Below are 104,767 nucleotides of genomic sequence, written 5' to 3'. Positions count from 1 at the left end.
ATTCAAGATGGTATATAGTAGCAAGAAAATTAGCTTGTGATACGATCATCACTCGTCTACACGTAACAAATGAAAATATTAAAAATGAAGAATACACTATACAGTAAATAAATTCATTAACAAAACTAATGATCAATAAAAGGAAAAAGATAATAAAGATTATTATTATATAATAATAATATATTTTATTTAATATTCAAATCAAATGTATTCAAATATATTATATAATATTTGAAAATATAAGTTTATGAAACAATTGGAGTTCATTTGGAACTCTACAACTGTAGATTTTTAGTTTTAATTAAACTAATGAATTTTTTTTCTACCTAAAAGCCTAATATTTTCAAATTCAAATATTTTAATTCAAAACTTTTATTACAATATTACAATATTAGAAAAATTATTACTTCAAGATATTACACAAGGTCTATTAAAGTAAGCTTTTTTGTTACATTCTAAAGATAAAATGCATGTGAGTACCATTAAACCAGAAGCAGAAAGAAGTTAGATGATTATAGGTTCAGGGAATACAGCCAAATGGGATTTTATTTCTTACTTAGGATTAAATATATTTTTTGAGATGTTTTTTTTTTCCAGTTTCTGACCACTGGTGTATGCTTATTGATGACATCTTCGTGATATTGCCACCTTGTATCAGACAATTAGTGTGTACTATTTGTAAGTGAATTCACATAAACTTGCATTGTAATTTTTATCTATTATAGCTGCAGTAATAAGTAGCAGGACACTACTCAAAAATCATTATTTTAAATTGAAATTTCTTATTGAAAAAATATTCAGTGGCTATTCTCATAGATATTTTAATTGAATTAGTGGGAAAAAAAATACAAGTCTTTTGAAATGAAAAAATTAGGAAGCTTTCCTGTTTTTCATCATTCGTTTTTTCAGTGAACTGATTCGATAAATAAATTTTAGTTTACGACACAAATTCTCCATTAATTACGGTGGAAAAAGCCTCTATTTCAACTTTCTAGTAGGAATAGAACAACGGAATTGACACTATTTGGTTCGTAATTATTTATGTGTTGAAATTATGGACGTCCTGCAACTTTTGTGGTGAGGGAAATGTCAAAGGAATGAGAAATTGTAGTCCTATTAAGGCCTGTTAACATATATATATATATATATATATATTAATAAATAATCACTAATATTAGCGATATTTTTTATTTATTATCATTTATAGCAATACATAACAATATTATGATATATTTGTCATGTATTAAAAGTGAATTATGCATTCAATATAAATGTATTATAAGTGTTTTAAAATATATTATACTTGTTTGGTAAGAAATTGACCCAATGAATTATAAGTATATTAAAGTGTGCTAAATATACTATCCATGAATAAAACTTGTAATATATGAGTTTTATAAATTATTTTCGCTAATATGTATTAAAAATTGTATTAAAACTATATTATAAATGTATTATAAGTGTCAAGTGAAAAAAATATTATTGCTATAACCGATAAATATTTCCTTAATAAAGTATATTTACGTAAGTTTCCATATATATATGGCCATAAAATATTTGGCCCACCAATGGGCTACAAATCTCCCCTCAAAATTGTCTCTATTCTACTTTTTCTTATAATATAGCTTTTATGTTATAAATAAAATGACAAATCAATTTAAAAAGAGGAGGAGAGAGCAAAATGAGCAATTTTATTATTTTCTTCTCTTTTGTACATTTATCCATGCTTAGAAGAATGACTATTTATAGGCCTAAAAAAGAAACATATTATGGAGGCGAAGGCGGCGGTTTTGACGGCAAAAATGACAGCTTTTGAACGCCTTTACGCTGAACTAGAACAGAAAGACGGGGATAGGAAATTGTTCAGGCTAACCAGGGCGCGAGAGAGAAGGGCACGCGATGTAGATCAAGTGAAGTGCATTAAGGACGAGCATGGAAAAGTATTGATAGACATGACCCTCATTAAACAGAGATGGCAGTCCTACTTCCATAAACTCTTGAATGAAGAAGGGGACAAAGAGATTGTGCTAGGAGATTTGGAACATTCAAGGAGGCGTCATGATTTTGGGGGTTGTGGGAGTATTACGGTTGAGGAGGTGAAGGGTGTTGTTCATAGGATGCGCTGGGGAAGAGCGATCGGACCCGACGAGGTTCCTGTGGAATTTTGGAAGAGCGCGAGCTCGGTAGGTCTGGAGTGGCTGACTAGGCTATTTAATGTCATCTTTAAGACGGCAACGATGCCCGAAGAATGTAGGTCGAGCGTAATGATCCTTCTATATAAAAATAAGGGGGATATCCAGAGTTGTAACAATTATAGAGGTATCAAGCTTCTAAGCCATACTATGAAAGTGTGGGAAAGAGTGGTGGAGATGAGGGTAAGGAGAATCGTGTCTATTTTAGAGAACCAATTCGGATTTATGCCGGGACGCTCAACTACAGAAGTCATCCATCTTATGAGGAGACTGGTGGAGCAGTACAGGGAGAGGAGAAGGGACTTGCATATGGTATTCATCGACCTAGAAAAGGCCTATGATAAAGTGCCACGAGAGATACTATGGAGATGTTTGGAGGCTAAAGATGTATCTGGGGCATACATTAGGGTGATCAAGGACATGTATGAGGGTGCCAAAACCAGGGTTAGGACAGTCGGAGGCGACTCAGAGCACTTCCAAGTTATGATGGGATTGCATCAAGGATCAGCTCTTAGTCCGTTTTTATTTTCCTTGGTGATGGATGGATTGACGCAAAAAATTCAAGATGAGGTGCCATGGTGTATGCTTTTCGCGAACGACATAGTCTTGATCGATGAGACTTGCAGCGAAGTTAACGCCAAGCTGGAGGATTGGAGACAGACCTTAGAGTTTAAAGGGTTTAAGCTGATTAGGACCAAGACTGAGTACTTAGAGTGCAAGTTCAGTGAGACACCTCAGGAGGTTGGCACTGAAGTTAGGCTTGGTGACCAGGCCATCCTAAAGAAAAGTAATTTCAAGTACCTTGGGTCTATTATGCAAGACAGCGGGGAGATTGACGATGATGTCACACATCGTGTTGGGGGAGGGTGGATGAAATTGAGGCTCGCTTCCGGTGTGCTATGTGACAAGAAGGTGCCACCACAACTTAAGGGCAAGTTCTACAAAGTGGTGGTTAGACCGGCTACGTTATATGGGGCGGAGTGTTGGCCAGTTAAGGTATCTCATGTTAAAAAGATGAAAGTTGCTGAGATGAGAATGTTGAGATGGATGTGTGGGCATACCAGGAGCGACAAGATTAGAAATGAGGCTATTCAGGACAAGGTAGGAGTGGCCTCGATGGAAGACAAGATGCGGAAAATGCGACTGAGATGGTTTGGGCACGTAAAGAGGAGAGACTCAGATGCCCCAGTGCGGAGGTGCGGGAGGTTGGCCATGGATGATTTCAGAAGAGGTAGGGGTAGGCCAAAGAAATATTCGGGAGAGGTGATTAGGCGGGACATGGCGCAGTTACAACTTACCGAGGACATGACCTTAGATAGGAGGGTGTGGAGGACCCACATTAAGGTAGAAGGCTAGTCCATAGTCTCGTTACTCTTCCTTTTTAGTAGGCATTTTAGCATACTATAATTCGTTGTGGTCTGATTTCTATTATAATTTATTACTTTCTGTACTTTGATTATTCTACTTTATCTGAGTTACTCTTGTTATTTACTTAGCTTTGAACTTCCTATCTGTATCTGACTTCTCTTATGATTTTTCTGAGCCGAGGGTCTTTCGAAAACAGTCGTTCTACTTTAGTAGGAGTCAGGTCTGCGTACACTTTATCCTCCCCAGACCCTACGTGTAGGACTTCACTGGGTTGTTGTTGTTGTTGTTATTATGGTGGAAACACATAATAGTGGAGACAAAATTGTGGTGGAGGATAAGATATAGTGAAAACAAATTGTGGTGGAAGATAACATGAACATATATTATTTTACAACACTCCTCCTTAGATGTCCATGTAAAATAAAGGTTCTAAAAACAAGTATATATCTTTATTCCTAATACGCACTATTTGCTGCCTCGTTAAAAACCTTACAAGGAAAAATTCATTGGGATAAAAAATCTTGGTTAAAGAAAAAAGAGTGTAGCGCATATTTACTCCACTTGATGAGAATATCACTTAATACCTCAAAAACCATGCATTTCAATTTTATATCTCATTTTTCTCAAAGGTTGAAGTCGGCAATGCCTTGATAAATATATCTGCAAAATTGTCACTTGAACGAACTTGTTTTACATCTATTTCACCCTTCTTTTGAAGATTATGAGTAAAAAAGATTTTTGTTGAAATATGTTTTGTTTCTCTCCTTTGATATATCCTCCCTTCAGTTGAGCTATACATGCAGCATTGTCTTCATACAATATTGTTGAAACGCCTCTTTTCAAAGAAAGGCCACATGTTTCTTGAATGTGTTGAATTATTGATCTTAACTAAACACATTCTCGACTTGCTTCATGAATGACTATTATCTCTGCATGATTTGAAGAAGTGACAACCATAGTTTGCTTTGTTGACCGCCATAATATAATTGTACCACCATATGTAAATAAATAGTCTGCATGTTATGTCGGAAAAAGATGGTTTAAAATTAATTTCAACTTTATAAAGAAAAAATCAATTTTAAAAAAGAAGAGTCGCTACTTAATTTTTTAAAGAAATTAAGAAAACTTAATTTAAAAAACCCTAATAGATTTAAGCCTTAAAATTCAGAGAAAAAGGTACGAGATTCTTATTTCCACTTTGAAAATGTGTTAAGCATTCAAAGTGGCTGCTAACGCGCAGTTATCCGACAATTTGAAAAATTATTTGACTAACTTTTAAAAATATTAATTTAAAAGGAAACGAAGACTTTAAAATTATTTTTTAGAAAAAATGATGAAACTTAAACATTGAAAATAATATACATATATATATATATATATATATATATATATATATATATATATATATATATATATATAAACGTAAAAGCTTATAAAATGACTAAGTAAATGTAGAAAATCATGTAAAGACTAAATTAACATGAATTGGTTTATTTTTAGGGGAATCAAATTAAGTTAAAACAAATTAAAATTAATATCTAAGCAAACATAAATAACATAAGTATATAAATTATTAAAATCCGAACCAATATAAATAAATAATAAATAACACATAAAAATATGGCCCGACACTTAGTTTTTGTACGCCTGGACTAAGTTGTTGGGTCATATGCGTTTTGGGCCTTAAGCCCAATTCCACTGTATATCGCAGCTATATATACATTGTATATCGGATTGTATATACACTGTATACAATATTATTTTTGTATATCAAGCTATATACACACAGTATATCACCTGTTTGTTACATGTATCTGTTGTATATCAATGTATATCAAACTATATATACACTGTATATCAGTATATACAATATTATTTTCTTACATATTGGACTATATATATACTATATATCAGTGTATACAACACTGTTTTCCACCTCTATTCCGTGTATATAACCCAATATCAATATTCAAACCATGTAGATTAGCTTTCTTTCCATGTATCAATTTTCCAGCAATTTGAGCAAGATGATGGGAGACTCAAATTTCTACAATATGCAAGGATGGAGTCCAAAGATAGACTCGAATTGATATCACATGCACAAAAATAAAATTGCATAAGCATCTACTCATTTTAAGCTAAACCAGGGAATATATTATGATATGTTAAGGTATCAAATTGATGGACATCCTAGATATAACTAACAACATATATTATATGTAGACAAAGAAAAGGAAAGAAAAATTATATTCAAGTAACTATATAATACGGATTTGATATATACGCTATACTGACTCAAATTTTAAAGAAAGAATTAAATCAATTAGGCCATGAGAGTTCTAATTAAATAATAATTTTAAGCATATTTTTATTAGCTAAATCATGTTAAAAGAAGAAATTGAAAACCTGAAAATCTATATTGTCAAAGAAAACTACTTCAAAAAATAATGAACAAAATTAAGATCTTTCATGAAATAATCCTAACACATGATAACTAATTAATCATAACACATGTTAATTATAAGAAATTTCTATTATTAATCTAATTATTCTAATTAAAACATGAAATAATTAAATAAAATAAAGCTGAGATTTTTTTTTACCTTTTTCGGGCAGCGAGACTCAAGACAACAAGCGGAAAACAACTTCACCACCTTCCAAGAGCTTGATGGAACTCCAATCCACAAAAAGAAAAATTAAAATTTTAGACTCGAACCTCCGTGGGTTCGATGTTATAAGAACACTGTTCTTAGCCTAAATTTTGACTCCAAAATCCTAGCCAAGTTAAGAAAATTTCTAACTTTGGGATGGCTAAAAAACTTCTCACTTCTTTTTCTTCTTAAAAAGAATATGAGCCTTTATATAGGCTCCAAAAATCTCAAATCCCTCAAGGATTTTCGATGTGGGAGATTGAGGATTTTTTTTTAAGAAAAAACTAAAATTTTTAAAAATGCAAACAATAATTAAACTAACCTAACTAACATTATATTTAGTTAAAAATAAAAAAAAATTGAGATAATTTTCGAATAACTACATAAATAGTAATCAAAGATATAGTTATATAGAAATATACTAAAATTTATAAAAAAAGATAAAAATAGTTAAGATAACATGAAAATATCTTTGTTTTTATAAAAACCAATTATTTGAAATTGTTCGAAATTCAAAGAAACTCAATAGCTAATTTACGTTGTGGAAGGTCAAAATTGAGTGTCAACACTGCCTGCGATCAACCTTTATGGGGATCAGACAAATATCTTGTATCTGCGTAACCAATCAATTGTGGTGTGAATTTATTCGAGTAAAACAATTCCATCAATGGTCCATCGGAGGCATTTGAATATATGCTTAATTCCATTCCAGTGCCTTCGTATTGGAGAAGAACTAAATCTTGCTAACAAGCTTACAGAGAAAACTATATCTGGTCTAGAATTGTTGGCAAGATATATTAATGCACATTTTGCACTAAGATATGAAATTTTAGCACCAATAAGCACTTTATCATTTTCATGAGGCCAAAATAGATCTTTATTAATATCAAGAGATCTTACAACCATTGGGGTAATCAATGAATGTGCTTCATCTATGTAAGATCTCTTTAAAATATTTTAAGTATATGTTGACTGATGAACAAAATTTTGTCTTTCGGAGTCTTTCATTTCCAAGGCCTTTTTCAGACATTTTACTGTCTTTGAAAGTTATTCAGGAGTTTCAATAATATTCAAATCATCAACATATACTGCTATTATGAAAAATTAAGATCCATGCCTTTTAATAAAGACACAAAAACAAATTGGTTCATTTCTAAATCCTTCTTGTAGCAAATATTTGCTAAGACGATTGTACCACATTCGTCTTGATTGTTTCAACCCGTATAAAGATTTCTGAAGCTTTATTAAACAAGTTTCTCGAGAATCCTTGTATGCTTCAGACACTTTGAATCCTTCGAGAATTTTCATAAAAATGTCGTTGTCCAATTACCCATATAAATAGGCAGTGACCACGTCCATTAGGTGTATTTCAAGTTTTTCATTAACTGCCAAATTCATTAGATGCCTGAAGGTAAATGCATCCACAAAGGGGAATATGTTTCCATATAGTCAATGCTAGGACTTTGCAAAAATTTTTGGACTACAAGTCGTGTTTTATATTTTATGACTTTACCTTTTTGCATTTCATTTACACACAAAAATTAATTTGTACCCCACTAGCTTGACACATTCAGGTGTTCGGATTATTGATCCGAAAATATCACATTTTTCAAGTGAAGTTAACTCTATTTAAATTGCATCCTTTCATTTTAGCCAATCATTTATCTATCTATATTCATCAACAGATTTTGATTCAAGATCCTCATCTTGTTGCATTATTTCAATGGCAACATTATAAGCAAAAATATTATCGACCACAATATCATTTTGATTCCACCTTTTTCGAGTCGAGACATAACTTATTGAGATTTCTTTATTCTCATTATTTTCATGTACTTAAACCTCTCTGGTGGTATCTATTTTTTATGTCTCTGGGCTCTTCATGAGCAATTGCCTTCAAATTATGATCATTTTGATCATTTATTCCTTTCCTTTATCAAGGATTTTTATCTTTGGAACCAATTAGTCTTTCATGTTTTAAGCGTGGCCTAGACTCATTTGCCTGAACAAGTTGTCCTATCGGAATATCAACTCGAACTTGAGCATTAGCAACTGGGATATGCGATTTAGTAACCCGTGGAAGGTTAATAAATGCATCTGATAGTTGATTTGCAATATTCTACAAGTAAATCAACTTTTAAACTTCTTGCTCACATTGATTTGTTCAAGGATCTAAATGAGATAGTGACAATGAATTTGAATCTATCTCATTTGCCAATTTCTTATGTTCTCCCCCTAATATTGAGTATACTGATTCATCAAAATAATAATCAACGAATTTTGCCGTAAATAAATCTCGATCATAAGTTCCAAATATTTTATAATAGAAGGAGATTTATACCCAATATATATTCTCAATCTTTTTTGGAGACTCATCTTCATGCAGTACGATGGAGCAACTGGAACATATACCGCACACCCAAAATTTTTAAGATGGGAAATATTTGGCTCCTTCCCAAAAGCCAATTGTAATGGCGAGAATTGATGAAAATTGGTTGGCTTTATGCACACAAGTGCTGCTGCACGCAAAATAACATAGCCCTATACTGAAAGAGGAAGTTTTGTCCTCATTAGTAATGGTCTAGCTATCAATTGGAGGCATTGAATCAATGATTCTGGTAGACCATTTTGAGTATGAACATGAGCGATCGGATGTTCAACTTTTATTTCAACCGACATACAATAATCATTAAAGGACTGAGATGTAAATTCACCAGTATTATCAAGACAAATTATCTTTATTGCGTAATCTGAAAGTTGTGCTCTTAACCTTATAATTTGATCTAACAATCTCGCAAAAATGATGTTGCGAATTGATAATAAGCATACATGTGACCATCTTATAGATGCATCTATCAAAATCATAAAATATTTAAATGGTCCACATGAAGGGTGAATTGGGCCAAATATATCAGCCTGTATACGTCTAGAAATGCAAATGATTCAATCCCAACCTTAGTTGTTGATAGTTTAATAATCAGTTTTCCTTGGGAACAAGCAACACAAGAGAAATCTAGAGATTGAAGAATTTTATGATTCTTTAAAGTGTGTCCATGTGAATTCTCAATAATTCTGTGTATCATATTATAATCGAGATGTCTCAGTCGGTCATGCCAAATGATAAATTCATTATGGTCAATAAATATTTTATTTACCATCACATGTGATTCAACCACATCAATAGTGATTCAACCACATCAATACTAGTGTGGTATAATTCAGAAGAAAGTACAGATAATTTTTCATGCACAAATCTTTTTTTCGCTTTATTGTAGTAATATAAAGGTACATAACCTTGATACCCATTTTGGCAAATAACCTTGAAACTTAATAAGTTTCTTTGAATCTTACTATAATACAACGTATTATTAATAACCAATATTGTTCCCTCATATAGTGATAAGGTTGCTCTTTCAGAGCCCTCAATTATTTTTTTACTACCGGATATTATATTAACATTGACCTCTTTCATACTCAAATGAGAGAAATATTTTTTTTCTTTTAATGTAGCGTGTATTGTAGCACTATCCAAAAGACACATATCTCCATTACTCATCTTGGATCCAATTGAAGACTGAGAATTTATTTATCTTCATAAAATAAAAGTACATTATAAGAGATAAGATAAGTAACAATATTGTTAGAAAACTTAAGTCCTTTCTTTTTTCTTTTTAAATAGATAAAAGTAAAAACATGATAATCAAAAGTATATAAAAACGACAACATATTTTTAATCATACAATAAAATTAAACATCAATTATGATCTCTAAAGAAGTCTTCTGTTACACCTCAAAATTTTTACGTTAAGATTTGGACCATTCTCCGTATGCGTATAGGCTTGAACTCAAAGAAGTCAAATTGTATATATGATCTAGTATAAATTCATAAGTATTTAAAGTATACTATATGTGATTTAGGGTCATAAGGGATCCCTAAAACCAAGCCAAGTCCAAAGAATTTCTATCGGCTAAGTTTCCGAATGAGTTCGTATAAAGGTCAACTTCGAACAACCATATATCCTAGAATATAACGAATTAGGTGACCCATTACATATCAAATTAAAGTTCTTTGAGTCTTCTTTTCAATACCACAAAGATTGCATTTTTTGGAGTTTGGAGTAGAAAGTTATGATTGTTTTACTGAAGCATGTACGGATAGGATAATTCGGCGAGCTCACCTGCCAATTTGGCGACTCGCCGAATGGTTTAGCGATAAGCCGATTTAGCTCACCGAATGGATCTGAAACTCTCCATAAACTGTTATTTTAGGCGAGCTCAAACATCCTTTTGTGACTCACCGAATGGTTCGGCGAGGAGACCTCCAGCTTGCTGAAATTGCTTACAGAATTTATTAAAGGGTGATTTTTCTCAATCTTTCACCTAATAATATTCTTATATGAGTGATACTCTCAAAATCCCAAATTATCCTTCTCCCAAAGATTAAGAACTTCAAGAAAGGGATTTCTTCAATATTGGGAGATCTAAAGACTCCAAGTTCAAGATCTCCTTAACAAATCCATAGATTGGTTTCTCAACTTCAAGCTACAAGGTTCCAAATCCAACACTTTTATCCAATAACTCCTAAGATTCAGGTATGTACGACTGCTCATAACATGGATTGAATTCACCCATGTGCCCTACATCTTTTTTTAGTTAAATGTTCATATGAATTGAGTTTTCTTGATAGATCTATGTCCTAATGAGTTTTTACATCTACTAAATTGATTTTTTTATATTGATGTTGATGAGTTGAGAAATTGATAAATGCTTCATGTCTTCATCCCCATGAACCCGAGTTGATTCCTATATTATAATATTCTTATACTATGGTTAGGTCTAAGAGTTGATTGGTATGAGTTGTTATACATATTTTTGTTATAAGCTTAAATATTTTAAGTCTCCCTAATTATTGATTTGAGGTCTTGATGAGTCATGGTTTAGCCCAAAAAATTAGCTAAATTAATGGAGAAATGATTGGATAGGATTAACTGTTGTCATAAATTCATACCTAAATTACCCTTGAAAAAATGTGATTGGGTTTGCTTGGATAGTATGATCGGTCAAGAAGTTTGGTTGTGATAGAATTGATGAATTGATAAGGGTCCAAATGAGACTTGTTGATATGACTAGATTGAACTGATTGGATAAAGTTTTAGGAGTATTGAGTCTTGGGAGAAGTATTGAGCACCAAATTGGGTAAGAGTAAGTAATAACTTGAACCCAATAACTACGTCGCCAAACGTAAGAGAGGATTGAACTATTAAAGTCGGATGTTTCCCAAATTACTGTCCTGACATGATAGGACTTGATTGCTTACGGATAAATGATTATTGATTCGTTCCTACCCTGGCAAGGTATGAACGGATGTGGCAACAACGTCGGCTTATTGTACTATCACTGGCTCATAAGTTATAGTTGTCAGATAAGAGAAACTCTTATATAGGTCTTAATAGTACTCTGTGTCGGATTGGAATAGATTGGATTGGGTTATATATGATTGGTCTTGTTTAAGTCATATTCTTATTTAGACATAGAACATCTTGGTTTAGTTGTTCCTTCTTCTGAGTTGAGATTTTGAGTTGATTTGATCCTACCTTGATGCATGTTTCATTCTGCCATTTTACATACTCATACATTCCACGTACTGACATCCATTTGAGCATGCATCGTTTCATGATGTAGAGACAGGTACTAGAGATCATCAACATGCGCACCGTCGAGGATATATTCGCTTTCAGCTAGTTAGTGAGTCCTCACTGTTTTTGAAGGATACCGCAGTTATCTTTTCAACTTTGAGTTAACTTTCCTTTATTTGATTTATGGTAGCCATGAACCTGTCAGTGACACCTCTTAGATTGCTGATAGAGGCTTCATGAACTAGAGTGTTGATGATGTTGATTTGTTTCATTTTGACTAGTTTCATTCTTACTAGTTGTTGATTGGATAGATGGTTGGCCTTTGGCCTTATTTATGAATAGTATTCTTATGAGTTGAGTCTTCCACTGATAGAATGAGATTGAATGAATGTGATTGGACCAAGTGGTTTGCTTGGGGACCAGCAATGGTTTTCGAGTGCCGGTCACGTCTAGGGTATCCTCCCGGAGCGTGACATCTTCGACCTCCAAATGAGTAATATCATCGAGGTCATTAAAATCATCATAATATCATCGAGGTCATTAAAATCGTCATTCTTCAAAGCTAAATTTGCTTCAATATTATCATTGTATACTTACGAAGGTCCTGCGTCAACATTATTTTCAAATGTCAAATGTGACTTTATCTGAAAATTAGAAGAAGAGGCACCACTTTTATTTGCCTTTCTTTTGATTGATTTTTATTAAAGCCTGACAAAATGTTCAGGCGTCCTACATTCATTTTTCCAGTAGTCTTTCATACCACAACAATGACAGTTACTTCTTGAAGGACCACTTTGAGAACTTATATTGTTCTCCCTTTTATGTTGACCACCATCACGATGATTATTATATCGTTTTCTGCCATTGCCACATCTACACACATTATTGTGGCCTTAATTTTTATTGTCTTCTTTCAGACTGGCCATGTGCTTCTACCATATTTGCTTCCGTTAACGGAGCAGTTTCAGTGGGACGGACTTCATGATTTCTCATTAAAATAGCATTATGTTGCTCAGCCATCAGAAGGCATGAGATTAATTCAGAGTATTTCTGAAAATCTTTTTCACGGTATTGCTGCTGTAATATCATATTAGAGGCATGAAAAATAGTTAGTATCTTTTACGACATATCCTCATCATTTATAGTATCGATATATAATTTCAATTGAGAAGTTGTTCTAAATACAACATAATTATACTCAATTACAGTTTTAAAATTTTGAAACCTTAAGTGCATCCACTCATAATGAGCCCTTGGCAATACCGTTGCCCTAAGGTGGTCATACCTTCCTTTTAAACCTTTCCACAATTCAAGTGGATCTTTCACTATCAAGTATTCAACCTTCAGGCTTTCATCCAGATGATGACGAAGAAAAATCATAGCTTTCACTTTATCTTGACTTAATGCTTTATTTCCTTCGATTGTAGCATCACCAAGATCCTTAGTGGTAAGGTGAATTTCAGCATCAAGTACCCATGACAAATAATTTTTGCCAGAAATATCAAGTGCCATGAACTCCAATTTTAACAAGTTTGACATGATGGAAACTATCATAAAAATATTTAAATTAGATTAAGCTAATAAAATTTTAACCATTAAAAATTAAGAACAACTTATACAATATTTTAATAAGAAAATTTATTTTCATTAATTAATAAAGTCTACTACTTCCTTATATTATTTAGAAAACTTAAAAACTGAAAATATTCATATGTATACTTGTGTTTAGGATCTAAAAATAAAACAATTATATCAACTAAACATACCTTATAAGAGACTTCGTGCTGATAACGTATTATAAATAAAATGACAAACCAACTTAAGAAGAGGAGGAGAGAGCAAAATAAGTAATTTTATTATTTTCTTCTCTTTTGTATATTCATTCATTCTTACAAGAATGACTATTTATAGGACTAAAAAAAGAAACAAATTATGGTGAAAATACATAATAGTGGAGACAAATTGTGATGGAGGATAAGATATAGTGGAAACAAATTATAGTGAAAGATAACATAGATAGATATATTATTTTACAACATTTTATATACAAAGATACAAATTGAAAAAGAGACAAATGCTGTTCATCGATGGGTAATATACTCAATTATTTTTACATGATTGGGCACATACAGCCTAGTTTTTGTGGTGGAATGCCCCTTCAAACCTTGGCCTCAAAAACATTATCCCATATATATACACACACACATATATGTATATATTATAAATAATTTTCTTTTCTAAATAGGCATGAAATGTAATTTTTTTTAAAAGCAAGCATTTTTGCAATAATATTCTTAGCTGCCTGGATACTCCTCATAAATAAGCAAGCTAAAGTAGTAGAAGTTTTTAATGTGATACATATGGGCCATATGAAGGTAGCTGTCTTGGTGGGACTTTACGTTTTGTCGACTGTACCCTAAATTCAACCTCCAACATATAAGAAAGAATACAGCAAGATAGGGTACTATATATAATTTGTGTCCTTGCAATATAAATTGTCCATGCACGTTATGTGTCTACACTCTTTACATAAGAAGGCAAGAAATCTCATTTCCAGAGATAAGAGGGGTAGTTGGTATCATTAAGTTAGTGTTTGGCCTAAAATTCTCAAATATTTTTAATAACTTATTTTTTAATAAAGTTTCATCATGCGTTTGGCCCACAAATTTTTTCAAGAATATTTGAATGTTTCAAAAATAATATTTTGTACCCGTGGCCCACAAATTTTTTCAAGAATATTTGAATGTTTTAAAAAATAATATTTTGTACCCGTAAATTCTAAAAATTATTTAAAATATCTATAAGTTTGTATTATCATTTTATAATGAACATATTCCGTAAAAATAATAATCTTATAACGTAATTAATAATAATCAACAACAACAAAATAATAATATGTGCAAGAACAATACATAAATCCCATTAAAAACAAATTGTTCTTTTTTTCTCAATCTTGCCACTCAAACTGTTATTTTTCGGAGGAGGTAGATAGAAATGTTAGTTAATGGTTTTGGATTTGTCACGTTAATGGAGTAAGTGGGTAAATAAATATTAGTAGGAATTAATAAATGATGAATGTTTTTATAAAATATAAAAGTTTGGAGTAATTTTTAAATTTTTTAAAACTTCCCAAATATTAAATTTTGGCCCAATTTCCAATTTTTTCTAAAACCTGGGAACTTGGGATGTTTGCCAAATATATTTGTCAAGTAATGGCAAAATATCTGGCCAAACATGAGTTCTCAAGTTTTTTCCAAAAATTATTTGGGGCCAAATGGCACCTAATGAAGAGCCACCGGCCATGTATCAAACTTGGAAAATGACTATAGTTAATAATCAAAGGGAACAAAGAATTATTAATTTTTTTTGAATAATTTTAATAAAAGGGAAACGAAGAAACTAGATAAAACAGATTCACATTATTCATCGAACAAGCTCTTTAAATTAGCTTTTAGAATTAAGTAAGATCTAACATTTATTTTCTTATCAATTTAAATAATAATAAAAAATTAACACCTCTTTGAATTTTATATTACCAATCTCTCAAATCTACATAGAGATTCTTATGACATGGTACGCTCAGAAATAAGTATTTAACAAATTTCTTTTTCCCCATTAATTATACATTAAGTGAAGAATGAGACTTTAAGAATTTAACTTAACCTTATTATTGGTGTAAGAAACTTTAATGTAGTAAGTACATATTTAATTGTACCTCTTGGTAGGCGTATATATTCTTCCTATTAATTAGAGTTTCAAGACATTTCATAAATAGAGTATGTACTAATTCCTTAGCTTTAATATATATGATTTGATTAGATATGGAATTAAAGTTGGAAAGTAAATTTTTGAAATTCTTAATTTTTACTGTCTGGCTATGTGATTTTTGAAACACCCTCCCTCTCTTATCATATTAGTTATTACATTATTTTTATAGGTTCTTTAAGAAATTATAACCTATAAATAAAAAATTGTCAAAATTTTGAAGCCGAGACAAGGAGTGGGTCTTAACTTTTATTTGTTCACTACTTAAAAAATATTTTTTTATTTTTAATAATCAGCTTAAACTTTTAATAATATCAAAAAAAAATAATCCATAAATAAAGTAGGACGTGATTTACCGCCAACACATATATGATGCAGTGCATGAAATTGTTTTTTCTCAATAAGTTACAAAAGAAATTGATTTGAATTGTGTATTTGAAAAAATTCTTTATCCGTCAAATAAGGCACATATATTGTCTTGCAACAGCACAATTCATCACTTTCTTAAAGTTGCATTAAAATTCTATAACTCCCTCTCTCTCATCTCACATTCATTACCCAAATCAAAGCTACTGTCTCTCTCAATTCTGTCTTCATTTATTACGCTATTTTCTGTCCGTTTGGAATCTTTTTCCTCTCTCTTTAAGTCTTATCCTTCCTTCTCTCAGTTGCACTCTCAGTCTCAAGTCCTATATCTCTTCAACACCACTAAAATATCCATTTCTCTCTGCATTCCCCTGTTCTTCCTCAAAATTCATCATTTTCATGCAATACAAAAAGTTTTTTTTTTTTTAAGTTAGAAATTTTTGAACAAGCTGGTACTCATGCAAATTGACTGCATTGAGATGTAATGGGTCGAGAAAAAATTTTGTGGCTGATTTTGCATTTCTGGGTTGTTTTCCTCGTTTTGAGTTTCGGAGTTCAATGCGATGACTCTGAGGTTACTTTGAAATTATTGAATACTCCTCGCGCATTCACAAATCGGAATTTTGCTAAATTTGCTTTTCAAGTTTTGGCCGGTGGCAATGGTGGCATTTGTGCGGATTGTTCCACTTATTGCCAGGTCAGTTTAGAAAACATTTAAACAGTCGTCTACGTGTCATTGAGTTGGTTTTTCCATCTATGGAGATTGTCATTGAATTTGTAGAGTTTAGAGTTGATTTCTCGTATGATCACTCAACTTAAAAAGTAACTCAATTATTGATATTTCATTCAAAAAGTTGTTTTTTTCTTTCTTTATAACTCAAAAGTTACTCGGTTATCGATATTTCACTCGAAAAGTTACTCAACTATTTCATGTGATTTTTCCATTTATTTTTTCAAAAGTGATTTCGTGAATAAATTAGCAAATAGTTGAGTCGTTTTTGAGCTATAAAATAAAGAAAAGTGACTTTGTGAGTAATATACCATTAGTTGAATGATTTTTGGGTTATAAAACAAAAAAAAAGTGACTTTCTAAAGTGAATTATTGGTAATTGAGTAACCATCTGAGAAACTAACTTCAGTTTAATAGTCTTATATCTCGAGCTTTAGTATAAGGCATGTGAATGACTGTAATGAGTTAAGGTTTTAAAGTGCTTGAAGAAAAAAAAATGTATTAATATCTTACTTCTAGCTAGACAAAAAGGAGGTCCTAGCAGTTGCAAGTTTATTAGGTTAGTGACCAGAAAATCTGAATGCTAGGAGAAGCAATCTCGATATTTCGACTAGATTCATGTTGCTAATTTGAATGCAGTGAAGAATATCATGTTTGATCTGTTCCACTAAAGGAATCAGCTTTTTGTTTCCTAGTTTAGAGATACTTAAACATATAGGATTCGGAACTCTTTGCCCACTTCACTAACATCACAAGCACAGGAAAACTTATATTCAACATCATCTGTAATCTATGTCGCATACCTTGATGTGTAGTAAATTAAGTGTTCAATTTGAGCATGGACTTTGTCAGCTTAGCTTAAGGAGAAAAAATTAATGAAAGAAAAGAAGGGGTTCAGTGAACCAGTGTTAGTATCTAAGATGAGGATCAGTCAGCTCAGAGAAATCATCTTCATGCTCTCTTTTCTTAGCAGACTTACATCTATACATTACTTTCATTCATTTAATTAAATATGTAACATTGAATGCTAAGCCTCTGCAATGCCAGACTTGTTTCCCTGAAAACATAAAATTTGCATGTCGATAATAGCCAAGGATAATGGAAATCTTATTGTCAAATTACATGCACCTTACAACGATAGTTGTGAGGGCTAAAGGTGTCTCTCAGTCCCTTGACATGATGCATGCCTCATCTTTTACAATTTTTCTATGAACTAGGTCAAGCCAACTATTTGGAAAAAATATCTATGTAGCACATGAATGCGTAAGCATCTCCCTAGTATCCAAAATCTATCTTTTTGTGATTTTGAAGAAATATTTGTGGTATCACATCCATAGCATATTTGGAAAGTACGCAGCCAGGAAAACAAAGATTTTGAGAGAAATATACTCTTTGTCCTTAGGATCCAACTTCCTCTTGAGAATTGTTCTATATTTATTGAGATTCACTTTTTATTTTCTCCACTTGGCAATTTTTCAGCTCATTTAGATTACACACTAATTAATTCTACATTTACTGTTATTGTAGTTGGATGATTATGTGTCTGCAGTTTGTGAAGGTGGAGAAGTTTCTTACACACAGTTGCTTGATGGAAATCATACTTTTGAAGTTTGCACCAATGGATCTCTTGGAGTTGGATGTGCTCACTACAACTGGACTGTTGGTAGCACTCAACCTTTCTTCCTTTTCATGGTCTTGGTTGCACACTAGTCGTTCATGATACTTAAATGATGCCATTTATGGACACACAAAACAACCATTCTCTTCTATGGTGTACTTCTGAGTTCTCTCTTCAAGGCTTAAGTTGTTTTTATTGCTTCTGAGCCTTCTTTCTCCAAAATTGTTAGCTATTACTTATGTTATGGATATATCATAATCAGGGGACCTCTGGATCTTACTTATTAATCAGATAGGTTTGGAATCATCCCCCTTAATATATAGTAATAACAATATGATAAACTTCTATTTCAGTGTAACGTATTTTAACCATTTCCAACTTCGAATAAAAAGGTTACATGTTACATTTTAAACTTTTTTAGTCACCCTACTATATTGTTGACCTTTAGGTTGCAGTTGTCTTCCAAATTACAGACAGGCTGCAAATAAACTTGGTCTTTTTTAAACTTGATATGCGTTCATGTTGGGGACTCTAGTCTAGTTGTAACTGTTGGTAAAGTTTAAATTCATTTATGTTTTCTCTTCCTGATTTCATGATGTCCCTTCTCTTCTGCAGACACCATCCCCCCTACAGCCTACATTACCACACCAACATCTTTTACAAATGTTTCCAATGTTTCAGTGGAGATAACTTTCACTGAGCCATGTTGGAGCCAAGGTGGTTTCGGATGCTCTTCCACGAATTCCTGCAATGTAAGTAGATGACAAACTAATATATGCTTTCAACCAGATGGTTTTCCACCATCCCAAACCTAGTTGTCCTTTTAAATTGGGAAGTGTTTTGCATGAGAGATTGGGTTCTTGCTTTGACCCTTCTGCATAAACCTTCTGCATAAAGTGAAGTTCAGGAAGAATTAATGTTCATGTTTCTATGTATGATGTCTATAAATCTTTCCTTCAAAGATTTTGACCTTTCAAATCAAAGTGAAGTCTGAGATAGATATATTGTTGGCTGAAGTTCACCAATGCTTTCTCAAATTGTCCTTGTATTGAGAGAGTGGTGTATGAGCTCTAGAGTTCTTGGGAATTCCTTTTCATTATCTCTTCAGCTCAAAACCTAGTTATCAATTGTGTTCTCTTTGCAGCTTCTCGTTTATGGAGCTGGACAAGTCGTGCCAAACACACTCAATGTTATTGAGCCAGACCTTAAATTTTCTGTTGTCGTGAGTCTGTCTACACGTGATCAGTATGGAAGAGTGATCTTGATAATGGATAAAAACTTCTGTTCAGACCCTGCTGGAAACAAATTTAGAAGGACAGAAAATTCAAGTTTATTTATACATTTTGGTGAGCAGTTGCCTTACCATGGTCATGTTCATATCAGTTCTTTAACAGATTCTCTGTTTTAACTAGATGTTCTATTTCAGAGTTATATTTAGGCCTTCCCATTTCCATGATTCAAAGACATGTCAATCTTTCTGTGCCAATGAATAAAATTCTCGTGATGTGATACCTTCATAGGAATTTACTGGAGAAACCAGTCCAATCATATAAAGGTATTTGCTTAACGAACAAGACTTAAATAAACTAAGTTCAATCTCTTTGATACTGGATTCAACAGATAGAAGGACAGTGTTTGTTGATATAAGGACTCATATACCTGAAAGGCTACTTCAAATTGACAGTGAAAAGAGAACTGTGCTAGCAACAAATAGTGCTGAGAACATGGAGGTGTATTTGTACTTTACAGAACCAATTTCCAACTCATCTACAGAAATTTTGAACTCCCTCAGCATAAGTCAGGGATTTCTTACTCCCATTAGTGGAAATAGCTTTGGAGAACGCAGATTTGGTTTTCAGGTTAGTTCTTTCCAATTTTTATTGTACGTTATATTCTATTGCAGTACTTACAAATATCATTCAATCTTTTGGGCACATTTCCAGGTTAGAGGTATATATCAGACAGCCATAGTGACATTGAGCGTAAGATCAGACTTAATATTGAGCTGGCAGGGAACCTCCATTGCTCCTGTAGTTCCAGTTACTTTTCTATACGGTATGTTCGATTGCCTGTTAGAAACTTATTAAAGAAGACACCTCTAAATTAAGAAAGGAGTGTCTCTACTGCTCATCTGCTGTATTGACATGTAGATGATATGTAATCGTCCTGATGCTGTATGATATGCTAGTTATTTTGTTTCTCCAAAATATAATAGTTTGTTGGTCCTTCAGATATGCAACGGCCTGCTGTCATGTTAAGCACAACATCTAGGATGAGGACCAGTGAAGAGCAAATTCCTGTACTGATAAAGTTTGTCAAGCCAGTGTTTGGCTTTAATTCTTCTCATGTATCCATCTCTGGAGGACAGTTGCAGAGGTTAGCATCTCCATTTACACTGATCTTCCTCAGTGAAAATATTTTCCTGTTCCTTCACAAGTTACTAAGAATAAAATCATTACTATCAGATACTAGTCATGGCTCATTGATTTATTGTTTCCTATGTATTTCCAGCTTTCAAGAAATGAGTAGAAGCATGTACACTGTCAATGTACAAGCCAGAGATGATTTTGTTTCTGTGAGCATCCCCGAAAATGTAACTGGTGATGTTGCTGGAAACAGGAACTTACAATCTAATATACTCCGGCTCAAGCACTGTAATATTATATATTTCTGCTCAAGCTGACTTTCTTTTGCTTTAGAGATGCTTTAATTTCTCAAGTATACAATCAATCTCCTTTTAATCTTTTACAGATACTGTACCAGCAATATCTGAAGTGCTTTCCATCTTGGCAACTGCTGCTTTCGTGGTTACATGTTTTGCAGCAGGGCTCCTCACTGTTTCAACTGCGAGCCTCCAATCTGTTGGTGCATACTCAAGACCAAGCTCTTTAATGACATCTGATCCTGCTAGAAATATTTTTGTAAATATCCCTTCTTTAACAACTTTATGTTAGACTTGATGATTGTCAAGCAATATAATTTGCATTCCATGTGGGTACTGCTTTGGTCGTTAGATACACGAGGCAGGATATGAATATTAGAGCTCTTAAGGATCTTAGTGAAGCTCATGAAGTTGTTTGGCAGAGGAAAGGAGTTATTGCCTCCTTATATGATTTTGGGTAATCCTACCTCGTGAGCTAGCTTTTGGGGTTTAGTAAGGCCCAAGGTCCATTTCTTAACATAGTATCAAAGCCAGACTCATTGTTGTTATTGTGTGTCCCAATGTTGGGTTTCCATGTTATGTTTTTCATGCTCTAGATGTCCAATTCTGGCATGTGGGAGGGGTATTAAGTGTCCCACATTGGCAGAGGAAATGAGTTATTGCTTCCTTATGTGACCTTGGGCAATCCTCACTTAATGCACTCGCTTTTGGCACTGAGTTAAGTCCAAGTTGCATTTTTATCCATTTCTGAGATGTATTCTTGCAAGCAACCATGAGATGATTATCTGCTTTCTCAAAAAAAAAAAATCCAGTGTGGCAGATGACTCATGTAACTGTTGCTCTCAGTTATAGTACTGCCACCTTCAATGATTGAAGCAAGAAATAGTTAAAACTGCCAACAGCCTACCATCACTGAGCTACCAAGGGAAAACGGTAACATAGATGCCATAATGATTGAGTTCTGTTGATGATTTATCTGGGTAGCATATAGACTATGCTTCTAACTAGCAATGTCAAAAGGCTATAGCATGGATGAATACATTTTCTTGAAATGTTCAAGTGTCTTATATCCATTGTGTTAATTAAAATCTACAAAAATCTTTGATCCATGACACTGTATTATGAATACACATGCTTTCTTTTTGTGTCTTAAAACAGAGAATAGCTTGTCACATCCAGTTCTTTGCATTGGCGAGATGGTTGCCAGTTACCTTGCCTGTTGAATACTATGAATTTGCTAGAGGCCTTCAATGGAGTGTTCCCTACTTCAGTCTCCCATGGGAAACTGGAAGCATGCCTCCATTCATGATGGGACCGGGTTCCCCAACAAGCCCTCATTCATACGGCTCTAAAATTCATGATTTTGGAATGAAACCAGACATATACAATGTGAACAAAGCTGCAGCATTATATGGGTTGCCACTTAGTCCTATGGAGTATAGATCAATCTTCGGGGTAAGAGTTCATTAATTTCACAATAACAAAAGTACTTGTTCCATGATCACGTTATTAAAATATTCTTCTCAATGGCAGAGCCAGGATCTTCTTCCGGAAGCTCAGTATATTGCGGATCCAAAATATTCTAATGGGTGAGTTTTGAAAGATGTCTCATTCACAATATTTTGAAGTGATCAAAGTATATTTACCTTTTCAATTCATTGGATAACAACATGATAAATCTGTGTTCCCGAGGTGTACTTTCAACTGCTTTCCTCTTTTTCAAACTTATTTAACATGCAATAAAGGCCAGGATTACCACTAGTAGACCACACTACCTTCAAACAGAACTTGGGCTGTCATCAACCCTCTTAAAGAGAAATAAACGTTGACAACATGCCAATTTGTCATGCTAGACCACTCCATGACTGCCTTGGCACACAATTGGGCTTAGGTTTAGTTAATGAAAAGGATGATCAGGCATGTACCTGAAATATTTCTCTCAAGCTTTTAAGCAAAAAATGGAAATTGTGTCTGAATGAATAATTCATCTGCTGTTTTCAGGTGGAGGGATTTCAACAGAAGCATGTTCTGGTTAGCCATTATTGGGGGCAGCTTGATATTGTTGCATGCTTTGGTCCTTTTTGTTTTGAAATTGAGAAAGGACAGAGAAAAAAAGTGGAGCTATGGAGCCTTGGTATTTCCAAGATTTGAGATCTTTCTTACAATTCTGGCTATCCCTTGCATTTGTAAAGCCTCAGTAAATATAGTTAAAGGTATTTCAAATTCTTATGCACTATGCCCCTTTTGCATTGCAATGAGTGCATTCCCCCAGTGGTTTTCACATCTAAAAATGACAGGATATATCTGTAATGACTGATCTCGAATACAGAATATTTATCTAGAACAATTAAACCTCGCTTTCCTTAATCTTATATTGATCAGGTCAAAAGGTTGCCTGTTTTCCATCTTTTAGAACTGTCAGTATGAAAGATTGTTATTTGCAGATATTTTGTCACAAGTCAAAATTTCAGTACCTTCATACTTATTGTAGTTGTGTTCACAAATTCTGTTCTTTTCTTCTAGGAGGATCATCTGCAGGAATTGCAGTTGGCATTTTGCTGTTGGGTTTAATATCATTTCTGTTGCTAGCACTGTTTTTGTTCCTCTCTATTGGAATTACATTAGGGAAGCTACTTCAGTATAAGGAAGTACACCAAGTAGGGCAGAAATTCCATTGGTATGAAGAATTAGTCCGAGTTACCCTAGGTCCTGGTAAAAGAGGTCAGTGGACATGGAAAAGTTCGCGTGATTCTAGATATCTAGTCATGTTTGGGCCTCTGTTTGAGGATCTAAGGGGTCCACCAAAGTATATGCTCTCTCAGATTGCAGGAGGAAATCCTAACAAGCATCCTGACAAAGTCATTGCAACAGACGATGAGACAGAAGATGCGGAAGCGCCTTTCATCCAGAAGGTGTTTGGGATTCTAAGAATATACTTCACATTTCTCGAATTTGTGAAGCGTGTTTGTCTTGGAATTGTGGCTGGTACTTATTTGAAGAACTGGTCTTCAAAATCTCCCATAGTTGTCCTGCTTACCATCACTTCTTTCCAGCTATTCTTTATGGTTCTGAAGAAGCCTTTCATTAAGAAAAAGGTTCAGCTTGTTGAGATCATCTCAGTTGCCTGCGAAACAGGTATTTTTGCTTCTTGCATTGTTCTCATAGGAAGAGATTCGGCCAGAAATGAAACACCAATCGGAATCACCATGCTTGCACTTTTCTTCATAGCATTTTTTGCTCAGCTGGTCAATGAATGGTATGCATTATACAGACAGACAAAGAGACTCGGTGCTGAAGACAAGTCTTTCTGCTCTGGCCTAAAAGCAGCATCAATTGGATTCCTCTTGTTTTTCATTCCTCAAAGATTGATCAGAAAGCTTGAAAGCGGGTCTGCACTGTTAGATCGTGTACTGAAGGAAACCGGGGATGTTACTTCGTCTGGTGACAGGAATCGGAGTTCTGGTAGTAGAAGCTCAGGTACTGATAGACCATGGCATAGACAATTCAGAGAACTAGCAAAGTCCAGCTTTAGTAAAGATAGTAATGTAACTACAAGTGACCCGTCAACAAGTCGTGTTAGATGGAGTGGATTCTGGAACCCTAAGAGAAGTGGGAGCTCATCTAAAGATTCGTCAGCAGACTTCAAGTCAAAACCAAGAGGATTGTACAAAGATTTAGAAGCTATTTTTGCTTCCAAGTCATAGACCTCTCTTATTCATACAACAATGGAAATACAGGATAATAATATTCTGGCTTTACTGGTTCCTTCACTACAGAGATGATCTGAAACGAGTTCTGTGGATTCAGCTGAACCCTTTGCTTTAAGTTAGATCTATGTAACTTCGTATTTGTATGCATATAATAAGATTATACTTATTCTTAATTCATTAGATTCTGCATCTGCTTAAGAGCCCGTTTGGATAGGCTTAAAAAAGTAACTTTTATATATAAAGTGCTTTTAGAACTTTGAAGTGCTGAAAGTTATTTTTTATAAATAAGCAGTTGAGTGTTTGGATAAAAGTGTTTATGATGTGAATTTTAGGGTTAAAAGAATAAAAAAAGGTAGTTTGAGAATTTAGTTAAAATATAAAGGATATAAAAGTAATTTTCATGGTCAAAGAAAATGACTTTAAGCACTTTGGAAAAAAAAATAGAAATCCTAACTTTTCATTTCTGACTGACTTTAAGCAGCATTAGGCAAACACGTCCAAAAGCTAAAAAGAGGTTTTAAGTTGGTTTTGACCAACTTAAAGCCAATCCAAACGGACTCTAAGTTGTACCTGAGCTTATGTATTTATATCTTGGATTGGATTTGCCACTGCTCGACTGGTATCTGAGCTTATGTGCTTAGCAGGTTCATGTTATATTTCCATAGTAATGTATTGCTCTTGAGTTAAAAATGTAAATGGAAAGTTAACTTTTGCAAAAGGTTTAAAATATTATATAATCAACTACTAAAATTAACATCGCATGATAGGTCTAAAATTTTCTAATTATGTATTGAATTAACTCATACATGAATGTAATTAATATTAATTAATTTGACTTTTGAAGCATCTGCGTACGGTCAATAAAATAGATTGATTGAGCAGGTTCAAATACCAATAAAAACAAAACATTATATGCCCAAACAAAACAAAACAAATATTGGGACGAGGAATCCTTAGCCAATTGGATTGTGCAATGCATAAAATAAACGCAACTGGTGAGAATATGAGTAGCAGATGCTCATCTCCGTTTTCTTGATCAAAAAGTCAATAGCAGTTTCAAAAGTTCACCCAAGAAGAGTAGGAGAGAAGAAGCCACCCGTGGAACACTAAGCCAAACCCAACTTCAAACACCTGTTAAGCTTATTCGGCTCTCTTTGAGTGTGTATAAAGGAGGCAATGGGATCAATTTTCAGTTCACCTCAGATTAGCAAAGAACAAATGGAGATCGCTCTTCCCAAAGCCCAGCAGATCGTTTCCTCTAATCCTGTCGTCGTCTTTAGGTCTAAATTCCCCTCTCTCTCCCAATTATCTTGTTTCTAAATATATAAATAGTACCTATTTTGTTTATGGGTTTTCCATTTTTAATTCTCTTCTGTTTCATACAAGTAAAAATAGGAAATTTTTACTTTGATTTCTTGTTTATTGGGGAATATGAATATCGGTATCGTGTAATTTGGTCAATTCTTATCTATTGCAAAGATTGGGGATCAGGGGATGCTAAGAGCTTTCAATTTTGTCTAGCTTTGGGTATGTAATTCAAGAGGAGATGGAGTCTTTCAATCCTAAACTAAAAAGGCGTGCTTCTCTGATAGTATGTGTTTGTCTGTAACCCAAATAAGAATTGGGGGGGAGGGGGAATGAGGAACAATGCTATGTAGATCAAGGGGTTCAGTTGAATCCCCTTCATGGAAAAATTACACCGCCAAATATGGTAAAAACGATTGTTTTTTTGGCTGTTTGAATCTCCTTACATGAGGGAGGATTCTAGTGTAGTGGCAAAGGCATTCAAAAATTAATGATTTTTGGTTCTTTGAATCTCCCTCACATGACTACTGTAGTGGCAAAGGCTTTCAAAAATTATGATTTTTGGTTGTTTGAATTTCCCTCACGTGAGAGAGGATTCTAGTGTATGGCAAAGGGATTCAGAAATTGTGATTTTTGGTTATTTGAATCTCCCTCACATGAGAGAGGGAGGATTCTAGTGAAGTGACATTCTATTGTAGTAGCAAAGGGGTTCAAAAGTTGTTTTAGGTTAGAGTTCCGTAAATTCCTGGTGCCACCATTAGGAATAGAAACATGATGGACCGGGGTAATAGATATATAGTTTTGTTTAAGAATATCGTTGTAACATTTTCTTCTCTCTGTAATCTATGATGATAGTTTTTCCAAGTATTGTAATATCAGGATAAGTGTTCATTGTATAAGGTTACAAGCCATTTCTTTAACCTTCATAAAACATGTAATTGTTCTGAATGGGCTCCCCCGGTATCATCTGTGACAGGACGTTTATGTTTATTAATGTCATATGCTTGCTTTTCTTCATGCAGTAAAACATACTGTGGATATTGCACTAGGGTGAAGCAACTTCTTTCCCAACTTGGTGCTACTTTCAAAGTTATTGAACTTGACAAGGAAAGTGAGTGATTCCACATATCAATTGCTTCCAAGTGCTTTAAATAACCGTTGTTCTACCTTGTTGCTGCAAAAATTGTGTTTTCTTACCCTAGATGTAGTTTTATTCTCACGAAGCGAAAAAAGATCCTCCTTTGCGTTGGTCATCTATTTTTTTGTATAAGAAGATTAACGTTCAGCTTAAGAAAAAAACTTGAATTTCTTTTAGGTGATTAGTTTCAATAGTCAAAGGAAGACTGTTAAATTTTATAGAATGCGCTTGCTGATTTCATTATAGTGGATATTTTTGGGATTATGAAGCAAGGTTCGAATTCCAACAAAGACAAAATAGTACTCCCTCCATTTCAACTAATGCATCTTACCTTCCTATTTTTGATCTATTTCAAAAAGATGCCTCTTTTCTCTTTATTTACTAAATTTTCGATTTCAACATTCTTATTTTTCCCCATAATTACAGTCTCTTATAGAGATGACGGAGAACAATAGAATGTCTAACACCACCAGATTCTGACTAGGTTGATCGAGAGATCTATGCTGCTATAACATGTTTAACCTCTCGAGTATGCTAATAGATATGTCTCGAACTTGGTGGCTTTGTTTAGCTTTGCCAAAACGTATGTTTACTCAAAGAGTTCCTGAACCCCCTACAGTTATTCAAAAAGGCTGTGCTTAGTTCGTTCCTCCCACTCTTGTTTCTTGGAGAACATGTATTATAGTTATGAGAGTTCTGTTTGTGATCTGAAGGTGATGGAGACGAGGTGCAACAAGCACTACTTGAATGGACTGGGCAGAGGACTGTGCCTAACGTGTTCATTGGGGGAGAACATGTTGGTGGCTGTGACAGTAAGAATCATCAACTTTACCTCCTTCTATCACTCAAGTTTTCCTTAAATTTGCCGGCAGCAGCTGTGACATTTGTTTCTTCTCTTGTAGGCGTATTAGAGAAGCATCAACAGGGAAAGCTACTTCCCATGCTCAAGGATGCCGCTGCTGTTCCCAACAACCCTGCCAAAGTCTAAAACACATCTATACACTGTAGTAGTTAAGCTGAGAATAAAAATGAAGTTGAGAATGCTGCAACTTACTTAACGGCATCCTCTTCTCTAGTTGGGGTTGTTTAATAAGGCATTGGATTTCAAGTTCCTTTTTCTGCTTTTCCCTTACCTCAGTCTTCTAAACATTTCCTTCTAGTACTTTTTTCCCTTCTTAACTTACTGCTGCGACATTACCATCTGTTCCTATGGAAAGTATATATTGTAGATTCGCGTTACGCTTCCGACAAGAGTTAAATTTTCCACTTCTGTTTTTTTCTTCCTTTACTAATTCACAATGGAGATGATGATCTGAACTTGCATATGAGCAAATTTAAACATAAAAGAACTTAAAATTTGTGAAAAGAAATGAGTAAAAAATACTATAGTTAATCTCACAATAATGATGTCAGAAAATAGGGGTTGGTGTATGTTGAATATTATAATTGGCTGAAAAGTAAATAAAAACAATCTTCTATACCTTTTTAGAATCAAATTCTATTCCAACAAAGCATTCTCATAATTTTATCATTGTGTTTATACTCAGAAGTTATTCTAAGTTCGTTCACGTGGAGCATTAATCCTCCATGTTTATAGCATTGGTTCAGTTTTATCCGTCCTCAAACTTGTCTTTTTCTTTTGAGATCGCGACGTTCATTACGTCGAATTTCAAGTGCAACAGTATGAAATTTACTTTCATAACGTTATTTATCTATAATAAATTGATATAGTTCGGAAAAAAAAGAGATAATTTTTTGGATCGTACAAAATAAGGAACACTTTTCTTCTCAACTTCTCTTTTTTTGGGGGGGTTTCCCAAATGTTGTCCAGTACCCACAGAAGTCCCATATTGGAGGGGTAAAATGCTCTCTAACAAAGGCGACTCCGTAATCCAAGGGGATTCGAACCCGAGACTTTTTGGTTAAGGATGAAGGAGTATTTATCACTCCACCGCAACCCTTGTTGGTTTCTTCTCACCTTCTCTATAATGGAGCTATACTTTTAGGGAAGTTTTTATTAAGAGGTAAGTGTCAAAAACACACTTAAATTATTTCCTTTTTTTGAATTTCATACCTAAACTATTGAAAGCATGAGTTTTATATCTAAACTATCACTTATTAGTTTGAGAAACATACATCTCTCTTTAATTACACTCTCATCATGGTGTGTATACTACACTCTCTCTTTCATTAAAAAAAATTATCGCAATACTGCCACATGGACAAAATATTTCACCTTAATAAAAATTAAATAAATTATTATAATTATTTAAAATTAAAGATAAAAATATTAATATCTTCCATCCAAAAAAAAATTATAAAATAAAATATAAAATATTTTTCTTACCTCATTCCACCGCTTTCTCTCACCATAACAACCCCTCCCTCCCCCCCCCCCTTCACATTTTTTAGTTTTACTTTTATTTATTAAATTTCTTTTATAAAAGTTTTTTAAAAAAATTATTACTTCATCTCCCCTCCCCTTCCCCACCTTCAAATAATAATTTCGATATTTTTATTTTAAAAAAAAAAAATCTACGCCGCCCCACCTAGTCCTCCGCTTTCAATTTTTTTCTCGTTTCGTGTTAGATATATACATATGATTTCGTGTTAGATGTTAGATGTGTCATTTTGACACTTTTTTGACAGTTAGCACCTCACGTGTTTTTCACCTATCTAAGGCGCGTAGAAGCTGTTTTTTCTTAATATTTTTTTTTGTTCTTCTTCTTCATTTTTTTAGCATTGTTTTGAGAGATATTCAACTGAGTTTCCAAGAAATATCTGCAAAATCAATTAGCACGATTTTATTTTGATTATTTAACTCCATTTTTGTAAATCATACCTCTTACTTATTAATTAACCTTTCATTTTCTCTATTTACTATTTGCGCCGTTAATTAATTGGAGCCATGTGAATGAGGGGAAAAAAAGAAGAAAAAAAACTTAAATTCTTAGCTTGTGCAGTGCATTGTCTCTGTTGACCACTGCTTTGGGTAATTACTTGAGCTCTTTCAAACTGAAAGTAGTAACATCTATTACAACTCAAGGTGGCAAACCTGGATGGATTCCAAACAACTTGAATAGTAGGCATCTCGATTATTTCTTTTGGCTCTTGGTTGCACTTAGGTGGGGTGGGGGAGGGGAAGGGGTTGGGGTGGGTGGGTTTGGAGAAGACGGAGGCGGGGATTACAACTCAAGGTAGAAAACCTGGATGGATTCCAAACAACTTGAATAGTGGGCATCTCGATTATTTCTTTTGGCTCTTGGTTGCACTTAGGTGGGGTGGGGTTGGGGTTGGGGTTGGGGTGGGTGGGGTTGGAGAAGACGAAGGCGAGGTGTGTGGTGTTGGAAGACCACTGATAGGGTGTGGGGGTGGGGGTTAATTAGTGATTAATTTTAGATTTTTATTAATTTTGCCGGAAAAAATGGAGGTCCGTCGAATATTTTGACCCAATTTGATTTATATTTTTGTTTGTCATTATAGCTCCATATTTTTCTCTTTAGATGATATGGATAGCGTTGGGTGGGTGTTGGAGGAGAAGAAGAAGATCTGGTGGGGTGGGGGAGGGGTTGGGGTTGGGGTGGGTGGGATTGGGGAAGATGACGGCGGGGTGGGTGGGGTTAATAGTTGTTAATTTTTATTTTTTTGGATAAAAAAAATGCCACGTATCATCAAATTATTGGTCTTTTTTTTCTATTCAAAAGTCATTATTTGATATATATATATGTCACGTGTCTTTATTTAATTCGCTTCTTTTGAACGTCAGGCGAGTGCATTACATACACTTAATATATTTTGGTGATTGTCAAGAAAGTGTCAAAATGACACATCAGACCTTACTTGAGGTGTCTAAAATGAACATCTCTTGATTTAGGTGTCTACGTGAAAGTTAGTGCCAACTTTAGAGACCCACGATGGATTTCGCCTTCTTTCTGCCGTTCTTTTTTTTTTTTCTGTTTTCATCATGCTCTCTCTTTCATCTTTTTCTCCATTGGTTTTCAATACTACTACCTAGTATATATGTCAAATAAAACTTTCTAAAGATATATATTAAAGTTTTAAACACACTTAGTAAAATTTCTATCTTGGTCGCAACACTTTTATAGCATAAGTGTTAGCAAATAATATTAGATTTCTAAAAAAGAAATATAAAAAAATAATATTTGATTTAGCAAAGAAATAATAAGTTTGCGTGCACCATAATTTTTGTACTAAATCCGCCACTATAACACAACTATAGTATCATTTTTTACCCTCAAACTATGACAATGGCCCCAATTGGATTTGCGTGTCAAGAAACGATGTAAATGTAAAGTATTACTTATAAAATAAAATAAAAAGGTATTATTATGTAAATTGAGACGGAGGAGTGCAATAACAACGAGCAGATTTATATTTAGCTTCAACATCTTTAATTATACAGTAACTTGAGGAATCAAGCATAACCTGCTGTCTCTATATATGTGTTCATACATACATAACAATTACTAACATATAATCAATTTCTTCATTCTTCAGACAAAACTTGAGATGCAACATTGATATAAGTTGCTTTATATATTCTTCTGGCAAGCACATTTGAATTGAGTTTCTTCTTCTTCTTCTTCTTTTTTTGGATCAATCAACACTATAAGGTGACATTTTTCCTATAGTCCAAGTGTGGCGGAGAGCTTCCAGATGGCAATACAACCCACATGTCCTACATTTTATCAGAGCAAGATTAATCCCAAAAATTCCTGTTAAAGTGTTAACAAACTAAATCTGTATTCAATTATTTAACATTTGTTATTTCTTTTCGAATACTATCTTAATAAGTGGAGTGTTAGTTAGTTAAGACATTTAAGAGAGATATAAACGAAAATAATGCCCTTAAAAAACGAATAATATGAAGCGAAGGTAGTATTTATAGTCAATAAATCCGTACCTGTTAATGCATCCATTAACGACCAAGTTCTTCTGTTGGAAGCTGAGTGAACTGCACAAACACGTTACAATTTTGTTAAACGTGGGGTCAAGTAATTTTTATTTGACTCTCGAGAAACAAAAAATTATACATAGACTAAGACGGAGGGAGTGTAAGTTTTAAATGTGTATGATCACCTGAATCACAATTGGAAGTAGAGTTCCATGATCCACACATGCACAAACTGCTAAAATCATTAACATCATAGCCACAAGATCCCCCTGTTGCCTCACAAGCTTTACAAAATGAGTCATCTACTTCAACTGAGTACTTCACTCTTATGCCATAAGACCATCCATGAGCCCCAGACACTCTCAATGGAGCTAAACTATAAGCACTGCTATACCCTTGACAACCAAGTTTAGTCAAATTAATAGCCTTAATAGCTTCAAACGAAATTGCGCAACAATCAGGTGGACCTGATCCATATACTAAGCCCACTTTTTTCGGCCCAATAATGTTCCAGCCTGGACACCCGTAATACTCCTCACAGCCCATCCCGGAAACATTCCGACACGGCAAATGCTTCCCCGGAAACCCTTGGAACAGCGGCGATTCCGCCGTACAACCTAGCAGCATAAACACATTATCCGCCGTCGGGTTCAAATACGGCTCCCGCCATCGCTCAACGACGAAGCCGTTGCCGCGATGGCCGAAGACGATCGACGAGCAAGTTGACATGTGTGGATCGTCTAAGGTTAGGGATTCGTAAGCGTAATCAATGTCCAAAACGCGATAGGATCCAGAGCTAATGTGAAGCATTAAAACATCGTTGATGCAAAATAGGAGATCTCTGTAACCTGAATGGCCGCAGCCAGATTGAATTGCGAAAGGGTAATCGACTGTTAAGTTTCCACAGTATGATCTGCATTTATGTGCATCACCATAGCTTTGAACTCCACGGAGTACTGCTAGAGTTTGAAATATAGTAATGAAGAAAAAAGATGTGAGAATATGAGCCATGGCTAAGAAGAGAAAAATGGGAGCAATATAATGGGTCTCAAAGTATAGAAGAAGAGTTGTGTTTTGAAAGGTACAAAAAATATATTTTTTTACTTAGAAAAAAAGAAAAAGATGATAGATACTTTGCTTGGGATGCTAAAGAAAATAGTGATACTTCATTAACAGAGCTAAGTTAGACTGCATGATTTAAGGGGTGGGACCAGTGCCGGAGCAACGGGGTAAAGGGTTATTCAAATTCCTTATCAGAAAATTAGGTTGCGTATATAAAGTTTAAAAAGTATTTTATAGGACTATAATAAATGTTGAATTTCTTATTTTTTTTATATTTTAATATGACTTACGTGAGACTTTATTCAGATGGTGAGTTGAATATGTTAAAGGGAATTTCTACTTTTGTGGGGGAGGGCATTCTGGTTTCTTTAGGAAGATTTGGGTAACTTTTTAGCTTTTCTGTTTGCTTTAACTTGCTTTTAGGCACTGCAGACAGGGAGAAATTTTGAGGGATATGATGCTGTTTGAGTGTTGGATTGCTTTATGGTGAAGTTTAATTTAGAATAAGGATCATAGTGATGGTGATTGACCCCAAGCTAGCTTTTATGAATATTGGGCCATTATATTGATTTATGTATGAAACATCAAGTAGTGTTGTCTTTCTTTTTTAAAATTAAGCCATCATATCTTTGTTTAAGTTATCTTTATGAATTTTACGTTTGAAGATTATTATGGTTTAATCCCACATACCACAGTAAATCTAAACTGCATTAAGTAAGTTTGGTGCGAGAGCTCGATGGTGAAGACATTGGCGGGGAATCGATCTTCGAATACCACCAGCTACACCAATGCGACCACTCTTACGGATTATGTTCGATGATTTGACCATAGTACTATAATGTATTGCGTGTCGGCCGGCCGTTTGACTTAGAAAAGGATTGTACTCGCTGTGACATTCTCGTCCGGCTACGTACAATGACCTTAAACTATTAGTATAATTAGGACACAAAATCTTTGGCCATATCGATTTGTCCATCATTTTTGAATTAACTTGTGTGATTTTTGTCTGAATGCATGTATAAAAGGAACATGCAGTTGGGAAATATACAATGTGAGCACTTAGAAAGAGGAAAATAAATAACAATGGCATCATCAAGAGCTATAATCAACTCAATTCTTGCTCTTAGGATTTTAACTCTCTTGTTATGTGCTGCCTCCCTTGCGCTAATAGTTCTTACTATGCTCCGTGGCAGCATCAAATCCGAGTTCCGTGGTATCAAGAGCTATAGGTATTTTTGGCTCATGTAAAGTAGTTTTTAAGCATGTAAATATTTTACTAATTAATTTTGCACCATTGAAGGTATGTGCTAGGTGCCGCAGCTGGTGGAGTTTTCTACTCATTGATTCAGCTTCCTTTCGCAATGTATCATGCAATCAAAGAGAAGAGAATAATCAGAGGAAAATTTCTCCCAATGTTCGACTTCTACGGAGATAAGGTCTTCCCCTCAAATTTTTAATGTTACTTTCATTGGTTTGGTCTTAATAATTTTGACAAATAAAGTGGTGAATGAAATGAAAATTGGCATTATTGCAGGTGATTGCATTTTTGTTGGCAAGTGGTGTTGGTTTGGGTTTTGGGGTGAGCTTTGAATTCAAAGATATAAAAAGAGGAGAAACCTTAGAGAGGGGCTATATTGCAAGTGCTCTGCTGTTGGCTGGATTTATAACTATGGCTTTACTTACTATTCTTACTTCCATGAACTGCAAGGCAAGAGGCTTCCTAGCTAGCTAGACTTCACAATATATAATGGAAAAATAAAAACTCGATCCTATTAATTTTTTGAAAAGGTGAAATAGTACTTTTTGTATTTTTCTCAATAAATCTCTGAAATGATAGAAATTTATTATCGTCGTTGTTATTGTAGTTGTTGTTGGACTAGGACATGTATGTATATGATTTTGTATGACCAAAAAAAAGTATAGGAGTCTAATGTTCATCCAACTATGAAAATGTACCACCAAACCAATGTGGTGCAGCTAGTGAGCTTCTCCTTCCTCAATCACGTGGTTTTGATTTCGAGTCTAACGATTCCCCCGTATGAGTATTACACGGCAAGAATTTAAATTAGTCGGACTCCAATATAGATAATAAATATCAGATAAAAAATCAATTCTTTTTTTTTATATATAAAAATATTCTTTAGTGATTCAAAAATTCATATAAATCACTAATTCCTTCAATGTAACCATCATATACATATGATTATATCACGTAAATTCATTCGTCTAACTATAAGTACGTTAATCACACCGTCTAGTTAAGAAGGAAACTAGACAAACACTCGACTATTCTTCCCATGACAATGAATCCATATAAGAAGAGGAATTTCATCCAACTACTACTAGAACTATAATCACAAGCCTTAACATATAAATAAAACAAATTATTTCATTTTTGTATTAGTACTATTAAAAATCACATTATCCCAAATTAATAAAATAAAAAACGAACTCTTGAATCGGCCCACCATAGAGATTAGGCTCGGTCCAGGATCAAGGCCTAAATCAAAGGGTCGGATCCGATCCGGCCCGACGTATTCAGTCAAATCCAACACTCAAAAGGGGGACTGTAATCATCGATCAATTACTCCATTCTCTGAGCTGCGATTACAAAGAGAGGAAGCGTCTTCTCCGTTATCAATGGAATCCTCAGAGATAACTGAAGAGGAAACGGTACCTAATGTGAGTTTTTCCCATCTATCTCTCTATATTTGAATTGGTTCATGATTACTTAAATCATCACTGCTCCTTACTGTTCTTCTTCTTCTTATCTTCTACTTGATGGATTCTCCAATCTGTAATTACTTGAAACCCTCCACTCCATTCCAATTTGTTTGTCTGATTTTGACTTGGCACCTAGTTTAAGAAAGCAAAGAACACTTTTGATCATGTGTTATTAAACTAAAAGATCCATAAAATGTACGAAAATATCCAAACATGCTGTATGGAAAGTTAAAATTAAAGAGTTACTGAAAAAGGAGATTTTTTGAAACGGGCTAAAAAAGATTTTAAATGGACTAGAAAGAAAAGTAAGAGAAACAAATTGAAACTGAGGGAATACTTTAATTTCCTCAGTGAGGCACTCAAAAAGAGTCGGTTATTTGATTGGGAATTTGGGATCTTTACATGATCGTTTTAAAGTTCTAATCTTGTTTTCATTGAAGAATTTTCCATTTCCAATGTAATTATCTTCCTTGTTATTCCTGTCCCCTGTACCCTGCCAATGCTGTTCCATTGATATTCTTTTTAATCTAAAGTGTTTATTTCCATATAAGCTATAACTTAGCTTATGGGTGCAAAGTATAGCCAGTCCCAAATCCCTTAAAGGGGAAGTGTTGCTGTTGGCTGATGCCAGCATACAACTAGCTAAACTATGAAGTATCTATATATGTGAGGCTAATCAGTTGGGAATTGATCTCAACTGTTGGAACTGTCGGACTACTTTATTTGACTTATCTTGGTTTTGCTTAGCTAAACTGATCTGTTTGAAATCTCTATTTATCTCTATATGTATATCTTTTTTTCAGAGATCTCAGAAAATGGCCGGAACTGTAAACTGGGGCACTGCTACTGTAATTGGGGTATTTGCTGGCCTTTTTTATGGAGGTAGCAAGGAGGCTGCTGCTTCTATTGTTAGTATCCCTTCCCTATGTAACTGTTATGTTGTGTTTATTGATTTCCTGTAATTGCATTTTGACTTAGGAAGATAAGTTGGAGAGAGGAAATGCTTAATGTGAAGCTTTAGACAGTAGTAATGTTACATTGTCTAAATAGTAAATGGGATTTTAAACTACACATTTAGGAGTTCAAATAAATTTTGATTATTTTTTTTATAAAAAAAACAGAAGAAAACTTGTGGTTTTCTTAAATCTGTCAGAACTTATTACCTTGTTAACCTTGTATACGTGTATCCTCTTCTACAATTGCATCGAAAAGGGGGCGAAAAGAGTCTATTTACCTTTACAATATTTCGGATATATCACGGTGCTATCTATTCATTAAAAGATCCATACCCTGAGAGAACTGGACATGATAATATTTTAATCATCCAGCTCGAGCAAGAACAAAAAGAACCAAATGAATCCATATCCATCTGTATAAGGTAGATGCCCCTTTGAAGAAAATCTGATTTCCTGCTGCGTTTTTCCAGAGGTCTGGAGGAAAGCTGCAACTAACAGGATTTCCTAGTCCTCCCTTTCCAAAAGGAAGAGCTTGAAATTCTTTTCTTTCTGCGTGGATGGTTCCTCTAGTTTTAATAGGACTTTCTCCTCTTTTAACAGAGCAAGGATGCTGAGGTGATGTTAAAGCTTGGGAGCACACCCGATAAGCGGGAACAGTATCGGCTCATGAGAGATGCTATGGAAAAAAGATTTATACGAGTCACTCGTGGCTCAATAGTTGGCGGATTACGCCTTGGAATGTTTACTGCTGCCTTTTATGGATTGCAGAATCTTCTTGCTGAAAAGCGTGGTGTGCATGATGTTTATAATGTTGTTGGAGCTGGTTCTGCTACAACTGCAACATTTGGTCTAATTAGTGAGTGGCAAAGTTTGGGTATCAGATCCTCTATCAGATTATCTCCTCCCCCACTCACTCTTCGTTTTTATGATTCCAGTGCCAGGATCACTCCAATGGCGTGCGAGAAATGTGATGTTGGGTTCTGCTTTGGGTGCTGCAATTTGCTTCCCTCTTGGTAATAGAATGTGACCTGCTTACTAATACAAATCTATTAAATTTCTCTGTACTTGCTCAAAGTTATTAACCTTATAGTATTGTTTTTTTTTTGAAACTGACCTTATAGTATTGTTAATGCTACTAAAACTTATAACTTAGTAACTTCGGTTAATTGTAGATGATTTAGCCTATCATCTCTGCTAAGGCAGCCTGGTTTCAAATTATGAGGATTTCATGCACTTATGTATTCCTTAAGCATGAAGAATCATGTGAAGTAGGACAAACCTGTGGGTGGGCTATGGTTTTTCTTTATTAAAAATAAACTTACAGCTTTACTAAAATAAATTTGTTCCAACAGGGTGGCTTCACTTGAAGCTTGTAGAGAAAGCCAATGAAGGGACCGGGACAACTGATGGCAATGAAGTGAAGGGTGGTGTAGCTGATGCAATTGAGAGACTTGAAGGGCACTTGAACAAATAGCTTTAGGTGTTGTTAAATCCACATGAACAAGAATCTGATCTTTTCTTGACCTTGTTTGATGGGTGATATTAGCAAAAGAAGTTGATGGAGGCAGCAAGATGAAAACAGAAGAGGTTTGAAGCAGACATCTAGAATTGTTCCCTCTTCCCCTGCTCTGTTCCCAGTCACGGAGCTGTAAAGCTTGCTAACTTGGCCTTCATGCTTTTCGTTTGGAGGGGAATTCTCCCTGTATTACATTATAGGATGGTTTTGATAGGTTGTGCTCTTCATAAATACGTGAAAAGAGTGTGGACCAACGTTTTGATGTTTTAAAAATAACCAAAAACATGGAAGAGGATGTGGTGCAGGATCATCTCCCCCCTTGTCAATGTTATGGCAGAAATAGTTAATAACTAGATTTTTTTTTTTTTTTGAGGATTATGGCATGTTTATTTTTCATCTTCGCCTCCTCAACTTGTCTATATAGTTGGTCAGTGGAATATCTTTTGTCAAGGATTAAGGTGTGTTGATTTAGCATGGTGGTGTCTTTTCTTTTGTCCATTATTGGTGTATCTCCAGTTGGATTGATTTGTGTTTTGTGTGTGAAAGAATCCCGGTAAGACTAGCAAAAGACTTAACTGTACATTACGAGCTCTTTTAAGATGATCAATTTTCTATAGTAAACTATCCAGTTCAATTGTTACATTTTATCTGGAAGGGGGTTCAATTATGAATTGAAACTCCACCCATATTGGTCAAAAGAAGAGAACAAACTACCTCTTTCACTCCAACTGCTTTTCCTTTGTTTGCTCCTAAAAACTTGACTTAAATCATTTTGAATGCGAAATTCAGACGTCAACAATTCAAACTAATACATATTTCTTTGGTTAGTTTATATTGAATGAAATGTGACACATTTATCACCCAACTCTTTACATTTTAAAAACTTTTAGATGCCCAAGACCATCAAATTGCTATTTAAAAAGGTACATTACAGCGTAATGAAGTTTCGTATCATGTGAAGTAACACTCATTTTTCTCAACCAATTTGCTATCAAAAAAACACATTACATCATAGTGAAGTTTCCTATCATGTGAAGTAACACTCATTCTTCTCAACCAAATTGGCCTGGTAAAGATATTCTCTTTCTGCAATGCCAAAGTAGCATAACAATGATGCCACCAATACTTCTCCTAGGAACTCCAATTCATGTACTATGGAAAGTATCATGGTCTCGTATGTGGATGCAGCTTTGAAAAGCTCACCACTCTGGCTGAGAAACGACATAGAAACCATTTGGCACCAAAACTGTTATCACAATTTGAGTGAGTGGAGCATGCGAGCTCCACTCAGATAAGTTTTGGTACACATTATAACTTATCATTACCTGTAAAACAATGGCACTACATAATTCAGTTATTGAAATTCATTGAGGGAAGACGACAGAGATAAGAATAAAAGAAATAACTTACGCTCAACATCATTAGACGATGTATTTTCTGGTGCCAGATTTACTGTCCTTTTTGCTGACTTAGCTGCAAAATAATTACCCAACCATCAGTTTTTGTACAGTCAACCATGGAAAGTGTCCTTAGGACATATCAGTACTAAAGAACTCACCTTTAAATTTTCTTTTCTTGTTAGCCCTCCTCCTTTTTCTCTCTGCTTGTGTCAACTCTGTTTCTTCTTTAACATCTCCTTTGCCAGTAAATACTTCCTCGGGAGCCAGCATAGCTGCATCAGAGACCGCCACAGGTGCAATCTACCATAGAACAATAATATGAGCAAATAAGCTTGAGCAACGATGAATTTATGCAAGTATGATAAGTTAATTTGAAGATAAGAAGTGTCTACTTATTCAGGTCAACTCACCTCTTCCATTGCAAGTGCAGGAACATTTGCTTGTATAGACATATCTTCTATGACCTAACCAAGTTGAGTCATGGAGAAGTAAAATGAGACGCACTGTTTAGAGATGAGAAAAAGCTCGCTAAATGTACATTGTTATAGTCATACCGGTTTTGGAGTGAAGTGGAAATGAGACAAAGCATCCAACTTCAAGCACAGTTTCTTAAACAACATAGTGGCCTGTATTGACAATCAAAATAGAGCATACTCAAAAAAAGTTGCAATCAGGTAAAGCAATTAAGACCTTATTCATCCCTTCCTTCCCTCCTCCACACGCTACCCCTTAAACTTTGAAGTTTAAGAGAATTCCTCCTCCCCTTTTCATGCTGTAATTTGTTAGAAGTTTGTTGACATATTTACCCAACAATTACATTCCAATAGATTGCTCATAATATTCAAACAGCAATAACATATTTCAGGCTAAGGTTATATGTTATAAAATAATGCATCAAGTAGTCTGACATATGTATAAGAGGTACGTAAGACGAGGCAAATAAAAGGGGTCAATGACAAAGTTAAGCAGCACAAGAACCACTCCTCCTGATATAAAGAAGAGGGCTGGATTATAGGTGAGTGATCAAACACCTCTTTTTTCTGCTCATCTGAGAAGGATAATGCTGTTGACACGAGGCCAGTCTTCTGGACATATTCCTCCTGCAAAAATATGTAATAAAGTGCCAAATAAGATAAAGATTTCCTTTAGAAGTTTGTGAATGATGAATATAGAGAACACATATTTACAGCAGTAATTGCTGCCAAAAAGTATCTATCTCCTCGAGTAACATGAATACAGGAGCACTAACCTCATAAATTTCGCCGAGTCCCTTTTTGCTTTTATTGTCATCCTGCAAATTGATAAATCAAAAAGAAACATCAAACCATAGCATCGTTAATAACAGCTATCCACTTGAGATTAGTATAGAATCCACTTGATTGGACAAGTATATATTTTTACATATAGAAACAGTATTTACCAGTTCTTTTGTTTCTCGCGGTGCTCTGGATGGCAAGCTAGGAGGCTTCTGAACATCATCATATCGGCCCTAAACATCACAAGCTGGGGTCAGTTGCTGGTTATACCTTGTTTCATCCACACTCAAATGTTGGCTAGGGTGGCAGAGAAGAAAAGTAACAGATAGAGCAATAGCAAAAGAACAAATTACACCGATATGATTATTCCATCTGTAAGGAGATTCTTTTTGATAAAGTATGACATACATCTGTAAGGAGTTTCTATAATTTCCACGCACTTTGCCCATGAAAAAAGAATCACGCATATGCATGAGGGAGCGTGTTGAGAATATAATTGACTACATAAAAGTGTGTTCTCTCTAACAGCTTAAGCTTTTAGATGAGATAGTCACACACACCAACAAAATGTGACACTCTTTTCAAGTGCAATTTTCTAAAAAAAGAGCCTAGCGTTGTAGTTGAGCGCACAAGCCTATCTCTACATGTGAACCGAATTCACCAAGAAGTCACTAGCAAACACTTCTCTAAAGAATAATTCCATTCCACTTCTTCAAAAGTAAAAGAATACTTCCATTCCACATGAAGATTGCCCAAATTCAGTAGCAAGGAACTAACTTATTATTAACATTTGCATGGTCTAAAGAAAAAAAGACTTAGACATTCGCAGCATAGCGACAAAAGAAGAATATTCACCTCAATGATACGTTTCTGAATCATTTCTTCAAGTGTTGCAGTAACCTCTTCAGTGATTACAGGGGCAGGTCTCACATTGTGCTCAAAATCCAGATCAACTTCCAATGCACTATTCTTTGGCCTTCTTGCAGCACTTACCTGCCAACAGAGATTGTTCACATACAGAACTAAAGATGCCATATGTGGTACATATAGCTAATACATGTTGACGAATGAGTGATAGGGAAATATAAAGGAAGAGGGAACAATTAGAAAGGAAAAGATTTATGAAGATAGTAAGTAGCATCTACAATGAGAGAAAAGAAAATTGTGAAATTAGCACAAGAATACGGGGATAACCGAGTTTCAGTTTTCATCTTGGATCTGGGCTTGTGTATACATGAACGGGTGTTTCTTCGAAGAAAATACTTAAAACAAATAAGGGAAATATGAAAGAGAGATGTTACTTCTCCTTGCATAGTCCAGGACTTCTCTTCCAAATTTGCTTTCTCCATATCCTCAATTGTAGATCGGAGTTTCTTAAGCTCCTTTTCATGGGTAGAAAGGCTTCGCTTCTTCTAGAACAGAAGAAGAGAACAAATTAGACAGAGGAAACATGTATAGATCACTTACTCATTCATCTTCATACACTTTCCAACTGAAAGGACAGAAAGTACACTACCTGATTGTCATCATTATCATCAATCATGTCATCATTGGTTCCCAGGTCATCTGATATATCCGATAATTTAACAGTTTTCTTCTGTCCAGTATCCTTTTTCGAACCAAAGAAGTCCTCATATCTGTGTATCATCGAGAAGGTTTGAGCGAATTAGAAGTGTCAATGTTTCGGGTAACATAGTTTAAAACCTCATTGTCATGTATAATGTGATTGACATTCCATGTAGAGGGGTGAAAAATAGTGAAAGAAAACTGTTGTGGGACAAGTGCAGGGTGTCTTATTATTAAGCTAAGAACAGCAAATATGGAATGTGATTCTGCAAGGTTTCAGCCCATTTCGGAAAATTAGTACTTGGAGATACTTAAATAAAACTATGAAACTTAATTAAATGGTAGTACCATCAATGACAGCTGATTAGTACTGCAATGAAATATAGAGGGAGAAAGAAAGCAAAGGCTCCTCTGATATTAGCAAACCAGAGAGCATCTTCATCCAAGATCACTAATCTAGTACTAGTTAACTGTCACAGTGACATAATATAGAATACAGTTGCCCGGGAGGCAGAAAAAACACCCTGCAGCTGCAAGGAAAATTCTGAATGACTACATAAAGACAATGTTTGAGCTTCATCGGAGAGCCTAATCACATAGTCCAGTCCTTCTCCGCTTAAGGCAATATGGGAAATGACACTCAATCACCCTTCACAACCAAATCTATTATGCCTAATTGACATCAAAGATGCTACCTAATGGACAATAAGCACCTCAAGTCTAGAAAAATAACCAGAAGAGTCTAAAGTGCCTTTTAGTCAAATTGACTGAGACATATTGCTTTCCTATCCCCTTGAGATCATTGAGCTAAGACCAAAACTGCAAATTCTTCTCAAACTTCGATAGCTAAATTTCATGTTTTATTTTCCATAGAACACTAAAAGGATTAATGAGTACATGGAGAAGAAGACAGACCTGGCAATTTCTGCACCTCCATTTTCATCATCTTCATCATCTCCGAGGCCCATAAACCCAAGCTGCAAAAACAAGATAATGATAAAAATGAATGCTTTATCAAAGAAACACAAATCTCCAGTCACCAATCTACTTGCAATCATGATTAACTTAGGCAAAATATCTGAACCACCTTATGACAAAACATAATCAACCCTTATTTTCAAAATCAAAGAATTCTTACCTCATCATCTTCCTCTTCGTCCTCGTCATTGCCTTCTTCACCATCTTCTTCCTCGTCCTCATCCTCATCCTCCTTTTTTTTGTTACTTCTTATCCTCTTGGTCTTTCCCTTCAACCCATACTCCCTTGCCTCATCATACTCCATATACTCCTCCAACTCATTTATCTTGAAAAACTTATCTTCCACTCCCCCTACCCCACCATTCTCTTCCTCCTCCACGTCTTCACTCTTCTCACCATTATCACCCTCCTCTCCTTCCTCTTCCACCTCTTCCTCCTCCTCATCATCAAAATCATTCATATCTACATCCTTTAAGTCCTCACTTTTTCCATCCAATGCCAGTTCCTCTTTTTCCCTCTCTAAATTACTCTTTTTTTCACTGGTACCTGAAACTAAATCTAAAATCTTCGAAATTTCTTCCGGTTTCTTCTCAAATTGTCTGATTTGGCGACCGAGGGAAGAAAGTAAGGGCTCAGATTGAAGGTCAATTTGCTGCCATATTTGCTCGGCATCAAAACTATCCGTCAAGAGCTGAGCGAAGGGCGACTTCGGTGTGTAGGGTTTGATAGAAGAGTATAGGTATTTGGAAGCCAATCGAGCTGCTTCGGACAGGTCCGGTGTTGCTGAGAGATAAAATGGTGGTTCGGTTGATTTAAGCCGCCGGAGGGCCATAACGCCGCCAGCATTTTGGCTGTCGTCGGTTGACATAGAGGAGAATGATGGTGTCTTCTTCTTCCCAACAATTAGAGGTTGTAGGGTTTAAGAAAGGTTTTATGTTTTCATTTTATATTTTTGAGAAAAAAACCTAAATAGTCCTTTGTGTTTGGGTTATGGATCAAAGTCATCCCCACACTTTGACTTAAATCACTAATAGTCCTTCAACTATGACAAAACACTGAAAGAAATCAACAAGAACTTATAATGTATTGTAAAATGGATATCCACATAAATATATTTTGTGTTGTAAAATAAATGTACACACAATATATTTTGTGTTGTAACATATATGTACACATAATATATGTTGTATTGTAAGATAGATATACACATAATATACCTTGCATTATAAATTAGTTATTCATACAATATATTCGGTGCCCAAATATATATATGATCAAATAAATTTCTATATAATATACTTAGTGCTCAAGTATATACATGTATATATATCCCACTTCTTGTAATAAAGAAAGAAGGCAAAAACAAGTAAAAAGAAAAAATACTGCACTTGATATTTTTTTCATGTATCTTTCTTCTTAAGTTTAGTACATTATACTTAGTTTATAACATCATTTGAATATTTTACAACAAAAATAGAATAAAAAAGCTATATAAAAGAAAAAATTAACTATAGTTCATCCATTTTTGAAAAAATCATTAAGAAGAAAAAAGGAAGTGTCGTTCGCCCAAAAATGGGAGAACCCTTAGAATTATTTTATCTATTGTTTATATTTGGAGAAGGCGAACGTTAATGATGTAAAAGACAGCTCGCCTATTTTTGGGCAAAGTGTCTATTTTGGTGTATGTTTTTAGAGAGAGTCTGTTTTGATATAGTGTGTCAAAAAAAGTGTTTGTTTTGACACACTCAAGAATAACTAGTTATTATTATTGTTAACTAGTGAATCCTTATAAAATTATGTGTATTTGGAAATTTGTAATTACAAATATTTTATTTATAAAAAAAAACATTGAGATATGAGATCTTTCAATGTAGCTTCTTAGGATATTTTGATATTTTGTTTATGCATTATGTTGCGTTCATACGATAAGATTGTATAAAAATTGAGAAAATTTTAATTACAATTTGTAGAGTTTTTGTGTTAGTAAATTTCTATTAATAAATTCAAATTATATATTTAAATAAAATTTTAATTTTATATCACAATTTCAAATCTATTATTGTTTGATACATGAGTGTTATATTTGATTTGACTGTTAGATGTATTTATTTTTTCCTTTTTTATTCAAGTGTAATAAAATATACATTTATACAAGGAGCGACTCAAGAATTTTATCTTCGTTTCTCTTTCATCTTTCGTGCTCATCAAGGTCAGTTTTTTCTCCCTCCATCACTAATTTCAACTGCTACTCTCTCTACTTATCGGAAAATTGAATTAAATTCAACGCCGTCAGCTGAATCAGGCGAAAATCTTTAAATTCTAACTCAATTATAAAAATAAAATAACATTGTATCTTTATATGCCCTAGATGTCAACGGAAAGCAGTAAATTCGTTATTCCTTGTATCGATTTTGGATAAAAATGTTTATTTCTTTTCCCTGAATTTGGTGGATTTCGTTTAATTGAGTGTGTAATTTTTTTATAGCTTTTTCATTGGATTGTTGTAATCAGATGAAAATAGGAGAGGGGACAGAGAAGATAACTTCTTCTATGGTCACCTCTCCTTGTGATCCACTGGACGATGAGTTATTGCAAGGTAAATCCTATGCACTAAAGCTCCCATTATGCGCGGGGTCTAGGGAAGAGCCTGATCACAAGGCTATTGAAAAGGGATTAGATTTATATGGAGGCATGGATGAGGGGGAGTTTATAGATATGGGTGAGGAGTGGAATGGAAAGGCTACTCAACTGCAAAATACAAGTGAAAATTGTGAGAAATTGTTCATATCAACAAATTCTTGTGAATCTGCAGAATATAAGAATAGTGAACTAGTTGGAAAAGAAATCGAAAGCTTCGGGATTAGTGCTGGTTCATTGGAAATCAAATCTATGGAGATTGATGATGGTTTGGAGTTCCATAGGGATGTTAAAGCAATGGGAGGGAGTTTGGAAGGATCAAGCTTGCAATCTGGTGTAGAAATCAGTGGAGCTGAGTTTGTAAGATGTTCCGATGAAAGTGAGATGTCGTCAAAATATGAACATTCAGATGGTGAGGACTCAATGTTTGGAGGAAGCACTAATGATGAGAAGAACTTTAATTCTTATTTTGGAAGAGAGGTACAACGCTCTCTTGAAGAAAATGACAAGGATGAAAATAAGTTGGTTATGGGTTCGGCAATAGCCTTTGGTTCGGATGATTGGGACGATTTCATGCAGGAAAATGGAGAATTTACTCTCTCTTCAATGTTGCATGAAGAACTTAAGCCTGAAAACCAGTCAACTACTAGAAGTGAAAATGAATGTTCGAATATTGCTGCTACCGGTGTTGTTGAGCAATCTAGTGTAGGTTTAGCAATTCCTAAAGAAGAGGACCTTCCAAGTAATCACGACCAAGGTTGTGATAATTTAATCAACTACCTTACTACCTGTTCCGTGGACCAGTTGAGTCTTTTGAACCATGGTAAATCTGATCATGTTGAAGATGAGAACATCGTGCTTATTACAAATAACCAAATTCAACACATAAATGAATCAGCAAAGTTCCTTGAGCAGTCTTGTGCTTTCAAATTGTTTAATCAGGACAAAAGTCCCCAAACACAAATAGAAGAAGTTCCTATCAAAGAGGATCTAAAAATTGAAGGCGATGAATGGGAAGTGAAACATCAAGGTGCCTATAATGAGAAAGTAATTCATATCCATGATGATCTTGTTTCCAGAGAAGTGGAGCTAAAGCACAGAAGCTTATTGTTGGACCCTTTATCTCATCCTGATCAAAATGAATATCATTCATCTACAGAACCTTCCAAAGATGTAAAGTTAGAACTATCTGCAGACCAAAGCTCATCTACATCATTAGCATCAGTGACTAATGATAATACAAATGCTATAAGTACCTCCCTTTCAGTTGGTTGCTCTGAATATCATCTTGCATCTAAGGTAAAGTATTGACAAATATATATATAAGGATATTGCAAGATTATATATTTTACATGATCTCGGTGAAGTTTACAAATATGTACCATGTTCTCCGTCAAACAGATAAAAATTGGCATCTTTTGCTTGTTTTGCTTTTTCTAATCTCGTAGCTCCTTTGAACTGTGAAATTTAATTGGCGGCCTATATTACTACAGTAACTAAGCATAGTCATTTCACATTGATTTGTACTCATTACATATATCTATCTGCTAGGTAAAAGTCTTTTTCCTGATTTTATCTTCAGCGATGAGTTGGCAGAAGCATGCCACGAAATGTGAAAATACTTCTTGAGGTTCTTCATTGAAAATCCATAAATCTGAATTCATAAGGGTGAATTTGCAAGCATGGGAAGTTATTGTGTTTCTCTAAGAGTGACTCCTTTACATGCAACTTCTCTTCTTTCACCGCATGTAGTAATTATTTGATTAAACAATTTGACTTTTCTATCTGAAATCTATGCTTATTTAACACAGTGTATTGAGTAGTTTATTTATCAGGTGTATCAATTAAACCTCCACCTTTGCCAGTGACTAGAAAATGGTGGATAGTATATAATTTCCCGATCTTTGCTTATGTATAAGGAGCCAAATACAGAAGATAAATAAAGTTTCTTATAATCCAACATATAAAAATCTGCAAGCACTGCGACATGTTTGTGTAAATCTGGTTCAATGTATGAAAAAGGATCTGTCTGCTTGTTGAAAGGAACACACTGTGAGTTGAATGTCTTAGATGTTGAGTATTGATTATTAAGAACTGATAAAGACCGGATTCATGAAATTGTAGCTACTAGAAAGAAAGGCTTGCTTAGATAAAGAAGATTTTAGCGTCATAAATGATAAAGTGCTTATTTATATGCTGTGGAGTTGAAAAAGAATTTTTGATACTTTGACTTATTAATTTTGGAGTGCCTTTATGTTGGAACTTCTCGAGGGTCCACTTATTTTCATAAACATTGTCCCTCTTGGAACACATACTGATTCTTTCCCAAGTGCAATGACTTTCAGTGACTTCTGCTATTGTGCTTATGGACCTTCTGTTTGGATTGTCAGGGTCCTTTGGTTCATGTTTATGTGGCATACAGATTGAAAGAAGAAATATATCGTTTGTGCATAATTTTCTGAATGGTGGTTATTGCTGACAGTACTTATTGCTTTCATGTTGGTCAATTTTTGTAACTTACTTTGGTGTTAATGAATCTTTCCCCATTTCTACGTACAAGGCTCCTTCTTTTGATGCTTTGTACTTTCTCTTCCTTTTGCAGACACAGAATCTTGAGTTAAATGAATTATATGATGAGCTTGTTCATGATATGGAAGAGATATTACTTGAATCTGGTGAATCTCTTGGATTCAGTTTTGGTAACAAGATTTATCAATCATATATACCACTTCCTTCAAGAGATGGTGGTTCTACTGCTTCTACTTCTGGTACTGATGATGCTTATGCTGTAATGCAACACCCTCTGAAATTTGACAGGGTGGAGGTCATTGATACAATACAGAAAATAGGGGATGTTTCACTTAGTGAGAGATTAGTTGGAGTTAGAGAATATACTGCATACAGGATAAGAGTGTGGAGTGGCAAGGATAATTGGGAGGTTGAAAAACGGTATCGTGAATTTTCTGCTCTCTATCGTCGGTTGAAAAAGTTATTCGCAGATCAGGGAAGGATTCTTCCTCCTGTCTGGTCCTCTGTTGAACAAGAATCCCGGAAGGTTTTCGGAAGTGCTTCTCCAAAAGTTGTTGCTGATCGAAGTGTTCTTATTCAAGAGTGTTTAAATTCCCTTCTCCAGTCAAGGTTTCCTACAGGTGCCCTCAATGCTGTAGTTTGTTTCTTATCTCTGTCTAAGGATCTTCCAGATTCTCCAACTTATGATTCAAATGCACTTCAGTCTCCATCTACTTTAAGAAGCAGAATCAGAGAGAATGTTTCCAGCTTGGGGAAGACTATTTCCCTCATCGTAAATAAAAGGCCTTATAAGTCGAATAAACAGTTACTAGATGAACAACATTATTCTTGTGCTGGTTGCTACAAAAATTTTGACGATGGAAAGACTCGAATACAGGAACTTGCGCTGACTATGGGGTGGGGAAAACCTCGTTTCTGTGAATATAGTGGTCAGTTGTACTGCTCGTCATGCCATACAAATGATATGGCCGTTTTGCCTGCAAGGATTCTGCATCTTTGGGACTTTAATCAATACCCAGTTTCTCAGATGGCTAAATCTTATCTGGACTCAATCCATGACCAGGTAATGATAAAATTTTCCAATCAAATTTGACTAAATCTCTGTTCCTTTCCATTCTTTCTGACCGAACAGGCATGCATTATGTGTTTGTATATATATATGTATAATTAAGCAATTTAATGACACTTGGTCTTGTTTCCTCATCTTGCATACCAAATATCTTTCTGCGATCCAAAAGGTGGCAACCAAGGGTTAAGTGGTCAATGAAAGTGGGGATAAAGGCCCTGGAGACCAGGGATTAAATCCTAGCAGAGACAAAAAAGCATAGAACTTGGTGAATTTTGCTCATCTACCTAAACCTTTAAAGTTACATGATACGTAGATAGTAGGTACCCGGTGGATTAGTCAAGGTGCGCGATGGCACCGGAAAAGATAAACAACTAGGTTTCGACTGGGTTGGTAATACATATAACCTGCTGCCGTCATAGGGAGAATAGGCATTAAGCCCCAGCTGTGGAAATGCTCACGTTTTCTTGCCTCCCCCTGTGCTGCAGCCTCCTGCATCTCTTACTTCTGCTCCCTTTTCACTATGATTACATGAAAGAATTGTAGGACTTATGTTTCATTCTTCTGCTCTTGCAGCCAATGCTTTGTGTCAGTGCAGTCAATCCCTTGCTGTTCTCAAAGGTCCCAGCTCTGCAGCATGTCACAAATATCAGAAAAAGGATAGGAACTATGCTTCCATTTGTTCGCTGCCCGTTCCAAAGATCCATCCACAAGGGAGTTGGATCTAGAAGATATCTTCTTGAAAGCAGTGACTTTTTTTCTCTTAGAGATCTCATAGATCTATCCAAGGGAGTCTTTGCAGGTTAGCCTGCAAAACGAAACTTTATACTCATGATGCTTGGACACATGTGCCGTCTTGTTAAAGTCCTAGCAGATCTTGTCTTTGCTAGTGATTTGTTACTGTCTTTCTTTTCCATTTTATTTTTGTTGAAGATTATTTGATATTTTACAGTTATACACTAGCTTAGCCTCCAAGTGCTCAAGTTGCCATAGAATTGTTCCTAAACTGTCCTGTTTTCTTTATTTTGTCCCTACTCTCTCTCTAAATCATAGCAGAGCCAGACAGTACTATTAATCCCTTCTAATTTACAGTTACCGTTGCTTTCCAATGAAATATGAATGTTACTACTTCCTGATCGCCAGAACATAGAAAAGAAAAATAGGATAAATGAAGGAAAAGATGTTTCTTTAATAGTTCTGACCTTGTTTTCCATGTGGCAACATTATTGAGAAAACTGACTTATGTTTTGGTCTGGATGGCTATATGACTTCAAATGCAGCCTTACCAGTTATGGTCGAGACTATCTCAAGAAAAATTCTGGAGCATATAGCTGAGCAGTGCCTTATATGTTGTGATGTGGGTATACCATGCAATGCTCGGCAAGCCTGTGATGACCCCTCTTCTCTCATTTTCCCTTTCCAGGTTGGCAGGGCTTATCTTGTTTCATTTACTGATATCTGTTTCTTATGAACATCCTGTTTGGGAAGCTGAAGTTAAACAATTATACTTTTCAACCAATCTGCACTGCATGTTCCAAAAGAATTTAGCTCAAATTCTAAAAGTTGTTACTTTTTTTTTTTGATAAGGTAAATAATTTTATTGACCTAAATGTTTAAACTGATGTAATTGTCCACTTGTCCTTCAACAGGAAGAAGAAATTGAAAGATGCAAGTCTTGTCAATCAGTTTTTCACAAGCATTGCTTTAGGAGGACATCAAGTTGCCCTTGTGGTACTCAATTTAAGCCGGAGCAAGAGGGAAATACAAGTAGCGGCAACCAGAGTGAGAGCAGTGTGGGGAATCTTTCCTTGGACTTGCCAGGACAGAAGGCAGACCTCAGTAAGGGGCTTTTTTCTAGAGTATTCTCGAAGGTAAGATCACTGAAGTCTAGCGAGGGTGGAGAACAGCGGCCCGAAGATAAGAGTACTGTTATTGTAATGGGTTCATTGCCTCTTACCAACCTCTGAATATTCATCCTTGTATTTTGCGTTGCAAGAAAATCATGTGAATTGAAGCTTGTGCTTTAGCTAATATCTGTAAGAGTTGCCTATTCTTTCTCTGTCTGTGTCTCTCCGTCTCTCTCATTTGGTCCTTTTGTATTTCCCTTCATTTGACATGTATTCTTTTGTAATAATGTATCAGAAACAAGGGGGATTTTTTCTTCTCTTCATGATCATTTTCTTCTATTACAGCGAAAACTTCTGATATAAACGAAGGGCATTATACTTTTTGTGAAGTTCAAGAAGCTCAGCTAATTCAGCATTCTTTGGTTTTGCCAATACATCACGAGTCACGATGTCACTTCAGTTTGTATGTGCAACTAATACTACTTATAATTGTCTTTACTGTATGGACTATGCACTGAGGAGCTTTTTTATTCTATCATTTGTCTATGCCTTTTGTTTTGGTTTTGGTGTTGAAGTAGTGTCTGCATTTCGTCATACCACAGTACAAGCAGGGAAATGAGCAAGGATTTAATATAGGTACACTGAAAGTGTGTATTTACACTATCAATATACTTGTAACCTGCTTTATTATGAGGTTTACTAATTTCACTTTTATGGGACTAGAAAAAGAGTTTATCTGATGCTTTCTTTTGGTGTTCCTCATAAAACAGAAAAAGTGATTAGTAGCATTCCACACCTTTAATCAGTTTAGTTTTGACTGAAGATGCTTTTTGTTTTTCCATCATATAGCCATTTCCCCACTAGAAAAGTGGAAATCTTCAACAAAAGAATGGGCCATTCACTATTTATACAGATTTCATTGTCGGCATGTTCAATGTATTTAATCGTAGGGAACAAAAAGTTACACATATTGGAGTACTAATATTTAGAGATTCACCAGATTCAAAGTTCAACTCATTATGAAGCAGAAAATACAAGACCCCAAGCTAAAAGTACTACTCACATTACTTTTTGGGTTTCCCCCAAATGTTAATAAAATTATTTACCTTGTGAAAAAATATTGAAGAATATTATGGAAGAACAAAATGTAGTGGATGTTCCACTTTCATTAGTGGTATCCACTAAATGGCATGTTGCCATTTCTTCATTGCTTATCCTCTAATTTTTTTGGCTATAAATAGCCTTGGAGATTAGAGAATGTTGATACGAAATAATACACAACTCTTCTACTTCTTTCTTCTGCCGCATAATTCTCTCAACTCTCTCTTTCTTTTACTGTCTCTCCTTCTTATTAATTTGCTATGTTTAATTTGTTTTATAACACGTTATCAGCACGAGACTCCATCACTTTGAGCTATTTTAAGAAGGTAACAAAAGGGTAAGAATTTTATTTTCTTAAAATGTCGAATATCTCTAAACTTGAATTTATTGCTCTTGATATATCTGGAAAAGGCTACTCATATGAGCACTAGATGCCGAAATAGACCTAGAATCGATGACTCTGACAGACACCATCAAAGATGACAATATGGCATCTAGTCAAGATCGTGCCAAAGCCATGATATTTCTCCGACATCATCTTGACGAGGGATTAAAATTACAGTACCTCACATTAAAAGACTCCCTTAAACTATGGAAGAATCTAAAAGAAAGATATGACCACCTGAAGTTGGTCATCCTTCCACAAACACGTCATGATTTTAAAAATATAACTGAATATAATTCTGCCTTGTTTAGAATTATAGCACAGTTAAATTTATGCGGAGAAGAAATCACTGAGCAAGACAAACTTGAAAAAAACATACTCCACATTTCCACCCCCGAATATGCTCCTGCAACAGCAATATCGCGAAATGAATTTTAAAAAATATTCTGAATTACTTTCTCAACTTCTTATTGTTGAACGTCATAACGGTTAATGAAAAATCATGATAGTCGACCCGTTAGTTCTTTGTCACTCCCTGAAGTGAATCAGGCAAACTATAACCAACGAGAAAGAGGTCATGGCCCCAGTCGTGGACGTGGTCGAATAAGAAATTATAATCATGATGCTTGGGTGGCACCGAGAAATGATTAGCAATATAATAAGAAGGGTGAAAAGCAAGAAGTCATACCAAAGAAAAATTCAAAAAGTATATGTTATAGATGTAGAGGTATGGGGCACTGGTCACGTACCTGCCGGTTATCAAAACGCATGGTTCAGCTATATCAGGCATCTTTGAAGAGGGCATAAAATAATCCAGAGATAAACTTTATCTCTGAAGACAATATTGAGCCAATGCATCTGGATATAGTTGATTTCTTCAATTTCCCAGAAGGAAATATAAATATTGATAAGCCTGATAATATTTAAATAATTTTCTTTTCATTTACCTGCACTAATTAATATGTTTACATTTTTCTAATTCATTTAAATAAATAAAATTTGTATAATGAGCCATATATTAATTATAATATTTATTTTATTTCTTTTTGAAGAAAAAATATGGATATGCCTCAAATTTATTTGGATCAATGATCAATCACGAGGATATTTGTGTAATTGATAGTGGAACGACTCATGTCATTTTTAAAGACGAGAAATATTTTTCCTACTTGCTCAGAAGAAAAACAAATGTTACTACAATTTCTGGTAATTCAAAAATTATTGAAGGCTCCGGAAGAGCTACTATATTTCTACCTGAGGAAACAAAGATTGTTATAGAAGATGCACTGTTCTCTTCTAAATTCTCAAAAAACTTGTTAAATTTTAAAGATAATTGTAGAAATGAATATCATGTTGAGACATTAAGTGAAATGAATACTGAATACCTTGGTATAACCAAGAGTATCTCAGGCCAGAAATATATTTTGGAAAAATTATCAACTTTGTCGTTTGGCCTATATTATGCAGAAATTAGTGCAATTGAAGCATATTTGATCGTAAATCAGAAGTTTAGTGATCTAAATACATTTGTGTTATGGCATGATCGAATAGGTCATCCTAGATCAATAATGATGAGACGGATTCTTGAAAATTCAACTAGACATCCGTTAAAGAACCTGAAGATTCTTACGAATGATAAATTTTCATGTGTTGATTGTTATCAAGGCAAATTAATTGCCAGACCATCAACCCTGAAGGTTGGCATCGAATCTCCTGACTTTTTAGAGCGTATACATGGGGATATATGTGGACTTATTCATCTACCTAGTGGATTGTTTAGATATTTTATGGTCCTAATAGATGCATCATCAAGATGGTCTCATGTGTGTCTTTTATCATCCCGCAATCTAGCGTTTGCGAAGTTATTAGCATAATAATAAGATTAAGAAAGCAATTTCCAGATTATCCAATTAAAGCTATTCACATTGATAATGCTGGAGAATTTACATCCTAAGCTTTTGATGATTATTGCTAATCTATTGGGATGAAAATTGAACATCCTATTGCTCATGTTCATACTCAAAATGGCCTTGCAAATTCATTTATTAAGCGCCTACAATTGATAGCAAGACCTCTACTTATGAAAACAAAATTGTCGATTACTGTTTGGTGTCATGCTATCTTACATGCAGCAGCACTTGTTCGTCTCAGACCGATAAATTATAATAAATACTCTGTCACAATTAGTATTTGGTCATGAGCCAAATATAGCCCATGTACGAATTTTTATTTGTGTGGTATACATGCCTGTGGCACCACCACAACATACCAAGATAGACATCAACGAAGGTTGGACATATATGTTGGGTTTGACTCACCCTCCATAATTCGCTACTTTGAAATGTAGACAAGAGACTTATTTACTGCTCGATTTGTAGATTGTCGGTTTGATGAAACAACTTTTCCGCAATTAGAGAGAGAGAAAAAGAAACCCAAAAGAGAAATTACATGAAAAGTTTCATCAGTATCTCATTTTGATCCACGTACCTGCACATATGAGCAGGAGGTCCAGAAGATCATCCACTAATAGAAAATAGCAAATCAAATGCAGATGCACCTACTGATTTGAAACGGATAACTAATTCACATATCATTGCAGTGAATGTGTCTATCCGAATTGATGTCCCAAAAAGACCATCTACTAGTATCATAGCTTCTGAATCCCAAACACGCATGAAGTGTGATAGACCATTGGGTTCAAAGGATAAAAATCCTAGAAAGAGAAGCATGAGAAAATAATAAAGATGATAATACAAAAAAACCTCCTAAAGAAAGTCAAGATTTGAGCAATCCTGGTATTCCTGAAGAAATCAGTGAACCCGAGATTCAAGTGAATGAATAAATTCAATAAGTTCTACCGGTGATAAGATAAATTTAGATCGATCGAAAATTAGAATGGCAAAAGGTAATTCAATTAGAATTAGACTCACTTATTAAACGTGGGTTTTTGGACTTGTAGTCCAAACCCTTGAAGGTGTAAAATCAGTTGGCCATAAATGGATTTTTGTGAAAAAATGAAATGAAATTGTAAGATACAAGGCACGCCTTGTTGCACAAGAAATTTCTCAAAGACCCGAGGTCAACTATGAAGAAACATATTCACTTGTTATGGATGGAATAATTTTTTGATATCTCATTAGTTTAGCTGTACATAAAAATCTTGAAATACATATAATGGATGTAGTTATAACTTATCTTTATGGTTCACTTGATAATGAAATTAACATGAAAATTACAGAATGATTAAAATTGTCTAAAGCAAGTACTAAGTCCTAGGAGATGTACTCAATCAAATTGCAAAGATCATTATATGGTCTAAAATAATCAGCGTGTATGTGGCATAATCGCCTTAGTGAATACTTGATAAATGAAGGTTATATAAATGATGTCATTTGTCCATTTATTTTTATTAAGAAAACAAAATCAGAGTTTGTTATACTCGTCGTTTATGTTGATGATATAAATCTCATTGGAACCCCTGAAGAGATCCAAAAGGAGATTGAATATCTAAAGAAAGAATTTGTGATGAAAGATCTTGAAAAGATAAAACTTTATCTGGGTCTGCAAATTGATATTTAGCAGACGAAATCTTTGTCCACCAATCTTCCTACACTGAGAAAAGCTTAAAACGATTTTACACGGACAAAGCACATCCATTAAGTACTCCAATGGTTGTTCGATCACTAGAAGTGGATAAAGATCCATTTCGACCTCCAGAAGAGAATGAGGAACTTCTTGGTCCTGAAGTATCATATCTTAATGCTATTGGTGCACTTATGTTCTTGCTAACGCAACCAGACCTGATATAACATTTTATATTAATTTGCTGGCAAGATATAGTTCATCCCAATGCGAAGACATTGGAACGGTATCAAGCATATTTTGCGATACCTAAAAGGTATCATTGATATGGGTTTGTTTTATACTAATAAAGACTGTGCACAGACCTTATTGGTTATGCAGATGCAGGTTATTTATCAGACCCACATAAAGCTTGATCTCAAACAAACTATCTATTTACATACAGAGGAACTGTTATATAATGACGATCTACAAAACAGTCTATTGTTGCTACTTCTTCAAATCATGCTGAAATAATAGAAATTCATGATGCAAGTAGAGAATATGTGTGGTTGAAATCGATGATACAGTTCATTAAAGAAAAATATGGGCCTGAAAAATGATGTCAAAGTACCCGCAGTTATATTTGAAGACAATGCCCCGTGCATAGCTCAATTGAGAGGTGGCTTCATAAAAGGAGACAGAACGAAACATATTTCACCAAAATTATTCTTCACACGTGATCTGGATAAGAATGGTGATATTGATGTATAACAAGTTCGTTCGAGTGATAATTTTGCAAATTTATTCACAAAGGCATTACCAACATCAACTTTTAAGAGGCTAAGATATAAGATTGGAATGCGTCGTCTCCAAAATATCAAATGAAGTTTTCATCAGGGGGAGTAAAATACGTGTTGTACTCTTTTTCCCTTAACCAAGGTTTTGTCCCACTGAATTTTTCTAGTAAGGTTTTTAATGAGGCAGCAATCAAGGTGTATCACCAGATGTTTGTACTCTTTTTTCTTCACTAGGCTTTTTTCCACTGTATTTTTTCTAGTAAGGTTTTAACGAGGCACAACATCTATAGGTGTTCAAAATAACTATGTATATTGTTTCTTGTAAAGTTTTTAATGAGACACATTACACGTGAACATCCAAGGAGGAGTGTTATGGAAGAACAAAATGTAGTGGATATTCCACTTTCATTAGTGATACCCACTAAATGGCATGTTGTCATTTCTCCATTACTTATCCTCTAATTTCATTGGCTATAAATAGCCTTGGAGATTAGAGAATGTTGATACACTGAAGAAGAAATAATACATAACTCTTCTACTTCTTTCTTCTGCCGCATAATTCTCTCAACTCTCTTTTTTTTATTGTCTCTTCTTCTTATTAATTTGCTAAGTTTAGTTTGTTTTATAACGAAGAAGAATTTATATAATCAATAAATATTTGTTTTGCATGTTTAGGCTACATGTATATCTTGCAAATCCAAAACTCTATCCCTCTATTTTTTTTTTGTATAACCTCTAAAGATTTACTGCTATTTTGCTACATACAGTAATATTTTGTTTTCCTTTTCTTGTTACCCTTTTTTCCTTTTCTGGGGAAACAAGGACCAAACACCCATGTTGTATTGTTCAAAAAATGAACTCATGTTGCCTTCTCTGCTATTTGTGGTTATCTTTTCTCATTTTCCCTTGACAATAGCTAGCTGCCTTTTAAGGCATAAAATCCCTTGCTTAGCATCATCCTGCACACTGATAAGAGTGAGGAAACCATTTCTTTAACAAATGGTGTTTCAGCTTCATTACCAAAACAAAAATGCCATAGCATGGTATGTGCATCACCGCCACCGATGAATACCTGAAATTTTCAATCAGAAGAGGGGTTCATTTTCTTGAATCATAAATTTCTTCCAGATCAAAATATGCAGTAGACATTAAACAAAATGCATACCAGAGAGGAGAAAATGAAGATGACAGATCAAGAAATGGATAAGGCCACCTGTTTCCAAAATAAGACAAGTATTCATTAGTTGTTCAAACAGAAAAACTTAAAATGTACTAGTTGAAACTGGTAAAAGAAGTGTTTTTTTTTTTTTACCATATTGATATACAGGCATGGACTGCCCATTGAAAAACAACATAAACTGCTGTCCACAGAAAGAAATATCCAATTCGAAACCAAGGGAAACGCTGAAATTGTAACATTATGGAATCAAATGTCAAATGTAAGAATCATTAACTTATGAAGATGATTCTTGAGACCAAATGAGGAAAATTGGTACAACTTACCAAACAGTTGAGAGCTGTATCACCAAGTAGAAACACAACATTGATCGAATGCATGTTTATAATCCACTACAACATAAATGAAACATCAATTAGAAACACGAAACCTCTCTGAACTTTATCCACTATAACAGTAGAGTCAAAATAGCACGTATAGAATACTAACAAAGTTTAAATTGTAGCCTCTAATGGTCAGAAATGGAACAAGTATAAACCAGAAGACGCAGTCAGTAAGCGTTACTGCTCCTGCATTCATCTTTTATAACAAAACAGAAAGACAAAAGTTAGTAATATGTAAAAGTTGTATATGCCTTGTCATAGGATCAAACACAATTTTTTTTGGTTACTCGTAGATTTACCTGGAAAATTATCTGAAAAACATATCCCCAGAAGTCAGCAATTTGGCGAGAACTCTGTTCTGCATTTTCCCCTACCTGTTTTGCAGCATTTGTACTGCTGTTACTTTCTATATTCACAGTCAATCTTCGTGAACCATACTCAGCGTCTGCCCTCTCGTTACCAATTCCATCACCACCAACCTTATTGTGATATTGGTAACATCCATACATTGAGAGCACAGATCCAAGCTACATTCATACAACAAGAAACCATGAGGAAAAATACAGAACAAAAACGAAAAAATGACTTCAATGTTGCTATTACTTACCCCGAAATAAATTGTAATCAATGTGAATGTCCACCTGTTCAGTAGCCAATACATAAGGACATTTTCAAGATTCATAAATCATAAACATTTGGATAAATATGCTTACTGTGTATAGTAGTAAAAGAGTTCCCCTCCATCAACAGCAACATTCAAGATTAACAATAACAAGAGAATTAAAAACGCGACGACTCTATATCCAAGAAGCCAACCAGGATGTATAGTTTTAAGACATGGTTTCCAAACTTCATCTTCATACAAAAGTCCAGGGGAGTCTTTCTCCTGTTCTCTCCTCCTATTTCTTATACCACTAGGACCTTCGTACTTTGTTATGAGAATGGATGCAAAAACCATTGAAGCAAGAATCCAAATGGAGCACAATGTAACCCTCCAATTCAACCAATAATTTGATGTTGTTGTATCAACTGTCATAGCTGGTTGCCATGAATTTTTTGGTGCTCCTGTTAGAAAACTCATTGTATCACAACAAAGTTGGCCAAAAGGTCCAGTAAAACTCTAACTACTCACAACACTAAAGAATTTTCCTTTTTTTTTCCTTTACTTTTTGTTCAAAAGAATTTGAATACATACAAAGAATTGAAATTCCAAAAAAAGAAAAAAAAGGTCAAGATGTAAACTTCAATAACAAAGTTGAAATGTGGAAATCAAGAATGAATTTTTCATAGAAATATCAAGAATCCAGGACCAAAAAAAGACCAAAACTTAATTAAAAAGATAAGCAAAAGGGTCCATTTATGACATCCCATAAGGAAAATAGAGAAGAAACTCCAAAGATCATATATAACATGAAACTGTAGACAGTTTATTATAAGTAGTGAAAGTAAACAGAGATTCTAAACTTTCAGCATGCATTTGCACAGAAAGATATGAAGAAAAAATAATTTTAATATACAAATTTTTGAAATTAAAGTTAGTAAAAAGAAGACAAGTTCTTAATTGTAAGCAAAGGAAAGTTGGCATACTTGCAGGTGATGTGTAAGAATAGATGCTTTGCTTCTTTTCTTTAGAGGAATCAATTTTTATTTTATTTTTAACAAAATAAATAAATAAATTTTGAAGAAAAAAAAAAGAGAATAGAGAGAGGACAAAAAGGATGGTGTCCTTTGAGCACAAGCTTCTTTATTTTGTTATCCTAATAAGATTTGCCTAATAGGATTAGTCACTAGTCTATAATCCAATATGCCCATGCAAATTAAATATGAAATTCTTAGACATAGAGGATATGTCACTTTTTTTAGTTTTATGATATTCCAAGTGTCATGTTTGTGGGGGTGGGGTTTACCCCACTGGAAAAATTTTGTTGGATTGATAGTTGATTCTTCTTTTAACATGGAAAAAGAAAAGTACATGCTACAAGAGGTTTGTAAGCTCCCAATAAAGAAATATATATATATATATACTGTTCTTTATAAAGTACTTGAAATTATACCATTGTAAGCCTTCAAAATTTGTCATCTGCACTTATGAAAAATTGTATTGACTTAAAGAAAGAATTTTTTCACTACTACAAATTGAGGAACATTTCCAAGGGATGAATGCTAGAAATTCACTACTTGTTTGATAATAGATTAATTTAAAAAAATTAATAAAAAAGAAAGGATCTGAAGTGATTATTCCAAACAGTCCAATAATTGGGTTATTTGCTTAAACTTACAATTTTGTATTCCCAATGGTTAGATTCCATTTCAGTTTTTCTTTTAAAAATAAAAGATAATTTTGCAAGGAATAATGTGCTACTATTATAATATTGTAATCAGTGGCGGACCCAGGATTTTTAATAAAAGGGTTCAAAATCTGAAAAAGTACACACACGAACTAACCGAAGGGGGTTCGACATCTACTATTTATACATAAAAAAATATTTTAATCATATATAAATAGTATAATTTTTTGCCGAAGGAAGTTCGGATAAACCCCTCATTACATGCTGGGTCCGCCCCGATTGTAATGTGCGACCACCTCATTTTGGATTTTAAAATTGCACAGTTAAATAATTTAACATTATAATATATGAGATATAAATTTTAAAAAAATAATCATTTATTTGTATCATGTTTTGATTACAATTAGGGACATGTTAAAAATATAATAAAGTGACTCGAACTGAGTACCCTTAAATATTTTTATCGTACCGATCTAGAGATAGCAAGATTATTTTTTTTGTAGAAAAATGGTGAAAAATAAGACAAAAAAGGAAGGAGCATGATATGATGTTTCAATCATAAGAAATGAGGGCAAATCAGGTAGGGCCTGAATGGGCCCACACTCCTAAGCCCAGATTGTTAATTAGTGAGTCACATGGATTGCGTGCACGCTATCAGGCCCAAATACGTAGTCTTTACTCTTTAAGCCCTACGTTTAAGGGTTTTTTTGGACTCTTGTCGGTGAAAGGGACCACTTTATAGCCCAATAAAATACCTGTATTTGTCCCCTTTGTTTTGGGCTTGAAAAGTTCGCCAAGCTTGATTCTCAAGCAAAGCTCAAAGTCTATATTCCCACTATAATTTATCTTTTCTTCCTTCATAAATTTCCTTTTTTTCAATTAATTAGGAGGAAATTGTCATTGCATGATTATTAGAACAATTGCCTCTCGAAAATGACCTTTTTGATCCACAAAGATAAGGATAAGATCTATGTATATCTTACTAATAAAATCACATTAAGTTTCAGTTTAAGAAAACTTTCACACGACCTTCATTCATTACAGAACCAAAATTTTTACTATGGAGTTCAAAATATAAAGAAGTAAACACGCGAAGAAGTTGAAGAGTGTTCATCATCTAATATATATATAATATAATTTTAACCATGTATAAACAATCTAATTTTCTATCAAAGAAGATTCAGATGAACCTCTCAACCCTACCTAGCTCCCCCATCCGCAACCACAAGATAAATAAATAAAACGAAACACAATAGTAGTTGAAACGTAATTTCATCTCATTGATTAACTTCCGAATGGAGAAACCAGTCCCGTGATTAAGTGGGCTATATATCCTTTCTTAATTTTTTTAGATTTTTCATGATACTTATGATGAATCCAAAGTAGCAACAGACAAGACACATTAACCAAAAAATTAGAGCAAATATAGCTAAATGTCAACTATGCTTACTATTTTAAAGCTATCTTTGTCTGCTAATGATTGCTTTAATTACAGAGAATTTCTCTATTTGAAGAGTGATTTTTGTCGGCAAAATGGATATCTAGTAATCAAAAAAACCAATAGTGCGATTGATACATGAAACTATATCCCACTAAATTAATCCATTTCTAAGTTTAAATTTAAATACTTAAAATTATCGTAAAATTATAATAAGGTGCAATACTTATAACGTACCATGTATTGTACGAAATTCATCATTTTTGAACCATTCAAAATCCTAAACACACGATTAGTTCCCAAATTGACTCAACCACTTGCTTTTGTAATACAAAGATTGTGTCCACTGTTTCAATACTACTTATTCTTAAATTCAGAAAGGGGAAAAGCACAAAAAGATTTCGATGAGACAAACCTCTCATTTCAAGTTACTGGAGATGCACCCACTCTGGTACAAATTAAGCTCCTCAAGTTTTACTAAGATGAAAGGACTTACCAGATTATAACCAATGTTACAGGACAAACTAAATACTTACTTGTTGACATCTTCTTTCCGTGAAATACAGAAAGAATGACAAAACAGAATAACTGATCTATTGAGCATTTCTAACTAATTTGTTCCTTGCAGCTATTATTGACTAGAGAGTTCTTAAAATGAATAAACCATCAAAGAAAACTCAGTTATCTTGGCCTAGTGACGGAAAATGGGTGGATTGGGTCAGGTTTGAGCAGGTTGAAAATACATAGAACAAAAACGCTTTTTAATACAGGTAAAAGAACAGTTGGGTGGTCTTCATTTTTTAAAAACCTCAAAGATAAGTAAACATAATTAAGTTCTCCTAAAAAATAATGGAAAAGGGTCAAAATTATCCTCGAACTATTTGAAATAGCTCAAATATATCCTTTAATTATTTATGAGATCAAATATACCCTTGCCGTTGTCAAAACAGATCACAATTACCCTTTCATTTAACGGTTGACGTTAAAACTGAGGTGACAGTGCCACATGAAAAAAAATATCCACATGGTCGGCCACATCAGCCTCTCTCCCTCTTCCTCTTTAGTTCAGAGGTATTTTTACCCCCTTATTTATAGTTTTACTGTTTTTTTCTAAATTTCCTACACCATCACATACTTCCTCCATCCACAACCCCACCCGTTTTTTTTTAATTATTAATTATTATTTTTAAAATTTTCTACAACACCACATACCACCAACACCCCTCCCCACCACGTCCCGCATGATTTTTTTTTAAAATTTTAAAATTTTTTCTAAATTTTCTACACCACCACATACCCAGCACCCACCCTCTCACCCCAAAAAAAAATTCTTAAAAAAAGTTTTAACATTTTTTTTTGATTTTTACACTACCCACCCCACTCCACCCCACCATCCCGTAACTTTTAATTTTTGTAATTTTTTTATAAAAAGTAAATTAAATATAAAGTAAATTAAATTTTTATTTTATTTTTTACCCACTCCCCCGTTGCTCCACGACCGATACACCCAACCCCTCCAAAAAAATGTTGAAAAGTTTTCATTTTTTATTCTCTATACCCATTTTCTGGAAAAAAAATGTAAAATTTTAAAAAATAGTTTTTTGGGGAGCGTTGAGCAGGGGCGGAACCAGAATATTTGATAAGGGGGTTCAAGAAAATTAAAAAATAAGGGACTGGATGAAAAAAGTAAAAAAATGTATCATTGCCAAGAGTCGAAACCCACGACCGCGGGCTCAATCACAGGCACCTTATCCACTGATCCGCAATCTCCATTTGTTAGGGGATGCAAGAATAATATTTGTACATGAATAAAAAAAATTGCAGTATATATATATAGTGCAATTTTTCGACAAAGGGGGTTCGGTTGCCACCCCTCGCACCCCTGTAGCTCCGCCCCTGGCGTTGAGGGGGGGAGGGGAGGGAGTATGTGGTGTTGTATAAAAAAATTTAAAAAATAATTAATAATTAATAAAAATAGTGGGTGGAGTTGTGGAGGGAAGGAGTATGCGATGGTGTAGGAAATTTAGAAAAAAAATTAAAATTATAAAAAAGGGCCAGAGGTACCCCTAAACTAACGAGGAAGGGGGGGAGAGACAGACGTGGCCGTCCATGTGAATATTTTTTTTCATGTGGCACTACCACGTCAGCTTTAACGGCCAACCGTTAAATGAAAGGGTATTTGTGGTCTCTTTTGGTAACGGCGAGGGTATATTTGATTCCAAAAATAGTTGAAGGGTATACTTGAGCTATTTCGAATAGTTCAAAGGTAATTTTGACCATTTTCCGTAAAAATAAAGACTTGAGCCAAAGGCCTTGCTAGCTTCTTTGGTTTTGTATCAACTAATGTCGATTCTATGCACATAAGTGCAAATTGCTTGTTATTTAAATGGACTTTAATAGCCTGTTTGGATTGACTTATTTTTAAGCAGCTTATAAGTTGAAAATTGCTTATAAGTTTTAAAACCAACTTTTTTTTTTTGATTTATAAGTTGTTTTCAACTTATAAACTGCTTAAAATAAGTTCATCTAAATAAACCCAAATATTTACTGGGACTTATTTTAAGCACAAAATGACTTTAAGTTGACCAGTCAAACACTCAAAAAAACCTGAAAACAACTTATAAGTCAATCCAAACGGCCTCTAATAGGCCATCTACTATACATTATGTATGTTAAATTTGTGGTGATAAATGGGCGAGTTATAGCTGAATATATGTTAAAAGTAAAACGCTCCTGATAGCTTTTTTACACTTTGTTCTATGGTCGACTTTGCTTTGTGAGAACAAGAAATCATTGAAAAGGGAAATAGAACGTATAATCAGCCAATCATCATATACAGGTGAAACACCCAAAGAACTCAAAGGTTGTCTGAGTAAACGAGGGATCCAATTTGCCTAAGCAAGCAGCAGCAATTAAACACGTTTGGAACCGCATTCAATTCAGTTTAGCCCTACGTCCCAATTCAATTCATTAAACAAAGAAACATGTCAAACATAATTACAATCATATACATGAATTCCTAAGGAACTAATGCCTATGAGAGACTACACAGCGTCTTAATGGGTATTCATAGAAAAACAAAGGATACAAATTCACCATCTCTGAGAATGACTAAAAGCAGTTCACTATCCCCTTGAGAATACAACAAAGATCGAAGGCCAAAGTTAGCAATCGCTTAAACATTTCAATCTCATTTGTTTCATTTCATGCTACGTGATTTAAATGAGACGTATGACAATGCCGATAATGATGAAAACATCCTTCTTGAATTATCAACTGGATTTCAATCAAACCAGCATGCATTCAAAGTGGGCAATACTTGTAGACATTACTGTTATAGCAAATAAAACATCAGAACTGCATCCCAATGGCTTGAAAATCAATTACTAAAACAGTAACTCAAAAAGCTAGAATATAGATATGATCTACAATATAACTATCATAACGCAAAATAATCTATTTGGAAGATAATGTAACACAAAAGAACCACCATCCAAAATAACAAAAGTTCAACATTGCAACATAAGAGAAGGCAAAAAAGGAAGTTCTTGGTGGCTTCAGAGGCAATCTAGAAAAGTGAGGTTCCCTTTCCTTTCTTGTCCCCACCAATTTCAAAATGCTTGCACCTCTGCATAACCAAAGAAATGATCACAACTTATAGACAATGTAAAATAAGAACTGCAGAGCAAAGATAAAACTCCATTAACAAACCTTGATTGGGTGCTGTGAAACATGTTTGCAGCCTTGGCATTGCAACCTCAACACGATCTTCTTTGTGGTCTTAGCCTGGTTTGTACGAGAAAAAGGAAGAGATTAGTTACTCCTTAACCAGTATACCAAATACAGAGCTCTAAATCACTGAAAAGTTTCTCATAATTCCATACATTTGTTTATATACAAATTTTCTTTTGAATAAAACAATGATCATATCGATTCTCAAAAAGCTACCTTTTTGTGGAAAACGGGCTTTGTCTGACCACCATAACCAGACTGCTTCCTGTCGTAACGACGCTTTCCCTGAGCAGCCAAACTATCTTTCCCTTTCTTGTATTGGGTGACCTTGTGCAAGGTGTGCTTTTTGCACTCCTTGGACTTGCAGTAGGTCTTCTTTGTCTTAGGAACGTTCACCTGCAAGAGCCACATTGAACAGTCAATTATCATGAAACAATCAACATATCAAGACATTATTACATCCTAGAAGCAGGTAGAAAGTGGACATTCAAATCAACAATACTCAAGAAAATCATAACATTTCTATGAAATATAGTAATGAGGATAATGTGTGCGTCCTAAAGTTCCTCAACAAACGGAATAAACAATTATCAAACAGTCTATAGGTTACCCATCAATCCCAAATCTGGTGCCCATTTCATTTTAGCACAAAGTTCTCCTTTCAAGAATTTGTAGATGCCGGAACATTAATGAAAGTCAAGTAGCTCTTGATGCTTATTTTGATAGTGTTGGTGCGCCTTTTTTCTGAATGATATGTAATGATTTCATTATTATTTTTTATGTCTGTTTTGTGTTTGTAAGTTGTTTTTAACATTGTTTGTAAGTTAGTAGAGCTGAGGGTCTTTCAAAAACAGCTCTCTACCTTCTCTAACTCCTCGAGGCAGGGGTAAGGTTAGGGTACACCCTACAATCTCCTCCCCTCCCCAAACCCCATACTGTAGGATTACACTGGTATGTTGTTCTTTTACGTAGCTTTTGAGCTAGGTCTATATTCATTATACATGGCTACAAGCCTAGATGATATGGAGTTGCTGCTTCTCAATTATTAAACTAGATTGTGCTCATTGGTGCAATTTCACTAAGGAATCAATATTAAAAACTGAAAACCGTAACAACGACTATAGCAGCAGACAAGTTTGTCAGATTCATGTACTTAATAACAAAGTGAAGAACGAGTCATCATTTCATCTAGTTTCCGAACTAAATTAAGATATATTCCTACTTTAATGTGTCAATAGATCGTTTCATGACAGCGAGATTTCTGAACTTCAATGGGGAGAATCATCAATTTCACTGATGAACATGATTGGATGAGTGCTTCACTATTACACATAAAATCAATAAGAAATCAAAGAGGCAGCAATAAGAAGTAATACCATTTTCGCAGGCCGGGAGGTTAGACAGAAATAGCAGAGAGCACAATTGCCGTTCAGCTGGTGCCGATCGAAAGCCCTAAGAAGGGAGAAGATAATTTTTATACTCGGACTTAGGGTTATGAACAACTAGGCGGGCGGGCTCTGCTTGTGGGCCAAAAATATTGGGCTAAAGTTAAGAACATGTCATTGGGCTTAATATTGCATGGACTAAATTGAGCAGGCCTATTTCATCGGATATGCTTCCCGTTTTAACCTATGTGGCATGGTTTGATAGAACATGCAAGAAACAATAAATAAACTTAACAGAAAAGGGATCACAATAAAGTGTAAGAAAATTTTCTTTTACTTTTTTAATGAAGTGATTTACAACAACATAAATATCTAATAATTGTTTTAGACTATAAATTTCAAAAATTTTATTTTTTCCTTTAAACACTGTGCCAAATCAAATGGTGCCTTATAAAATAAAACGAAGGGAGTATATTTTTAGATTCACGCTGAGCATAATCGAGTTTTTTTTAAAAAAAAAAAAAGATTACAGCCGTGTACTGCATATTTCAGTGTTTGGTTAGAAACTTTGCATTTGAAATCACATGTACTCTTGACTATTTTGTGTCTTCTATTTGTTCAACACTTTTATTGACAAAATATATTAAAATTTGTATTACTTGAGGTTTTTGTCGAGTTTTTACAATAAAATTCATATAATAAAAAGATCGAGAATTTTTTTTTAGTCTTATAAATCGAGATATTGTAAAACTTTGTTAAATAAGCACATAAGCATTTTAAGTTTTCATGTTTTCCATGCTTATTATGTTGATGCTCTGATTTGACTTGAAGAAGAAGATGGAGGCTATTAAATTTTGATAGTGGTTTGTGAAAGTAGATGTAGAAAAGAGCTTGGAAAATTGTGCATTGATTTCATATATTTTAATGATTAAGATTTTAAGAATGTTGCATTACTTATCTATTTTTTGTAGTTCTCTCGTGATTTTTCTTTATTTTGTATTTTATATAAAGTTTTGATTGTTGTAAATTTATAATTTCTTTTGATTCAAAATAATAATTTATGACTTTGTAGGACATAATTATCTTCTTTTTTTTGTGGCCTTCTACTTCCTTAAAATGTCTAAATATAATCTCTTTTCCATGAATTTTCAATTACAAATCTTTCATTATAAGTTTTAAATAAGACTAAAATCTACACAATAATGGTTGAGTCTCTTGTTTTCATCTTTATTATAATCTTTGGTTAAGAAATCTGTTTATTTCTTTCTTCTTCTTTTTTATTGTAGAATAATAAATATGTCAATTAACTGCTCATTTATGTTCTTTAATACATAACTTAATGGTCTTTATTTTCATTATTTTCCTAATTTTTTATCATCATAATCCCTAAAATAATAAATAGTCATATTCATGACATATTCATATTATAGTCCTATAAATAGAGGCATTGTAAAACTTCATAGAAATGATCACATTATCCTTTTAAGTTGTTATGTTTTCGATATTTATTTTATTCATTTTTTAGTTTGAATTAAAGAATAATATGAAGGCTATTGAATGTTAATCGACTTGTAAGAATGGTATCGACAAGAGTTTGAAAAATTGTCCATTGATTTCTTTTTTTTTTCTTTTTATTTTTTAATGATTAGGATTGTAAGAATGGTGTTGCGCTATTTATTTATTTTTTGTAGTTCTCTCTATGATTTCTCTTTATTTTATATCTTATATAAAAAAATTATTGTCAGAAGTTTATCTTTTCTTTTGGTTCAAGATAACAATCAATGACTTTGTTGGAAGTCAACTAACTACTAACCAAACGTATTTCTCTATGAAATCAATTATACATCTGGATAAAAATATATTGGTATCTTATCATCTTTCATAATCGCGCGAAGCGCGGACAACTTCACTACTATAAAACTAAAGAACAAATGTTCAACATTATTGTGATTCTTAGCATTGGATTGATTTGTTTGTTTTTTTGTTAGCATTAGTATTGATTTTATTTTGATTTAAGCTTTATTGTAGTTACTAATATCAATGGATTGTAGTGTTTATAAGACCATTAAAAAATTTAAGTATTAAACTTGAAATAATACGTTAAAAGAAAAAAAACTATGATATAAGAAATATTTATAAATTATATTAAAGTAAATACTTTTATATATAAAATAAATATTAAAAATTATATATATAATATCGGATTGATTTGGTATCAGGTTGATTTTTTTTAGATAAAATCAAACTAACCCAAGTATAATTAGTTTTTTTTCAATACCAAACTACTAGTTGATTTTTTATTTATTATTTGACTCATTTTACGATTTGATTCGATTTTGTTCACCTTTAATAAATCACATTTTTGCTTTTCAAGTTTCTAATTTAGAAGTGTTTAATTTAATTTTTAAATTGATACATCATTAATAAGATATTCAATATAATCTTATAAATCAGCAGGCTGGTGCATATGGAATCTTACCTTATCTTAAAAGGTGCTACAATAATTTAATTATACCAATTTTATTGTATGAGATGATGTGTTGACTAATAAAAAATTAGTACACCAAAAAAATGAAAGTCGAGGAAAAAAGAATAATCCAAAATAAGTTAAAAGTGACTTTGGTGGAATACCAAATTCTATATTCAATTCAAAATCTAAAAGTTTTTAAAATAAAATCTAAAATCCCAATCTCCAAATCAAATATCTAAAAGAATTCAAAATGTGATTCGAGTTTCAAATGGTCCAAACTATTCCCACCACTGCAACATTATATACTTGGTCCAATAATACTCCCGCAGAAGAACGTTAGAGAAGGGACCCACAAAGTGGAGTGAGAGCAGCCGGCTGCTTTGAAGGATAATATTAATACTAATACCAACAATCAAGGGTCTTGAAAGTTCTTTATTAAAAGTTTTTATGCTAATTTAAATTTAATAGAATAGAACAATACTAATAATGGTTATATGCGTGTCTACTCTGATTCCACTTTTGTCACGTTCTCGTGGATTCTTGTCATCATTATATGATTTATATCATCTCCCACATGTTTCTCACTTGGATCTTTCCAAAATTTCATCTTGGATTCTTCACGTCTCTTCCATCTCCTCTTTTCCCTTTTCACTATTCTCACTCCCATTTCAAATTTATATTTATTATTATGGAGTATGATTTCCACATCACTTACTAGATATTTATTTTGATTGAATATCTAAACATATAATAAATTGAATATTTTTGAGCTCCAACTTTATTTGATGTTTTCAACTATATATTGCATAGACATGTTAATCACTTTAAAAATTACATGAATAGTACAAATTAAAATATTTTTAAATTTAGAATGTATCCTTTTAGAACAAATACAATAAAGAGAGAATCATTTTAAATCGAAACGGAAGGGGAGTAGTAATAAAAAAGTATTGCTTGAGAGCTTGGATTCCACTTGTAAATGTCATACTTTGGGTGGATGATTGTTGGCCTAGGACCGACCACCACCTGCAGACAAGAACCCCTTTGGAAGTAACTACGGCATCATTTAGCCTTTTACTATAATGCCCTTTCTTCATCCTTTAACCACTCGCACCAAAAATGTGTAGATTTTACTACTTTCTCTCCTAATAAAAATAGCTTTTAAGCAATGATAGTACTAAAATTAATTACTTGAACTTAAATTACTACTAACTTTTTCTTCTTATGTTATATAGTGAAGCTAGTTTCATTGTTTGGATGGCTGTTACACGTTGTGTTTGTATTGTATTATATTATATTGTATTTTTAATTTAAATATAATTTTTATTTTAATTTTATTATATCGTACTTCATCCATTTCAAAATAATTGAATTATTGGAATATGACACGCATCTTAAGAAAAAAACAAAGACATAAATTAGTCATGTTTTTTATTTTTGTCCTTTTTAAACTCCATGCTAACTCTCGATACTCATTTAATTCATTCTTGAAACTCAACCTTGAAAATTTAAAGGAAGGGTAAAATTGAAAAAAAATTCCAACATCTATTTTGAATAGTGAATAATTCAATTATTTTGAACACTAAAAAAAAAATACTCCAACATTCAATTATTTGGGAATAGAGGGAGTATCGTTTAAATCTATCGTTAGGTAATGACAAAAAGTCTCCCTTTATGTAACAACCAATTTGGTGTGATCGCGTTGTTATCTTGATATTTTCTTCTCATTTTATCTTTAATAATTAAAAATCTAACTTTATCTCACTCTACCATTTCATAGCAGTTCTATCTCGTATTCCACTTTTCTTTTGGGTTTATCATTCAAATTATCAATGTGTGATATTATATAACGACGGAGAACGATATGACCACTTCAAATGTTGTATTCATTAAAACAATATAGAACGATACAATACAATACGATATATTATAAAATAATATGTAACGACCATCCAAACAGAGTGTTAGTGTGTCCCATGGCGGAGCCAGAATTTTTATTAAGAAGTTTCAAAATATAAAGTAAAAAAATATATGTTGTTATTGTGTCAAGAAGTATCAACACTTGTATATATATTCATTAAACTAATTTTTGACCAATATATATAATATAATTTTCCGACGAAGGAGTGTCGCTTGACACCCCTTGCCCGAGGGTGGCTCCGCCCCTGGTGGTGTCTATATTAGTAGTAGCTTTATTTTGGTAATGTTTTGCTTTTGTATTCTACCATCAATTGATTTTTATGATATTTTGATTATTGAATTGTTACTGTTTTCATAGTATTTACTATATTTTCTTCATTTTCATTTTTCCTTTTTCATATTTACTTTGAATTAGTATACTCAAATCAAGGTCATTTTGAAAATAATTTTTTTATTTTTACAAGATAATAATAAAATATGTATATACTTTATCCCGCACATATTTCACTTAGTATGTTATTATTGTTTTCGTCTAATAAGTTGTTCATTTTTAGGCAACTTGCCTATGCATTAATTTAGATTGACCATAAAACTTCCAATTTATTATGCGTGAAAAAATGCAGATTTGATGGGGGAGGAAAAATTGAACGGTCGAGGGACAAAAATGTAAATTTCGGGGAGGAGAACGTAACTGAAATAAATAAATTAGTGGTGGGAAAAAGGAAAAGGAAAAGAAAGCTGCCAAAGACAGAGTATATGAAAGAGAAAGAGAGAGAAAGAGAGATTATAGCAACAAGGGGAAAAGGAAAGAGGAAGATTTCTTCAACGAGTGAGTCTTGTGATTGTATCACCAACACCAATACCAATACCAACGCCAAAACCAACGAATGGAATCGTTTTTCTTAACCGAAACCTTTCCCCACAGCTATTACACCTTCACCACCATCACTTCTCTCCATCTACTATTACTGTTATTATGTTCCCTTACTTCTCTCTCTTCTTTCTCCCTCTTTTTTATATCTAATTTCTCCTTCAACAACACCAATTTCGAGGTACCCATTTGTTTTTTTTTTCTTGTTTTCTACGCGTTTCTTGAGTTTTTATGACCATTTGGGACTTGGGGTTTTCTTGTTTCTTATGTTTGCCGGATCGATCCATCTATAGGGATATTTTCTTGATTCATTCTTGGGGTTGAGTCACAGATTTTGGAAGTTTTTATTTGAGATCTTGTTGATTTTGTATGAAGAGTGACGTTCTTGAATTAATCGTGTGATACAACTTTCAGGAATATGTTTGGAGAAGGTAGTAGTGGCAACGCTTTATTTCTTCCAGCTTCATTAGAGGGGAATCATTTCCAGTATGATGTGAGTGCATTGCCTCAGCTGCAACTGTTTGGAGATGGTGAGTTTCCTAAATGCTTTTTTTTCCCCACAAGAATACTACTCCAATTAGATTTTCTATTTTGCGATATAAGATCACTAATTTGGTTCATGATTTTCCTCTTTTATGTTGTTTTTAAAGGTTGGGTTTGTGTCACGAATTTGATAGATTGATTGTTAATAGAGGCTCTATGATTTTTTTGGGTTTCCTTTTGTGTTTGAATTTCCACATTAAGCATTCTCATGCCCAAGTGTTAAATCGATTTTAGAAGGTTGTTACGAACTGACCTTATTTGTGTTACAAAGACTTTCTGGTAATCTATCTGAACAGGGCCTGTATTATTGCCCTTGTGCTTGATAAATTAAAGTTGGTTCAGGGCATATATGGAGAGTGCCTTTTCTTCTTGGTTGGTCAGCACCTCGATGCCTAAAGCTTGCAGTGCGGCACTTAGCACTGGTTGAGTTATTAGAGTGTCTCATCCAGAAATCTTAGGTGAAATTAGAACAGACAAATTGCAGCTTAGCTCATGCTAATGATGACCTGCAATACCGGCGTCTCTTCAAATCTTTAGTCTATCCTGGTAAGATATAAAGTGGGGCTGCAAGTGGAGACTAGAAAAAGAAGCCAGCATGTAAAGAAAATGCATTTGGCAAGTATATGTTGATGAAGGTTTTGACTTATTCTGAATTATAGAATGCATTGTTCAATTCAACAAAATAGGCAGAAGACTTGTTTTAATTATAAACCCGAAGCATACAAAGGATATAAAACGATAGTTGCCTGTTATTTTTGTTCAGATCACTTGAGGGGACTGACTCGTTGTCGTTTCTTTCTTCAACATTATAATTTAGAACAATTTGATTTTCGTTGTTTTTAAACATGTATGTCATTATCTAAGATTAGAGGTACATATAACCATATGCTAGATTCTTGAGAAAGATAAGATAACTTTGTGCTAAAACGGCTGTAGCCTTTTTAATGGCACATGTTCTTCTGACTTAATTTTATCTTCAACAAAAAAGGATCCCAAATATTAAGAGATAAGTTTTATATATGCTTCGGAAGTCCGTCTGGAAACATGAAGAGAAGGAGGTTGGATTCCTTTTTCGGTTCGGATCAATCTTATGTTTCACTTTCCAAGAAATAAATCTTCATCTATTGCTGTTATTAGGGGGTTTCCATTGGTGCAGTAGTTGTGGTGAATGGTGAGCCTTGCATCTGTTAAGAAAAGGAAATGGTGAATGCTGGCTGCGCATTAATAGTCTTTTCTATTTTCTTCCATTTAATTGTAACGACTTTGGTTTATATGGTACTTGATTTTGCGACAAATATCATTTGATGTCTTACTAATAGACTTACCTAAGAACTGTATGAAACTTAAGTCACCTCTGGGTACGGGGGCAGTGAACAGACTACTGTTAATGCCTGAGATGATCTCAATGCTCATTTTATTTGTTCATCTGATTATTGTATATGAGACTTGTTCTATACTCTGAGTCAGTTGATTAGTACATAGTTAAAACTGCTTCTTGGATGTCATCTGATTATATTGTATATGAGACTTGTTCCATACTCAAAGTCAGTTAATTTGTGCTTAACGAAAACTAAAAGTTCATTATTTACACCTACCTCTCTCCATGAGTAGTTCTGTTTTCCTGGCTAGTGAATATTAATTAAAAGAAACAATTTTCATTTTCCGAAATTATGGTTATCACTTTATCAAAAGGTAGAGTTCTTTGTTTTTAAAATCTAACAGAGCCATGTTAGTTTAGATCTTCTCTGGTGCTTTATCTTTCATATTAAACTCAACAGGATACTTAACACCCCCCCCCCCCCCCGCCCCAAAAAATAATAATAATGAATAAATTATGTTTAATCACAGAGTTCTAATGCTTTCTTTCAATGTTCTTGTTTGCTTATTATGGTATTTGTCCTTTGGTTGGTGCTCCTTGCATAATTTATTCATTGTCTTGCTGTAAGATATTTAGCCATTCTAGACAGAGTGGTGTTAACACTTCCTGGTTGCGTTTTGCTTGGTCTCATGGACAATTTTTTTTTAAAATCTGTTTCAGTTACCGTTGGATGTAGTGGCTACCCAATAAGCCACACTCTCAATGAACACCCATCTGCTGCACTCCGCCCTACCAAAAGAATCCGGGATGTTGAACCCAACTATAGCCAAAAGCTTCAGATATCCTTGAATAACAACTTTGGTCAGAATGAAGTGGATCAAGCTGGAAGTATTTTGAATCCAATTACTGTATCAACTGGACTTAGACTTTCTTATGAGGAAAAAGAACGCAATTCATCAGTCACTTCTGCTCCTGAAAACATGAAAGCAGCCCTTCCTGCTCGTCTACCAATAGACAATGGTTTTAAATATGAGATTGACAGGCAAAGAGAAGAATTTGATCACTACATGAAAGTGCAGGTAATGTATTCATTAACTTAGTCTGAAGTTTGGCATATCAAACTTTAGATTGATCTGGATTAAGTCATACAATGTGTCTGAAAAAGAAATAATATGGTTTTCTCCTATCCATTTTTGATATCTATGTCTACTTACTGGTAAAGGGGTTGACATGCATTAAGTCATTATTATGCATCCTTTGATATGCTGGGATTGACTTGTAAAAGTTTTTTATTACATGAGTAAGAGCATAAGTAGGAGCATTTCCATCTTGGTAGTATCATTAGGGTTGGTGTCTCCAACTATATCTGAGAATCGGGCATACGTTGATAGTTTAGGGCATTAAAGAGTTTAATAAATGACTTGGAGGTGGATACTGATACAGACATGATTTTCTGCATTGAATTTATGCTATATGAAATTTTAGTCATTGGACACTTCTGATTCATCTTTGGTAACTCAGGAAGATAATATGATGAAGGGCATGAGGGAGTTGGTTCATCGACAGACAGTATCTTTACTGAATTCCTTGCAAAAAGAAGTTAGCAGGAAGTTATATGAGAAAGATCTTGAAATAGACAATTTGAACTTCAAGAACAGGGAGCTTGGGGAGAGAATTAAGCAGATTACTGTAGAAGCTCAGTCGTGGCATTACAGAGCAAAGTACAACGAGTCGGTTGTCAATGCCCTAAAAAACAATATTCAGCAGGCCATGGCTCATGGTTCCATGCAAGCTAAGGAAGGTTGTGGAGATAGTGAAGTAAATGATGCTGCCTCAAGTACAAACCACCCCCATTTGGCAAGTGGTTCACAAGATCAAGTACCCAATATACAGCAGCTAAAATGCTGCAGAGCTTGCAAGAGTAAAGTAGCTAGTGTCTTGTTAGTTCCATGCAGGCACTTGTGTCTTTGTAAAGAATGTGAAGGGTTTATTGATAGTTGCCCAGTATGCCAGGTAATGAAGACTGCAAGTGTTCAAGTTAACATGTCATGAAGACGTGTACGAACACTTGCACTCATCATAATCTTTGTGTTTTGAAGAGGAATGTTTAAATTATGTAATGTTACAATCATGAATTGTGGATGCCTTAACTATATGAATGCAGATGAGATGAAACAAGGATGGTCTTTTTACTGGCTTTCACATTGTTTGCTTTTTGTTTATGCTCCTGTTTGATATGGTCTTTGCATGTTTATGATGTTTAAGTGATGAGTCCAAAACATTGAGGATCACTTCACTATGAGACACTTTATGGTAGCTCTGGATACTTGCAAGTTGCAAGTAGAGACAAAAATGGCAAAGATGCTTATGGTAACTAGAAGCTAAATAAGAAGCCATTCTTATTACTTAAATATAAGTAGAATTTGAATATATATCATGAATCTGTCTAGATGCATTCTTTCAATGACTTTAATGACTACTAATTTGTTTTATCTTAACGTAGAGAAAAGCAATGGAAAAAGAAAAACAAGGAAGAAAACTTAACTTGAGGACAAGTGCGTTTTTGCTTTTTATAGTGTGATGGGTCAATTTGTTGACTAATTGGTGGCCTTGTATATGCTTGGAACGATATTTCATTAAATAGGTATACATAGTGGTATAACTTGTTGTACCAATAAATTAATTAATTAAATAGTAATATAATTTGGTGGAAATGACTAAACCGTTGCATCTGATCTTAAATTAAACATTTTATTTTACTCCATTGAGTTGCACTTTATGTCAATCACAAAACGTTATTCCAAAACATTTTATTTAGTTAAATCAAGAAAATAAAACTGATTTAAACTTTGGAGGAGGGAGTATAGAATTGCATTGGTGTGTGAAGAATATAACAACAAATTTGCATAGAATCAATGTCTCGGAAATTGTTGGGCGATTTATATTTGAAATATGAATTTTGAACGTGACGATACAAATAAAATAGTAATATAACAAAAATATTTTAATTAAAACTGTCTCACTTTCTAGGATTTGATGTATTATTCAATTAATCTCAATTATACCCTTAACATTAAATAAGTTTAGTAGTACTACTCAATTTTCAAATGTGAGAACCAATTATTTCAGAAGTTAAATATTCATAAAATTTAAGACCTTAAGTTTGATCTATATGGTAAAAAAATAACCTTCCAACATAAGTATATTTGTATTGTCTGTTCACTACTAATTTATTTTTATTTTTTAATCCAATCACAATCTTTCCAGGTTGGTAAGGAAATGATTTACCAATCGGATCCCCAACAAATTTGTCCTCGCCCCCAACTACTTACATTCAACAACCCTACCCACAATTAAAAACATAATAGCGAAAGCACCCCCCAAAGTTATCGAAAATACCCATAATATCCCCCTTACATTTCTGAACTCTTATTTTGCTTCTCTGTTTACAATCTGTGTTCACTTCACTTCTCACGCCTCGACGGAGTCCCCAACGTCTCCTCTCCCCCCAAACACACTTTATAATCATCTCTCTTCTCACTCTCTCTGCTGCAATTTCTTCGATCTAATTCGCCAAAATGCAGAGCACGGCAATCTCGTTTTCTCCGTCAATTTCACTTCCTAAGAAGCCGCACAAGCCTTCCGGTTCCGTTTCGCTTTGCAGATTCAATCCTTTATCTCAGCCGTTTCGTTTTGGATCCCTTAATGGCTCTGCAGCTAGGAAAATCAATCCAATTCGATGCTCAGCCGATTCTTCTTCGTCCAAGCTGAATCGTAACGGATGGATTTCAGTTCCGGCTCCGGCTCCAGAACGTGAATCGGATGGAGTCGAGGTTCGAGCCACGTCTGTGCCGGAGAGCGCTGGAGAGTCTCCCAAATCTAAGCCTATGACGGAAACTTTGGTGCTCGGATCTCTTTTCGGGCTTTGGTATCTATTTAACATCTACTTCAACATTTACAACAAACAGGTGTGCTTTCTGTTTCTCGTACCGCTTTACTTGTGTTGGTTTGATGAAAAAATAGCACTGATCTGAGGTCCTAGTTGCTTATACCACTTGTTCGTACGTGTTGGAATTTTGCTCCCTTTGACAGTGCTTTTATTGTATGTATAAATGCATGCATGTATTGCCATTTGTGAGGTTTTCCAAGGCATGAATATTCCAAATTTTTAGAATATTGATTTAAACTTCGTCAGATATTAACTTTCCCCCCTTATTTTTGGAATAATCTATTCCCTGTGCATTTATGTTTGCAACTTGGGCTATTTTCTAATAGGTTGCAAATTAATTGAAGTGATTTTGAATCTCTTCACATCATACTTTTAGCCTACATTTATTTGTAGTTTGCAACTCAATTGAAGTGATTTTGAATCTCTCACTGTCATATGCAAGTTGTGCTTTGGAGATGCGATTTGCTTACAGAATAAAAATTTGTATTACTCAGTACATGTTACTTGGAGGTGAACATGGCTGGTAAATAGAAAGTTAAACTTTGCTTTTTCGCATGTCAAGGTCCGTCATTGATTAAGGTTCCTGTATTCTATAGGTACTGAAAGCGTTCCATTACCCAGTTACAGTGACTCTCGCGCAATTTGCTGTTGGCTCAGTTCTTGTAATTCTAATGTGGACTCTTAATCTATACAAAAGGCCAAAAATCAGTGGTGCTCAGGTAACTTTATTGAGACAAATTAACTACGGTTTGGAGTTAAACCTGATTATGTACATGTGTTCTGATTTTTAATTTTCAATTGGCAGCTTGTTGCAATTTTGCCTTTGGCAATGGTGCATACTTTGGGTAACCTTTTCACCAACATGAGTCTTGGAAAAGTTGCTGTGTCATTCACTCACACTATCAAAGCTATGGAGCCATTCTTCTCTGTTGTCCTCTCTGCTATGTTCTTAGGCGAGGTGTGCTTTAGATGAATGTCCCTTACATTTCTATATAAAGATCTTGCATTCATTTGTGACAGCAGGGCGAAACAACTATTTTTCAATCTCTTTTTCCCTATATTTTCATCTTAATTCAGATTATATTTATGCCTCCAGTACTTTAAAAAGAAAAAAATGGTTCACTTCAATTTAGCTGTTTGTCTACTTTCTGTGTTATTATAGTTAATGACATTGGATCTCTTGTACATGCAGTTCCCTACCTTATGGGTTTTGTCTTCTCTTGTACCAATTGTTGGTGGAGTGGGACTTGCATCAATGACTGAGGCATCTTTTAATTGGTAGGGGATTAAAATGTTCCGTGCTATATAATACCATATAATTAGTTGCTAGTTTAGTAAATAAATGGGGGATAACTTAGATCAAGTTTTATTCCAAAATTTAATATTGAAATCTTGTGTTTGCTTATTTCCAGGGCTGGATTTTGGAGTGCAATGGCCTCTAATTTAACCAATCAATCTCGTAATGTCCTCAGCAAGAAGTTTATGGTTCGGAAAGAGGTAATTTTGGTCTGTTGCATGCTATTAGATGAGGGTTTCTTTGGTTTCAAGCTTATATGTAATGTTAGTTGTAAGAGCAAACTGTGTGGGTGCTTTCCGAGAGTTCTTTTCCATTTTCATCAAGTAACTAGCTTGTTTCTGGATTAACCTTATTGCATTTAGAAGACGAAAACCAAAATCTTGCTTGGTCTTCATTGGTTTCTGAAGTGCTATAACGTTATACATTTCCTTTTTTTCTTTGCAGGAGTCGTTGGATAATATTACTCTCTTTTCAATAATCACTATCATGTCCTTTTTCTTGTTGGCCCCATACGCCTTTTTCACGGAAGGTGTCAAGTTCACTCCTGCATACCTGGAAGCTGCAGTAAGTGATATATGGCGGAAATTTTTATTGCTTCTACCCCTTTACTTACTGTCTTTTTTCATTGTTCCGTTGTACAAGAAATTGCAGCAACTATTTTGAAAAACTTTAATTATTTTCCTTTGGTGCTAGGGGATGAATGTCAACCAGCTTTACACAAGGTCTTTCATTGCTGCTCTCTGCTTCCATGCTTATCAACAGGTATAAGGATTGTACATTATATATCTGAAAGATTCCTTGGAGTCCTATAACATGATTCATTTCAAATTCTAGCCTGCCTCATAGTGAGAAAGCCCAAAGTTTATGTTGCTACTGTGGTGCAAGATTATGTGAGATCTAATTATGCATTTTTGGTCCAGTTCATCATTGATAAGACATTGACATAATTCGTGTAATACTGCACTTTGATTTGTGCTGTTGTGTTGCTTGCAATTTGTGGATGCTGGATGTTCCCTTGTTCTAGTGAAGGATAGAACCTTCCTTTCCTGCAATCTATTTTTGACAATATCAAGCATGCTGGAAGCGCATATTCCTATCAACTGTAGACCAATTTGAAAGACTTGGCTCTTCCTTGCTGTCTTCTTAAGCATAGTTTTTTACTGCCTGCCTTATTTTAAATATAGATGCTTGAGCTTGTCTAAAAAGATACAATTTTTTCCGGTTTTCACACTGAAACAAAATTGAAGATTTATACAAGGGGAGAAGCTTTAAATTAGATTCTTTTTAAATGTCAGGAAGACTTGGAAAATTTGTAAACACACAGGTGGAAATTTCACCTGTTGGCTAATTTCGGCTATGATCAGTGGCCATTTTAATGCAGAATTGGCTAAAAGTTTCTCTTACAGTTATACTCGGGCTGTGTTTGCTGCAAATCAGCAGCTTGGTTTGCTTGAGTAGAATTCTTTTTTTATGCATTTCACAAACCAATGTAACAAATCTTGATGAATTACTGAAAACTGTGTCATTTCGCTTGGGACAACTGCTGATTATGTTATTTATTGCTGACACTCCATTTTTGGTGCAGGTTTCTTACATGATATTGCAGAGGGTATCGCCTGTTACTCATTCTGTGGGTAACTGTGTGAAGCGAGTGGTGGTTATTGTGACCTCTGTTCTCTTCTTCCGCACACCTGTTTCTCCCATTAACGGTTTGGGTATGACACCTTACACTTGATACTTGTCATCATATTACTGATTGAGAAAAAAACTCCTTTTCCCCTTTTCACTCCTTCCTGTTGACAGCTCGAGTGATAATGTTTTGTTGAATATAAAAAGATAGTTATTACCTTCTTTTTTTTCACAATAGAGAAATCAATTTCCTCATTTTTGATGTAGGAACTGGAGTTGCCCTTGCTGGTGTTTTCCTATATTCAAGGGTGAAGCGCATTAAGCCTAAGGCAAAAACAGAATGAAATCTTGATCAATTTTGATGGTAGATTATGATCATTAGACGGATGAACCAAAGCTTGGTTGTATTCTAGGCAGGATCTTCTTTTAGTCTGTTATGCCATGTTGGACGAATTATTCTTTTCTTAGGCAGCTTTAATTAATTGCTGCCAATTTGACGATTTCACTAGGCTGCGGGCGTTGAAACTCACAAAGTTGGGGAGAGTTTGTATTATTTGATTACAATACCATTGCATTCAAAATAGTTTTCTTCCCAAGTGATTAATTATCTCTCAAGTGGAGAATCGGAAATTTAAAGTTCGGCTGTTTTTTTATGCAATAATTCTCGCAGTTGCATGTCTTATGGTTTTTGTTTCTCCTGCACTATGCTTCAATTATCACATTATTTGGTTATTGCTCCTATTTTGCTTTTGTTTTCCTATTATTGGCTATGTTCTCTTTATTTCTGTGTTTTCCTTTTTAACTACCTTTATGTGGATCATTCAAATCTCTACCTTCTCTAGATCTTGCATATATTGGGTTTGTTGTTGTAATACTCACATTGTGACACTAAGCCCAAGAATGAAATCACTAGTAGCCCAAAATGACAAGTTGGATTTGATGCAACATGGGGCAGATAGATAAGTCCATCAACAAGGAATGTTAACCAATAGATAAGTGCCATTGCCAAATCACCAGTAATTTCCTACCTATGTTCCATCACAAATCCAAATAGATTCTTTTGTGTTTCCTTGGGACACTATTAGGTGACCTAAATATCCCCTTCCATCTCTAACAAAGTTGAAAAATCAAAATATTGAGTTTATAATCATAATTTTAAAAAGAAAAGAAAAAAGAGAATCACTTTTTGCATAGGCCAAAAGTTTACAAACATTAAATTGTTTTAAAATAGGCTTTGAATTTTCTAGCAAACGCCAGCTAAAAAGTTCAGAAAAAGAAAAATCCACATAAAATGACCTAAGTAACGTCTTATTATTCTTGAGGGTACTCTGCATTGCTGAGATCAACAAGTGAACATTGAATACACCTGGTTGGATACAGCTAAGTACATTCCACAAAAAGGTCCCCAATATAATTCAGTACATTTTCCTACACTTCCAAAGAGATGTACTTTTTCCTCCTTTTGGGCATTTAGTTAGCAAATATTATAAAGAATAATGGTATTTTTCCATTAAAGATCCAATATTTCAGCAAAAGATTGGTCAATCTTATGACTATTCATCAGTATGACAAAGGAAAAACTCAGCTGTAAAGATTTTGTCCATTGCATCTTGTGCATGAATTTGTTCGCTTGATTACACAAAGCACAAAGATCAAAACCTTATGCTATATTCAGTAGTAGGTGTAAGCTAAAATTCAATCAAAAGTACGCAAAATATTTGTATTCCCACACATATCATAAATAATCTTATGTAGCAATTGCAATAAACAAAATGGAGCTCTTTACAGATTACAACACCATAATGAAGCTTTAATTAAAAAAAAAAAAACATAGGGAAGAATGAAATAGGCAAAAAAATAAATTGATACTACTTGACCTAAATCACTTCCACAAAGCAGGAAAAAATAATTACACATTAATTAATTGACAGTAGAGCTAGGTAGAATCCTATGCACCATAAACCCAAAAATATTCTTACTGCACTTTTCCTGTTCGCCGTCGACGATTCTTTTTCTCCGAAACCCGGCGGTGAAGATAAGTGTTTAGTTGAACCTTCAATATCCGGCGAATAGATCGGTGAGAGAGAAATCTCCGGTGGGTCAGCTATTGCAGGTACTCCACTACTTGGGTTACTTACCTCAATTGAATTCTTTTGAAAATATTCTTTAGGTAATAAAACCTTGGACACCCCAAATATCACCACTGGATTCTGATCAAACACCGTTCGAGTCACCGACGCCTGAACGATCCCAGTGTCGATCGATACATCCCCATTTACTCTAGAAATGTTGAGCGTGAAACTTCCAGCCCCATTTTGTTCCGTAGCCAATGTTGGTTGAACTGGATTCACTATCGATTGAAGTGAGCCCAGAGGGTAGTACGAGTGCAAAACGTGGAATCTCAGCACGTCAGTCTTTTTATCCGCCGGCAGAGATTGGAATAACATCGATGAGTTCAGATCCGAAAATGCCTGGTCTGTCGGCATAAATAAAGTTATTCCGGCACCATGTTCGTCATCCTCAAACTCGTTTTCCACTCCTGAAGCCGTCAGCATTGAAGCGGCGACATTAAAGTTGTGACCATCGATTAGTGTCTTGGTTATGTTGAGGCCTAAAGTGGGTCGAGTTTCAGATGCCATTAAATTAAACCCATTAGGAACTAAAACTGAATCAACGGTGAAAATGGAAATGTTATACGGAACTGTCTTCACGGAATTGATAACAGTAGCGTTGGAATTCGATGAATGGATAGTGATGGCATTTGAAATCGGGTCACGGGTAATGTTAACGGACCCGAAGTTGCTAGGAGCACGTCCTGTGGTCTGAAACAGAGTAGTGACAAGTTTTCCGGCGGGAGGTATAAGGCGGAGATCAGGCCAAGAGTAGTACTCGAGCAGAACATGGTAACGGAGGACATCGCCCAGATTAATGGAGGATGACGACGGAGAATGGTTGCTTATCACATCGGAGTTTCGGAGGAAGGTATTGGGGACGGCGAAAAGGGTGACGGAGGATCGACCCGCCAGATCGGCGGCTACGGCGGTGGTGGAGAGGAGATTAGTGAAATCGGAAAGCTCAGGGTATGAAGATAGAAGATGGGTGATGTTAATGGCTAAAATGGGTATGTGGGAAGTGGACAAGAGAAGGATATAGAGAAGGGTGATAGGGGTAAAATGGGAAATGAAAATTATTTTAGCCATTGTTGTTGGTTCTGACTTGTGAATATTGAAGAGGCAGAGAGTGATGAAGTGAGAGAAGCTTAGGAACTGAACAGAGGTTGCTACCCACCCACCTTTACCCCCTTGGGGGTTGATAGTGATACAAATTATTATATTCATATTTTAACATTAACAAGATTTTTAAGTATGATAATTATAGGGGTGGCTGGAGAATATGATTATACTTTTTTGGCACAAAGTTAACCATATTATTCCTTATGCATTTTATCACACATAAAGTAGTTTTTTTTGGTTTTAATAATTAAACAGAAAATTTTACAAGAGATAATTACTTGAAAATACAACTGACCCAAATCAATAATAGTAATATATTGACTGAAATTCCACAAGTGCGATGTAAGGAGATTAAAGTGTACGCAAACCTTATTACTATTTCGTGGAGATAGAAAAACTGTTTTAGAAAGATTATCGACTCAAGAGTAGTAAAACCAAATACATAATAGGACAAAATAGTATAAAAAACATAGCATCTAACAGGGAAAGCACTGCAAAGCCTACAAGAATACAGCTAGTACAATGACAAACATCATTAAGCCTAAGCTCTCGAAAAGCAAAAACGGTTCTCCACTACTTACTAACCTTCCACCCTAGTATGTGACATACATATCCTCTTATCTAAGGTCATGTTATCAATAAGTTAAAATTGTGTCATCTTCTGCCCGATCACCTCTCATCAATATTTTTTCGGCATATATTTGTCTCTCATCGACCCAATATATCTAACCTCTCACATCTCCTTATCCGGACATCCGCACATCTTCTCTTTACATGATCAAACCATCTCGTTCTCCCTTCCCTCATCTTGTCCATCACGAAGGCCACTCCACTTTGTCTCGTATGTCTCCATTCCTAATCCTATCGCTCATAGTATGTCCATACATTACTAAAATAGATCAAGATTTTTAAATTTTATCAAATTTAGCCACTAACTTATTGAATATCTCTCTTTCCTCTCATCCCACATTCCATTCTTTGCCTATTTCGAAGTTCTCGGATGTAATTTTATTACTACAAATTCGGTGATAGTTAAGTAATTGTCGACTTCTTCGATGAAAATGGCTATTTCAACGGTGATAATGTGTGTATATATATATCGCAAAAAAAAAAAAGTAATAGCAAGAAGAAAAACTAGAGTTGACCACAGAAAAAAGATAAAACAAAAATAAGAGAAGTCTGTTGCTAGTTTTGTTGCACTATGAATTATTGTTAAAACTCTATATAAAAACAATAATTTATTGTTGGAACGAGTCTTGGCCTGCCCTCGATGTATGGATTTTTTTTTTTCCACCGAGAGTTTATATTGAAATTTGAACTCATTTGAGGATGATACTCCCAATAGGATTTTCTCCATACTCAGGCTCAAATTTGAGACCTCTAGTTAAGACTAATTGCTTAGGATAATTTTGTTTATCTTGAGCGTCAAAACAACAAATAAAAATAACTAGTAGTATTTTTTAGAAATCTCGAAGTGGCTATTATCTCTCATCAAATTTCACTACTTTCCTCTGTAAGAAGTCATTTTTCTCATTTTTGAAAAAATTATTTTTTTAAAAAAATACTTTTCATAATATTTATCCAATCAAACATGAGATACTAGAATCATATTTCCAACAATCTCACTCAGATAGGTCTAATCACCAAGTTTATTCTGTGGAGTAATACACCTATCATAAATTTGTTTACTACTCCATATGTCTATTAGTTAATTTACAAATCTTAATTAATTTTTTAATCTCTAGAATTTTTCTGAAAGGTGAAGAAAACTTCTTGAAGAAATGGAGCAAGGATGAAATTAGGATTATTAGGGAAGGTTGGATCTTTTGATGGGTGGGGTGGGTGTGCTTAGGTGGACGTCTATGTGGCGTTATAATTTACACATTGAATGCATGAAATTAGGGTTATTAGGGAAGGTTGGATCTTTTAATGGGTGGGGTGGGTGTGCTTAGGTGGACTTCTATGTGGCGTTATAATTTACACATTGAATGCACATCTTATTCCGTTAAAAAAAAGGGTAGAAGTGATCCAATAGTTAGACGGAAGGGGTAGTTTTGAGCCCAAAATTAATTGAAGGATAGTTTTGTCTCTTTTCGATAAATATATTAAAAGCCAATAAGAAGATATCAATCTAGACAATAATATAAATACATCCTTCTGAGATACTAGAATCATTTTACCAACACTACAATGATCGTTCTTAATTAAAACAAACACCTATAAATGTAGCATGTCATAAGGAATTACAGTCATTTTCATGCTCTATAGTCTATAATATTACTCTTGATTAAGATTAGTAGGAATATTAATGAAATCCATCAAGTCAAGCTCCTTATTTACTTCACCATCTTGCATCAGTTCATAAGGAATCTCCAAATCATCAAACATTTTGTCATCCAAAGCAAATTCATCACTGAAATCATTATCTGCAGGAATTGGTTCTAATACTTTAGGTGCATTAATAGTATTATTACCCTTTTCGAAGTTGAAGGTTTTGATATAATTCTGGAGGATAGAGCTTGGCCTGGGCCATTTTGTGCGACATTTTCGTCTTGACAATTGCCTTCTTTTTGTAGCATTCCAATGGTTCTTTATAGAATTCTCACTTCTACCAGCAAGTCTCTTTGCTATTTCTGCCCATTTGTTTCCTACTTCTGTATGTGCTTCAATGAAGATCATATCTTCTTCCTCCGTCCACAAATCCTTCTGCTCAATTAACAAATCAATACACAAATATTCATTAAATCTAGTTACTCAGTCTCCTCTCGCATAAAGGGTGTGAATTCAATTTTCATTCTTCGAAGATATAATGAAAATAAGGTATATTTAATTTATTACGACAAAAGTCATTTTCCTACTATTTAACCACCATAAGAAAAATTGACTTTCTTTACGAATTTTTTTTTTTTAACCTTTAAATTCATTTTGCTTGTTAAAACTTATATTTAAATATTAGTATTAATCTCTCTTAACAAAAATAATTTTATATTCATCGTAGTATTCAATATTTTCATCAAATACTCTTCAATTTGATAATATTATGAGAACATTAGTTTTAATATATATTTTCACTCACTAACAAAATAAAATGGGAGTCTTGGCATAACTGATAAAGTTTTTGTCATGCGATTAGGATCAAGGTCATCGATTCGAGATGTGCCTCTTGCAAAAATTTTGGTCAAGGCTGCATAAAATAGACTCTAATGGTTCGGCAGCTCTTCAAACCCCGCACATAGCGAAAACTTAGTGCACTATGATGTCTTTTTTTTAAAAGTGTTTTTGTAATTAAAATGTTTATGTATATATGTCGTTAATTAGCAATGAAATGAGAAATTGTGATACATAAACGGACAAAGAAAGTAAAAGACCTTGTAGATAGAAGTTGATAAACTTGCATTAAAGAAATAGATTATCACTAGTTTGGGAGATGAAACAAAGAGGAAAGAAATAATTAATACCAAATTAGAAGTAAAAAAAATCATACTTTGATATCAGGTCTAAGATGATTATGCCACCTCTCTCTACATTGCTTCCCTATTCTCCCTTTCAATACTTGTGCTATTTGTGACCATTTTCTATCTCCAAATCTCTCTACCAAATTGATCAAAATCCTGTAATAATGTAAAACAATCAAATAGATTAACATTAATAAGTAACATTGATTTGTTTCTAAAAAAAAAAAAACTAAGATTAATACCTGTCTTCTTCAATAGTCCATTGACCTGATTTTGACTTTTTTCGAGTACCCCTTCCTATTTCTCTCTTAGATGAAGAAGATAAACTTTTCTTATACTTTTTTCTACCAATTTCTTTATCATCATAAATATTAGTACCATTAATTTCAACAGTACTAGTAATACATGAACTTTCATCAGGCACAACATTGAAGTTGATAGGTTTCATAGCTTGATCACCAATAAAGTTGTAATTTATATCCATAGAACTCTCAAAATTCTTCATGACTAATGTGCTACCACTTGCACTACCAATTTGGTCAAATGGCTTGAATTCATAACCAAAGTTGAAATCTTGACCAATTGATGAGAAGTTATCATCATGATTTGAGAGAGGATTGAATAACGGATCATAACTATTATTCATTTCGATCATGAAATTTTGATCAGGATTCGTGTTGACGGTTAATGGTCCTCCTCCTGTAAAAGAAAAATTAAGATCGAGGTGATGAAAATCTTGAAGATAATCTTTAGGTGGTGTGCAAAAGACATCCTGTTTACTACTATGAGCAAACTCCATGGGATCAATTAGGAGTAAAGCATGAGAGGAAGAATTAGGAGGAATTTTTTTTTGGTGATTTTTGTTTTTCAATTTCTCTTTTACTAGATTTATTTGTGTGTTATATATGTAGTTAGTAGTAATAAAGTGTGGAGAGACATTTATTACAGTGTGAAATGTATCTAACCCTTTTTGACCTTGATGATCCAATGGCTATTGTTTGGTCAAGGCTTGAGCAAAATATTTTACCAATTTAGGGTAGTTTGAAATTATAATATTTATCTTCTTTCGAAATTGGTAAATCTGATGACGTAATTTTAGATCTCTGAAATTTGATCCTGCAAAAATGTAAAAGGTTTTAGGGGTTATTTTATTAAGACACCGCTATTTAACGTTTTTTAATCTAAGTTTTGCACTTTTATTACTTTGAAATAATTTTAAATATTTATTGAAATTTTATATGACTAAAATTCAGGTAAACGATGAATAAACTTCAGTTCTATGTGTATGAATTTCAGATAAAAATAATAACAATTCAAGCTAAAATTGATTATTACTCTTATATAATTCGTAATATCTATGTAGTATTGGACATAAAAATTGAATATATGTAGACGAGGAATAATGTTACTACTTATCCGATGATTGAACCAAAAAGTATTTTTTTTTCTAATCTATCAAGGGGAACATTTCTAACTTCAGCTAATATGATTAAAGTTTAGGCAAAAATAATTAAACTTTAGATTAAAATACGTAAACTCTAGACATATAATTTTTTTTGTTAATTTGTCTAAAACTTAGCTTTTTCAAAATTATCTTCAAATACTATATATATGAAGTTGTTCAGAAATAATAGATGTTAAAAATTTATAAACTTGGAATATCATTTAAATAGTGGCATCAAAATTATGCATATGCACTTTTCTTCCATCTTCTTCTTCTTCTTTTTATTTAATTGCAACATGGCTTCACGAAATGTCGATCTTTTTAATGCTATTGTAATTTTTAATTTCATGGTTGGAAAGCCTATTCACTTTAATTAAACAAATTTTCTTTACGATGGAATTAGTGTAGTTAATAAGGTGCCATGTCGATTTTTATTATTATTTAAACAAATTTAAAATAGAATAAGAGACATTTTTTTAAAAGAAGCATAATCTAAATATATTACTTTTGGTCATTACGTTTGAGAAGTGATAAGACAGAATATTTTTCTTTTTTCCCATAATTATATCCTAATGTTCAAGAAGGAATTTCACAATTATAATGCATTAATTTCTTTTTACCACTTAATAAAGAGATAGTAAAACAAAAGAAAGCTTACTAAAATACGTCAACTAAGAATGTCCTTCAATTAAAACAAGTCTCTTTTGCATGAGACAAGTGGCCTAAAAGTTAATTAATGAACACATTAATTTTGTAACTGAAGCTCTGTCCTCCCCTCCCCCCAACTCTTTTTCTATTGTAGCATTAAAATTTATAAATACTAAATTGATCATGTAAGACCTAGAGGAACTTAGTGAATGTATGTTAATTACATTAATTAAGGTAGGATTAATTACTAGCAGCAGTTGACCAGAGTATGCTTTATCTTTTAATTATTTGTCGTAAGTCACATGGGCACAAAGACGAAACAGATATTTAAAGTTTAGAGTTCTGAATTTGTCATCAAATTTATAAATTACTTTAGATATTGAATTTACAATCAAAGGAGGAGAGGTTCCTTTGTCGAAGATTAGTGAAAATTTTATTTTTGTTTTCCATGTAAAATAAGCACACTTATCAGTAGCACTAATAAACGAAATTTTGAATATAGAGGGAATTTCAAAAATAGTAAAGACTTGAAATATAATTAGGTTTTTTAGCTATAATTTGTCTAATTACATTTCATGGCTATAGTTTCAGTTGTTATGTCATTTCCGTTTGTATACCTTGATGCATTAAACAAATATGGTTTTCTCGTTTGTATTTTGCTGCATTATACAAGTTGCGTTTTTAAAGAGATTGTATATATAAATACAAATTTACTTTAGAGATTTATATATGAGCCCCTAAATTCGCTTTGTATATAAATACAAACCTTTAGAGATTTGTATATAAGCCTCCCAGATTTGTATATGAGCTCGAAATATACAAATATAAAAAAAAATACAAATTTGATTTAGAGATTTACCTATTATGGGAAACTTTCAAAAATAACAAAAAATTGAAACATAATTGGGCTCCTTATCTACAGTTTGCTTAATTACGTTCCATAGCTATAGTTTCGATTGCTATTCCAATTTTCGTCTGTATATCTCACGGCATTATACAAATTGGGCTTTCCCATTTTTATATCTCGCTGCATTAGTATATTCCCTTCCAGATTTACTTTAGAAATTTGCTTATTCGCTTCTACATTTGTATATGAGCCCCCGATTTGTATAATAGCAAAATTCATTAAATTATAGTCAATTCACGTAATTTTTTGAAACTATAGCTATATTAAATAATATACTAGTAATGTTTGCTAATTTGCGTAATTATTCCATTTATGGATGAGCCCCTAAATTCGCTTTCAAATTTGTATATAAGCTTCCAGATTTGTATAATAGCAAATTTCATTATACTATGGCCAATTTGCGTATTTTTTTTTTGAAATTATAGCTATATTAAATAATATACTAGTAATGTTTGCTAATCTACGTAATTTTTTCATTTAGGGATGAACTCCTAAATTCGCTTTCAAATTTGTATATAAACCTCCATATTTGTATAATAACGAATTTCATTAAATTGTATTCACGATTCACAATTATGTGAAACAATAGTTATATTAAATAATATACCAGCTAAAAACAAAGACTATATAGAAATTGAAAAGGGCAAGTCTAGTTCTAGAAAGCTCCAAACAACCTAAGGGGTCGTTTGGTTTGAATACAAGTTATGTAGGAATTAGTTATGATGAAATAAGTTATGTTGTGATTAGTTATGATGAGATAAGTTATGTTGTGATTAGTTATGATGAGATAAGTTATGCTGAGATTATTTGTTATTGAGTGTTTGATTTGTTGTATTCAAAATAATATGCATTGCATAAATTTTAAGAATATGTTGTTTGTTTACAAAAATACCTTTCACTTTATTTTGTTTTTTTATATATTTTTTTTGCAAGCTTTAGTTATTCAATATTCATTCTTAAAATAAAACTTTCATCTTCTTTGCCTTAAATATTTTTATGTGTGCATTTTCGTGATGTCCATATGTATTTTAAAATAAAACTTTCTTCTTATTTAATTTAAAAATAGATTTTTCATTTTAAGTTTGTTAAAATAAAAAAGGATTTATGAGAAGTCAAAATATAAATAAACATAAGAATTAGTCAAATAAATTTATAAATAAAAATTATATTATATGTGTAAGTTTTTAATTGAAAAAATATGAAGAATTATCATAAAAATAAGGAGTGAATGTTGTTATATATGGTATTAAAAATAATGTAAATATATATGATTGTGAGGCTCTCTGTTCACATGTCCTCAGGGTGAGGGTCGATTTCTTACGGTTCTCATTATCACTGGTGGCTGACGCATCTTTACAGTCTCACAACAGAAAATCTCTCTGTCGACGATCTGTTAATCTATTCACCGGAAATCTTAGTGAATCTGATTCATCGGTTTCTCATTTTTTCCGGCGACTTCTCCATCGAAATTTCTCCATTTCCGTAAAGCTTCTTAGAGACAGATCTAGACAGATCCATCCAGATCTCAAGTTTTTCCGGCGAAGCTTCAGTTTTTCCGACGAAGCTCTAGTTTTTCCGGCAAAGTATTTTTTTTTCCAGGTGTACAGATCTGTATTTCCGGTGACGAACAACCGTTGCAACTCAACCAAGTACGCCGACGTGAACAGTATTTCGACGTGAGCAGTATTTTCCGACGGAAACCAGGTTCATTTCTACCGGAGTAGGTACCTCCGGTTTTTATATCTTTATATTCTATCCTTTGTTCATATACTGGTAGTTACATTTTGCTGATTTTAAACTCCCGAATAATTTATTAGTTCTTACGCATTTTCGTGGCTTTGGATAGTGATGGTAGACTAGGGTCATGTTCTCGCTCATAGACGGGGACGAGGGTAAGGAGAGGTAAGTGGGTTAAAGGAGCGTCTAGACTGAGAATAGGTTCTTGGAACATTGGGACGTTAACGAGTAAATCCATAGAACTGGTTAAGATCCTAAAGAAGAGGAAGATTAATATAGCCTGTGTCTAGGAGACAAAATGGGTCGACTCTAAAGCTAAGGAGGTAGACGGGTATAAGCTTTGGTTTTCTGGTAAATCGAAGTATAGAAATGGGGTAGGCATTTTAATAGACAGTGATTTAAGGGATCAGGTGGTGGAGGTTAGGAGAGTCAATGATAGGATGATGTCGATTAAAATGGTCGTTGAAGGGATCACGTTGAACGTTATTAGTGCTTATGCGCCGCAAGCGGGCTTATGCGAGGAGGATAAGAGGTGCTTTTGGGAGCAGTTGGACGAGTTAGTGGGAGGCATACCACCTACTGAGAAGCTTGTCGTGGGAGGGGATTTCAATGGGCACATCGGATCTATTTCGGGAGGGTATGATGATGTGCATGAGGGCTTTGGCTTCGGGGACAGAAATGGAGGAGGAACCGCACTGTTGGATTTCGCAAGAGCTTTCGGATTGGTGATAGCCAACTCGAGTTTCCCAAAGAAGGAGGACCACTTGGTAACCTTCCGTAGCTCAGTGGCTAAAACTCAGATAGATTTTTTACTCCTCAGGAAGGATGATAAGGGTTTGTGCAAAGACTGTAAGGTCATCCCGATCGTCAACCTTACAACCCGACATAAGCTCTTAGTGATGGATTTAGGGATAAAGATGACAAGGACGAGAAGGGTCGGGGAAGAACGACCTAGGATCAGATGGGGGAGTTTGACAACGGTGAGTGCCCTCGAGATGGGAGAGAAATTGAAGGATATGGGGGCCTGGGATACTAGTGGGGATGCGAATGATATGTGGGATAGGACAACTAGTTATATTAGGGTTGTAGCAAAGGAAGTGCTAGGAGTCTCAACAGGCAGTCGTAGTCGGCATCAAGGGGACTGGTGGTGGAATGGAGAAGTGCAAGGAAAAGTGGAAGCAAAAAAGGTGGTGTATGCTAAGTTGATGGAGAGCAAGGATGAGGTGGAGAAGTGGACAAATGGAGAACTGTATAAGATAGCGAGGAAGGAGGCGAAGTCGGCGGTTGCAACGGCAAAAATAGCAGCTTTTGAACGTCTTTATGCTGAACTGGAAGAGAAAGGTGGGGACAGAAAATTATTCAGGCTAGCCAGGGCCCGGGAGAGAAGGGCACGCGATGTGGATCAAGTGAAGTGCATTAAAGACGAAGACGGAAAAGTATTAGTAGAGGAGACCCTTATCAAACAAAGATGACAGTCATACTTCCATAAACTTTTGAATGACAAAGGGGACAGAGAAATTATGTTGGGAGATTTGGAACATACAGGAAGGAGTCACGATTTTGGGGGTTGTAGGAGTATTACGGTCGATGAGGTTAAGGATGCTGTTCGTAGGATGCGCTGGGGAAGAGCGACCGGACCTGACGAGATCCCTGGAGAATTTTGGAAGAGCGCGGGCTCGGTAGGTTTGGAATGGCTAACTAGGTTATTTAATGTCATCTTTACGACGACAACGATCCCCGTAGAATGGAGATCGATCATCATGATCCCGCTTTACAAAAATAAAGGGGATAGCCAGAGCTGTGACAACTATAGAGGTATTAAGCTTCTAAGCCATACTATGAAAGTGTGGGAAAGAGTAGTAGAGATGAGGGTGAGGAGAGGCGTGTCTATTTGAGAGAACCAGTTCGGATTTATGCCGGGACGCTCAACTACAGAAGCCATCCACCTTATGAGGAGACTAATGGAGCAATATAGGGAGAGGAAAAGAGACTTGCATATGGTGTTCATCGACTTGGAAAAGGCTTACGATAAAGTCCCACGAGAGATACTATGGAGATGTTTGGAGGCTAAAGGTGTACATGTAGCGTACATAAGGGTGATCAAGGACATGTACAAGGGTGCCAAAACCAGGGTAAGGACAATAGGAGGGGACTCAGAACACTTCCCAGTTATGATGGGGTTGCACCAAGGATCAACTCTTAGCCCGTTCCTATTTGCCTTGGTGATGGATGGATTGACGCGACAAATTCAAGGTGAGGTGCCATGGTGTATGCTTTTTGCGGACGACATAGTCCTCATCGATGAGACTCGTAGCGGAGTTAACGCTAAGCTAGAAGATTGGAGACGCACCTTGGAGTCTAAGGGGTTTAAGCTGAGTAGGATCAAGACAGAGTACCTAGAGTGCAAGTTCAGTGAGACACCTCAGGAGGTTGGCGCGGAAGTTAGGCTCGAGGACCAAGCCATCCAGAAGAGAAGTAGTTTTAAGTATCTTGGTTCTATCATGCAAGACAGCGGAGAGATCGACGAGGATGTCACACACCGTATTGGGGCAGGATGGATGAAATGGAGGCTCGCCTCCGGTGTGTTATGTGACAAGAAGGTGCCACCACAACTTAAGGGCAAGTTCTACAAAGTGGTCGTTAGACCAGCTATGTTGTATGGGGCGGAGTGTTGGCCAGTTAAGGTCTCCCACGTGCAAAAGATGAAGGTTGCCGAGATGAGAATGTTGAGATGGATGTGTGGGCATACCAGGAGTGACAAGATTAGAAATGAGGCTATTCGAGAAAAGGTAGGAGTGGCCTCGGTGGAAGACAAGATGCGGGAAACGCGACTGAGATGGTTTGGACATGTGAAGAGGAGAGTCCCAGATGCACCAGTGCGGAGATGTGAGAGGCTGGCCATGGATTGTTTCAGAAGAGGTAGGGGTAGGCCGAAGAAATATTGGGGAGAGGTGATCAGACAGGACATGGTGCATTTACGACTTACCGAGGACATAACCCTAGATAGGAGAGTGTGGAGGACACACATTAGGGTAGAAGGATAGTACATAATGATTTTATTCTCCCTTATTCGTAGGCGTATTAACGCACTATGATTTCTTGTACTCTGATGTATGCTATTTATGGTATTTATGTTATTATCCAATAATAATATCAACTGTTTTTGTGCTTTGATTATAATATTGTTTGGACCGTTTTCGTCATCTACTTATTTATTCTAATATTCTTGTCTAACCTTTTTCTATGCTTTTATTGAGCCGAGAGTCTTTCGGAAACAGTCGTCCTACATTGGTAGGAGTCAGGTCTGCGTACACTCTACCCTCCCCAGACCCCACGATGTGGGATTTCACTGGGTTGTTGTTGTTGTTGTTGTTGTTGTTATATATGATTGTGAAAAGTGAGGTGTAAAAAATATTTAAAGGGATATCTTTATCATTACTTCCTCTATTTCAAAATAATTGAATTGTTGGAGTATTTTCTAGTATTCAAAATAATTGAATTGTTTATTCTTCAAGATAGATGTTGATTTTTTTTCTTCAGTTTTACCTTTCATTAATTAAATTTCAAGATTGAATTCCAAGAATGAATTAGATGAGTATTGAGAGGTTAACATGAAGTTTGAAAAGGGCAAAAATAAAAAAAACATGACTAATTTATGTCTTTGTTTTTTTTCTTAAGATGTGTGCCGTATTACAACAATTCAATTATTTTGGAATCGATGAAATACTTATTTTATCTCGGAAGAAGTTATCTCAGAATTAGTATACCACCCAAAAAAAAAAATAACTTATTCTGATACTATTTATTAATCTTGGACTAAATTATTTTGAATTTACCAACCAAACACCAATTCAATGTTAACATCAAACCACCCCTAAAGTCTATCGGAACTGATGAGTATCGCTTTATTCCCTCTAAAATTTGACTGCTCTTCCTGTCTTCCTCCTCTAACTTCCCGTCTTACTTGAAGTGCAAAAAATGGTGCCGTTGCTGCCAGATTGAGCTCAGCCATTCAACAATGTTTTCCCGCAAAGTCTTGCTGCGTAACCTTCCCCTGTGAGTTCTAAAACGACTTCTGCTCATCTCTTCTTGTGTTGATAAAAGTTGTACCCCTTTATCATGTTATAAAGCTCCGCCACTACATCTATAAAGTTCTTTAATATTTTGTTGAAATTGAAATAATTATGCTAATTCCTTCTGTAACACAGTGTGCCAAAGCCTCTCTAATTGCAATTGCTTCTCCTAAAAAGGAATGGAGGTCATAATATATAAGAGCTACAAAATTGACCAACATAAAAAAATTTATTGGAATTGAAATAATAAAAGTATTACGCTAAAGATAACAAATGCAAATTAATTTTGAATGGTGATAAATTATATCAAAAGGAGAAGTATACTAAAAGAGGTATACTATTTTTTATATAATTTAATCGATTGACATATATATAATAAAATTAATAGAATTAAAAAAAACAATAGTGAAAATAGTCTCCTCCTTTTTATGGTTTAGTGACTATCATTTAGTTATTTAATATAATTATTTTAACGAAAAAACTGTTTTCTTTTATGTATATAATAATTTGATACGATTGACATACATATAATAGAAAAAAAATAGTGAAAATAGTCTCCTCCTTTTTATCTTTTAGTGACTATTCTTTAGTTATTTAATATAAAAATTGTTTTCTTTTATTTATATAATAATTAGCTAATTTATTCGCGCTTCGCGCGGTCATAAAGAACCTGATTAAGATTATGATTGACCATTTTTAGTATTCAAATATTACAAATAACGAAAAAGTATCTTTTTATTTTAAAAAAAATAAAATACTATAAGAAATCTAAGATAAATTAAAAGATTTGTCATTGTCAAACATCTCATGAACCTCTAATGAATGATTGCAAAACATTCTCTTTGATCAATATTATCTTCTGTATATTTTCTGATAGAATATAAAATTTCACGTCATACATTATACTTGTTCTCCAAAACTTCATGACGTGAATGTGTCCTAAAATCATCACTATTGGTTAATTAGAATTAGTCGGACATTAATAAACAACATGTACAACCAAAAAAAAATGAATGATGATATTAACTGATAATTACAGAGCATAATATTCTTCCAATAATCACATCATTATTGGAATCTAAGCTTTTCCGATGGCTAATGTAGATGAATAGCATAAGTTCTTTGATAATTCCTACAGTATAAGTTTTCCGATACATAGTTTCACAACTAATAAAGCACACCTAAAAGTATTGTTATACAGTTCCCTTCATAAACAAATTAAAAGAGAAGGTAACCTCAATAATAAATGTGTAGTAAAATCGACATTTCAAATCAATCGGAGCAATACAAATATCTGTTATATAACACAAAATCTAAAGAAAAGAGAATAGAAATATATAAGTCATGGGCAGAGTTCATTAGATGGATCTGCAGTTTGTCCTAACATATGTCACATGAGACTTTATTTTTAGAACTCACCATTAGGAAAAATACTTAAGACGTTGTTACCCAACTGATTATCCAAAATCTTGTTCTCTTGCGTTGTTTTTTTGGTCTTCCCTTTTAAGTTTTGATGCATATTCCGAGTTCCACAAAACTTTTTCCATAATCGGTCAGTCTGCAACATATTCAGTAAAGTATTTCTCAGTAGACTCTACAAACTGTTGGATTTAATTGATAGTTTGAATGAAAAATTGAGGAAAAAAGAAGTGGAGAGGAAATAATCTGTTCTCTCTTGCTTTATTAAATAAGCTTTGGTCTCACATAGGTGATGGAAATGAAAAGTCTCCTACTTAAAAGTAGAAGCACTCCTTCATGTTGCTAAAGGGTCAAGAAGAGGTCTCCCCTCGCGCCGTCGTCGTCGTCGCTCGGCTCGGCTCGATTCGGATTCGGTCAATTGATTTGATTGATAATCTTTTTGGACCAAATTTCCTTTAAATTTTAAATGGGAAATTGAGGGAAAAAGAAGTGGAGAGAAAAATGATCTGTTCTCTCTTGCTTTATTAAATAAGTTTTGGTCGCTTTATTAAATAAGCTTTGGTCTCACATAGGTGGAAATGAAAAATCTCCTACTTAAAAGTAGAAGCACTCCTTCATGTTGCTAAAGGGTCAAGAAGAGGGTCTCCCCTCGCGCCGTCGTCGTCGTCGCTCGGCTCGGCTCGGATCGGATCGGATTCGGATTCGGATTTGGTCAATTGATATGATTGATTGATAATCTTTTTGGACCAAATTTCCTTTAAATTTTAATTAATTAATATTATTTATTTATTTAATTAATTAAGTGGAAAAAAATCCTGACCCGTGACCAACAGATTTTTGAAAGGTTGCAACCTTGTCCGAAAAGTTGCAAACCTTTTCTCAACAGACAAATTTTTTCCCAACAGGTGCCTTTTCTTAAAAGGTACAAACAGTCTATATATGTCTCTTAATCCTCAGAATGTTCCATACGAAATTTCTGAAACAACATCTTTTTTTTTTCTGCACTTCTTAAAACTCGTGTGATATACAACCATCAAGTAGTTCGTAGTCACCATAATTTGTTGTACCGCTATTCTGGTGAGTAAATCGTTCTATCTTGGGAGGAAAGATTCCAAAACCTTTGGTACATTGAGGGGAATAATTTCTTAAGGACACACTGTGCATTCAGTATGCTCGGTTTCTTGTTCTTATATAGTTTTACCAAACACTGTTCTTATTTTCTGTTCTGGTTCTATCTTTTATTTCAGATTCTGTCTTTATTACTTTCAGAAGTTTTTTGTTACTGTTTAATATTTTCCAATACAGTTTTCTAACAATCTTAAGGAAATTACTGTTATTTTTGTTTTTCTAATTAAACTATATTCTGTTTTTGGAGACTAAAACCTGTGTGGTTTTCTACTCCGTATGAAATAAATATTCTGACTTGAAGAGTATAAAAACTTCGTTGGAATACTAAAGTTCATACTTGTACAACGATTTGAAGAGTATAAAAACTTCATCGTTGTTTTTTCTGATATTCTGAAATATTAAGACAGTTTGTCTATTTTGACAGTGAAAAGAAATGACAAGTGATAGTGCTACTACTTCTACGACTGTTACTGCAACAAGCCGCACTTCTGTGCCACCGGTAGAAAAACTAGGAAAATTTTCTGGAGCCAACTTCAAAGGATGGCAGCAAAGGGTGTTCTTTTGGCTTACCACTCTTGGTATGCAGAAGTTCCCCAAGGAAGACCCTCCTGTGCTCGCTGCTGATATGTCGGCCAATGAAAAATTTATGATTATTGAGGCATGGACACAGGCAAATTTTCTATGCAAGGGCTACATCCTAAGTGCTTTGGATGATGATTTGTACAATGTATATAGTGCTGTGAAAACTTCTAAAGAATTGTGGGATGCACTTGAGAAGAAGTACAAGACAGAAGACGCATGCTTGAAAAAAATTATGGTTGCTAAGTTCCTAGACTATAAAATGATAGATAGCAGAACTGTTGGAACCCAAGTTCAAGAACTACAACTTATTTTTCATGACCTTATTGCTGAAGGTATGATAGTTAATGAAGCATTTCAAGTGGCTGCGATGATATAAAAGTTACCTCCTTCGTGGAGAGATTTCAAAAATTATCTAATACACAAGCGTAAGGAAATGAAGTTGGAAGATCTTGTGATTCATCTCAAGATTGAGGAAGATAACAAAATAGCAGAAAAGAAGTCGCGTGGAAATTCAACAATTATGGGAGCGAACATCGTTGAAGATGCTGCTCCAAAGAATAAGAAAAGAAAGCAACTTTTTGGAAAGAATCAGGAGTAGAACAAGAAAAAGTTCAAGGACAATTGTTATAATTGTGGGAAAGTTGGACACAAATCTCTAGATTATCGTCTTCCGAAAAAAGGACAAGAGAAAGAGACAAGCCAATATGGTGGAAAATAAAGAAGGTATCGATGATCTGTGTGCAATGCTATCAGAATGCAACCTAGTAGGTAATCCCAAAGAATGGTGGCTTGATTCGGGAACTACATCGCATGTATGTGCAGTCTGAGAAGCCTTCTTTACTTATTCCCCTGCAACACCTGATGTGACGATCTATATGGGAAATTCTGCAACTGCTAAGATTGAAGGATATGGGAGAATATTTCTGAAAATGACATCCGGCAAGGTGGTGACGCTGAACAAAGTGTATCATGTTCCAGAAATACAAAAGAATTTGGTGTCTGCCGGCCTTCTTATCAAGAATGGATTCAAGTGTGTTCTAGTTTCAGACAAAGTAGTTGTCAGTAAGAATGAAATGTATCTAGGAAAAGGTTACCTCACTGAGGGTCTTTTCAAACTAAATGTAATGGTTGTTGATGATAATAAAGTTCAAGTTTCTTCTTACTTACTTGAGTTAAATAATTTATGGCATTCACGTTTAGGACATGTCAATCATAAAACCTTGCGAAAACTGCTTAACTTAAATATATTGCCTAACTTTGATTGTAATAAATCAAACTGTCAAGTATGTGTTGAATCTAAGTATGCTAAGCATCCTTATAAATCTATTGAAAAGAATTCTATTCCCTTAGAATTGATTCACACAGATATTTGTGATATGAAGTCTATACCAACTCGTGGTGGAAAGAAGTATTTTATAACTTTTATTGACGATTGCACTCGATATTGTTATGTATATTTGCTTAATAGTAAGGATGAAGCAATTGATGCATTTAAGCAATACAAGAACGAAGTGGAAAATTAATTAAATAAAAAGATAAAAATAATTAGAAGTGATAGGGGTGGAGAATACGAATCTCCTTTTGAAAAGATATGTTTAGAATATGGAATTATTCATCAAGCTACTGTCCCCTACACACCACAATCAAACGGAATTGCGAAAAGGAAAAACCGAACATTAAAAGATATGTTGAATGCTTTATTAATAAGTTCTGGTTTACCGCAGAACTTGTGGGGGGAAGCTATCCTTACAGCTAATCGAATACTCAACAGAGTACCTCACAGCAAAACACAAACTATTCCATATGAACTATGGAAAGGAAGAAAACCCAACTTGAAATATTTCAAAGTGTGGGGGTGTTTAACAAAGGTCCAAGTTCCTTTGCCCAAAAGGGTAAAAATCGGACCAAAGACTGTGGATTGTGTTTTTATTGGCTATGCTACAAACAGAAAAGCTTGTCGATTTTTGGTTCACAAATCGGACAATCCTGAAATTAACATTAATACGGTAATTGAATCAGATAATGCTGAATTCTTTGAAAATATTTATCCGTATAAAACTAAATGTGAGTCCTCAAGTGAAAGATTTAAACGACCACGAGTAGAACCAAAGGAAAGTAAACCAACCGAAGAGGATCCAAGGCGTAGCAAACGTCAAAGGATATCTACTTCCTTTGGACCAGATTTTGTGACATTTTTGCTTGAAAATGAGCCTCAAACATTTAAAGCTGCAATGTCTTCTTCTGATTCAGCATTTTGGAAAGAGACTATCAATAGTGAGATTCAATCAATTTTAAATAACAATACATGGAAATTGGTTGATCTTCCTCTTGAAAATAAACCTTTAGGATCAAAATGGATATTTAAAAAAAAAAAACTGATGGCACTATTGATAAATATAAGGCAAGACTTGTGGTCAAAGGTTATAGACAAAAAAAAGGCCTTGATTACTTTGACACATACTCGTCGATAACAAGAATAACATCTATTCGGGTGTTAGTGACACTTGCAGTTGTATATGGTCTTGAAATTCATCAAATGGATGTTAAGACGACTTTCTTAAATGGAGAATTGGAGGAAGAAATTTACATGGAACAACCTGAGGGTTTCATAGTTCCAGGTAAAGAAAGGAAAGTGTGCAAACTTGTTAAGTCACTTTATGGACTTAAGCAAGCACCTAAACAATGGCATGCGAAATTTGACCAAACAATGTTGACAAATAGATTTAAGATTAATGAGTGTGACAAATGTGTTTATATTAAAAATACTCCAAATCATGAAGTCATTGTTTGTTTATATGTTGATGACATGTTGATAATGAGTAAAGACATTGCCGATGTAAATGCTATGAAGCGTATGCTTGCTAGCAAATTTGACATGAAAGACTTAGGGGTTGCTGACTTAATTTTAGGAATTAGGATCCATAAAACTCCACAAGGTCTAACGTTATCACAGTCACATTATATTGAAACCATTCTTGATAAGTTCAACTATTTAAATTTTAATGTTGCAAAAACTCCAATTGATGTAAGTTTTGCACTTCAAAAGAATGAAGGTAAAAGTGACTCACAATTGGACTATGCACGAGTTTTGGGAAGTTTGATGTATATTATGAATTGTACACGACCAGATATAGCATGTACTATTAGCAAGTTGAGTCGATTCACGAATAATCCCAATCAAACTCATTGGATGGTAATAAAACGAGTCTTGGGGTATTTGAAACACACCAAAAACTATGTTTTGCATTATAATAAATATCCCATAGTAATTGATGGATATAGTGATGCAAACTGGATCACCGGATCATCTGAAGTTAAATCCACAAGTGGATATGTTTTCACCATTGGTGGAGGAGCAGTGTCTTGAAAATCATCAAAACAGACATGCATCGCCCGCTCTACAATGGAGTCTGAATTTATAGCTTTAGACAAGGCTGGTGAAGAAGCTCAATGACTTCGATTTTTTTTGGAAGATATTCCATTTTGGCCCAAACCTTTGGCACCCATATGTATACATTATGATAGCCAAGCGGCAATAGAGAAGGCATGAAGTGTTACGTATAATGGAAAATCGCGTCATATTCGACGGCGACACAATACTGTTAGACAACTACTCTCTAGTGGTGTTATCACTATTGACTACGTAAAGTCAAGAGATAATGTATCGGATCCACTAACAAAAGGCTTATCTAGAGAGGCTGTTGAAAGATCATCTAGGGGAATGGGGTTAAGGCCTAGGACAAGTCACCATGGCGGTAACTCTACCTAGTAGACTGGAGATCCCATGAACTAGGTTCAAAGAGATCAAACAAAGTTATGATTGGCGGTTCAACATTGTCAAATAACTCAACCCATTCTCGTGATGATGACAATGTTCATAAATAAAGGATAAAACCTTAAGGATTTTTAATGAGTTAATAAATCATTAAAGGTTTTTTTAATGATTATCTAAATCTGGCGGAAAATGACTAGATAGCGTGTCTATAGGACTACACGTTTAGAAATCACCTATGTGAATGTGAAGTATAAGCCGCTTCAAGGGGAATGACGGTAAAGGCCCATTCTCTATGCATTCACAAAATCAGGCGGTGTTCATGGCTGAAACGAACACAACCGTGAGAACCATAGATGGTTGATGATTAATTGTGTGACTTATGTTATCTAGTCATACAACAAAGTTCGATGGTTCAAAGATATCGCATCTACCGATTGATCGAGTATATCCTATATAAGTTCACTATGGAAAGTTCAAAGGGAAACCTACTTATCCAGATGCAATTAATCTTCGTTTGTATATCACA

At 34.3% G+C, this 104,767-nt stretch overlaps 13 protein-coding genes across 19 annotated transcripts; 7 read left to right on the top strand and 6 right to left on the bottom strand.

Annotated features, from left to right (window-relative positions):
* The first annotated feature begins 16,153 nt into the window (after window positions 1-16,153).
* LOC129894058 (uncharacterized) lies at window positions 16,154-24,845 on the top strand. Of its 3 annotated transcripts, XM_055969556.1 has the most exons (13): window positions 16,154-16,675; window positions 18,236-18,371; window positions 18,942-19,078; window positions 19,471-19,672; window positions 19,947-20,185; window positions 20,270-20,381; window positions 20,558-20,702; window positions 20,838-20,980; window positions 21,078-21,247; window positions 22,147-22,443; window positions 22,522-22,577; window positions 22,990-23,201; window positions 23,512-24,845. In XM_055969556.1, exons 1-13 carry the CDS (start codon window positions 16,463-16,465, stop codon window positions 24,690-24,692), a joined length of 3,243 nt encoding a protein of 1,080 aa, XP_055825531.1. In that variant the 5' UTR covers window positions 16,154-16,462; the 3' UTR covers window positions 24,693-24,845. The 3 variants fall into 3 exon arrangements, with proteins under 3 accessions (XP_055825531.1, XP_055825532.1, XP_055825533.1); XM_055969557.1 differs by lacking the exon at window positions 16,154-16,675 and having other exon boundaries at window positions 18,257-18,367; XM_055969558.1 differs by lacking the exons at window positions 16,154-16,675; window positions 18,236-18,371; window positions 19,471-19,672 and having other exon boundaries at window positions 18,948-19,078.
* A 783-nt stretch (window positions 24,846-25,628) lies between these two features.
* LOC129896418 (glutaredoxin) lies at window positions 25,629-28,386 on the top strand. Its single transcript, XM_055972314.1, has 4 exons — window positions 25,629-25,978; window positions 27,026-27,114; window positions 27,855-27,953; window positions 28,044-28,386. Exons 1-4 carry the CDS (start codon window positions 25,875-25,877, stop codon window positions 28,127-28,129), a joined length of 378 nt encoding a protein of 125 aa, XP_055828289.1. The 5' UTR covers window positions 25,629-25,874; the 3' UTR covers window positions 28,130-28,386.
* A 3,085-nt stretch (window positions 28,387-31,471) lies between these two features.
* LOC129895307 (uncharacterized) lies at window positions 31,472-33,252 on the bottom strand. Its single transcript, XM_055971005.1, has 3 exons — window positions 32,242-33,252; window positions 32,066-32,116; window positions 31,472-31,840 (listed from the first exon to the last, which is right to left on the bottom strand). Exons 1-3 carry the CDS (start codon window positions 33,065-33,067, stop codon window positions 31,788-31,790), a joined length of 930 nt encoding a protein of 309 aa, XP_055826980.1. The 5' UTR covers window positions 33,068-33,252; the 3' UTR covers window positions 31,472-31,787.
* Window positions 33,253-34,201: 949 nt separating this feature from the next.
* LOC129894026 (CASP-like protein 4D1) lies at window positions 34,202-34,880 on the top strand. The gene is made up of 3 exons (XM_055969518.1): window positions 34,202-34,347; window positions 34,419-34,554; window positions 34,653-34,880. Exons 1-3 carry the CDS (start codon window positions 34,202-34,204, stop codon window positions 34,848-34,850), a joined length of 480 nt encoding a protein of 159 aa, XP_055825493.1. The 3' UTR covers window positions 34,851-34,880.
* Window positions 34,881-35,670: 790 nt separating this feature from the next.
* LOC129896464 (uncharacterized) lies at window positions 35,671-38,812 on the top strand. The gene is made up of 5 exons (XM_055972378.1): window positions 35,671-35,800; window positions 36,646-36,750; window positions 37,399-37,654; window positions 37,734-37,811; window positions 38,151-38,812. The coding sequence occupies exons 1-5, from the start codon at window positions 35,759-35,761 to the stop codon at window positions 38,270-38,272; spliced, it is 603 nt and encodes a 200-aa protein (XP_055828353.1). The 5' UTR covers window positions 35,671-35,758; the 3' UTR covers window positions 38,273-38,812.
* A 386-nt stretch (window positions 38,813-39,198) lies between these two features.
* Window positions 39,199-44,441, bottom strand: LOC129895898 (M phase phosphoprotein 10). Of its 2 annotated transcripts, none has more exons than XM_055971681.1 (13): window positions 43,675-44,441; window positions 43,452-43,513; window positions 42,487-42,607; window positions 42,272-42,382; window positions 41,826-41,963; window positions 41,135-41,203; window positions 40,964-41,005; window positions 40,746-40,814; window positions 40,269-40,340; window positions 40,125-40,178; window positions 39,873-40,014; window positions 39,725-39,787; window positions 39,199-39,639 (listed from the first exon to the last, which is right to left on the bottom strand). In XM_055971681.1, exons 1-13 carry the CDS (start codon window positions 44,380-44,382, stop codon window positions 39,623-39,625), a joined length of 1,668 nt encoding a protein of 555 aa, XP_055827656.1. In that variant the 5' UTR covers window positions 44,383-44,441; the 3' UTR covers window positions 39,199-39,622. The 2 variants fall into 2 exon arrangements, with proteins under 2 accessions (XP_055827656.1, XP_055827658.1); XM_055971683.1 differs by having other exon boundaries at window positions 42,272-42,379.
* Window positions 44,442-45,628: 1,187 nt separating this feature from the next.
* Window positions 45,629-51,922, top strand: LOC129894235 (uncharacterized). Of its 2 annotated transcripts, none has more exons than XM_055969820.1 (6): window positions 45,629-45,723; window positions 46,026-47,450; window positions 48,754-49,743; window positions 50,323-50,548; window positions 51,027-51,169; window positions 51,396-51,922. In XM_055969820.1, exons 2-6 carry the CDS (start codon window positions 46,026-46,028, stop codon window positions 51,711-51,713), a joined length of 3,102 nt encoding a protein of 1,033 aa, XP_055825795.1. In that variant the 5' UTR covers window positions 45,629-45,723; the 3' UTR covers window positions 51,714-51,922. The 2 variants fall into 2 exon arrangements, with proteins under 2 accessions (XP_055825795.1, XP_055825796.1); XM_055969821.1 differs by having other exon boundaries at window positions 45,636-45,723; window positions 46,000-47,450.
* A 6,156-nt stretch (window positions 51,923-58,078) lies between these two features.
* LOC129896892 (uncharacterized) lies at window positions 58,079-63,234 on the bottom strand. 3 transcript variants are annotated; one of them, XM_055972877.1, is made up of 9 exons: window positions 63,142-63,234; window positions 59,714-60,065; window positions 59,608-59,641; window positions 59,300-59,527; window positions 59,107-59,196; window positions 58,944-59,009; window positions 58,753-58,844; window positions 58,606-58,653; window positions 58,079-58,512 (listed from the first exon to the last, which is right to left on the bottom strand). In XM_055972877.1, exons 1-9 carry the CDS (start codon window positions 63,146-63,148, stop codon window positions 58,395-58,397), a joined length of 1,035 nt encoding a protein of 344 aa, XP_055828852.1. In that variant the 5' UTR covers window positions 63,149-63,234; the 3' UTR covers window positions 58,079-58,394. The 3 variants fall into 3 exon arrangements, with proteins under 3 accessions (XP_055828852.1, XP_055828854.1, XP_055828851.1); XM_055972879.1 differs by lacking the exon at window positions 63,142-63,234 and adding an exon at window positions 60,588-60,611; XM_055972876.1 differs by lacking the exon at window positions 63,142-63,234 and having other exon boundaries at window positions 59,714-60,331.
* Window positions 63,235-66,147: 2,913 nt separating this feature from the next.
* Window positions 66,148-67,954, bottom strand: LOC129896694 (60S ribosomal protein L44). Its single transcript, XM_055972632.1, has 4 exons — window positions 67,835-67,954; window positions 66,675-66,854; window positions 66,438-66,512; window positions 66,148-66,354 (listed from the first exon to the last, which is right to left on the bottom strand). Exons 1-4 carry the CDS (start codon window positions 67,835-67,837, stop codon window positions 66,295-66,297), a joined length of 318 nt encoding a protein of 105 aa, XP_055828607.1. The 5' UTR covers window positions 67,838-67,954; the 3' UTR covers window positions 66,148-66,294.
* Window positions 67,955-72,945: 4,991 nt separating this feature from the next.
* Window positions 72,946-77,167, top strand: LOC129896946 (BOI-related E3 ubiquitin-protein ligase 1-like). The gene is made up of 4 exons (XM_055972947.1): window positions 72,946-73,285; window positions 73,519-73,634; window positions 75,686-76,044; window positions 76,487-77,167. The coding sequence occupies exons 2-4, from the start codon at window positions 73,523-73,525 to the stop codon at window positions 77,015-77,017; spliced, it is 1,002 nt and encodes a 333-aa protein (XP_055828922.1). The 5' UTR covers window positions 72,946-73,285; window positions 73,519-73,522; the 3' UTR covers window positions 77,018-77,167.
* A 1,164-nt stretch (window positions 77,168-78,331) lies between these two features.
* On the top strand, window positions 78,332-82,479 carry LOC129896945 (phosphoenolpyruvate/phosphate translocator 1, chloroplastic). The gene is made up of 9 exons (XM_055972946.1): window positions 78,332-78,933; window positions 79,511-79,633; window positions 79,720-79,872; window positions 80,107-80,192; window positions 80,327-80,411; window positions 80,656-80,775; window positions 80,905-80,973; window positions 81,797-81,926; window positions 82,108-82,479. The coding sequence occupies exons 1-9, from the start codon at window positions 78,544-78,546 to the stop codon at window positions 82,182-82,184; spliced, it is 1,233 nt and encodes a 410-aa protein (XP_055828921.1). The 5' UTR covers window positions 78,332-78,543; the 3' UTR covers window positions 82,185-82,479.
* A 1,094-nt stretch (window positions 82,480-83,573) lies between these two features.
* LOC129894463 (fasciclin-like arabinogalactan protein 4) lies at window positions 83,574-85,163 on the bottom strand. Its single transcript, XM_055970169.1, has one exon. It carries the CDS (start codon window positions 85,038-85,040, stop codon window positions 83,757-83,759), a length of 1,284 nt encoding a protein of 427 aa, XP_055826144.1. The 5' UTR covers window positions 85,041-85,163; the 3' UTR covers window positions 83,574-83,756.
* Window positions 85,164-87,350: 2,187 nt separating this feature from the next.
* Window positions 87,351-89,327, bottom strand: LOC129894025 (transcription factor MYB98-like). The gene is made up of 3 exons (XM_055969517.1): window positions 88,771-89,327; window positions 88,558-88,684; window positions 87,351-87,779 (listed from the first exon to the last, which is right to left on the bottom strand). The coding sequence occupies exons 1-3, from the start codon at window positions 89,325-89,327 to the stop codon at window positions 87,351-87,353; spliced, it is 1,113 nt and encodes a 370-aa protein (XP_055825492.1).
* Between the last annotated feature and the right edge of the window lie 15,440 nt (window positions 89,328-104,767).

The sequence above is a fragment of the Solanum dulcamara genome, chromosome 7 (assembly GCF_947179165.1).
Source record: "Solanum dulcamara chromosome 7, daSolDulc1.2, whole genome shotgun sequence".
NCBI classification, from domain to species: domain Eukaryota; kingdom Viridiplantae; phylum Streptophyta; class Magnoliopsida; order Solanales; family Solanaceae; genus Solanum; species Solanum dulcamara.
This window is presented reverse-complemented; position numbering and strand designations above follow the sequence as displayed.

Excerpts from the sequence above, each read along its gene's own strand:
- LOC129894058 (XM_055969556.1), top strand. The coding sequence starts at position 16,463 with ATGGGTCGAGAAAAAATTTTGTGGCTGATTTTGCATTTCTGGGTTGTT. Across the intron at positions 19,673-19,946 it reads AAGTTTATTTATACATTTTG|ATAGAAGGACAGTGTTTGTT; the intron begins GTGAGCAGTTGC and ends TGGATTCAACAG. Across the intron at positions 23,202-23,511 it reads CTCAGTAAATATAGTTAAAG|GAGGATCATCTGCAGGAATT; the intron begins GTATTTCAAATT and ends CTTTTCTTCTAG.
- LOC129896418 (XM_055972314.1), top strand. The coding sequence starts at position 25,875 with ATGGGATCAATTTTCAGTTCACCTCAGATTAGCAAAGAACAAATGGAG. Across the intron at positions 25,979-27,025 it reads AATCCTGTCGTCGTCTTTAG|TAAAACATACTGTGGATATT; the intron begins GTCTAAATTCCC and ends TTCTTCATGCAG. Across the intron at positions 27,954-28,043 it reads ACATGTTGGTGGCTGTGACA|GCGTATTAGAGAAGCATCAA; the intron begins GTAAGAATCATC and ends CTTCTCTTGTAG.
- LOC129895307 (XM_055971005.1), bottom strand. The coding sequence starts at position 33,067 with ATGGCTCATATTCTCACATCTTTTTTCTTCATTACTATATTTCAAACT. Across the intron at positions 32,117-32,241 it reads TACTTCCAATTGTGATTCAG|TTCACTCAGCTTCCAACAGA; the intron begins GTGATCATACAC and ends GTGTTTGTGCAG. Across the intron at positions 31,841-32,065 it reads GTTAATGGATGCATTAACAG|GACATGTGGGTTGTATTGCC; the intron begins GTACGGATTTAT and ends GATAAAATGTAG.
- LOC129894026 (XM_055969518.1), top strand. The coding sequence starts at position 34,202 with ATGGCATCATCAAGAGCTATAATCAACTCAATTCTTGCTCTTAGGATT. Across the intron at positions 34,348-34,418 it reads CGTGGTATCAAGAGCTATAG|GTATGTGCTAGGTGCCGCAG; the intron begins GTATTTTTGGCT and ends GCACCATTGAAG. Across the intron at positions 34,555-34,652 it reads TCGACTTCTACGGAGATAAG|GTGATTGCATTTTTGTTGGC; the intron begins GTCTTCCCCTCA and ends GCATTATTGCAG.
- LOC129896464 (XM_055972378.1), top strand. The coding sequence starts at position 35,759 with ATGGAATCCTCAGAGATAACTGAAGAGGAAACGGTACCTAAT. Across the intron at positions 35,801-36,645 it reads AAGAGGAAACGGTACCTAAT|AGATCTCAGAAAATGGCCGG; the intron begins GTGAGTTTTTCC and ends TCTTTTTTTCAG. Across the intron at positions 37,812-38,150 it reads TGCAATTTGCTTCCCTCTTG|GGTGGCTTCACTTGAAGCTT; the intron begins GTAATAGAATGT and ends TTGTTCCAACAG.
- LOC129895898 (XM_055971681.1), bottom strand. The coding sequence starts at position 44,382 with ATGTCAACCGACGACAGCCAAAATGCTGGCGGCGTTATGGCCCTCCGG. Across the intron at positions 41,204-41,825 it reads TTCAGAAACGTATCATTGAG|GGCCGATATGATGATGTTCA; the intron begins GTGAATATTCTT and ends TGTGATGTTTAG. Across the intron at positions 41,006-41,134 it reads CGCGAGAAACAAAAGAACTG|GATGACAATAAAAGCAAAAA; the intron begins GTAAATACTGTT and ends ATCAATTTGCAG.
- LOC129894235 (XM_055969820.1), top strand. The coding sequence starts at position 46,026 with ATGAAAATAGGAGAGGGGACAGAGAAGATAACTTCTTCTATGGTCACC. Across the intron at positions 47,451-48,753 it reads AATATCATCTTGCATCTAAG|ACACAGAATCTTGAGTTAAA; the intron begins GTAAAGTATTGA and ends TTCCTTTTGCAG. Across the intron at positions 50,549-51,026 it reads ATCCAAGGGAGTCTTTGCAG|CCTTACCAGTTATGGTCGAG; the intron begins GTTAGCCTGCAA and ends CTTCAAATGCAG.
- LOC129896892 (XM_055972876.1), bottom strand. The coding sequence starts at position 60,081 with ATGAGTTTTCTAACAGGAGCACCAAAAAATTCATGGCAACCAGCTATG. Across the intron at positions 59,010-59,106 it reads GAGGCTACAATTTAAACTTT|TGGATTATAAACATGCATTC; the intron begins GTTAGTATTCTA and ends TTTATGTTGTAG. Across the intron at positions 58,513-58,605 it reads TCTTCATTTTCTCCTCTCTG|GTATTCATCGGTGGCGGTGA; the intron begins GTATGCATTTTG and ends TGAAAATTTCAG.
- LOC129896694 (XM_055972632.1), bottom strand. Across the intron at positions 66,513-66,674 it reads AGCCCGTTTTCCACAAAAAG|GCTAAGACCACAAAGAAGAT; the intron begins GTAGCTTTTTGA and ends CGTACAAACCAG. Across the intron at positions 66,355-66,437 it reads TTTCACAGCACCCAATCAAG|AGGTGCAAGCATTTTGAAAT; the intron begins GTTTGTTAATGG and ends TTGGTTATGCAG.
- LOC129896946 (XM_055972947.1), top strand. The coding sequence starts at position 73,523 with ATGTTTGGAGAAGGTAGTAGTGGCAACGCTTTATTTCTTCCAGCTTCA. Across the intron at positions 73,635-75,685 it reads GCTGCAACTGTTTGGAGATG|TTACCGTTGGATGTAGTGGC; the intron begins GTGAGTTTCCTA and ends AATCTGTTTCAG. Across the intron at positions 76,045-76,486 it reads ATCACTACATGAAAGTGCAG|GAAGATAATATGATGAAGGG; the intron begins GTAATGTATTCA and ends TTGGTAACTCAG.
- LOC129896945 (XM_055972946.1), top strand. The coding sequence starts at position 78,544 with ATGCAGAGCACGGCAATCTCGTTTTCTCCGTCAATTTCACTTCCTAAG. Across the intron at positions 80,974-81,796 it reads GCTTCCATGCTTATCAACAG|GTTTCTTACATGATATTGCA; the intron begins GTATAAGGATTG and ends TTTTTGGTGCAG. Across the intron at positions 81,927-82,107 it reads TTCTCCCATTAACGGTTTGG|GAACTGGAGTTGCCCTTGCT; the intron begins GTATGACACCTT and ends TTTTTGATGTAG.
- LOC129894463 (XM_055970169.1), bottom strand. The coding sequence starts at position 85,040 with ATGGCTAAAATAATTTTCATTTCCCATTTTACCCCTATCACCCTTCTC.
- LOC129894025 (XM_055969517.1), bottom strand. The coding sequence starts at position 89,327 with ATGGAGTTTGCTCATAGTAGTAAACAGGATGTCTTTTGCACACCACCT. Across the intron at positions 88,685-88,770 it reads TGGACTATTGAAGAAGACAG|GATTTTGATCAATTTGGTAG; the intron begins GTATTAATCTTA and ends ACATTATTACAG. Across the intron at positions 87,780-88,557 it reads ATCTTAGACCTGATATCAAA|AAGGATTTGTGGACGGAGGA; the intron begins GTATGATTTTTT and ends TTAATTGAGCAG.